Genomic DNA, 127,522 nt, shown 5'->3' with positions numbered 1-127,522 from the left:
AGGCCCTGGGTTCGATCCCTAGCAAAACACACACACACACACACACACACACACACACACACACACACACACACTTCAAACTTAGTCATAGGATAGACTAAAACACATGCCTTTAATCCTAGCACTCAGAAGGCAGAGGTAGGTGGATCTCTCTGAATTAGAGGCTAGCCTGGTCTACAAAGCAAGTTCCAGGCTAGCCAGGGTTATATAGTGAGACCCTGTCTCAAAACAAAATAAAAGGAATGGAGACCCAGGGGAAGGGGTTTATAGCCCTACCATATTACAGAGTATTGTGGAATAACAAGTAAAATACAAAAGAAAAAATTTTAAATTTTATTTATGTATTTTTTATGTATAAGTACTCTATCTGTGTGTACTCCCAGCATAATAGATGGTTGTGAGCCACCATGTGGTTGCTGGGAATTGAACTCAGGACCTCTGGAAGAGCAACCAGTGCTTTTAACCACTGAACCATCTCTCCAGCCCTACAAAAGAAAGTTTAAGAAAACAGAGGGGGATGGGGAGATGGCTTAGTGGTGAGGGCACTGGCTGCTCTTCCAGAGGACCCGGGTTCAGTCCTCAACACCCACATGACGCCTTACAGCCATCTGTAACTCCAGTTCCTAGGGATCTGATGCTCCTTCTTCCCTCTGTGGGCATCAGGCATGAGTGGCTCACACACAGTGCATCACACACACATGCATCCAGGTAAAACACAAACACACATTAGGAGAGAAATGTAAAGAATAGAGAGGAAGCAGGAGGAGCGAGGGATGTGCCATCCTGCGAGGTTTTGCTTCTGAGTGCCCATTAACACACGAGACTGGAAACAGCCTACATGGAGTTCCCCAGGTCTCGGACCGACACATTTACCTCCTCCATGGTATGGTTCCTTGGCTCCTGCAATGGAGCTCGTTTGTGGGTGCTGGTTTTGAACTCAAGGCCTGTAGGAATGAACCCCACCTTTGACCTACACCCCAACCAGAACCCACATTCTCTTAGGGTTATTTTGCTGTTATGCAAAAAAGTTAAAGGACTGTTTCAGGAGAACGCACATGGAGATTGGACTTGAGTGACATTTATTTCAGGTTGGTGAAGAATGTCACATGGTGTTGCAAATAAGATTGAGAATTCGGGTTTTATGTAGATATGTACAGAATACAGGCTTTCTTTAAAAAGGGGAGAGACACATACCTCAAACAAAAAGGATATAGGGGTGGCCAGTGTTTAAGAGCACAGGCTGCTCTTACAGAGGACCCAGATTTTATTGCCTGCACCCACCTGGTGACTCGTAACTGGTGCCCAACATCTGTGACTCCAGTTCCAGGGGATCTAATCCCCTCTTCTGGCCTCCAAGGGCGTGACACACATGTGATATATATATATATACATAAATGGAGGAAAAATACTCATATGCAAAAAAATAAACATAAAAATGTTTTCAATGGAATTGGGATGGGGGAGGGGACAATGTGAACGTCCAATATGAAACTGCTGTGACAATAGTCATCGCTTTGTATGCCAACCTAAAAATCAAAAAATAAAAAGCCAGGAAGGGAACAGACACCTATATTCAGATGCATGAAGTGTTTTGCTTTTTAAATTTAGGCATACTAAAAAGCAGATGTGAAGCAAATATTTTATTTTTTGAGACAGGGTTTCTTCTTATGTAGTCCTGACTGCCCTGGAATTTACTATGTGGACTAGGCTGGCCTTCAACTCAAGAGATCCCTCCGCCTCTGCCTCCCAAGTGCTGGGGTTAAAGCTGTGCACCACCACACCTGGCTAGAGCAAATATTTTAAAACGTGATTATTTACCATCCTCATTCAGAGATAATTTTCTCACCACCCGATCCCAAGGAGTGAAAAATGTAGTGTCCTTCCCATAGCTGCGAAGAAAGCCAAAGACTGAGGTGTGCAAAGAGTTCGCATTGCAGCTACCACCTAAATCCTTGCTGGAGAAGCATCCCCCTCGGCCAGACTGAGACTCCAAAGATGGAGGATGCTGGTCGCTCCACGGTCTCTGCTGTGAGCAGTTCTCAGAACCCTCCAAATCAACCAAGTCCAGGCTGTCCTGAGGAGAGCTGGGCGAGGTTCTTGAGGACAAGGTTTCAGGGTGGGAAGCGAGGCTGTGCCTCCTCTCGGAACTTGAGAAGTGGGAATCCAGCACAGGAGCATGAGGGGCAGTCGCTCCCCTCAGCTCCTCCCCAAAGGCTCTCTTGGTTTTAGACTGTGGATTGTCAGGGCTGCTGGACTTGCATTTAGCAATCTGTAGAATCGGATTTAAAATGGCCTCTCTCTTCCGAATGGCTCTGATTTTTCGACAAACACTCTCTATTGGGTTGTGACTCCTCTTGGATTCTTTCCTCACTGGGGCCATCGGTGACTTCTCACGAGTTAGTTAGAAGTGCCTAGATAGTGGGCAAGAGCAGACATGATTTCTGAAGTTAGCATTGTCCTAACAATGATTTTGTAGTTCACCTGTTTATTCCCAAACTGACTTTGCAGGGACTGGATACCAGGTGTTCAACTGCTCTCAACAACTTCCCATGCATTTATTTAACACAGGCACTCAAATGATCAGGAACTGCCAACAGCCAACATATATGAAGTTCTCACCTTGAGCAAGTATATGCTATGTAGCAGCTCATCCTTCAAACAGTGCTCTGAGGGGCTGGAGACTTGGCCCAGTGGCTAAGAGTACTTGTTGCTCTTGCAGAGAACCTGGGTTCAGTTCCCAGCACCCAAAGGTGGCTCACAACTATCTATAATACCAGTTCTGAAGGATCTGATGCCCTCTTCTGGCCTCTCAGGCTCCAGGCATGCATACGGTGCACAGACACACGCACAGGCAAAATACACACACACACACACACACACACACACACACACACACACACACAGAGCAAAATAAAGAAAATCTTAAAAATAAGTAAATAAAAAATAAATCTTTAGAAATAACAACCACCACTACTGCTCTGGGGTAACATGACTACTGCCTCCATTTTCTGGCAAAGTGAGAACGAGGCGCACACCCAAATCTCTTACAATGCCAGAAGCACTAGGGCTGTGACTGTTGGTACAGTCCTTGCCTACCGTGCACAAAGCCCTGGGTTTGATTCCCCAGATAGGACAAACTGGGTGTGATCTACACACCTGGAAGGCCAGCTCTCAGTGAGTGAAAGCAGGAGGCCAGCTCTCAGTGAGTGAAGGCAGGAGGCCAGGAGTTCTGGGTCATCCACAGCTAAGAGGCAAGTTCCAGGCCAGTCTGGGCTTCAGAAAAGCAGAAAAGAATAAGTCTAGAACCCATATTTAAATCCAGGCCATCAAGATTCTGGAGCTGGACTTTTAACCATATCACTTTTTAATTTATTATCTATCTATCTATCTATCTATCTATCTATCTATCTATCTTTGAGACAGGGTTTCTCTGTGTAGCCCTGGCTGTCCTGGAATTTACTCTGTAGACCAGGCTGGCCTCGACCTCAAAGAGATCCACCTGCCTCTGCCCCTGAATGCTGGGATTAAAGTCGTGCACCACCACCACTCAGCCGGTTATATGACATCATATGATGCTATAGTCGGTAATGGGGCCAACAGCTCTCACATAGACACCAACACCATCTCCATCGACACAGCTCTGCTTCTCATCAATTGAGAACAAAATCTACTTGGTATATAGGTATATGTGTTTTGTGCCTGAACTTCATATAAGCCCTGTCAGATATATGGAAAATTCCCTTTACAGAGAAGCTGAGACTCAAAGAGATTCAGTTAATGGTCCCAGCACTACGATTTGAGCCAGAGAATGCCTGATTCTAGTACACCTTTTGCTTTGTTTTGCTGGGAGTAGGACTGGAACCAGGCTTTATGTAGGCTTAGTGTCTGTTTTATTAGTGTGCCGTGCCCCCAGCCCTCCAGCTTATTTTTATTGCATGACGAGATAGTCTTTTTTAAAAAAAAAAACATGAATTTTTCTTATAAGAAAAAATTAGAGCTTTAGAAATAAATCCAAATTTTTGCTTAAATAGTAGAAATAGTGGCATAGTTAGGAAGAGTTTCTAAGACCTAATAAAAAATTAAAAACACAGGACTTATTCCCAGTCCCATAACAATGAATTCTAAGCTAATAAACTTTATTTGGGTATGGGATGTATGCCTTCTTTTTGCACTGTTAGGAATCAAACCCAGGACCTTCCACTTCCAGGCAAGCTCTGCCACTAACTCAGCCCCAGCCTGGTGAGGCAATCTTTAAAGTGGAATGCAGATATAGCTCAGTAACCAAGAACCCTTTGTTGCTTGGCTTGTGTGAAGCCTGGGTTCGATCCCCAACACTCCAAAGCCAGATACACAGCTTGAAAGGTCTAGAATGACCAAGAGTACTGGAAAGACTCGGGAGAAGATGCCAGAGTGCAGGCTCTGACTTCATCTCCAATCTGATGGCCATTAACGTCAGCCAATGAAGTGTCCAATGACGGCTGCCATTAAAGGAGTGGCCGCCTCTGAACTTGCTTGTTGTCGAGTACAATACATTTTTGTGCGTCTACGGCTGATCTTGTGATCTCAAACTTAAAACACACTATTATAGTCAGCAAAATTATTGCATTAACAATACAAAGTCCAGAGTCAGTGCAAAGGTACTGGACTCAAATGTTTCTGATTTCTTTGGGGATTTAGAATTTTACCGAACATTTTATCATATTAATTTAAGATTTTTTATTTTATTTTTATTTATATGTGCCTGTGTGTATTCACATGTGATCTGTACATGTGCCCAATGAGGCCAGATGAGGGCAGCAAATCTCTTGGAGCTGGAGTTACAGGTAGTTGTGAGCTGCCCAGTGTGGGTGCTTGGAACTGAACCCAGTCTTCTAAGAGAGCAGCAGGCAGTCTTAACCACTGAGCCATCTCCCTCCAGCCCTAATTTTGTTTTCTGATACTCATTTGTTGTTTCCTTGGATATACTTTAATTCTTGATATCAAAAGCCATGAAACAGCTGGGTGGTGGTGGTACACACCTTTAATCCCAGCACTTGGGAGGCAGAGACAGGCAGGTCTCTGTGAGTTCAAGGCCAGCCTGGTCTACAGTGAGTTCCAGGACAGCCAAGGCTACCTAGAGAAACTCTGTCTCGAAAACTAAAACAACCAGAAAACCAAAACCAAAACAAGACCAACAAAAATCCATGAAGCAAATCTTCTATAAAAAGCCCATATATTGCCAGGTGGTGGTGGCGCACACCTTTAATCCCAGCACTCGGGAGGCAGAGGCAGGCGGATCTTTGTGAGTTCGAGGCTAGCCTGGGCTACAGAGTGAGTTCCAGGAAAGGCTCAAAGCTACACAGAGAAATCCTGTCTCGAAAAACAAAAAAAAACAAAAAAAAAAACAAAACAAGCAAACCAAAAAGCCCATCTATCATTGGCAGCATCGACACCTTGCAGTCACACACAACACCTGTAATTATCAGGTTCCCAAGATTTCCTCCCAGCTGCTGGGACTGTCTGTCCCCAGCTACTTTCAGATGACACCCTTGCTTAAAATTTTGAGAGGAAAGGAAGAGCTAAAGTGTTGATGAGAAGTCATCTGTGAACAGACCTCATCTGAACCACGGCTGACAGAGTGGTGACTTAGAAGGAATGTGCTGGAGAGCCCAAGTCCTTCCCAGTGCCTTGTCAGAGACTGGCTGCCTCCTCAGTGGTGGTCTCAAGCTGGCCATTTCCCTCTTCTAGAGCCAACTAACTGAGGCAGGTTTGGCAGGAGGCGAACAGGGACCCTTGAGCAGACCCTGGACTCCCCAGATGTCTGCCACACCACCTGCTCTTCGGAAGCTACAATGAGAGGCCTGACTTCACAGGATGGCATCTGACTCCCACTCTGTCCATAGAGCGTTAGGCAAGACTTCCGTGGGCTTTTGCAGTCCATTTCTCCTGTGTTCTGCAGTTCTATCACTCGGGCAATCACTGCTTGGCACTGAGGTTCCAGTTCTTACAGAGAGACCCCTTAAGACACTGTCCCTGACACAGACAAAGCTTCCTAGGATTACCTTGATTTATTCTGATGCAGCAGATCTGAGGTGGGAATCGCAGGAGACAGAAAGGTAAAGATTTCACAGTGTGAGCTGCCTTCTCTGTGGCCAGGCTTTTGTTTTGCCTCTAATTTTCTTCTAAGCTTTAGATCCTGTGTGACGTTCCAAAGCACTAAGAACCACAAATCTAGGCTGCTGTGGTGACAGACCCCTCTGATCCCACCACTCCACGTGCTGGGCTTTATATGAAGCTCGAGGCAAGCTGGGGGCACGACAGACCTTCTCAAACAAAACAAGAAACACACAGCTCACACTTGTTCTGCGCCGTGACTGCCTGTGAAAAGGCTCTGACAGAAAGGGAGAGGCTAAGGGTGAACTTTGCTAGAACAACTCGCTTGGAGGGTGTGTGTGTGTGTGTGTGTGTGTGTGTGTGTGTGTGTGTTTAAAGACAGGTCTCACTATTTAGCCCTGGCTAGTCTGGTACTTTCTATGGAAACCAGACCCACCTTCAAACCCACAGAGATCTGCCTGCCTCTGGTTCTTGAGTGCTGAAATTAAAGGCATGCACCACCACACCCTGTTGGAGTCATTCTTTAGAAAGAAACCATGGACTGGAGATGGTGCAGAGGTTAACAGTGCTGGCTGGTCTTGCCGAGGACCCAGGTTCAGTTCCCAACACCTATGTGGTGGCTCACAACCATCTGTCATTCCCAGGGAACTGACACCTTCTTCTGATCTCCCTAGGTGCCAGGCACACACGTGGCACACAGACATATGCAGGTAATATATAAATATTGCTTCATACAAATAAATTTGTATATACATCTCTCATACATATAAAACAAAAATAAACCTTTAAAAGAAAATTCTCACTTTTTGCTTTATATTAGCATACAAAGATGGCCCATTTGTTTACTGAACTCTCAATGTCAAGAACCATTTGTGTGTGTGTGTGTGTGTGTGTGTGTGTGTGTGTGTGTGTGTGTGTGTGTGTGTACCTGAGTGTGTTTGTGTGCCATGTGTTTCAAAGTGCCTGTGTCAACCCGAAGAGGATATTAGACTCCGGGTACTGGAGTTCCGGGTGGTTGTGAGCTGCCAAGCGGGTACTGGGAATCAAACCCAAGTCCTCTGGGAGAGCAGCCAGTGCACTGAGCGCTCTCCCAGGCCGTGAGCACCACTCCTCCTCTCCAAACACCAGCTGCACTCCTAGTGCCCTCAGTTATAACCTTTAATAACTATCCCCATAGGCAGTCGGCCACTGTTTATTAAATACCTAAGTCGCACTGATGTCTGCAGACACTGGGGATACTATGGTGAGTAAAACACCTGCTCTCCTAAAACCTGCCATCTCTCCACATACCTTCCAGATTGAGTCCAAAGTGCACAAATGAAATTTCAGAATGTTTTAATAGAGTATATCCCAGCTATTTCATGACTCAGTCACAGATTAAAGAAAACTTATTTGAAAACCAAGTACCACTGGGGTCTTGATCTGTCACTAGATGTCACTAAATGTAGTGACCAGAAGCCCACAGAGCACCACTCAGAAAGGGTCTGAGAGCACCCTGACTTAGGAGGGCATGAAAAACCCAGCTGTATCTATGTCACTGTGCACACAAGTCCAAAGTTAAAAAGCTAAGGAGAGGGCTTAGCAGTTAAGTTCTGACTCACAGGACCTATGAGGATGTGGAGTGAGCTTGACAAACTGTAATTCTAGCCTGGGAAAGTGAAGGTAGAGGACCTCAGAGGAAGACTGAGACTAGCCCTATTGGTGAACTCTGGGTTTTACTGAAAAACTCTGCCTCCGTGAACTTAGTGGAAGAGCAGTCTGCGGGGTGGGGAGTGGGAATTCACGTTCACTCACAGCCTCCTGCACACTCAGCACGTGTGCCCAGTACATGCAAATGTACATACACCCAATGCACACCACACACATGGAAAATACTTTAAAGAAAATTAAAAGGTTGAATTACGTGTCTGTTGTAGGAATCTCCACTGGGACTCACATGAGGTAATGCTATGTAGAATAATGACCACAATTACCCAAGCCCCATCATCTTATTTTGTACTCTCCTGGAAGCAGACGCCATTGCTCCCTTTGTAGAACCCAAGTCCTGTTGTTATTGCTGGTACTGTCCTCTAGATAGCAAAAGAGCTGAGTCAATGTCTGCCTGATACAGAACTGGAAAGCAAGGATGCAGCTGTCTGGTGCAAGACAACATCTGTAAATGGGCACGATTCATGTCTTAGGTGTCCTCAGGTTGTGCTATAGTTTATCTAACTTTCATCACTAATCCCCATATTGTTCAACACGAGTCTCTAAGACGTTTGCACTCTGAGGCTCATGGATACATATGCTTGCTTTGCTTCCTGAAAGTTTTTGGTGAGTTATGATAAATCTAACCTCTGTGCACAACACAGACATCATTACATATCCTTTAAGTATTGGCTGATAATGATAATTGAAGATCCTGTGACTGATCAAATACATTACTAAGACGTGATTTTTTTGTTTGTTTGTTTGTTTTTTTTTGGTTTTTTCGAGGCAGGGTTTCTCTGTGTAGCTTTGCGCCTTTCCTGGAACTCACTTGGTAGCCCAGGCTGGCCTCGAACTCACAGAGATCCGCCTGGCTCTGCCTCCCGAGTGCTGGGATTAAAGGCGTGCACCACCACCGCCCAGCAAGACGTGATTTTATTGCAGACAGAAATACACAAGATGGGACTGATAGCTCAGCAGATTAAGAGCTTGCCTTGCAAGCATGAAGACCCGAGTTTGATCTCCAGAACCCCGCTAAAGAATAGGGCTGGGGCAGTCTGCACCCCCAGTTAGGAACACCTGACGGGAGACTCTCTGGGGTCATCGCCGGCCAGTGAGAGCCCATTTCACAAAATGAGATAGTGTGATGATATATTGTGTACCCTAATACACCTGCCCGAGGATCAGAGGACAGAGCCAGCCACTAGATATAGAGGCCAGACAGTGGTGGTACACACACCCTTAATCCTATCACTCAGGAGGCAGAGATCCATCTGCATCTCTGTGAGTTCAAGGCCACACTGAAAACAGAGCCAGGCAGTGGTGGCACACTCCTTTAATCCCAGGAAGTGACGTCTGGACAGAGAAAGAACATAAGACGTGAAGAGGAGACAAGAACTCACTCTCTTTAGACGGAGGATTTCCTAGAAGTAAGAACTAGTGGCTGGTTGTTTTGCTTCTTTGTCTCTCAGCTTTCACCCCAATATCTGGCTCTGGGTTTTTTATTAATAAGACCATTTAACAATTCGTGTTACAAGATTGAGTGCGCTGTGGAGACAGCTCGGCTGTGTAAGAGCTCCAGCCGCTCAGGAAGAGGACCTGGCTTTAGTTCCCAGTGCCCATGGTGCTCACCTGGGGCACCAGACATGTACTGTGCCCATACATAGATACAGGCAGAACACCCCCACACATAAATAAATCTTTAAAAAAAATGGAGGGCAGGTGAAGAGGCCAGTGCTGACTGACCACTACACTCATGTGCACATGTACACGTGAACACGTGCATACATGTACACACCCAAGTTTCAGATGTATCCACCAGGCTGGTGGGAGGCAGAGCGTGTTTTCTCCTTAACTTCACCCATGGTTGCGTGGCTGTTGTTTTGAGATGGTCTCCCTCTGGCCTGGAATTCATGATAATCCTGCTGCCTCAGCTTCCACGCACAGATTACAGTGTGGGTGCCGTGCCCTCTTTAAACTGTGAGCTCCAGATCTGTTAGGCTAAACATTTTTTTTTTTTTGTATCTTTCTTAGGATGGGGGATACCAGCTGTCATGAAAGTGACTTGCAAACCCTATGTCCTGGGCTCAGCAAGAGCTCATTAAGTCGGTCATCTGTGCATCTTTCTGTCACACACACACACACACTGGGGAGATTGTCACCTCTCCTCCTTTCCCATTTACATAACTATCATATGAAATCCTGACTGGGTCACACCAACCCCATCAGCATCTTTGGGGGACGATTCCTCAAACGTCCGTCATGCTTTGGAGACTCACCTGTTTCCTTCCGTTTCACTTATATTTATCACGTCTACTTTTTCTCTCAGACAGAAGAAAATTTACAATAAGCCCCAGACTCCAAGAATTCAGGGGCTTCCTTGTTTTCTTAGACTACAAAACCATACCCCTGCTTCCTGCCAAGGGACGAACCTTCCAAAGGACCAGGCCTGGAAACTCCTGTGAAGACTTCGGAAATCTCCCCAAAAGTCAGTTTGAAGACAATTCTCATGCCTGTAATTTCAGCACTTGGGATGTTGAGTGAGGCAGGAGGATCACTGTGAGTAGAGGCTAGTCTAAGCTACAGAGAGCGAGCCTGTGTCAAAATAAGAGAGCCTGAGGGATGGAGGGAGGAGGGAACTTCCAGAACTGTCTGCTAATTATCTCTCCCTTCACTTTTCCTGTCTAGTTTTACTTCACGTTACCCATTTCTCTACCGAGATTCTGATTTACACTGACAATGTTGGTCAGTGTCTTCTGCAACAGGTATTTTGAGGTTGAGGCAGGAGCGAGGCAGCATGTGGGGCTGGCCTGTGCGATGGTTTTCCCCACAGAGGCAGCACTTTGTCTGCCAAGGTAACTACGGTCAGGGCTGACGTTGCACTTCTTATTTGGGGAAATCTCACCACCGTATTTTCACCAGCCTGTTCCAGAATGCCACGAACTGTATCCACACCAGGGAGACCGGAGGCCTGTAGATGGATGGGGTAGGTGGAGCTCATTTATGCTAATTTATACCTGCTGGCAAGGGGTGGTGTGAAGGAGGAGGTGTGATCAGCCACACCTGTCTTGGTTCTTATCTAGCTCATGGCAGGAGTCGCTGAGGAGGAAGCCTGTGTGTGGGGAACCACGTGGATGTTGTCCACCAGCACAAACCTCACCTGAACGTCCTTTCCTCAATCAGAAGGGCAAGAAAGCCTCCTGCCTGCTGCTTCTCTTCCAACAAAACCTCATGTGGTAGCCCAGGCTGGTCTCAAACTCTTGTTGTAGACAAGTGCTGGGATTGCATGCTTGCACCTGGTTTAGGAAGTACTGGGAATTGAACCCACGGCTGTGTGCCCGGCACGCACTCTACCATACCATGCCAAGGTATGTCCACAGGAACAGAAGTCATTTTGGAATTTCCTAAGATAATAAGGATCAGAGTTGCTGTGTAGTTTTTACAAACATACAGGATGCTGTCCCTTCCTTTTCTGGCTTGGAAGACAGTATATAAATTGTGCAAAATGTAATAACTAAGACACTAAGGGTTTTGTAGTTGGGATTACAGATCTGCACCTCCACACTGGGTTTTGTAGTGTTGGGCATCCAATCCAGGGCTTTATGCACGCTAAGCAAGCACTCTAGCCACTAAGATATATATCCCTGGCCCAACTCAGGTATTTGGACAATCTTTCTGGAACTCCTTTAACACTTGCAGAGATTAGCTCCTCTCATCTAGCAGTTAGTGCCTAAGAAATGAGCCATCAGCCCATCCCTTTCTCTGGACTTGCTCTGATTAGCTTCCCAAGAGATGAGCGATTCTAACATCCAGGACTGTCACCTGGGTTCAGTCCACGGAGACCAAAGCCAGCAATGTATATGCCACATGTGGTGTGCATTGCCAGAGAAGGCCATCAGATCCCTTGAAGCTGGAGCTACAGGTGGCCCTGAGCCTGGAGACATGGGCATTAGGCGCTGAATTCAAATCCTCTGCAAGACAGCAAGCACTCTTAACCACTGAGCCATCTCTCCCTTTCCTTCCCTCCCTCCCTCTCTCTCCCTCCCTCCCCCCTCCTCCTCTCCTCCTCTCTCCCTCCCTCCCTCCTTCCCTCCCTCTCTCTCTCTCCCTCCCTCCCTCCCTCCATATATTTTTAGCAAGATCTCATGAACCCAGGCTGTGAAGCTGAGAATGACCTTGAACTCCTGACCCTCCTGCCTCTGCCTCCGAAGTACAGGGATTACACACGTGGGCTACCATGCTCAGCTTCTTTTCTTGGACTCTGTATAGCCTCTCCTCTCCTTAACCCATGCAAACAATTTAAACAAGGTGTGTCTAAGGGACTGAATATTTTGAGTTTTTTTTTGTTTGTTTGTTTGTTTTCTATTGCAGTTGGGTCAGGTTATGTAGCCCTGGGTGGCTGTCATCTCTACAGAGTCTAGGTTAGCCTTGAACTCCTGGTTCCCCTCCCTCGGCCCTCTGTACTTAGGCTACAGGTGTCCACCAGGATTGCTAGCTTCGTTTTGAATTTCTTCTCTCCTGTGGTGGGTATTGAACCTAGGACCTCATGAATTTGAAGTGGGCACTCCTGAGCTGTCGTTTGCTGGTTTGAGACAGGGTCTCACTGTGTAGCCCAAGTCGGCCTCAAATTCACAGCAGTCCTCTTACCTCAGCACAAGTTTTGGGCTACAGGTGTGAGTGCCACGCCTAACTTCATTTTGAAATTTCGTTCGAAGTTGCCAGATTCATTGTGTAGAGATTATACCAGTGTCTGTGACCCCACGCCCTCATGGACACAAATGTGTTCATTGTTGCCCATCTGACCGGTGAAGTACATAAAAGTATGCACAAATATAAATCCAGGAGATATTGGAGATATAAATCCATAATAAATTGTATGATAACCGCGTACAATGTAGATAGTCAAGTGTCATAGACACTGTTGAAATTCAGTAAAACACTACGTTGTGAAAATATGGGGGTCTGTAGCGCCCTCTAGTGGTATCTAGTTGAAACTCAATGTTTCCGAAAATTATCATATCTGTAATTCATCTTCTGCTCAATCTTGTGATTTACTATTGTGTACTCAATTGTGAATACTACTAGTAATAATTAATAGTAGTAGTAGTATGTCATACTTTGAAAATATCACTATGGAAATGTTCAGGTTTCAAAACACACGATTTTATTCTAATGTAACTGGGTTGTTTTGTTTGTTTTAGATTTTTTTTAATTTTTTAAAAAATATTTTTATTTTATAATTAATTTAATTTTACATATCAGCCAAAGATTCTCCTGTCCTCCCTCCTCCCACCCCCCTAAACCCAGAATCTTGGTAGATCACCCAGGCTGGGCCTCAAACTTGGGGTTCCGCTGCCCTGGCCTCCAACCCACTGGCATAATAGGTGTACACTGCCATACCCAGCTGGGACCCTGCTTCTGATGCGGGGAAGATTGAAGATAAAACAGTTCCTAGGGGCTGGAGAGCTGACTCGGTGGTTAGGTCCCCGGCTGCTCTCCAGAGGACCCGGCTTCTGCTCCCAGCACCCGCGGTAAGTGGTAGGCACCTTCCACCCTCTGTGCTCTCGGGACACGGGACAGGACATGGGAAGTGAAGGCTGGGGAGTCGGAAGCACGAGATCATTCTCAGCTGCACAGAGACGCCAGCCAGCTGGGCCTTCGTGAGACTTTGACCTTTAAAAAGAGAACATGAACAGCCTCCTGTTTTGCCAGTAAAAGCCAATTTTGGTGCCTAATGTGCTATTGTTGTCTGGGCCTAGGAGGGCAGAAACCTTGCAGTAGGTGCTGATGGGGGTGGAGTGATGTCAGAGGCTCACCTGGGAGTCCGTGATCATGGTAGGTCAGCTGGTCTCCCTTACACTTATAAAGTGATTGACATGTAATTGTACAATGTTAATAACAGTGAAGTCTGTGTGTGCATGCGTGTGTGTTGCCTCTGTGTGTGTGTGTGTGTGTGTGTGTGTGTGTGTGCGTGTGTGTGTGTGTGTGTGTGTGTGTTGTGTGTGTGTGTGTGTGTGTGTGTAGGCCAGAGGAAGACACTGGACACTCAGCTCCATCACTCTCCATCTTATTCCCTCCAAACAAGGTCTCTCACTGAACTTGGAACTAGGACTGTCGACAGGTTAACCCCAGCAATGCAGCCCGTCTCCATCCCTCTACTGGGGCTGTGGGTGCACGAACATCTGTACTCAGCTCTTCACATGGATACTGGAGATCGGAACTCATGTCCTCATGAGTGTACACCAAGCAGTCTTGCCTAGTGAGGCATCTCCCCAGCCCAGAATTTGTTTGAAAGTAAATTCCATGTGGAGGTCAGTAGACAGCCTTGTTTGTCCGTCCTCAGCAGCTACCTTGTTTTGAGGCAGGGTCTCTTTGCTGTCCTCTGCTGCAGAGGCCACCTGGTCTGAGAGCATCCTGGCTTCTCTCATCCCCACCCCCCAAATCCCCATAGAAGCACTGGGATTATAGACACTTGCAGCACTACTGCCCCCGGGACCCCTGCTCAGCTCCTCACAATTGTTCAGCAAGCTCTTTAACCCGCCAAGCAGTCTCCTGTCCTCAAGTGGTTCTTAAGGGCAGTATTTCTGAACCCTTAGAAGCATTTTGGAAAAGTGTGCAGACATTTGGGGCTCCTGTGATGACAAAAAGGGGTATCTGGGGGCATTTAGTAAGGAGCGAAGTGTTTTGGATGCCTTCTAGGAAGTCTGTCCCACACAAGGCTGATGTCCCCACTAGAGGTAAAAAGGCTTCTAATTAAATCAAAACCTACATGTAGGGGCTGGAGAGATGGCTCAGCAGTTTAGAGCACTGGCCGCTCTTCCAGAGGACCCCGATTCAACTCCTAGCACCTACATGGTGGTTCACAAGTGTCTGTATCTCCAGTTCCAGGGTTCAGATGCCTTTTCTGGCATGTCTGTGGTACACAGACATACACATACACATGTCTGTGGTACACAGACATACACATACACATGTCTGTGGTACACAGACTATGCAGACAAAGCATACATATACATAAAATATATAAATACATAAATTTTCAGCAGGGTGGTGGTGGCACATTCCTTTAATCCCAGCACTCAGGAGATAGAGGCAGGTGGATTTCTGAGTTCGAGGCCAGCCTGACCTACATAGTAAGTTTCAGGACAACCAAGGCTACGCAGAGAAACTCTGTCTTGAAAAATAGATAGATAGATAGATAGATAGATAGATAGATAGATAGATAAAAAATAAATAAAATTTAAAAGACCTATATACCCAGATCTTGCCCAAATTCTAGTTTTCCTTGTGGGAAGGTGAAATTCCTCAGGGGACTTCCTCTTAAGTTCCTTTGACCAAACTTGGACCCTTTGTCCTTCCTTGTCCAAAAGAGTGTGAGGAGTTAAGTACACCATAGATCTAGGGAGAGCTTCTGTCTCCCAAAGAACTATGCATGTCCTCTGTAAAAAGTCAGGGCTCAGTGCCTAAGAACACACACTGCCCTTGCAGAGGATTCCAGTTCTGTTCTAGCACCCACATCAGGCAGCTCATCTCAGCCTGTGACCTCAGCTGCAGAGAATCACACGCCCCCTTCTGGCCTCCATAGGATATGCACTCATGTGCACATGCCCACACATATAACTAAAGATAAAATAAACCTTTTTAAAAAAAATAAGCTCTCAGTAGCCGGGTGAGTGAACCCTTAGTCCCAGTGCTCAGGAGGCAGAGGCACCTGGATCTCTGTGAGTTCTAGACCAGCCTGGTCTACAGAGAGAGTTCCAGGACAGCCAGGGGTACACTGGGAAATCCTGGGGGGGTGGTTCAGAGTTTTATTAGAAGGGAAAAGGCCTCTCACTAGATAAACAATGGAATTAGCCAATGTTGAGTTCTTCCCCTTGGAGAGCGTTTGAAATGGAAGACCAAGTGTTAAGGACACAAGATAAACCTGAGGGAGAAGGCGGACGTAGACACATACAGACATGGAGGGTGGGGTGGGGTGGGGTGGGGTGGGGTGGGGTGGGGGTGGGGAGGGGGTAGGTGAAAGGAAAAAGTGAAGAGAATTCCCAGGGGCGTTAGGACTCTTCCATCTGACCATCTGACCTCTTTAAATATGAGTTGGTTCCCCCAGTCTTGAAAGGCTGCTGTGGTCTTACCTGTGGGTTTTCTGCATCCTCTCAGGGCACTTCCCCCCTGGGCCATACAGCAGACCTTCTCTGTGGAACTTCCCCTTCCATGGTATTTTCTGAATGTTTCCAGCTCCCCTGACAGGACCTTTTCTGCTATGTGTGCATGTGCATATATGTGCATTCATGTGTACATTCATGTGTATGTGTGCACCTATTTATGTGTGTGTGGAGGTCAGAGGTCAACCTCTGGCATTATCCCCCAGTTGGCATCTATGGTGGTTGGTTGTTTTTTTTGTGTGTTTTTTGTTTTGTTTTGTTTTGTTTAATTTGGTTTGGTTTTTTCAAGCCACGGTTTCTCTGTGTAGTTTTGGTGCCTGTCCTGGAGCTTGCTCTGTAGACCAGGCTGGCCTCGAACTCACAGAGATCCACTTGGCTCTGCCTCCAGAGTGCTAGGATTAAAGGTGTGCACCACCACTGCTTGGCTATCTATGGTGTTTTGAATAAGAATGGACCCATAAAGTTATTTATTTGAATGCTTAGTCCCCAGGGAGTGGCACTATTTGGAGGGATTAGGAAGATTAGGCCTTGTTGGAGGAAGTGTGTCACTGGGGATGGGTTTTGAGGTTTAAAAGCCCATGTCAAGCCCAGTGTCTCTCCCTGCAGATGAGGATGTAGCTCTCAGCCACTGCTCTAGTGACATGCATGCTGCCATGACGACAATGGACTAACCCTCTGAACCTGTTTTATTTCATAAGAGTTGCCTGCTGCTTATTGTTTTTGCTCTTTTTTTGGGGGGGCCGCCACCCAGTGCCCAAATAAATCACACAGAGGCTTATTCTTACTTATAAATGCCTGGCCTTAGCTTGGCTTGTTTCTAGCCAGCTTTCCTTATCTTAAATTATCCCATCTACCTTTTGCCTCTGGGCTTTTCCCGTTCTCTTACTTCTGTAAATTTTATTCTTACTCCGTGACTTGCTGGGTAGCTGGGTGGCTGACTCCTGAGTCCTCCCCTTCTCTGGCTACTTCTTTTTTTCTCCCAGATATCTCCTTCTATGTATTCTCTCTGCCTGTCAGCCCTGCTTATCCTTTTTCCTACCTTGCCATTGGCCGTTCAGCTCTTTATCAGGTGTTTTACACAGGCACAGTAACACAGCTTCATAGAATTAAACAAATGCTACATAAACAAAAGTAACACACCTTAAAACAATATTCTACTGGAGTTGCCTTGTTCACGGTGTCTCTTTACAGCAACAGAACAGTGACTAAGATGCTGTCCTTGTGTTTTGAGATGAGGTCTTGCACTGGTCCAGAGCTCCCCCATTAGGATGTACTGGATGGCTAGTGAGCCCCAAAGATCTGCCTGACTCCACATCCCATCACCAGGATTATGAGTATGTGTACCGTACTGCATGCAGCGTTTTCTGCATTCTGGGGACTAACCACACACTGCCAAGCACTTTACCAGCTGCGCTGTCTCCCCAGGTCCCCTCCCTACTGTGAATTGACCTCACGCCCTCCGAATGCAGGCAACACTCTCACCCCACCCGTATCTAGTCTTGAACTCACTGTCTTTGCACTCTATCCACACAACCTCTATGTTGATAAGTTCCCAAAGCGGCACTAGATCCCAGGTTCATCGCAATCACCTACGGCAATGAATCCAAACCCAAGCACAGCCCTGTAAGGCCTCTGTGTGAGATTAACACAATAGTGATTAACTTGGAGTCATCATTAAGACAGGCTAAACAAACAGGCTGAGTTCACGGTGGGATAAAGTCTTAAGTGGCTTCAAGATGCATCATTAACTCCGAGGTCCAGCCCAGGCTCCAATCTCTTAGAATGGAAGAGATATTTTCATAAAGTTGTGCCAGCACAGACATCCTTCCAGCTGCACTCACTGACATCCACCCAGAGTCGGGCTCTAAACTTAATTGGTTCGTATCTTCATAGGTGCCCCGGCCAGTGGGGTGTCAACAGGGGCGACCCACCTGCGGGAGAGAATGAAAGGGACGGGAGACACGAGAGAAGACAGCAAGACAGTGTGTTCTGATCAAGCTGCAAATTTTATTCTCCTCAGCAAGGCTTATATAGCATGGGAGAGGGAGGGGGCAGGAAGGAGGGAAGGGGTTCACGACGTGCCGTACATGCAGGTGAAGGGAGACATGCAAGTCGTGGTGAGGCTACTAGGTGGTCAGGTCACTGGTCAGGGCCCATTGTTCTGTTGCTATGCTACCTGACCTGCCTGACCTGTTCTTTATCTTTGGAGGCATCTGGTTTAGGGCAGGGGCTTGTACTCTGGCCTAGCTAGTACTTTTCCATGGTCCATGTTTGGTCCCTGACACATAGGCAGCATTTGAAGGAGCGGGGGAGATCTGAGTCCCCTCCACCTACTTACAACCATGTCTTCTTCCCCGCCCAGAGCAGCTCAGGAGGCCATCCATCTGTTCGCACTGCCCCAGTTCGCTCACTTGGTTTAATCTCTGCTTTTAACCTTTCTTGCCCTGTCCACCCCGCCCATCTGGGAGTCATCTTCCTGGACTTCTCTCTAATCAGATTTGTCTCTCCTTTTCAAAAACATATACTTTGCTAGCCACAGTGGTGCAGGGCTGTGATCCCAGAACTTGAGAGGCAGAGGCGAGAGAGGTTCCCTCTCCTCAGTGACTCTGGAGTGTGTCAAGTTGACAATAAGAACTACCCAGGACACCTTCCTTCTTGAATGTACCCGAGGGAGAAGAAATTGTGAAGAATGGATACCTGAAGATGGGAGCCATAGTAAAGGGTTGGGGTGGGTGGATTTAGAGGTGAGTCCCTGGGGTCCACACATGCATAGCATCTTTCTGTGTTTGCAGAATGTATAGCAATCTATCCTATAAGCCCACTTCCTTGGTAGCATGGCTGGGCGAAAGCAGGTTCCTGTGTTCTGATCTCAATCACTAATACTAGCTCTCATATCACGCAGCACACAGTAACTATATCTATATGTGCATATGTGTGTATTCGGGTTATAGAATAAAGACAAGGAGCTGTAGCAGAGTCCAAGAGGCTTCAGGCTGCTGAATGTGCATTGATACGATAACAAATCAGACCAGTGCCTGGTAGGGCTAATAAGCTTTGGGCCTGATTCCTTGATATGATTTTAGTATGTCTGTGTGCTCTCCCTGTCTCAATCTGCCCTGATAAACTCGTAGTGTAGTCCACCTTCTACTTCTAGAAATAAATATTATATTGGTCTGTGCTGGAGTGTGTCATACCCAACAGATGGTGCCGTTTCTGGGGCTACCCAGCACCATCCTCCTTCTTCCCCCTCAGAGTGGACTCAAAAGCTGCTTTTAAATGTTGTCTCCTGGGCGGTGTACTGCCTGGAAAACCCACTGTCTTACACAATATGGAGCATCTGAGCAGGGCATGGCCTGGTCTCAAACACACATATAACTCAGTTAAAGAATGAGATTCGATGGCAGGGCGTGGTGGCGCACACCTTCAGCTTCTGTGCTTGGGAGGCAGGGCAGGCAGATCTCTGAGTCCTAAGCCAGTTAGGGCCACATAGTGAGATCCTGTCTCCAAAAAACATGTGGTGCAGGGTTTTGAGTGTATAACTATCACCTGAATTTAGAGCAGTTTTATCAGTTTTTCTTCTTTCCAACCTTACCCCTCTCACCCCTTCTCCTTGGTTCCCCACCACCACCACTTAGGGACTGAACGAAGGAGTTGCTGGGTGGCAGGCAAGTACTCTACCATTTGAGCTATATCCCAGGCCTGGAAAATCTTAGCCATCACCAAAGAAATCCTGCACCAATTCACCAGATTGGTGACAACCTACCATGTGGCTTTTTTGTCCATCTTCTTTTCAAATTGCTTAATGTTTTCAAGATTTATCCATGGTATAGGCATAACTACTTTTGGTGTGTGTGTGTGTGTGTGTGTGTGTGTGTGTGTGTGTGTGTGTGTGTGTTTTGCTTCAGCCTCTGGAGTAGCTAGGACTACAGACAGGCACCACAGCACCTTGACTTAATTTCTTCTTCTTCTTCTTCTTCTTCTTCTTCTTCTTCTTCTTCTTCTTCTTCTTCTTCCTCTTTCTCTTCCTCCTCCTGCTGGTTTTTTAAGACAGGGTTTCTCTGTGTAACAACCCTGGCTGTCCTGAAACTTGCTTTGTAGACCAGGCTGGCCTTGAACTCACAGAGATCCACCTGCCTCTGCCTCCCGAGTGCTGGGATTAAAGGCATGTGCCACCACCGACCAGTGGCTTCATTTCTTCTTATTGTGGATTAATGCTCCATCATATGAACCATAACCCACTTATTTCTGCTTGATGAATAGTGCTACTTGAGTTAAAGGCTGCCTAGACTTACAGTCTCCTGAAGGAAAGGCCTTTTTATTGTTGTGCTGGGTACAAAGACCCACATCAGTACGTCTGTCTTTCTGTCTGTCAGATAAATGATCCAGTCTTTCCACCATCCCAGGCACCAGAAAAGGAAAAGAAAGAAAAATCATTTTTATTTACTTATTTACTTGTTTCTTTTATAAAGGATACAGGCAAAACAGTCATGGACAAGGTGATTCTCTTCTAGGGAGTTAGGATGAAAATTCCACAGCAGAGACTTCTGCTTAGATTTACTGAACAGAAAGTTTGTCAGATCCTCAGAGGGAGGTGACTCCCTTGAGCACAGTCAGCTGGAGTAGAGCCTGAGGCTCCACATGGAAATCCAGTCACAACGAGGTGTGTGTGTGTGTGTGTGTGTGTGTGTGTGTGTGTGTGTGTGTGTGTGTGTGTGTGGAGGGGGAGGAAGTGACCAGGTGATGGGGGCAATTTCACATCGGAAAAACTTCTCTGTGTGCACATTAGAGGATGCAAACTAAGGAAGCTGGCTTCCCAGCCTGAGAGCCCATCCTAGGGCTCAGCTGGTGGAAGGAGAGAACCGAGAACCGGCCCCCACCAGCTGTGCTTCACCTTTCACAGTTCCACACAGTGCGCGCCCAAAATTACATTTATTTAAATGTGATTTAAAAAAGTAAAGGAATTGGTATTTGAGAGTAGACTGAGGGTGGAAGTGAGAACAAGATGGGTAAGACCCACAACCCTGGAAAAATCCAGCCTGTTCCTTACTATCCCCAAATACATCTTAAAACTTCCACTCTCTGAGACCTGACCCTGGTGCAGTGTGACTCGGCAGGGGAGGGAGGTAGCCAGGGCTTCTCTCGGCAAGTAGAGAGGAAATGAATCAAAGGTGCTGTCAGATCGGTCCTCCTCCACTGCCTCCCCTCCTGCAGTACAAATACACGCTCATCACACAGTCCCCCACCCTGGAGTGAGCCTGAGGCCCAGCTGCAGCTCCCTCCCTGCAGGGCCAAACGCTGATGCAATCCGCAGCAGAGCGCTCCTAGCTCTCCATCTTCCGCGCTCCGCTATCCTGAGCGCCACGTGTCGCCACGCCACAGCTGGACTCAGACCTGCCCCAGGGGCTGGAGCTACGACAGGGCCACGAGCAATGAAGGTAAGCGTCTGACTGCTGGAACGCAGCCACCCACCGGGGACATCTCCGACAAGCCTGCTTTGTTCCCTGTCCGCCTCGGCCACCAGGAGGTGGGACCTGGCTTCATCTCCGACAGCAGATGCTCCCACTCGGACTCGTGTCCGGGGTCTGTGGATGCGGTACCCAGCTTCAGAGGATGCCACCGCGCCTGTCCCACGTGCTCCCAAGGCGGGCGGAAGGACTGTGTTCTTGTGTCTGATCTGCCTAGAGATGGGGTTTGAGGGGGATGCTCGGGGCGCTCTCCTGGGTGGGTGTAACAGGAGGAGGAGGACCCTCTTAGCTGCCGAAAGCGGGCAGCTCAGCTTTTCGGTTCCAGGTTCCACGTGGAAGCTTCAGGGCAGCCTGAAGGACTGGAGCGGCCAGGCGTTGTATTCTAATGCTAGTCTGAGGTAGCTAGTCCAGCCATCAGACAGAGACATTTTAGGTTTTTTTCCAGGACTGGCTCTGGAAAAGCTGCCAGATTTGAAAGGCGCCCCTTTCTAAGGGAAATGATACTCCATTGGTTATGCCGTTTTCTAGCTTCCGGGAAGGAAGATTCTGGTAATAAAATGTGGGCTTTTGGGAGCAGCGGAGCGCAGCCACGTTTCAGTTTCTGGGGAGGTGGAGGAGGGTGTTAAGAGATACAGACTGCTCAAGCCTCACTGGACGGAACCTCCACGTCACTTCTCCATTCATACCGTGGCTTCCTTTGCCTCTAGCTCTGATAGACATGGGTATTTTTTTTAAAACATCTCTACCTTATTTCACTAAATCATATGCCTTTACTATTTTTATAGACATGCATTTAGTGTATTCACTATTTTTCTCATTCAGTTGCTATATATATCTGCCTAAAATATGAGTTCCCAAACTCCATGGGTGGGTAGTCTATGTATAGAGAAAAGCTACATGCTGAAGGTCAGGGCTTTGCATTCCCCTGCTGTGGCCCCTTTGGGAGGTCTCAAAGCTCTATAACTAGCGAAGGGGGGTAACCTAGGATGGTACTTTCTTGTCTGGAAGATTTTTTTTGGAGGGTTCTCAGCTTAATTTGCTTTCTGAGCCATAGAGACAAAGGATGGAGAGTTAAAAAAAATGTCTCTGTGAGCCAGGCTTGGAGGCATGCACCGGTAGTCCCAGAGCTTGTGGCGTGGAGAGAAAAGAATCGGGAATTTAAGGCTATCCTTGGTTATATAGCAGGCCACCTTGAGCTACAGGAGAACAGCCCTGGACTAAGGACGCCAACAAATATGGGGGGAAAAAGTCTGTAAGAACTATTCTCAGCTCATTGGATTCTAAAGTTTATTAAGTATTTGGAATGGGTTGGAACCTTTGGGAAGGAAGTTACAAACAGGAAGGAAGTTACAAAAATCTGACCCTAACTGATATGGTTTTGGGAGTACCTGTGACTTTGCTGGTTGTTTCCATAACTGTTGGTTTTATTCCTTATTTGTCACATGTGTCCATGAGGGAACTGCTTGGAAACCTGGAGGAAGTTAGTGCTAGCCGGACCTTATTTCAGTGCATAAACAAAGAAACGGCCTGGGCATTTGGGTTATGTACTTTGGGGTTTCGGGATGCATGCTTCATAGGAAGCCTTTTGTGGAGGTGGCATGGGATGCCTGGCTGAAGAGTTTCCTCTATTCCTCCAAAGCCTGTTAACCACATTTATTAATGAAAAAGGTTTATTTTTATGTGTGTGGTGTTTTGACTGCATGTATATCTGTCTGTGCACCATGTGCATCCAGAAGAGGGGATCAGATCCCCTGGAACTGGAGTTCCAGAGGGTTGTGAATTAACATGGATTCTGGGAATTGAACCAAGGTCTTCTGGAAGAGCAGCCAGTGTTCTTAATCACTGAGCCATCTCTCCAGGCCCTAGAGGACAATGTTTGAGTCCATTCTCTCCACCCACCATGGGGTTGCCAGGTTAGAACTGAAGAGATGGGGCTTGGTAGCTAACACCTTTGCCCATGGAGCCTTTCACCAGTCCCATTGTCTTTTGTGCGTATGGATATGATGTGTGCTTGTGCCTGCATGTTTGTGTGTGTGAGTGTGGGCGTGCACACGCTACCATGCATGCACATGCCACCATGCATGCACATGCTACCATGCATGGGTGAGGTCACAGGGCAACCTCCGGGCTCCTTGCCTTCCTCATTGGAAACAGAGTCCTTGTTGTGAGCCACTGAGTGTGTCAGGGCAGCTGGCCTGTGAGCTTCCAGGAAGTACGATGCGCCACCTCACTTGACATTGCTGAGTTCTGGGAACTGGAACTCAGGTCCTCATGGCTATGCCTTACCCACTGAGCCACCCCGCCTCCCACAATTCCTTTAAATAGGTAACGACTCCAGGGGAATGTTCAGTGCATTGCTGCGGGCATGAGTGTGGGGCCTGTGTGTTAGATGTCTCTGTCCCAGCTCTCTCTACTCTCTGTGGGACACCGCTTTCCCAGCAAGCATGGGAGAATCTAGCTGACCCACTCGCTTCTCAGCTGCACCTGTGGGCAGCCTTGGCAATGCCATTTTATCTCTTGAACAGCTGCCCAGTGCTCAGAGTGCTTAACACAGCCTCTGGTAGCCATCCCTCCTGCTGGGCTCTGAAGCACAGCTGGTAAGGAAGGGCTCATTCAGCCAAGTCAGCTGAAACTAGGTTCTGTTTAAACCAACAGAAACACACATGAGAACTGCAACCCAATTTAAAAAAAAAAAAAAAAAAAACATTTTAGGGTTGGAGAGACAGCTGGGTGGTTAAGAGTGCTTGCTGCTCTCACAGAGCACTGGAGTTTGGCTCCCAGCTCCCACATCTTGTAGCTCACAGCACCTGTAACTCCAGTTCCAGGGAGTCAGATGCCTTCTGGCCTCCATGAGCAGGAGCTGAAGTGCACATACTCATGCACAGACACACATCAAATGAGCCCCAAGTTAGGATTTAGGGTGTGCTGGTCCATAGGGGTGACCCTGTCTGCATTTGTGGTTGGTGGCATGTTGAGACTTCGTTAGATGCCCGGTGTCGTGTGAATGGGAAATCAAGGTGGGGCTTTGGAGGCCAGTCAGGCACCAGCCAATGCCTGTTTCATCACTGCTCTAAGTCATTCTCTGGAGTTACTCACTGAATTACATCACCTCCAGAACTGAATATGTATGTCCTTAAAATAGCTTAGAAAGGAGACCATCCTACCCGCAACAGCACAGTGTACTTCACAGACACTTTCTATCATGCAGGCCAGGACTTCTTGGGTGGAAAAGAGTTCCCCCAGAACACTTGTCTTGTGTTCAGTGGCTAGTGGTAACTGGCTCTGTAGATCAGGCTGGTCTTGAACTCATAGAGATCCACCTGCCTCTGCCTCCCAAGTGCTGGGATTAAAGGTGTGAGCCACCCCCCACCCCCCCCACCCCCGCTTCCCCAATGATACATATTTTTAAAAAAAGACTTTAACTCTTATTTTTGAAAGATTTACTTTTTTATTTGTGTGTGTGTATGTGTGTGTGTGTGTGTGTGTGTGTGCCACATGTGTGAGGGTGCTATCAAAGGCCAGAAGAGGGCCTTAGGACCCCTTGAATGGGAGTTACAAATGGTTGTGAGCAGCCTAATATGTGTGCTGGGACTGAACTGAGGTCCCCTGGAAGGGTAGGAAGTGCTCTTTACCACTGAGCCATCTCTCCAGGCCCTATTTTTATAAAAAGATTTTACCAGATAGTCCTGACATGTCTTGAACTTGAGATCTCATTACCCCTGAGTGTGGGGTTACCACATGGTGTGTGTGGGGTTGCCCCTGAGTGTAGGGTGACTGGCTTGAGCTGCCATACTCCAGGAAAGAGAAAATGTCAAATAATAAGGTTGAAACCTATTCTGGAAATATAGAAAAAGGATCAAAGTAAATAGAAAAACAAGTATAAGAGGAAAAGAGCCAACCATGGTGGTACAAGCCTGTAATTCCTGCACCCAGGAACCAAGGCAGGGTTGCTAAAAATCTGAGGTTAACCTGGGCTGCATATTGAGTACAAGGCCAGTCAGAGCCATATAACAAGATCTTCTTTCTAATAAAAACAAAAGAAAGAAACTAGAAATGAAAGGAAAAAAACAGAGGAAATTATATAAAGACATAATTACATAATAAGCAATAGTTTCAATTATACTAAAAACCATGGCTCTTTGGGATTGAAAAACTGTGAACTTGCTATACATTGAAAATAATCTTAGATTAACTAAAAAGAAGATGAAGAAGGAGGAGGAGGAGGAGGAGAAGAAGAAGAAAAAGAAGAAGAAGAAGAGGAGGAGGAGGAGGAGGAGGAAGGAGAAGGAGCAGCAGCCAGCTCATTTATTCTTTATTTTCATGTATAAACCTGAATGTTTGATCACTTGGCATTAACTGTCTCATATATAGATAGGGTATACTTCTGTTATTTTGGCCTTACCTGGATGTCTGCCTTTGGAAGCCTTGTTTGGTTTTGGTTCTTTGAGACAGAGTCTCTTGTAGTCCAGGTGAGGGTGTAACTCACCAGGTAGCTCTCTATGTGGGCTGGAGACATGCAAGGGAAGCCTCTGGAAGAGCTTCTGAGGCCCAAAGCTCCAGTTCCTTGAGTGTAGACGTAAGAACACCTGCTGCTGTGCTCGTCCAGAGAAGCCACGGCTGTCTGACAAAGAAACACAGCTGAGCCTCAGTCTGCATCCGTCCTGCCTACGGCCGTGGCCGATTTGCACAGGGCAGTCATTGAACAGTTGTTTGCATTCCATTACCACACAGAAGGGGGGAATTCTGCCAAGTGTGGTCACTTCTGATTAGCTGGTTCAGCTACCGTTTCTTGTGATCAGCGTCCTCAGCAAATTGTGAAATCATAAGTAGTAGTTCTTTGAACTTTGAAGATAAAAGAGTTAAAATAGGGAGTTGTGTGTGGTGCCGGACACTTGCCATCTAGGCACTCTGAGATGGAGACAGGATCATAAAGTTTGAGGCCAGCCTGGGTTGTGTGAAACTTGGCTTTAAAGATTAAAGATAGCTGTAGCCATAAAATATGTGGGGAAGTGTACTTCATCACAGGCTCCGTGGTGTCGGGTTGGTGGATGCTCTGTGCACGGGAGGACATTGCTGGTGACCCAAGGAGAAGCAGCAGGCTTAATTAAGAAAATGGTGCTTGGGTGGAGAGCTGGCTTGGTGATTAAGTCTTCCTGCTCTTCAGCTGACTCAGGCTGGGATTAGAGTATAGAAAGTCACATGCCCCCGAGTGCTGCTCATTCCTGTCCTTGTCAACTTGTTTTCCTTTGTTGCAGACAATGCTGTTTTTAAGCAAACTAATGAAGGCATACCAGGACAGATACAAAGAGGCACTGAGACAGGGTTCACCAAACCCTCGGATTCTGAAAGAAAGAAAAAAATCTATTAGGCCGCTTTGTACTTCCCTTCTGCCGTAGAAGGGCTGTTCTTTTGGGTTTATTTTTCTAGCCTTTAGTTCTCTCCCAGGGAGAAGAGCAGGGCTTCTCCAGTTTCCTGCAGACTTCTGCCACCCGATGTGTTCATCTCAGCTTCCTGTGGTTGTTTCTCTTCCATTACAACTATTTATGCTCCCTTTCCCTGGCAGGTTTACCAATGGGTTTATGCATATTTTTATTTATTTGTACATTTATTCATTTAATTCTGTGCACACCTGAAGGTGAATATGTGTGTGTGGTCAAAGGAGTACCACATAAAGTTTGAGGTCAGCCTGGACAACATGAGCTCCTGTCTCAAAACAAACAAACAAAGCAAGCAAAAACAAGCCTCATCCCTAATTAAAAATAGAAAAGAGTATATAAATGTGTCTTTAATGTACTAGTTATACAGTGCAGTAACGACCTACAAACAGTAGCTGATTTAATTTCATATAATTAAACCTTGGGATAGCTAGCTCTTTCTGATGCTACTAGACTTTATAGTGTGTAATTTAAGCATTATCTTATTCTTTTATTTCAAAAATATTGTGTGGTTGTGTACATGCCACAGCACGGGGGTGAGAGGATGACTTTGGGGAGTCTGTTCTCTCCTTTCCTCATGTGGTTCCCCAGGATGGAACTCAGGTCATCCGGCCTGGAAGCAAGTACCTTTGCCCACTGAGCCGTCTCTTTGGCCCCACATCATTCTTAGTCTTGAGACATAGCTGTGTTTGTGGAGACAGATGGGGGGAGAGGGTGGGAGAGAGGGAGGGAGAGAGAGAAAGGGGGAAGCAAACACAAGTATAATAGAGTTGAATTCTACAGTTAAACATCTGTGCACAGTTCAGTGGTAGTAAAAAAAAGATTAGGTACAGAAGTCAGAAAAGCTGTCAGGAAGGTGGGACCCTGGAGTTGAACTGGGAAAGAAGATCACATGACCAGAAAGTAAAAGCATCACCCACTTTGCATCCAACCCCAGGCTCATTGTTCATTCCCTTACTTTCTAGAATCTCCCTAAATTTGTTTCTGCAACCCAATAGTAGCGCCCTCTCCCCAGCTCCCCTACGTGTTCTGAGCCTCCTGACCGTAGTGAGGTCACTTCTGTGCCAGCCTCTGAGGCAGAGGTGCCTGGTCCCTTCCCTTAGGCTGGAGACAGGTGATTACAGCCACCTCATGCAGTGGGTTCTGTGTAACTATCCCTGTGTGCTGTTCATCAGGCTGGGCTGTCTTTTCCTCCCAACCATAATTGGCATCCTGAGCTCTTGGCCTCCATCCACAGAGATTCTATTGCTTGTCTCCAAGACTCTGCATTGGAACGGAGTGGCAGAGAGTGGGACTAATCACAAAGGAGCAATCTCTGTCCCCTGCTTTTCTTGTGTCCCAGAATGATGACCTCAGCTTACTGTAATGTGTGCACAAAGCACATAAGAAGAGTTCTCACTGTAAGCCTCGGGCCCTCCTGAAGGTCTTGGGGCCACAGGGAGAAGCTTAGTTGTTTTTCTGTTGGCTTAGTGACTGCATAGGGATCTACTGATATTTTAATTATCGTCTGTGGTCCCATGGTCCATCAGAAGTCAATCCCCTGCCCCGAAGGCCACTCATGTGGAGGACCTTCTGTAGGTTTAAACTAAGTCTCTATTGTATTTACCAACAAAGGAGTGCAAGCTCCAGTCCCCACCCTTTCCTTCCAGTGTGTCTTCTCTGCCCCAATTGCTGGCTTCTTCTCTATGGCCAATTCCAGTCAGCTAGTCGCTTGCTCCACCCCCTGATTCAAGGTAAACTTTACTTAACAGTCTTGAAGTGTCACAGTGCTATCAAAATTCCCACAACAAGCACGGATGAGGGCCAGAGGGTGGTGAGCTCGGCTGCACTCTGAGGAGGCTGCCTGGCTGTCTTTCTGTTTTAAACTTTAAAAAAATATTTTATTTTTTAAATAGTGGGAGCGTATGTGCTTGTGTGTGTGTGTGTGTGTGTGTGTGTGTGTGTGTGTGTGTTTGTATATGTGTGTGTGTATGTGTACATGTGAGTGTCCTTACCCACAGAGGCTAGAAGAGGCATCAGTTCTCTTGGAGCTGCAGTTTCAGATGGTTGTGAGCAACCTGATGTGTGTGCTGGGAACCAAACTTGGGTCCCCTGGCAGAGCAACAAGTACTCTTAACTACTGAGCCATCTCTTCAAGCCCCAAAGAGCCTGTTTTTTCAATTGACTCAACATTCTGATGTACGGAATGGTGGCGATGATAATTCGTACCTCTTATGGAAGGTGTGATATGGAATGATGGAGATGATCATGTGTACCTCTTATGGAAGGTGTGAAGATTATACACAGTCACACAGGCAAAGCATATTTAGGACTGCGTGTTCTGCATAAATATCAGCTAAACTTTTTACAAGATATTCATAGAATAAAGTGAACATTATTTTTTTCAAGCCATGTATGATGGCTCATGTAATCCTGGTACTTGGGAAGGTGAGTGAGCCGGAGCAATTTGGGTTCAAGGCCAGCCTGGTCTACAGAGTGAGACCTTATCTCAGAAGCCAAAGCAGGAGCCGGAGATGCCGTTCAGTCAGCCCAGTGCTCGCTGAACAATCACAAGGTCCTGGGTTCCATCCCTGCACCACCTAACACTGGGTATGATGGGGCACACTTCTAATCTCAGCACCCAGGAGGTGGAGGCAGGAGGATCAGAAGTTCAAGGCCAGCCATGGCTACAGAACAAATTTGGGGCTGGCCTGGGCTGCATGAGACTCTGTCTTGAAAGCGAAAGAAATGTCAGTCAGTTATGCATTGGGAAGAAACGACTTGATTTCAGCAGCCCCAGGAGGAAAGGCAGTTAATCTCCATGGTGCTCAGTCCTCCAGGTGGAGTGGAGCAGTGACCTCCTAAAGGGCCTGCAGAGTGTCAGCTGTTAAGAGCAAGGACTTTTCTTCCAGAGGACCCAAGTTTGGTTCCCAGGACCCACAACTGCCTGTGACTTCAGCTCCAGGGGGAAACAGCCCCCTTTAGCCTCCTCTGGCGCCTGCATACACATACACTTATCCATCCCCTCCACACAAAAATCTTAAAATAACTAAAACCTCAAGGAAGTGGATTCAAGGGCAGGCGCCTTGGGCCTCTCCTTTTTCCTTGGCCCTGATTTGAACCAGAAACACAGTTCTTGCTCCAGGCTTAGACCCTTGAAAACACTATCTGTGGAAGACCCTTTCTCATTAATGACTTTCTAATAGACAGCAATATTGAGGACTAGGCAGAGCATGTGGCTGCCTCTGGCTCTTCCAAAATGATATGGGACAGTGTCCAGCTACTTGGAAGACTCTCTTTCAGTCTGTGGGACTGAGTGATAGTATGGTCATTTTCTGACTGTTCAAGACCAGCCTAGGCTCTATGAGACCCTGTCTCAAAAAAGCAAAATGAGAAATTAAAAAAAAAATCTATAACACTAAAAAATATTAAAGACCTCTGATTCACCTACTTCCTAAACTGGAACTGTTTACTCACAGAGATAAAAATGTGTGCCAAGTGATTGGCAATAAATAGACCCCACACACTTCAGAAATGCAGCCAGCTTTTCATTGGCCACCAGCTCACAAATAGCTACACAGAAACTTATTATGAAAGCTCGGCCTATAGCTTAGGCTTGTTCCTAACTAGCTTTTAGAACTTAAGTTAACCAATTTATAAATACGTTCTATCACATGGCATTACCTCTCTTCTATCTTGCACCTTCTGCTTCCTTGCTGTGTCTCCTGGCATCTCCTGTGAAACTAGATTCTCCTCTTCTTCCTTACTCTCCCTGGAAATCCCACCTATACCTCCTTGGAGATGTAACCAACCATCTTATTAAATAAGAAACACAGAACCAATGCAAAGAAGAAAGCCAAGAGGTCAGAGCTAAGAGCCTTACCCGCCTGCTGCAGCTAGCCTCTTCAGCCAAGAGACCTCTCCAAAAGAGACCTACTTCCTGTGTGTTTGTCTTTATATAGACGTTCTGTTCTGCCTTCTCATTGGTTGTAAACCCAACCACATGACTGCCTCGTCACTGCCCGTCTGTACAGACCTCCAGGTCTTCTATGGTTGGTATTGAGATTAAAGGTGTGTGTCTCCACTGCTGGCTGTATCCTTGAACACACAGAGATCTACCTAGCTCTGCCTACCAAGTTCTGGGATTAAAGGCGTGCACCACCAACGCCCAGCTTTTGCTATGGCTCTAATAGCTCTGCCCCCAGGCAACCTTATTTATTAACATACAAATAAAATCACAATTCTGTACAAATAAAATATCACCATACCTCCTGCCTAGCTATTGGCTGTTTAGCTTTTTATTACACCAATTACAGCAAATACATCCTCATACAGTGTACAAATTTCCTACTTCCTCCTTTTTGTCTAAATAAAAAGGGAAGGTTTTAACTCTAACATAGTAAAACGATATACAATAAGAACAATTAAATCAGGTAAGAACTACATTCACAATGTCTAGCCCATTTGTATTTGGTAAATTCAGAGAATGTACTCTATTATCTATCCTATCTTAGTGAGTCCAAAGTTTTGTACCTAATTTACTTTCTATCCTAACTTGTATTACCAACCTAAAAATATCTTTTTTGACCTTAAAACATCTTCTTAGATAAATAACTTAAGCTTTTATGTTTCTTAACCTTATAAACTTTACAGCTCTTATGTAACTTTCTTTTCTGAATTTAGTAACAAGGAAAACTGTAATTATAACGTCTCTTCTTCAACTCTATCAGAGACCTGAGAAGGATATAGCATTACTTGATTAAACAGGAAATGCAGAGCAAATAATTTCTAAAATTATAGAAGTGACAGAGATATCTGGCTGCCTGGAATGTCACTTAACATTTCTCTGCAATGTTGGGGCATCTGTCTTTGGTCTACAGTCCTAGAATATATGACAGATTTTTTTTGTGAAGCAGGAAATTTTTGAGGGACTGTCCTACCTTGTCTTGGCAGTGTGTCAGTTGCCTTCTTTTGTGTCCTGCTTGTCCAGTTTGGACAGCATACTGTCAGCAGTCGAGGAAAGGGAAGTTTCTTGCCCAGTGGCTAACTTTTGCCACAGTAAAAGCAAACTCCATATGGAAGTTCTTCGATGCCCATCATCCTGTTTTGAAGTAAATTGGTGCTGCCAGGAGCAAACATGTCTCACTATCATGAAAAGCCTTATGCTATTAAAACAATTTAAATGCCACATTCTGTAAGTCTTTGAAGTGTTTGAAGGCCATCTATCTATTTAAAATATATGTTTGTCCTTGAAAACATACCTAGCATGAATGTAAGTTTGGTTTTTATAGATGACTAACTACTAACCTGTCTTTCTTTATTATACCTAAATAGCTTTCAAGGATTAAAACTTTACATTTTTAAATGAGCTGCATAGGTACAATACCTTAAACATAGAAGCATAAATACAGCAAAACAAAAATAACCTTAAATTTATATTAATGTATACAAATCTATACCCATGTAAAATATTTGAGACTAGTAATTATTCAAAAGTTCATTCAATAATCCACCCTTTTATTCTTATTTCTATGCTATATCCCTTCTTTTCCCTTCAGAAAGAGATCCCTGAATCTAATCTCCTTTGTTTAGGTTTTTTTCTGACCATGACCAGAAACAACTTGTAACCAAACCCCCAATGATGACAAACATTGATAACCCACTGAATGACCAAAAACCACCCACTGCACCTCTTAGGAAAGTGGGCATCATATTCTCTAAACGGCTTCCTGTTGTCTTGGGGAGTGATGGCATCTTTAGGGAACCCTGAGAAAACTGGGATAATGGTCAGGTCCTGGGAGAGCTGGCTGTATCAGTTGTTGTCTGGTCTCTGTGTGATGGGAATGTTTAGAACTTATCTGAAGTCCCAGCTAGAGTAGTCTGTGAGGCTGGACCATCTCAACTAGGAGCTTTGAAGTTGTTCTGGATGCAGAATTTTTAGGAAACTGTAACAGAGGCATTTTGAGGCTGGATCACTGGGCTACTAGTCTTTCTTGGTGTCTGGTCCTTTTTTCTCCCCTGAAAATATACAAACTTTTAAAGGGAACATATATATCTGCATTAACATAAGTGTGGAATGTGTGATGTGCACAAGTCAGTTAAACATGATTTTTTGCTTAATGTTTGAGCAGGTAAAGGCATATGTCAACTTTATAAGTGCATTTGGACTGTGTAACCAAACTGTAATAAATCTTTATCCATCCATATGAAAGGATGGCATGTAATAATAAGTCATGAGGACTCTTTAGCCAGCAAGATATATCATGTCTCATCCAGTCTCAGTGTTATACCCATGTAGAGGGATCAGCATATATATCTTCTGTCTTGTAGTCTTTTTTTTTCTTCCTTTTTAATGTCAGGAGATCTTTTCCAATCAAGTCTGATCTTTATTAATATTGAAGGAATCCATAGCTTTTCATTTTCTGTGGAAACAAAGGCACAACCTCTCCCCCAATACAACATATTTCCCGACTTCTATTTTGAAGTTAAGATATTCTTAAAATATATAGGTTGGTTTAATTTAGCAGTTGCCATAATCCAATGTCTCTCAGCAGATATTGTTTTTGTACATTATCATTTAAAAAATTCCAAGTCAACAAAGCAACATAAGGATCCAGAAGCCTTGTGCATTTCCCATCCTTATGTGGCTTTTTACTTTTCTATCACTTTACTCCTTTACTCCCTCTTTAAAGACTTCACTATTATTTTAAAAACTGTTTATTTTTTCATGACTGTCTATATCCATTTTTTTTATTTCTATAACATGTAAGCACATTTTTTGTTTTGTTTTGTTTTGTTGTTTTTCAAGACAGGGTTTCTCTGTGTAGTTTTAGTGACTGACCTGGATCTCACTCTGTAGACCAGGCTGGCCTCGAACTCACAGAGATGCGCCTGCCTCTGCCTCCTGAGTGCTGGGATTAAAGGTGTGCGTCACCACTGCCCAGCTATGTAAGCACATTTTTAAGCATACTATACCTGTTTAGAAGTTTTTTGGTCTGGACCTGACTTTTTTGACTGTGTGAGGCAAACCTTAAACTGCTAAGCAGCGGCTAGGTCCTCTGTTGCATGGCCTGGGAGTGCTTGGTAGCAGGGCCTCTTAAAAAAGCTGCGGTGGTGGCGCACGCCTTTAATCCCAGCACTCGGGAGGCAGAGCCAGGCGGATCTCTGTGAGTTCGAGGCCAGCCTGGTCTCCAAAGCGAGTTCCAGGAAAGGCGCAAAGCTACACAGAGAAACCCTGTCTCGAAAAACCAAAAAAAAAAAAAAAAAAAAAAAAAAAAAAAGCTGCAAGCACAGATTCTACTCAGAACCTTCCCCTGCACCCCCAGCTTTCTCAGGCCCTGTGTGGATTTCCATGCCCCATGTTAGGTGCCAAATGTAGCAAGCTTTTTTGTCAGCTGTTAGCTCAAAACTAATGACACAGAAACTTATTATTAATATGAAAGCTCAGACTGTAGCTTTAATAAGCTCTAACTATCTATAACAAGCTAGTTAGGCTTGTTCCTAACTAGAACTTAAATTGACCCATTTATAAATACATTCTATCACATGGCACTAACCTCTCTTCCATCTTGCACCTCCTGTTTCCTCCCTGCGTCTCCTGTGAACCTAGATTCTCCTCCTCTTCCTCTCTCTCCCCGGAAATCTCTCCTATACCTTCAGTCTAGCTATTGGCCGTTCAGCTTTTTAGTACACCAATCATAGCAAATACATATTCACACAGTGTTCAAATATCCCACAACACAAAAGCACAGAAAGAAACAACCAGACTGAAGAAGTAAGTTTTAACTCTTTGGAGGACCAGACGACATCTGAACATTTAAGGAACCTTTCTGTGTGTGACTCCAGCCATCCAGGAAAGGCTAACTGGCCAGAGTTCTCAGGAAACGGGAGAGCCACATGGCACAGCGAGTTTGCCAAAAGCCCTTGTGGGTCATGAAAGGTCAAGGGCTACTTCTTAGTTCTGCCCAGGCCTCACATTAAGCCAGGCTGCAACTGTGCCCTATGGAGCTCGGGTTCTGTGGTTCTTTTCTGCTCCCTAAATTATATACAGCTCAGGTTTCACAAATGACACCCGATGTCAAAGGAGCTCTTGACTCAGGGGTGTGGTGGAGCATACTTATAGCGTAACTACTTCTAAAGGATGAAGACTATCAGATCAGGTGGTTCAGGCCAGCCTGAGCTACACAGTGAGGTCCAGGCCAGCCTGAGCTACACAGTGAGGTCCAGGCCAGCCTGAGCTACACAGTGAGTTCCAGGCCAACCTGAGCTGCACAGTGAGGTCCAGGCCAGCCTGAGCTACACAGTGAGGTCCAGGCCAGCCTGAGCTACACAGTGAGGTCCAGGCCAGCCTGAGCTGCACAGTGAGGTCCAGGCCAGCCTGAGCTACACAGTGAGGTCCAGGCCAGCCTGAGCTACACAGTGAGGTCCAGGCCAGCCTGAGCTGCACAGTGAGGTCCAGGCCAGCCTGAGCTACATGAGACTGTCTCTCAAAAACAAAAACAAACAAACAACAAACCAAAATACCCCCCTCCCCCCAATAAAAATAAAAGAGTTTCAAACGCAGTATGAGTCTTCACCATAAAAATTATAAGTGAGGGTCTGGAGAGGTGGCTCAGGAGTGAAGAGCATGTACTTGCATGACCTCTGTGACTTGTGTCCTAGAACCCTAATTAGCAGTTGCAAGGGCATAGGGACAGGACAGACCCATGCATGGCAATCAGGTGGTATTCTCTAATGGCTGCAACCTGGAACTTCAGCCTGTTTATAGGTACAGCTCAGGAAGAATGGGGTCTTCACTAACACAGGCCAAAAAAAAAAAAAAAAGCAAAAGTACCAGTGACATTTAATTGTGTGTACAGTGGTCTATGGAAGCTGGACCAAGGCAAAATATCCTGTAAAGAGGCAGAGATGGAGACAATTTAATACACTGGCTGATCTAAAGTTACCACCTTAACAGCCACATTTAAAACCCCCTTTTTTTTTTTTTTTTTTTTTTTTTTTTTGCTTGATCTTTTGAGACAGGGTCTCACTGTATAGCCCTGGCTGGTCTGGGACTATGTAGACTAGGCTGGTCTTGAACTCACAGACATCTGCCTGCCTCTGTCTCTTGAGTGCTGGGATTAAAGGTGTGCACCAGCATGCAGGGTCTCATTTTTAAACAAAAGCTTGGTAGGTTTGAATAATTTATCAAATTTCATCCATTTGTCAAATAGTGTCGCAGACACTAGACATTTAAAAGAGAATGACGTCACTGCCTTGGAACAGAAGCAGGCAGGGCAGCCATCCAGCTCCATAACTGCCCTACAAAATGTGGGATTGAAACAGTTTCTTCAACCTGCAGAACTTTCCAAAGAGGATCACACACAGAAAGACTTGGGAGCCACTCAGTTTCTCGATCTTCAACCTTTTGAGTAACATCAGCAGAAGTGACTGTTTTGAACTCAGCCTTTATACTGGTCAGGCTAAAAGTCAAAAGGGAGTCAGTCAGCGCCTGAGTTCCACAGCACCCACTATTCTAGTTTCAACAGACACAAAACCATTTCTGTCTAAGCCTTATCAGATGTTCCCTGATGTTAGCCAATCCATTGGTTCATCTGACAAGAATTCTAGTTTATGAAGTGTTTTCTGATTCTGAAATGAAAAATGATGTCAACCAAGCCAGGCGTGGTGGAGCATGCCCATCACAGCAGTATGGAGGCAGAGGCAGGTAGATTGCCTCTAGTTTGAAGCTGGTGTGGTCTACAATGAGTTCCAGACCAGCCAGTACTATTTAGTGAGACCTCGTCTTAAAGCAAAATGAAAATGAAGCCAGATCTTTAAATTAAATTAAAAAGACCTTTTAAAGGTCTTTACAATGTGATTTTTAAGAAAGAACATTTGTGTGTGTGTGTGTGTGTGTGTGTGTGTGTGTGTGTGTGTGTGTGTGTGTGAAAACTATGATACACATGTAGTCTGACTTGTGGGTTCCCTTCTAACACCATGTGGGTTTGGGGGATCAAACTCACGTTGTCAAGCATGGTGGGAAATCCTGTCCCACTGTGTCATCTTTTCGGCCATGGTTTTGTCCTTGGTGAACCTTTATTAAAATCTTCCCCAAGGTTTGCCTGGAAGCACCTGACCAGAGTGTCTTGGCAAGCATGGGTCCCGTCTCTCCTTTCACACATGCTTCTCTCCCCACAGAGGTTGCTAGGGCGGAAGGAAATGAGTAACTTAGGTATTGTGTCTCAAGCCTTCTTCTAACCAGGCTACCGTAAATCCATCTGTCCTTCCAGCTCTGCCTCAGGATGAACAGGATCACAACAGCCGCAGCTATTGCACCCCTCCGCTTACCAAGAAAGAAGAAAAGGGTCTTCATGTGCTGCACTTACAGAAGACCCGAGTTCCTTTCCCAGAAGCCCTGTCTGGTGGCTCACAGAGCCAGAAACTCCAGAGGGATCCGACACCCTCTTCTGGGGTCTGACGGCACTGTACTCACATACACATAGACACGTACATATATACACAATTAAAAATAAAAATAAATTATTTGCCTGGGAATGGTAGCACATACCTTTAAATGTCCATTCTCAGAAGCCAGAGGCACGTGCATCTCTGTGAATTTGGAGCTAGTCTGGTCAAAGGCAGTGAGTTCCAGGCCAGTCAGGGCTACATAATAAGACCTTGTCTAGAAGAAAATTAAAAAAATAATTTTAAAAATGTATATTTGTTTTAGAGCAAAAGAGGAGGAAGGGAAATCTGTTTCATAGCAAGCCTTTGAGGCGTGACTCGAGAGCCGTCAGAATGATGTCTGTGTCTTCTCCTGAGACACTGAACCGTGATTCTGAGAAGCACACACCATGCTCTTGGGCTTGCTTATTGAGTCTCTGTGTCTGTCTGTCTGCCTTTCTCTAAATGTGTATGGGTATTTGGTCTGCATGTTTGTATATACACCTTATGCATGCCTGATGCCCGAAGAAGTCAGAAAAGGATGTTGAATCCCCTGGAACTAGAGTTACAAATGATTGTGAGCTGTCATGTAGCTACTGGGAACTGAACCTGGGCCCTCAGCAAGAGCAGCTGGTGCTCTTAACCACTGAGCTACCTTTCCAGCCTCTTAAAATTTATTATTACCATTTAGATTGTCAGTGCTGGAGCTTGAACCCAGGGCCTTGTGCATGCCAGAGAAGCATGCTATCACTGCTCTACCCTCCCAACCTCCCCTCTATCCGCCTAAACTTCAATCCTGATTTCTGCTGGCTTACCCTACAAAGCCAAGGATCCAGTTTCTCCCAGAGTCAAGGTCCCTAGAAGCTGAACAGAACTCCTTAGGATGCTGTGATTGACAGTTCCCTGCCCAAACTGGCCAGGGCATTAAGTTTATAAAGATTGCACACCAGGACCAGGCATGCCCTTGGCACTGTCACCCCAGGAAGCTTGATGGGCTCGCTTAGCCAGCTGGTGTTTGTTGTGAGCTTACTGATCTCCCAAGGAGTGCCGGATGCCCAGTTACTTCATTTCTGATAGGACACAGCGGTTTGTAGAAGGAAAGGATTGCCAGAGGGTTGGCAGATGGAAGAAATGAATCCACTCAGTGGGCAAGGGTCAAGCCTTCATGTCTCAGGGCTCTGCATCTGCATCCAGTCCAGTTTTGTAAACCGATGAGCTAATGAAGGGGTTCTACCAGGATTAGAAGAGCATGAGATTTCGTATGGCTTTTTCCTTAGGGCCATGCACAGTTTGGAGTAGAGACTACCTTGGCCAGGGGGCGAAGGACAGAGTGATAGCCAGGCCTGTGGCAGTGGAATTGTTGGCACTTCCTAAAAGAACTTGGACCAGAAGGGTCATAGGCTCCTCTTGTTTTTCATTCAACACAGTGGCTGCTCCGGAAGCAGCTGCCGGCCCATCCAGAACCTGACTCTGAAGCCACAAGCAGCGTTCCCCACACTGGCCCTCAGGCACGGGCTCCATCACGGCCACTACGGGGAACTTTATCCTTCTATAGAACTCAGGATTCAAAGGTTGAGGTGAAATCCTGCTAGCTCAGAGAGGCTGAATAGCAAATGGTTAAGATCAACCATGTGAGTCTATTGAATGGGTAATAGGGATTTATTAAAATATAAATTGAGGAAATACACTTCCAAATACAGAACCGAGTGAACAGCTGAAGTCGTTCTCTGTTCTGATCGGGAGCGAATCCACCTGGCAGTTGGATCGGCCAGGAAGCAGGAAGAAGAGAACTTGTGACCCCCTCCTTTTCCTTTTCAGGGGTCATGGTAAGATGCCAGGAAGCACGGCCTCCTTCGGGCTGTATAGCCCAAGGTCATGATCGTGTAGTCCAAGGTCATGATCGTGTAGCCCAAGGTCATGAACACAGCAAATATCACTACAGCAAATAGCTAACCTTCTCTCTTTGCCTGTGTCTCCTGAAAAAGAGGTCTGTCCTTCTGCTCAGCCCCCACTGAAGAACCCTCACTACACTTAGTTCCTCCCACCCCTTCCTGTCAGCTAGTTGCTGACTCAGCCTCCTGACCCCAGGTTAATGTTATTTAATCAAACAAATGTAACATGTCTTTGAATTGTTAACAAAAGCAGCAGAAACAAATGTAACGCACCTTTACACAGTTAAAATAATGTTCCACAACAGGACTCCAGGGGTTGGTTAAGTGGTGGCCCTCGGCGCTCGTGGCTGACCGCCACTCACAGTGACCATGTCGACAGAAGAGAACACTGGATGTTGTGGTGGCGGAAGAATCATGAGCCATGGTTACCTTTCTAGAGCTTTATTGGTAGAGAAAGGGAGGGAGAGAGAGGGAGAGCAGGAGAGGGGGAGGGGGAGGGAGGGGGAGGGAGGGAGAGGGAGGGAGAGAGAGCTGCAGAGGAGAGAGAATACAGAAGGAGGGAGTGTGGAAAAAGGGCACAGAGAGGGCACGCCCACTTTTTAGGCTGGGATGCCGTCGCTGGTGATGTAATTAAGGGCATAATCCTTACAACCCCTCACTCAGGAGTCTCTCACTAACCCCCTCCTGCCCGCCTTCAGGTGCACGTGATCTTGGGAGATGCTGGAGCCTATGAAGTAGTGGGACGTTAACTGACTGTAGGTCTCTGTGATGCAGCTCTATGAATCAGTCATCCACGATGTGTGACCTTGCTGATACAGCTGTTGGGGGGTCACCCTCGGTCCTCTGTCATCTGTCATTGGTTGGTACCCTGTTGGGGGTGAACAGCTGTTCACATTTCCCCAGAAAAAGTTGATGCAACAAGGGGTTACTTTCACGACCATGGGTGACTCAGCAGCTGTGTCATCCCAGAGCCCAGCCTGTGTGACAATTCACAAAAGTTGTGTGGTTGAAACCTCATCCCCAGTCAGCCTCCACCTCCTGTAGACTCCAGGACCTTTCAGGACAACAGTCTCGTGGAGCCGGAGGAATGGGGTGGCAGGACTCCCAGGTGTGTTGTGCTCAGAGGACAGAGTTCCACAACCAAGGACTCCTCATAGATAAGTTATTGCATGCATATATTAATTTAATTAAAAAATCTGAGACTGCTTTATGCAGTCCAGGCCAACCCTGAACTCTCTTTCTTTCTCTCTCTCTTTTGAAACTTATTCTCACTAAGTAGCCCTGACTCTTCCTAGAACTGTGGAGACTTACTGACTCACAGAGATCCCCTTGTTTCTGCCTCCCAAGTGCTGGGATTGAAAAGCTTGTGTTACACACCCAGTGGACCCTGAACTCAACCCTACTGCTTGTGTGTCTCAGGTGTTGTGATGACAGGTGTGTGCTTCCATGCACTGCCATGTTCTCTTGACTGTGTGGCATCCTTGTGAGAAAGACCCTTTAGTTAGCTGCTCCTGAAGACTGTGGTGGTTCAAATTCCCATTTCTCTGTTTGCTGAGAATCTTTGCTCACTGTCCACCACCAGCCACGCCCCCCACCTTTCCCTGTGTTGATCACTTTCTGTAAATATGTCCTGCGTTGTGCTTCCTGGGCAGACAAATGCCGACTGAGTCCAAGCAGTGGTCTCCCATGTCTGTGGGATCTTCATCTGTGGACTGGGGCATGTCAGAGGAGCCTAGCTGGCTTGGGGTGGTCACATGTGCCCCCACCTCTGCCCCATTCCTTCCTTCCCTCCCTCCTTCCTTCCTCCCTCCTTCCTTCCTTCTTGTCAATTTGACACAAACTGGGTCATCTGGGAGGAAGGAACCTCACTTGAGAAATACCTCCACATTCAGACTGTCCTGTGGGCATGTCTGATGGCATTTTCTTGATGATTGATGTGGGAGGGCTCCTCCCACAGTAGGCGCTGCCATCCTGGGGAAGGTAGTCCTGCCCTACATTCCTCAATGATGGACTGTGATCCCAACATGTGAGCCAAATATAAACCCTGACTCCCAGGTTGCTTTTGGGCATGGTGTTTATTGCAGCAACAGAAAGCACACAGATGCATTTCCATGGATGGCTGCAAAGCTCTTGGTGATCATTAATAGTGACACAGTGGAGCTGCAGACCGAGGATTGCTGGCCCATAGACCTTCAGGAAAGCCAGCGTTTGCTGGCAGACGCAGTTCCTGGCATTTAATCAGAACCAGTTTTGAGCAGCACCCTGCCCTCCATCTCCATGTGGTTGTTATCAGAGGCCCCTGGAATTACCCATTTTGTGTCTGTGTATGGTCTTGTGCATGTGAGTGCAGAACCTGTGGAGACCAGAAGAGGATGCCGGGTCTCGTGGGGCTGGAGTTACAGGTGGTTATGAAGTCCCCCATACAGCTGCTGGGAACCAGACTCTAGCCCTCTGCATGTAACACGCTTGCTTTTGTGCCACCAACCAGCTCCGAAATCATGACATAGAGACTTACTATTAGTTATGAATGCTCAGCCTTAGCATATGCTTGTCCCACCAGCTTTTATAATTTATTTTAGCCTGTTTCTCTTCATCTACGTTTGCCTCGGGTTTTCACCTTTCTTTCTTTCTGTGTGTCATGCTTTCACCGCTCCCCTGTGTCTGTCTGTCTGTCTAGCTGGCCTGGGTGTCTCCCTCTTCCTCCCTCATACTCTCCTCTCTTCTACCCTGAGCCTAGATTTCCTCTTCTTCCTCATTCTCTCTGCCTACCAGCCCTGCCTATCCCAGCTCTACTGCCTAGCTAATGGCTTTTTATTAGGTTATTAGGTGCCTCAGGCAGGGGAGATGAAACAGTAACACATCCTTACATCATTAAACAAATGCAGCAGAAACAAATGTAACACACCTTCACACAGTTAAAGTAATATTCTGCAACATAAACCAATGTAGCATATCTTTGCCGGTTAAAGTACATTCCACAACATCTTCATGAGCAGCCAGAGCTCTTAAGTACTGAGCCATCTCTCCAGCTCTATGACATGAATTTTTTTTCCCGAGACAGGGTTTCTCTGTGTAGTTTTGGTGCCTGCCCTGCATCTTGCTCTGTAGAGAGTACCACCTAGTGTCGTGGTACATGTATTCAGGAAGCAGAGGCAGACAGATCTCTCTGAGTTCAAGGCCAGCATGGTCTACATAGTGAGTTTGAGGCCAGCTAGGACTATACAGTGAGGAGAAAAAAATAAAGCATGAGTACCTATTCGAGTGACAGTACATACACAGTGTTCTCTACATGAGGAAATATCTGTTGTTGTTTCTTGAAGCCTCATTTAATTAGGCTTAATGTCTCCTGCTCGGAACTTGAGATGTAAGACTATTTTGGTAAAATGCAAAATTCTGAGCTTGTTTCCGAATGAATATACACTGAAATCTCTAATCTCTACTCAGATTCTTTCTCTCCATCGATCTTGGGAAAAGAGCTTGAAGATGGCCGGAGGCCTTTCAGGCGAAGGCTGTCCTTTGTACAGAGAATTACAGAAAGTACAAAGGACGGGGAGGGGGAGTGAGGAGCAGGCTTGGTGTCTGTCCTGTCTGAGAGGAGCCTTGGGTATCAGAAGCGTTCACCACATTCATTTTCCCTGTGGCACTGGACTGCATGTGTTCTGCCTGTTACGTGGCTACAGGGACAATTTTGTGTGGTGTTCTGAGCGAAGAGGAGACCCTGTCATGACCAGGGATTGGGCCACCTGTGAACCTGCCTCTCAAGCAGTTTTGCCATGCAGAGGTCTACAGGAGCTGAGCTAAGGAGATTTGAAGATGAGATAAGGAAGTGTTAATTGATTGGGATAATTGGGTTTCAGAAATCTGTGAAGAAAAAGCAAACACAAATTTAAAAAGTGGAAAGAATAAATCCAGAATAAAGAAAATACCAGCAGTGTAAAACCAAGAGGGAGTCACATCTACTGTGGCGGGGTGAAATGATCTGCAGTTCTTATCACCAGGGCTCCTGACCCAGACTGTGAGATGACAGTGACTCAGGCACTGGGGGCGTGACTCAGTGGGCAGAGCGCTTGCTTAGCGTGTCTGCCTGCAGACCTGGGTTTGACCCCAGCACACGGTATAAACTGGGTGTGGTGGAGCGCTCCTGCCATTCCAGCCTTGGGAGGTGGTAGGGGGAGAATTAGAAGTTCAAGGCCATATGGATACTTTGTGAGTTTGAAGCCAGCCTCGGGTTGGTGAGATACCGTCTCAAAAATCAACAGAGAATTGATCAGAGGTAACATGTGGTGGAATACAGATTTTTCTTGTTGTTAGTCATTGCTCAGTATCCTCCTGTATCTGATGCCATGTCAAAAGCTGACCAGCAGCAAGGCCAGTCATCAGACCCTGGGGGATCTCCGGTAGCCAGTCTCAGAGACTCCTCAGAACTCAATGTGCCTCACAAGACTCTGTTCACCTCCTCAGACCACAGCATCTGGAGGATTCCATGGTTCTTGGTGACTGTCTCCACTGAGCTCTCCTGGGAGCTCTTCCTCTGCCCTTCTCCCATCCTCTCCCCTTCCCCGTCCTTCCTGCTGTCTACTCTGTGAGACTTGCTGAAATCTGGCTGTTTCCTTCTGTTGTCTGACTTCTGTTCATCCCATATAGAACAGAAGACACATGCTCTACCTCTGTCCAGCTTGGTGAATCATTGAGTTTATTAGGGTTGCGGACAAGAGCATGGGTGACTCACGGGCAGTTGTATCACCAAAAAGTCCATCCAACCCAGCTCCTTGCAGAACTTATTGGCAAGTCTCCACCATTTTTTACTGCTCATCTGGCCTTATGAACCTTTAAAAAATGCATTTTTATTTTATTTATTTTTTGTGTGTGTTGGGGGAGGGGGTGGTGGTTGAGTACACACACCTGTGGAGGCCGGAAGGGGAGGATGCCCTGAAATTGGAGCTACAGACCGTTGCAAGCTGCCAGTAGGCTAGGGTCCTCTGCAAGAGCAATGCACTCTTAATATCTGAGCCATCTCTCCAGTCTCAGGCCTTTGGGGTCTTGTGAGTTTTAGGGACTTCCTGTGTAGCTGAAGTTTTTCTGTGTCCTACCTGGCCCAAGGTCAGGACAAATCTCTCTCACCCACTGGTCCTGCATGCCAAAATGTGGGTCAAGAGTTTCTACCTAAAACCTGAGAAAGCCTTAAAAAAAATTCTAGCTGGGCATTGCTGGGACATGCCTTTAATCCCAACACTCGGGAGGCAGAGGCAGGCGGATCTCTGTGAGTTCGAGGCCAGCCTGGGCTACCAAGTGAGTTCCAGGAAAGGCACAAAACTGCACAGAGAAACCCTGTCTCGAAAAACCAAAAAAAAAGAAAAAAAATCTGAAATGGAGCTAAAAACAGCTTCCTAGTTGTCTCTCTTAGGCCAGCCATGGCCTGTGGGCTTGAGCTACTCTATGGCCAGTTTGTGGCGTGTGGGCTTGACCTATGCCATGTTACACAGAAGCATCTCCAAGCTGCATAGTACACTGCATGGTGGATACAGGTTTTGCTAGTGCAGACAAAATAAATAAATAAATAAAGAAAGAAAGAAAGAAAGAAAGAAAGAAAGAAAGAAAGAAAGAAAGAAAGAAAGAAAGAAAGGTTTCTGAGCTACACGCTGCTGGGTGGAAGCATGGATCCACTGCGTCGCATAGTTGGCAGTGAGTCTGGTTCCCAGAGCTGGTGGTTAACATAGTTCTGCCATGTTAGGAAGCTGAGGTGGGCAGAACCAGCAGCCAAAGCAGCCATTTCAGTCCTAGTAATGCTGCAGTTTAAAGCAATAGATTCACAATAAGGCAGATTCAGATGGAATAAGACTTTAAATGGCTTATAATGTATATAAAAATGTACATCGGCTTGGAAGAGAGAGGAAAAGGAATATAGACAGTTATATAAAGAAATAGTTTTAAAAAATAAAGTCTTTAGGGCAGGCATCTCCATGATGGGTAAGGTGACCTGCTGACATCCCACGCAACCTAAGTCAGAAGCTCATTTATTAGCAAAAGGGGGACCTGTAGGGTCCTGGCCCCTGTTTTGGGTAACTGTTGCCTTGCTTGCTGACCTTGACCTTGATATCCTCCCTATGCTAATTCCCTCCCGGGTTTCACCCTCCTGAATGCTTAAGGGAAGTTCCTTGTCTGTGTAACCTGCATAATGGGCGTTAACAGCTTAGATGTAAGATTGTAAAACATCGGTAGCAAACTTCTGCCCTCCAGGGTTCTCCCATTGTGCTGTAAGCCTGTATTTAAGACCTCCTCCCTCCTTCAATAAACAGCATTCTGTATTAAAAAAAAAAAAAAACTCTAAAAATGCCAAGTAACTTATAACAACAACAAAAAAAAGTCTTTAAAGAGACAGTAAAGACAATATAAAAAATAAGCCACATAAAGACGGATATCACACAGAGAATCTGGATTATGTTGTCTTTGGGATTTTTAACTGCAGAAAAACATTTGATTGTAAAGGCTGCTCAGTTAAACCAATATGTGTATTTTAAAGGTATCTTCACTTCAGAATTTGGATCTAAGGATATGTTGCTTTGGAAAGGAGGCTCTGTTTTTGTTTCCACAGGAAGCAAGAGGCTATGGATTTGTTCCAGGTTAAGATACATCAGGTTTGATCAGCCAAGACCCCCTGAAAGGTCTCCAATGACCCATGGCCCAGATCATCCAAAATCAACTTCAAGGCAATGGCTCAGAGAATACAGCATTACAGACTACTCCAATCAGGACTTAACCATAATCCTAAAATTTTCTTTGTGTCCCCATAAGATTACGAGCACTCTCTATCAGCAGGAAGTAGACTAGAAAACTATATCCACATTCCCAAAAATAGATTATGGATGTTTGTCTTTGTTTAGGTTGTTGGTTACAAATTGTTATTGATCATAGTCTATATCTTTCTAAAGGAAGAAAGGGAGATATGATATAGAAATATAGGATAAATAGTTTACATTGCTATAGATTTTAGTTTATTGATACAAATTTAAACAAGTTTGTTATACATTATATATATATATATTTCTACTCTCATTTAAGGTATTATGTTTACATAATTCATTTAAATTGTAATGGATAATTAAGAAATACAGATTAATAATAAATCTTCTATGATAGTCAAACTTATAGTCATGTTAAGTTTTCTAGGTATACATAGATTATTTCAATTAGGTAGGTAATCTTCAAACACTTGAAAGACCTACAGAATAGGGCATTTAAAATGTTTTAAAAACTTGGACTTTCTGGACAGTGAGACATGTCTGCTCCTGGCAGGACCGATTTACTTCAGAGAGGAGGATGGGCATTGAGGATACTCCATGTGGAGTTTATCTTCTTGGCAAAGACAGCCATTTGGGTAAGAAACAGTTTTTGCCTAGACTGACAAAATTGTGTTGACTGGACATGCAGGACCCATAAGAAGGTGACTACTGAACTTTGCAAGGCAAAATGGTCCTTCAGGTTCCTGCTTTGCAGAAGAAAGAGTCAGACATTCTACAGGACACAGGAAAAAGTGACTGAGAGACTCTAGGCCTGTGGGCTGAAGATGGATGTCCCAACATTGCAGAGGAACTTTGGATGACTGTCCAGGCAGGCAGCTGTCTCTGTCATTCTAGATTTTTGGAAGTTGCTTACAATGCTCTGCCTCTTTACTTAGGTAATATTGTATCCTTCTGAGGTCTTTGATGTAGTTGAAGACTAGATAGTTATTATTTTCCTTGGTTATGATAAGAGGTAAGATAGATATGAAACCTTAGACTCACAAATATAGGATAGATAGGATATCTTCTTTAATTTTGCCAAATACAAATAGACTAGATATTATAACTATAATTCTTGCTTGATAACTGTTCTATTATATGTAATTTTACTATGTTAAAGTTAAAACCTTCCTTTTTGGTTAGACAGAGAAGGGGAGGTCCTGTGGGATGTTCTGTATGCTGTGAATATGTGTTGCTCTGATTAGTTGACAAATAAAATGCTGATTGGCAAGTAGCCAGGCAGGAAGTATAGGCAGGATAAGCAGAGAAGAGAATTCTGGGAAGAGGAAGGCTGAGTCAGGAGATGCCAGCCCATCGTCCAGGGAGCAGCATGTAATGGCACACAGGTAAAGCCATGGAACACATGGCTACATAAATATTAACAGAAATGGGCTGAGTTTAAGTGTAAGAGCTAGTCAGTAGTAGGCCTGAGCTAATGGCTGATCAGTTTTAATTAATATAAACCTCTGTGTGTTTACTTGGGTCTGAGCGGCTGTGGACCAGGCCGGACACAGGAAAACTTTCAGCTACACTTCCTGAGTCTCTTGAGTTGTATTTATTTTCCTGACTTAAGAGTCTCCCTCTAGTCCAGATTGTTTCTGTCTGAGAACATAGCTACACAGTGTCCTGTATCCCTATCTCCTACTGTAGCCTGGTCCAGTTTGTTAACAGGATTGCAGCAAGCTGCAAGTATATATTATAGAGATTCAGCTATATATAAGCTATACCTTGACTGACCAAGGTGTCCTTCAAGAGGAAGCCATTTATCAAGGAATATTTGGTGTTATTTAGCATATATACATTATATATAAGCTGTCTTCTGCTACGAAATTCTTGTGTGCCCATATACTACTCAGCCATATTGGCAAATAGCTAAGCTTCTCAGACCTACTGCTGAGCTAATCCACTAGGTAACTAACACCTCTACAGGGCCTAGGAGACAGGTAGGAGATAGATGCATAGCTTTGTTTCTTGTGCAAACTAAGCTCAGATCATCACTTGCCTTCAGGCTTAGTAGCATGGCAGAGTTATTGACTCAGGACAACAGGGCTTTTTGCATAACCAGGTGCAGTAAGGACTGGAGCAGAATTCCAGAGGCAGGCAGAGCTGCGTGGCCAGAGAGAAGAGAAGAAGGCAGAGTTTCTCAGGGCGGGGTGGGGTGGGGGTAAGGAGCAAGGAAGGAAAGATGGAGGGTGAAGGAACAGAGGACGAAGAAGAGGTTAAAAGCATAGGAGCTTAGTTAGGACTATGAGAAGACAGAAAAAGAAGGGACAGGGAGAAACTGAGAATTTTGTCTTAGAGAAATAAAGTAAACCTGGACATAGTGTCGTCCCCAGGACTCTGAGAGGAATCTTCTCAGGGCAGGCCCCTGTGAAAATTCCATTATAGGGTCATCTGCTCTGTATATTTGCCAAGAACTGTCTCAGTACCCCATTTTGCTTGGCCTTCCTCCAGTCGCCAAACTGGAGCTCAGACAACAATCCTGACCCGGTCCTCTGTTCTCAATTCTAAACCTTGCAGTGGGTTTACTTGCCTGTAGGTTAAAATCAATGAAACCTCTTTTTTTTTTTTTTTTTTTTTTTTTTTTTTTTTTTTGGTTTTTTGAGACAGGGTTTCTCTGTGTAGCTTTGCGCCTCTCCTGGAACTCACTTGGTAGCCCAGGCTGGCCTCGAACTCACAGAGATCTGCCTGGCTCTGCCTCCCGAGTGCTGGGATTAAAGGCGGTTCCACCACCGCCCGGCAAAACCTCTTTTTATGTTGGCTGCAGATACAGCTCAGTTGGTAGAGTACTTGTCTCACATACCAAGGCCCTGGGAAAGATTCTAGCCCTGAATAGGCTGGGTGTTATGGTATATGCTTCTAACCCCAGGACTTGGAAGGTGGAGGTGGGAGGGTCAGGAGTTCAAGGTCAGCCTTGGCTTCATAGGATTGAGGCCAGCCTGAGATACATGAGACCCTGAAATACACACACACACACACACACACACACACACACACACACACACACACACACTCGAGCATACACATACAAAGTTAAATTATCTCTTCTTAATACGGCATTAAGCAGAGTGACCTAACATCTAACAGCTTAACCTAACATTCGAGCTTCATTCTAGTTATGGCATATTAATAATTGATAAGCACAAGGATATTACCCTGCTGTGGGGAAGAACTAGTTCCTCATGAAATACAATGAACAGTGACTTATTTACTGTTCTAGTCATGGTCACTACTGCTGTGATGAAACACCATGACCAAAAGCAAGTTAGGGAGGAAAGGCTTAGACTCTTACATTGTAGTCCACCATTGGAGGAAACCAGGAAAGGAACTCAAACATGGCAGGAACCTGGATCAGGAGCTGCTGCAGAGGCCATAGAGGAGTGCTGCTCACTGGCTTCCTTTCCGTGGCTTGCTCAGTCTGCTTTCTTATAGAACCCAGGACCACCAGCCCAGGGATGACACCACCCACAGTTGCCTGGGCCCTCCCACATCAACCACTAATTAAGAACATGCCCTACAGGCTTGCCTACAGCCCCATCTTATGGAGCTTTCTTTCAACCTAGGCTCCCTCCTCTTTGATGACCCCAGCTTGTGTCAAGTTGACACAAAACTAGCCAGCACATTTATAAAAATGTCTATAGTGTTATCTGATTTTTAAATCCACAATCCCTTTCATTGCATTTTGAGCCACATTTTATAGTCAAATGACAGAAATACAAAAATGTTGAAGCTGGAGTTTTCTCTCCGGGGGTCCTGCCAAGCCCCGGCAATCCAACAGCCCACTTATAAAATAAACACACAGATGCTTATATTACTTAAACTGTTTGGCCTAATGGCTCAGGCTTCTTGCCCTCTGTTCTTATATCTTAAATTAACCCATTTCTATATTAGTCTATAAGTTGCCACGTGGCTCGTGGCTTACCGGTACCTTACATCTTGCTTTTCATGGCGGCGACTGGCAGTGTCTCTCTGCCTCAGCCTTCCACTTCCCAGAATTCTCTTCTCTCCTTGTCCCACCTATACTTCCTGTCTGGCTACTGGCCAATCAGTGTTTTATTTATTAAAATTAATTTTATTTATTAACTAATCAGAGCAACACATTTAACATACAGAACATCCCACAGCAAAATGTTTCTTTTTAAAACTTCATTTTAAATTGAAGCCTACAAGATGCACATATTAATGGGGTTCCATATTAATGGTTCCACCCATAATGCATTGCATGATAATCACATCAAGCTGAACTCATTTCCTCGAACATTCACTGCTCGCTGTGGAGATGGTCGGTACCCTTTCTTCCAGCCTTCTGAGCTGTGTGGTACATGATGTTACTACCTACTGCCACCCCATTGTGCAACTATGTTCCAGAAGTCCCTACTCTTGTTTTACTTATGGGTAACTTAGCACTTAGTGTTCCTTGATGGATATTCCTTCACTGGACAGCAGCTCAGTGATGCAATGCTGGCTTAGCATGTGCCATGTCCAGAGTTTGACTTTCTAAAAAACAAAACAAAACAACAAAAACTTCCACATTTTTTCCTCCACCCAATATTCTTGGTCTCTGTCAACACTGTTCTTGGCCTCTGTAAGTTCAGCTCTTTTCTGGTGAATGTGAGTGCAACCATGTGTGTCCTGTTGCTATGATAAACTACATTGAGAAAAGCAACTTGGGGTGCTGGAGAGATGGTTCTGTGAGTGGCTAAGAGCATGTACTGCTCTTGTAAAGGACCTGAGTTTGTTTCCCATCGCCCATGTTGGGTAGTTCATAATTGCCTGTAACTCTAGCTTTAGGAGATCTGATGCCCTCTTCTGGCCTCCAAGGATACCTGCTCTCATATGCATAGACATACATACGTTCTCATAACATCATTATCATCATCATCATCATTATTATTTTTGAAAGCAACTTAAGAGGACTTAAGCAGCTCAGCACACAGTTGGAGGTCACAGCACGTCATGGTGGGGAAGTCTAGGCAGTAAGAGCCTGAGCAGCTGGTCACATTGTACCCACTCCAGGAGGCAGAGAGTGATGAATGATGGTGGTATCCTTGATCTCTTCATCCTGCAGCAGATATTCTATTTTATTTTTTATAAATTTTATTGATTTTTTTGTTTTTTGTTTTTCAAGACAGGGTTTCTCTGAGTAGCTTTGGAGCCTGTCCTGGATCTCACTCTGTAGCCCAGGCTGGCCTCAAACTCACAGAGATCCACCTGTCTCTGCCTCCCGAGTACTGGGATTAAAGGTGTGCACCTGGCCTGAATTTTTATAGAGCATATCTTGTTCATATTCTTTCCCCTCTCCCAGCTCCTCCCAGCTCCTTCCTACCTCCATATCCAACCAACTTCATATTCTTTCTCTCTCAAAAAACAAAACAGCAAGGAAAAAAACCAAAACATAAAAACATAAAATCAAAACCAAACCAAAACAACAATAAAAAAGGAAAACGGATAAACTAAAAAACTTAACAAAATAAAAACATAGAATTCATCTTGTGTTGGCCAACTATGCAGGGGCGTGGGACCTGCCCTGGAGTGTGGTTGATTCACCCTTGAACATTCCATTGGAGGTAACAGATTTTTCCCTCTCCCAGCATGAATTAATTGCAAATAGCTTCTTGGTTAGAGGTGGGTCTTTGTGTCCCTTTCCCTGTCTCAGTGCCAGCATTTTGTCTGGTTTGAACCTGTGCAGGTTTTATGAATGCTGTCACAGTCTCCATGCATTCATGTTTTGTCTGGAAGATCTTGTTTGCTATGAGTCATGCCCCACCTCTGGCTCGTAGAGGTTTTCCATTTCCTCCTCTGCATAGAGCCCTTACCTTAGCCTTGAGATGAGGGGTTTAATAAAGGTATCTTATTTAGGGCCGAGTGTTCCAGAGTCTATGACTCTGCAGAGTGTCCAGTTGTGGGTCTCTCTGTTAATTCCCATCTATTGCAGGAATAAACTCTCTGATGAGGGTGGAGTGATGCTCCATGGGCATGGCAATATGTCATTTGGAGTCATTTTATCGCTGTTTCTTTGGCAGAATAATAGTAATAAGTTTTCCTCTAGGCCCATGACCTATCTAGTCTTGGGTTTGGGGCCTCTTGAGTAGTGTTATGTATGCCTTCCATCTCATAGAGTGGGCTTTTAAATGTAATAAAAAAAAAAGTGGTTGTAGAAAGAAAAGTTTATCTGAGGAATCAAACTGCTAGACTGTCTGGGCAGGAGGGCTGTGTGTGGACAGAACAGGAAAAGCCTTGTCAGTTTTAAGGAGACAGGGAAGGAGAGGTGTGGGCCAGAAAAGCCTGGGAATCGGTGCAAGGTTAGTCTGGAGCTAGATGCTCTTGCCAGAGGCTGGGTTAGGGAACAGTGGCTTTCCCATGAAACAGACCTGCCGAATGCTGAGTTTATTTCCCCATTCTTTTTTACTCCATAACAATCTGTTTACCGGGTCCAGTCAGAGCCCTTCTGCTTAGGACATTATCACCAGCACTGCCATTTTGGGGGCCCCACTTTGGATCCGACAATAACGTTTGTACCACTGCTTCACCGGTGTATCTTGCAGACAGGTTGCTGTTGTAGTCACAGTTTCATAGCTGGGAGCTACTGCTGATCACCTTTCTCCTCTGGTAGCACAGAGTACCTTCCAACACCATGCATGCTAGTCTGTAGGGATGACGCTTCAGCTGGGCACTAGCTCGATTTCTCCATGTTTGATGACATAAGCTGTGTCTTCAGCAATATGACCCTACCATCAGGTTATGGAGAGACATGAATAGCCTTGGCAACAGCCTGTGATGTTTGGAAATCCATGGGACCCCTTTGGTCAACAGCTCAACAAGCTATATAACCTATTCCTGGCCCTGGAGGCTTTGCTTGGTGGCATAAGATGTCTAGTTGGGCATTGTCTCCCCCATTATATGGTGATTCCATGTGTGCTCTACTCATACGTGTATATATTTTAGGAAGTTTCTATAGTAGTAGGTTTCCACGTGGCCTTTCACGTGGCCTTTAGTGTTATTTGTCCCTCCCCATACCCCCCCCACACACTTCACTTCCCATCCCGTCCCCAGTTAATCCTATTGTGCTTGCCCTTTGTCTCTTTATAATACTATACTCTATTTCTTCTTCCCTGGAAGATCTGCTTCTTCTCCCTGGTCCTTTACAAGCTACCTACCCTCTGTGATTATTCACCGGAACAAATATTTACAGCTTAAAAACTAGCATCCACATCCAGGAGAAAACATTTGACATTTGTCGTTGTGGATCTGAGTTACCTCACTCATGATGATTGTTTCTAGCTCCGTCCATTTACCTGCACATTTCATTTCCTTAACAGTTGAGTACTTTTCTTTGTATAAATGTACCATTCATCAGTTAATTGATGGACATCTAGGCTGTTTCCAATTCCTGGCTATCATGAATAGAGCAGCAATGAACATGGATGTAGGTCCTTTGGGCATATGCCCAAGAGGGCTAGAGCTGGATCTTTAAGTAAACCAATTTTCAGCTTTTGGAAGACCCCCACCCCCATCCCCCCACCCCCACCCCACACCCCCCTCTAGCCATGTGATTGACATACCCAACTAGTTAACTCTTTAGGGAGGGGTCAGTAGTATTTAAAGTTCTAATCTTTGGGGCAGATCAGAATTTTCTTCTCCACTCTGGTTGAAAGTTGAGCTTAGATTCAATCTTTGCTGGAGGAAGTAGTTTTCCTATAAAAAGGGCCCTCAACAGAGTTCTGATGTCTCCACCTTTGCATACGGAAAGGAAATTTCAAATCCTAAATAGTGGTAGCTGTGAAACTTCCTTTCTAGTTTTACCTGGGAAACAGCAGGTGCGGTGCCAAGCTGAGCAGGGGGTAGGAATCCACCCTCTATGGCCCCCAAGACAAGCTGCTCTCTGTCCAGCTCCTTAATAGCAGACTTTGAAACCAGGTGGGTTTTAACTGCCTTCTCCCCACAATGCAAGGCCAGATTCCCATTTCAAGATCAGCTAGGTCAACCCAGTGCCTGTAGGCTGACATTGACCAAGAATCCCTAGGATCGCAGTGTACCTTAGTAACAATGAACAAATATGCCTCAATATTAAAAAAAAAAAAGTTAAGGAAAAATACACATAAGAGAAACTCTTCAGGCTGTTGGAACAGGTGGGGCTTTCCAACTTGGTGCCAGAGATTGGGTGGAGGGGACTAAAGCTGTCCTACTCTCCCATTTCCTGTATTAAACCCAGAACTATTTCTAACCCCCCTTAGCGCCTCTTTCTAAGGTTGCTACCGAGGTCCTGTTACGCCCAGATCATGGGGACCCCCAAAAGACCACCATGGAGACTGAATCCTGCATGTAAAAGCAAAGAGCTTTTATTTCAAGCTTGGAACTTGGTCCCTCTGTCTGTCCCACACAGCGGTGAGAACAGAGAGCCCTGAACTCAGGTGGGGCAGGGTTTTTATCATAGCAGAGGTTGGGGTGAGGGGATTTCCAGGGTCCAGGAGGCTGACAATTGTCTAGGGGTATATGTAAAACAAAAATAGGTGTGTGTTAAACTTAAGGACATCTGGCCACCTTATCTAATGGTTGGAATGTTTGGGATGTCAGGTACTTCCTCACCCCTGGGTAGATCCCTGGGTGGTATCAGCTTAAGGCTTTTCCTGGATCTGGGTGTTGCCTGCCCGGAAGCCTGTCACAGAAGCTGTGTCTAGGCCCCAAAGCTTGTCATGGCTGCTGTGTGGTCAAGCTATTTTGGGGCCCCTTCACAGTCCACTGCCAGAAAAATGCCCAAGTAGTATGCCCGGGAGCTCATCATTTTTAATGATGTGTCCTGGGTGCAGGCACTCAGAGGCCAACGGTATGGGATCCCTGGAGCTGGGGGTGGTTGTAAGGACATGGGTGCTAGGAATCAAACTCTTAACCCCTGAGCCATCATTCCAGCCCCTAGTTTTTGTTTATCTCGGAGACAGGGTCTCACTGTAGCTCGGGTTTGTCCAGAACTCGCAGCAACCTTATCTTTCATCAGCCTCTCAAGTGCTAGGGTTAAAAGGGACAGCCACCACGCTAGCAGGGACGCTGTCTTGCCTGAACCAGATAAACCGCATAAAGATTGCTTCCGAGGCTGCCAGCAGGGTAGCTAGATCAGAGGCTCTGCGTGGAAAAGCGGATTCACGTTCTGAGGTCAGCAACTGTAGATCGGTGGCAGGTCAAAGCCCAGACACAAATGCAGGTCCCCACCTGCAAACCCTGGTCCTTTACCCGCCCAGTCCCAGAGAAAGCCATTGTGATGTAAATGTGTCGCAGAGGAGTCCCGGGTCTTGCCCTGAAGAGTTCTTGAGTCAAACGCCAGTGCTTCTGGGCCCTCGATGCGCTTGCCCAGCCCCGCGTGACTGCACGCACCCACGACACGGAGATGCTGCAGCGTCTGCGCTCCTCCCTGTGCCGGGTGCTCGTCAGTGGCTCTCCGTTCGGACCTCCAGCGCCCGCCACGCCGAACAGCGGCCCCGGGCTCGCGGGATTCGCTGTGCACCACGTGTCGCCGCCGCGCCACGCATTCCCACGCGTCCGCAGCTTCGTCATGGCCTGCTTGCCCCGGGGAACTGCAACCCTGGCCCGCCAGGTACCCGCATGGCGAAGGGCGAGGGGCGCCAGGACCAGCATCCCGCGGGCGACTCGTTCGGCGGTCACGGCGGAAGGGGTCACGAGGCTCGGGGGTTCACCACGGAGGATGCAGGACTGGGAGACTCGGGGTTGCGGCGGGGATGGAGATGATTCATGGATGCTCGGGGGTCGCCACCGGGGACTCAGGGACTGCTAGTGTCTCCAGAGAATTCTGGGGCCATCCCGGGGGTCTCCACTGGGGACACTACTGGGGACTGAGGGGGGTCACTGTGGGGCTTCAGGGATAGCCACTAGGGAAGCTAGTGGGACTTGGGGAAACTCATGGTTCTCCACTGGAGACGCAGGAGTCGTCATTAGAGATGTTGGGGTCACAATCGGGGACGGGGAGAACTTGAGGGTCGCTACAGGGACTTGGGCATCACCAGGGATAGCGGGGATGTCACCAGGGATGCGGGTGTCACAGCCTGGGAAACTGGAAGATGAGGGAAAGCCGTCCCCACCCGAAAATCCCACCTCAGCCTCTGCAGGCTTGGACCCCTTCCCTCCTTCCTAGCTGTTTAGCAAATTAGCGACCAGCTTTTGAATGCTTGCCGCTTTCCCTAGTTAATTCCGAACTGCGGTATCTTTCATTTATTTAATTGCCACCAGTATCAAGAGGTTTTGTCCTTCAAGTGTGAGGTTTTGGCCGCGCCGAAGCACCGGGGACCCTGCGGGTGGAGAAAATGGTTCCAGCCAGTCCGCGCTCTCTCACACTCGAGGCAGCCTGCCTATTGTGCGCCTGTGATTGACAAGACCACGAGGCTGAGCGCTCTCGGGAATTTTTTTTTTTCCTCTATAAATGGCTTAAACCCTCGGTCTAGACGACTCATTCGGACATTCGGGAGACAATTGCTTTCTTGTTCATTGCGGGTGAACCCTGGCTCCGGGGCTGACCTGGAATTTAAGGAGCCCCTCCCTAAACTACTAGAAGATAAGCCAGACCTGGGGCGGGTTGGGAGACTGGGACATCACTCCAGCTGGAGCTGACACCGGGTGCTGGACGGTCCAGGCTCGGCTTTTCTGTTTTCTGTGATGGTGAGTCCCTCAATCAGGTCCCTGTGATGACCCACCTAACTTTGCTTAATGGAGGTTTAATTATTTTTATTTTTAAGGACTGCAGTAATGGATGCGCGGTGCCCTTTGCTGGAGAACGAGGATCAGAAGTGGCTGAGACTTTTAGGGTAAGGCGTCTGCGGGATTGGTTAAGTTAGAGGTAATGCATTTCAGGTTGAGATTGGGGGTTGGGGAATTTTAACTGTGTAAGTTTACACAGATTTCTTGAATTTTAAATTACAGCTGGGGAGGGAAAAAGTCATTCGAGATTATTACCAGTCAGCAAAACAAAATTTACCTAGCAGTAAGTTGCTTCTTTTATTTTATGACTCAGACATTTTATTGGGAAAGAGTCAATTGATGAATAGGAACCTGAGTTGTTGTTTTTTTTTTTCTTAATTGTATCAGCTAAACCCTTCACCCTGCTTGTCCAAGAAAATGCACTGCGTCTTCTCTCCTTAAAAATCCTACAGTCCAGGATTGCATTTTCTTTCCACCTGAATTGTGTGGTTTATGTATGACATGGCCTCATGCTTCGCAGGGGAGTTGTTGAAGGGACAGAGATAAAGATCTTGTCAGAGTACCTGACAACCCTTTATCCTCATCCGCCAGCCCCCAGCATGGAGCGGTTTGCAGATCTCCACGGTGCTTGACTCTGCCACTTTGCTGGCTCTGATGCGCGTTGCCAATTGTCATCCATAGTACAGACTGTCCTGTGACCTCATATCCTGGCAGAGTTCAGAGAGGGGCTTAGTCCCACAGGGGACACTCGGGTGTGGGGACAGTGCTGGGGAATGCTGAATTCAAGATAAGCCCTCTGCTCACAACTGTTTTGTTTTAAACCAAAATATAGTATAATATGCTACAGTGAGCTGCTGTGGATTTTGTCTGTGTGATTTCTGGTGCACTGAAGTGATTCCCCAGTAGCCCTAAGCAATAGGCTTAGCTGCTAATCCTTCTAGACTGCTCGGTAGTTTCCAAGAGGCTGTAGTCGGTGTGTGTGGGGCTCAGTTCTTTCACAAGTGCTTGTCTAGAATTCCATCCCCAGCACCTCCCAGGACTCAGCTATCATACATGAAAGGCTAGGGATCATTCTGGCTGTCCTGGAACTCCGTGTAAACCAGACTGGCCATGGGTTCTTGCTAAGCTTTATAAGACAAAGGTTCAGTGAGTCAATTTCTCAAAAGAAATTATTATATGTTTTTCAATTGAAAGGACTTTATGCTTTTTTATACAAAGTATTCAGTGCACAATAGAGTTCATAGTGAAAATAATGTATTTGTTAACTGAAGTTTGTGTGCAGCTTGGTTGTGTGTGCTGATGCCCACCTACTCTGCTTGTGCTCTTGGCGTGGCTTGAGACAGTATTGATCATCTGATGGGTTTTATTGAAAGCTCAGTGCTGGCTGTTGAACCCAGGGTCCTTGCACATACTAAGCCAAGAGCCTCTGTTCCTGAGTCATACCCTTAGCTTGGATCTCCGCTTCTGACGATTTTCTGTCTGTGGTCCAGGTCTTTCACAGATCCTTTCTTATTTTTATTGTCTCTTTCCCACTGTGATGGGGTCCCGTCAAAGTGAGGGTGATGTTTTCTAGCTGGGCCCAGAAAGCAGTCATCTTATTTATTTACTTATTTATTAATTATTGTAGGAGGGCACCATGGTGCGCGTGTGGGTGTCAGCGGGCAACTTGGAAGGGTTGTTTCTCCCCTTCCCCGCCATGACTTGAGTGTTCTAGAAAGAGCACAGGTATGTGCAGTGTGCGCCTTTGCCCTCAGCCACCTTACAGGCCTTTTTTCTCAGTTTTTTTCCCTAAAGATTTGTTTTTAATTATGTGTGTGCGTGCGTGCGTGCGTGCAGTAAGTTTGTGCACATCTTTGTGAGTGCCCCTGGAGACTAGCTGCATTGAATCCTCTGGAACTGTAGTGACAGATGACTTGTGAGCCTCTTGACATGGTGATGGGAATCGAACCTGGGTCCTGGAAGAGCAGCCTGCACTCCAGCTGGTGAGCCACATCTCCAGCTCCCTTTAGCTCATTCTTTTAAAGAACTGTATTTATTGCCTCTGAGTTTTGCTGTGGACACCAGGGTCCTCTGAAAGAAATGAGCTCTCGGCATCTTACAGTCCCCCGATTGGCCCCGAAGCTGTAGCATCCCTTCTTCAGACCTCAGTAGGTTCTCAGAGAGGACCCATAGAGAAGCACTGAGCAGACCAGGCAGTCTTTCTCAGTGGAGCAGAAAGCTGCAGGCGCTCATGCAGAGCCTCGTTCCTTCCAGTGCTGATTGACGTAGTCTGAGCATTGGATATGTTTGTTTTTGTATCCAGTGCAGAGAAGAACGGCTGGGCTGGGCAAGGAAAGTGTCCAGGTGCTTCCTCATCGTAGATATCAAATCGGAAGATTGTTTTCCTTTTTTTTAATTGAAAATATTTTTATATGTTTTGTTTACTTACTTTGTATATGTGTGTGGGTCCGTGCATGTGCAAATCAGAGAACAACTTGAAGGCATTGGCTCTCCCCTTCAACCACGTTCCAGGTACTGAAGTTAGGTCACCAGGCTTGGAGGCGAAGTACCTTTACCCACTGAACCAGACAGATGTCCCGGAAACTTGTTTTTTCTTACTGTCTCCCAGTTAGCATGCTTTCCTTTAGCCTTCCAGTGCCCTTGATATAAAACGTCACTGAACAAAAACTGGTTGGTTGGTCCTCTCCCCCTTCTTCGTTCTGAGACAGGGTCTCACCTTGTAGCCCAGGCTGGCCTTGAACTCATAGGGATCCACCTGCTTTAGCCTTTCAAACACTGGGATTAAAGGCGTGTACCAGCCCATCTGACATTTAAAGAAAAAAAATCAATTTATTTTTGCTTTGTGTGTATGAGAGTTTCCCTCTGTGTGTATGTGTGTGTGTGTGTGTGTGTGTGTACCACATGCATGTCTGGTGTCCACATAGACCTGACTAGCATTACAGCATTACAGAGCACTGTAAGCTGTCATGTGGGTGCTGTGGTCTTAACTGCTAAGCCATGTCTGCAGGCCTCACCCCCACCTCCCTGTGCCCCCAGCCTTTGCCTTTAATTCCAGCACTCAGAACATAGAGGCCAGTGCATCTCTGAGCTCAAGGCCAGCTAGGGCTGTATAGCGAGACCCTGTCTCAAAAAACCCTTGTCCAAACAAACAAACAAACAAACAAACAAATAAATAAAGTAAAACAACAACAACAACAAACCCCTTGATTTCCAGAATTGCAGAAAGGAATTTAAAGTTCTTGGTGAAATTTTGTGTTACTTAGAAAACAACCGGATCCAGGGCGTTCTTTATGTTCAAATCCGGATGAGAGGGCTGGGAGTCAGAGAAGATGCTGTGGTCCATACAAATGGAAATAAGGCTGGACATTTTATCATTTAGAATTTCTGCCAGTATTCGGAAGTTGGAATTCGAACACTGGTTTTAACCTCTTTCTGGTTTATTTATGTGTCTGTGTGGATGCTGCCGTGTGTGCAGTGTCTTCAGAGACCAGAAGAAGATGGCAGACGGTCCTGGGGCTGAAGTTAATGCTTGTCTGCAAGCTTCCCGACCATGCTAGGAGCTGAACTCTGAAATAGCAGCAAGCACTCTTCACCTCTGAGCTGTCTCTTTGGTCCTAGAAGAAACACGAATTTGAACATAAATGTACTCTCTGTGTCAGCTTAGCAGTTTCGCACTCTAGCGCTTTGGTCTAGCCTGGGCTGACTGGGTGGTCCCATTTCTGTTTTTCTTCTTTTTGCAATGCTGAGTGTTGAGCCCAGGATTTTAAACACAGTAGGCAAAGTGCTGTACCCTGAGCTACAAGCCCAGCTCTGGAAGCATTTTAGGCAAAGGATTCAGAACTGGTACAACTATATAAACTAAACCAGGGTCATCTTAACCTGGGGGTTTGAACTTTGATCCTCTTACTTCACAGCAAGTGTTTTTTTTTCTTCCACTGAGCTTCTCCATTTTCCAACTGTGAAAAAATTTAAAAGCTATAAGCTAGATCACATTTCAAAATGGACCTAGAACCTCCAAGTGGCCTTGGGGCTCAGTTTGTTCAAAGTTTCAAACATGATTTTTAGCTGGGCAAAGTGCAGACCACAAACTATCTCCGGCTGATCTCCCAGACTTGAGGGCCTGGGCCTAGAAAATCACTGGAATGGAGGTAGGGAAGGCCAGCAGGACAGAACTTAGCATTGCCCAGATTCTTTTACCTACATTTCCTTAAGTGCTTCTCACCCTAGCTGAGCTTGCTTGTTCAACTGACAAAACCACCAGGAAATACATACAGGACAGTCTTGCCTCTGTAGGCATCCCTGGTGATGGTCCCTCCCACAGGCTGATGCTTGCAGTAGTGTGGTGAGTGGGGCTTACCTTGCCTGATGAGCTGACAGCAAACTACATTCCCGGGAAGGAGGTAGCCAAGGCTGCAGTCGCAGCAAACAGCCAGAGGTCTCTGAGAGCTGGAATGTGGTTGGTGTATAGGGGCCTAGTTGTCTGTCTTGGTCCATCCCTTGCCTGGTTTTCCTAACTGCGACAGCTGTAGGACCTCTGTGACTCTTTCCCCTTTCCCTTCTCTCATTCCTCCCTGTATTCCTTCCTGCCTCAGGGTCTTTGCTATGTCCTGCTTGGACCATCTGCCTGAAATACTTTAATCCTAGGTCTATAGACATCCTGCCTTCTCTCTGCACTCAGGGCAGCTCAGCCACACTGACAGGCCTCTGCAAAGCAAAGACCAACGTTCCCTTCTCTGCCTCTTCTCCTGAGTTACTTTAATTCTTCATAGCGTTAATCACCTTTTGATCTAGTCTTTTGGTTATTTATTATCTTAACTTTGCTAGCAGAACAAGGACTTGATGTATCTAATGACCCATGGCATTATAGGCACAGAGTAGCTCAAAAATACTAGGTTGGAGGTTTGGATAATCCTGTGCTAACCTGTGTGTCTGTCGATGACTGGTGACGTTCTTCAGGAAGCAAGGGCTGGACCTCAAGCAGGCTTGATACATTTGTGCACTCCCTGAGCCACAGTGCCTCTGCAGCTAATGCTTAAAATAAAATTCAGAACACTAAGAATAATGATAGTGAGGAACAGAGCTAGAGGAAAAAGGAAAAATGAGCACATTCAGTTTTGATGAGGCAAATTATCCTAACTCAGATGGTCATTGAAAGTGAAAGTAAAGTTTATTTTTTATGCTTGAGGACAATTTTACTAAAGTTCAAGAGAAAAACAGCAGGGTAGACAAGCTATACATTTTGGTAGCTGCCTGGAGGAGGTGGGTGGGTAAGAGGAGGAGAGGAAGTCTTGCTGAAGAACCATGCACATTCTTGATTCTCACTTAAAAAGAAAGTCAGGGCCATGGATGCCTCAGTGGGTGAAAATGATTGCTCTGTCAGCCTGACACCGTTTGATCCCTGGAGCCCATGTTGGAAAGAGAGAACCAACTCCCAACCAAAAGTTGTCCTCTGACCTCCACACAGATGTTGTGGTGTGCCTACACACACACTTAGCATGTGTATCTATACAGGATAATAAATAATATTGTAAAACGCCAATGCCATTTGACTTTGCAGTGTTTGAGGTCTGTCTGGAACTTCAGCCTGTCCTGTTCTGTGTCTTCCTGTGAGAAATGTTGATGATACTCTCTTTGTCACAGACTGTGGATGGGGTTGGGTGTGTAGCCCAGTTGGTAGAGTTCTTGCCTAGTGAGCACTAATTAGACCTGGGGTGATGTGCACACCAGTAGCTTCTCAGGAGGCAGAGGCAGGATGATCCTTAGCTAAGGAGAGTTTATAAGCCACCTGAGCGTCAAGAGAGTCGGACAGCCTCACCCCTCCAGAACTTTCTCTCTGGAGTTTTGTTGTTGTTTTGTTTTATTTTTGTTTTTGTTTTCTACTGTTCTATAGTTGTTCTCAAGGATCAGAACTGTGGCGACTTTGGCCATTTGTGATGCTCAAACTGGCTTTGTGGAGAGTGGCTGAGAGCAGTTGTTTCTGTGTCCCTGAATAGGAGGGCTTTTGTTCACGATCTTGTCCTCCCGGAACAGAGAGGGCTTGTATCTGAGGCTCCATTCTCTGCTGGTCCATCTTCAAAGAGGAGAGCGCTCTGCCGCACTCATCTCTGCCCTGTGCATCTGGAGGAGTCGGAGGCTTGTGCCTGGAATGCTCTGGGGAGATGGTGTGCAGCCATGGGGAGCAGTGGCTCAATCCTTAAGGGTCCTCCTGCCACTGTGAGCAGGCCTGTGTTTCCTGGAGGAGGCCCCTCCTTTCTGAAACGTTTTGCTGGAGTCTGGTGGGAGTGGGAGCAGACCCTCCCCTCAGTCCTGCGTCTTTTCCCCACACCTATCATGCTGGCACATCCCTGAGGTCTGCTTCTCATGACTTTATAGCCAAAGTCATTGCAGAGATTTGTTTGTGAGTTAGTCTTGTTATGTATGTAACCTTGGCTGGCCTGGTACTTGCCATGCAGTCCAGACTGGCCTCACATATGTGTCTCTCCCCCTTCAGCCTCCAAAGTGCTGGGATGACAGGTGTACACTGCCACACTATTGCGGGGATTTTTGATTTTTATAAAAAATACATTTTTAGATTTGTTCATTTTGTTTTATGCATGTTTTACATTCATGTATGTGCGTGCATGCATTGTGTACATGCTTGGTACATACGGAGGTCAGCAGACAGCATCTGATCCTCAGGAACTTTGGATTTATGAATGGTTGGGAACCACTATGTGGGTGCTGGGAATTGAACTTGGATCCTCTGCAAAGAAACAAGATAGCTCCCTACCCCCACAGCCATCTCTCCAGCTCCAAGACTATTGTTTTGTTTTAAATTTTTTTTATTGCAGTAATTTATTGTGTGGGGGGAGGGGGTGAGGGTGAGAATGCGTGTGCCACGGTGCTTATGTCAGGGTCAGAGGACAACTTGTGGGAGTTGGTTCTTCTTCTCCCATGTGGGTCCCGGGGATCAAGTTCAGGTGGTCAGGCTTGGCGGCAAGCCCCTTTACTTGCTAAGCCCTCTTGACAGCCCTGATGCAGAGATTTTAGATAATTGGCTGAACTCTGAGCACAGGTTTGGTGTATTTGGTTCTCACAAGTGTTATGGTGTTACGTTTGGGTTGTTGTTTGAGACTTGCTTTGTTTTTTAGACAAGGTTGGTGAACTTCTGAACCTTCTGCCTCCACGTCTTTAGTGGTGCTGGGGGTTAAACCCAGGGCTTCATGAATGCTGGGCAAGCGCTCCACCAACTGAAGCATGTCCTCAGACCCCCCAGTGTTAAATTCTATGCTAGTTGCAAACATCAAGGGATGCCTTTCACATTTGGACCTTTGGACCATTTGGCCAGTGTGGTGTGGTTCTGATCATTTCTCCTTCCCATCCTCCTTTTTCTCCCACAGGCCAAAGACCTTGTCATTACATCAGCCACTGTCTTGAAGGAAAAGCCAGACCCCGACTCTCTGGTGTTTGGAGCCACGTTCACCGACCACATGCTGACGGTGGAGTGGTCCTTGGCATCTGGATGGGAGAAACCTCACATTAAGCCTTTTGAAAACTTGTCTATACATCCTGCTGCCTCAGTTTTACACTATGGTGTGGAAGTAAGTGCTCGAGAGCTGCTGGGGCTGGGATTCTCCTCCTGGCAACCTTCTCTGGGCTGGGAAAGGCTCTGCTGTCTTTACTGAAGGTTGCCATAGATGTCTTCAGATTTCTCCTGCAGCCACACAGATTGAAGACTAAGAACGAACTTCACAGACTGTCTTGGTTTATCTGTGGTGCTAGTTTAAAGAATGTATCTGTATATATGTATATATATATATGTATATTTATATATACACACATACATACATATATATACGTATATGTGTGTATACACATACACACACACACACACACACACACACACACACACATATATATATATATATATATATATATATATATATATATATAAACTTAGATCGCATAGGAAGGATAGTTACGAAAATTAGAAGTCCAAGAGCCCACAACAAGCCAGGTGTGGTGGCCACGCCTGCAATTTCAGCATTTGGCAAGCTAAGCAGGGTGTCTGACAGAAGGTTCAAGGCTAGCCTAGACTACTCAGTTCATTCCAGGCTGGCCCAGGTGGGTCATAGAATGACACCTCAAGGAACCCCAAAGCCATGAGTATTTTGTTAAGTTCCCTCTTTTTCTTAGATGGTTGAGGGATTGAGAAAGGTCATAGGATGAGATGCCCATGCTCACTGCTGTCATATCACCAGCCTGTGGTTTGCCTAGGACGGGGTGGGGTTGAATGTGCTCCTTCATGCTGGAGTGTTTGGAGAATCCACTTCCTGGCAGATACATAGTTAATCACATCTGCAGAACACTGCCCCATTCCCCCGGCCCTACATTTCATTTTATGGGATAGCTCTTCCCAGCATATTGAAGGTGCTAGAGATCTACCAAGGGATTGAAAAAGGACCATAGGAAAAAATATCAATAGCTATGATAAAATAACCATTTCTGAATATTGAATTCCAATGCTGTGCTTTTTAGAGATCTTGTACTTTATAGATCATTCTTATTGAATTATTTGTGTGTAGAGCTCAGATTTCCCACCTTACCTTGGAATCCACTCATTTAATGATCTGAAGTAAGAAGCATGTGCATCAGTGTTCAGGGCTGGAGAGAGGACTCCGTGGTTAGGAGCACTTTCTGCTCTTGCAGAGGACCAGAGTTCAGTCCTCAGCACCCATTTTAGGCAGCTCACAACTCAATCTCCAAGGAGATCAAATGCCCTCTTCATGCCTCTGGGCACACACACACACACACACACACACACACACACACACACACACACACAAACAGACATGGACATACGTACAAAAAAGGAATCTTAAAAAAAACAAATGTTTCAAATTAAATTGAGGGTCTAGAGGCGGACAGGGATGGGGCTCAAGTTCTGTCTCAGGTGCTCCTGGAGGGTTATGGAACTTGGGAAGTACAATCATTTATGATTTAATACTTTTGTTTAAGTTGGGTACTGATATTACCTTCAAATTTTTTTCATTACATTTATTTTTTGTGTGTGGGGGCATTCCATGTCTACATGTGGACATCAGAGGACAACTCGTGGGAACTGGCTGTCTTTTCTAAGTGGGTGTCCTCGAACTTAGGTTGTGAGACTTAGCAGCAAGGCCCTTCACTTGATGAGCCTTCTCGCCCACTCTGTAGAGGAGGATCTGTGTTCTTAAAAGTGTAAAATCAGGTAGTGCACTCAAGGCTGTAGAGCAGTGGTGCTCACCTTCTAAGGCTGCAGCCCTTTAATACAGTCCTCATGTCACCCCACCCCAAAACAGAATGATCTTGTTGCTATTTCATAACTAATTCTGCTACAGTTATGAATCATAATGTAAGTATCTGACGTACAGGATATCTGATATTTGACCCCTGTGAAAGGGTCACTCAACCCCCGAAGGGTTTCCACCCCCAGGTTGAGAACCACGGCGGTAGAGCCCTTCCTGGTGCCAAGGGAAAATGCATGTGATGACCTATTCTATGCAGTTCCATACTTTAGAGTGAGTGACTTAAGCATACAGCAAGCACAAAGTCAGCATGAATAGCAGCTCCAAAGACTCGGCAGACAGATAGCAAAGCATGCTCAGGTTGGGGCGCTCATAGCATCTGGAAGAGACAGCCTGGGTAGCCCCAATGAGAAAGCAAAAGTCTTGTCATTAAACTGGTGCTCACAGCACCCTGTAAAAGGGACTGGGGGTGTCTATGTTCAGACACCCTGAGTGCTACAGAGCTGGTCTGATCATGGGGAACTCAACAGGGTTGGGAGACACGGCCTGGGGGCCTGCTGGAGTTCCCAGCTGAAAGCAGGCTGATCTGTCCTTGAACCAGCTTCTGGCTTCAGATTCCCACCACAGACATTTTTGAACGTGGGATAAATAGTGGTACTGTTTTACTTTCCAGCTCTTCTCAAGGACACAGTGTTCTTTGCTGTTTTCTTTGCTCTCCATCACAGGGTGAGGGTGTGTCCGCTCCAGGTTTGGAGGACACTTGGGGTAAACACCCTTGGGTCTGAAGTGAGAGGGGCCAGCCTTGCTTGGAGAGTGAGCTACTTAGTGAGCTCAGAAGCAGGCTGCTGCCCTTTACCGCTAGTGTCCACTGCATGACCCCTGACCCAGTAGGGTCCTCTGTTCCAGAGGCCATCAAAGCAAATCCCTGGCACCTGTTGTTTTGTTTAAAGATGGGTCTCCTGTAGCCTAGGCTGGCTTCCAGCTTATAGTATAGCTGAAGTTGGCCTTGAACTCCCAATTCTGCCTCTACCTCCCAGGTGCTAGGATTACAGGTGTGTACCACCCACTAGGTGGAGCGGGTCTTAGTTTCTCTCCAGCTGACTCCTAGTTGATGCGCTGGGCTGAGTTCATAGGCTGTTTATGCCAAGCCCTTTGCCTTACATGGTGGGCGAACTGACCATTTTCCTTCAAAAAAGGTTGCCGGTAACCTGGTGGCTTCTAGGACCCTGATTCTCAGACTTAACACTCAGAATTACAGTGGGTTTCTGATTTCCATTCATTTTTGAAGCTATGTAACCTAAATGCACAGGCACCACAGCCTGAGGACTGCTGGCCTGCAGGAAGCGAATTAGGAAAAATTAAGGTCGTTTTTGAAGTTTAAAGATTTGGGGTTTTGAAGTAGATCAACTGAAATTCCAGCTTGACTTTTTTATATTATTATTATTATCATCGGTGGCAGGCTGGCTTCCAACTCATAGCAATCCTCCTGCTTCAGCCTCCCAAATGCCAGGATTGCAGTTAAAAAATAACAGGTCTGGGGATGTAGCTCAGTGTTCAAGCACTTACCTCACGTGAACAAAGCGCTGTGTTCCTCCTCTAGCCTGAAAACATGAGCGAAATTAGAGTTATTCTGTCAGAGTAAAGGCCACAACCTTTTCCGTTTTATTGTGACCTAATAAAAACAGAGCACTTCTTTATGAGGCTTCGTAGCTAGACTAAGTTACCAGAAGTGTCTTCATTAAGACCTAGTGTGGACCTGACATTACTTGGGTGACTGAGAATCCGAGACTAGATAACCCAGGGACCTAGGGTAAAACCAAATGCTACTGTTCTAAAAAAAAAATGTAGCAATAAAATGACTCATCCTTAGAGAAGCTTCCTCTTGCAGCAGATGGGAATAAATACAGAGACTCAAGGCAGACATTATGTAGAGAGTGAGAGACCTTGGAACACTCAGCCCTAAATGGAATGTCTCCATCAAATCCCCTCAGAGCTCAGGGGACAACCAGCCCCGCCCTCCCCCTCCCTCTCCTCACTCCACCACCTTCCACCGCGCCCCCTCTGGAAAGGAGGCAGAAGGGTATAAGAGGGGATGGAGGAGCCCAGGAGAACAAGGCCCTCTAAATCAGTTGAACAAAGCTCATATGAACTCACAGAGTCTGAACAGCACGCACAGGTCTGCACAGGTCTGCACAGGTCTGCACAGGTCTGCACCAGCTCCTCTGTGTCTATATTTTGGCTTCCAGTTTAGTGTTTTTATGAGATTCCTGAGGGTGTGAACACGTGGGTCCCTGAATCTTGCGCCTTTATTTGGGCTGTTTTCCTTCTGTTGATTTTGTCCAGTTTTGATGTGTTGCTTTTTGTTTTATCTTGTTGTGTTTTATTGTTATCACTTGGAAGCCTGTTTTCTAATGAGAGACAGAAAGGGAGCTGAGGTGAGGGGGAATTGGGAAGCGTAGGAGGACGAGAAACAATCAGGATATATTATGTGATAAAAAAAAAATCTATTTTCAAAAAAAGAAAAAAAAACTAGGTTGAGGGTGGGGATGCAGCTCAGTGTAAATGCTCCTCTGTCGTCACACAAGAAGCTCTGGGTTTGAGCACCACACACTCTTGTGTGTGAATACCCACACTGCCTGTGCAGGTGGTCCCGACCAGCCTTGGTGGAGACACGGTGAGGGGCCACTGAAGCAGACAGAGGCTCAGGGCCACTGGGCAGGGGGTGCTGGGAAAGTGTATATTTGGATTCGATCTAGAAAGGAAGTTTGTGGTCCGGGTGTGCATGGCCCTTGGCCTTTTGCCTACTTGCCCAGCTGTGGAGTGTAGTTACTGGGGTCTGAGGGCAGCAGGGGTTCATTTACAAGTCCCTGAAGCAGTAGTTTTCCATGGAGTGCCCTTGTCCAGGCTTTCGAGTGAGTCTTTGTTCTCCTGGGAATGTTCTTGTGCATGGAGGCAGGTGTGTGATGTGTGAAACAGCACTGGCCCAAAGGCAGTAAGAGGTAAGGTTATTCTGAGTCAACAGTGGCCATGGCCTGGGCACATGGAATCAAGTTGCCCTGAATGACATGGCCCACCATGGAAGAGGCTACATGAACCTTTTATAGTCACAGAACAAGTCATCAGTCAGGGCACAAACAGAATGTACTGCTGGGGACATTAGTCAGCACACTTATAAAATGTACTGATTGGGACATCGGGGAGCAGGTTCGAGAAGTCCTGCCATCCGATGATGTTCTCAGCCTCTGGTTTATGATCTCTTGATAGTCAAAAGAATGTGAAGTTAGAACACAAGTGGGTAATTGATGGCTATGGAGATTGAAGATAACGCAGCGTGGTTTGGGCTCTGGATCTACAACATTCCAACTCTCCACAGTTATGGAATGTTCTGAGGAATCTTCAGCTTTATGTCTGTTTTTCAGAGAACTTCAGTTCACAAATCTTTCCTTCTCCTCCTTCTTCTTCTCCTCCTCCTCCTCCTCCTCCTCCTCCTCCTCCTCCTTCTTCTTCTTCTTCTTCTTCTTCTTCTTCCTCCTCCTCTCTTTCTCCCCCCACCCCCGTGTGTGTGTGTGTGTGTGTGTGTGTGTGAGAGAGAGAGAGAGAGAGAGAGAGAGAGAGAGAGAGAGAGAGAGAGAGAGAGAGACCTTTCCTGTCACTCTTTAGACACTTTCTCCCTTGCTCTCTAATACAAGGACTCATTGACTTGGGACTAAGTAGATTCGGCTGACTGTCCAGCAAGCCCTGGAGATCTGTCTGTCCCTCGAGCTGGGATTACAAGTCTGAACCACCATGCCTGGTTTTGATTACGTGGATTCTGGGACTTGAACTCAGGTCCTCATGCTTACTTGTGTGTATCTATGTGTGTGTGTGTGTGTGCGTGTGCGTGTGCGTGCGCATGCGTGTTTGTGTGTGTGTGTGTGTGTGTGTGTATGTGTGTGTGTGTGTGTGTGTGTGGTGCCATGACGCACCTGTGGAGGTCAGAGGACAATCCACAGGAGTCAGTTTTCTCCTCACATAGATTCCCGGGTTTGAACTCAGGTCATGGAGGCAATCATCTTTATCTGTTGAGCCATTTTGCCTGCTCATCATTATTTTATTGATCATCAGTTCTCCAGCAAGCGTCATTTTAGTATTTAGTATGACGAAGCAGCTACTCCACAGCACTCCACGGCTTACTTTGGTGTGCTCTAGTACTGCAGCCTTAGGGGAAGCAATCTCACCTTGGCCAGGAATTTGTGAGTCAAACTAGTCACATTTTTTCCAGGGACACCGTTTTTACTTGAAAGGACATGCTATAATGACTCTGATTTGGGCATTTGGCAGATGGTCCCTTGAAGAAGAAACTAAACGGCTCTGCCATTTCAGTTGCAGTGATGAACATTTGTTACCAGTGATTACCTTCTTGCTGGAGGGATTAGTGGAATCTGGAGGGCTAGTGATGTAGGCAGTTGGTAGAGTAGATACTTGCATGTACACAGTCCTGGGATCAATACTTGGTACCGAGAGAAAGAGGAAGAGGGCCCAGAGAGATGGCCCAGTGGTTAAAAGTACTTCTGCCTGTGGAGAAGACCCGGGTTCATGACTGCTCACAATCACCTCTACCCTTGTTCCAAGGAACCAGACACCCTTTTCTGGCCTCTGAACACACTAGGCAGACACACTCATATACATTAAAATAAATTGAAAAGAGGAAGGAAAAGAAAGAGAAATAGAATTTTCTGTCAGGTTGACCACTCTGAGCTCTTAGCAGGCTGTTGAAGGCTGACCCACCTAACTCTCTCAGTCACTGGTTTTTCCAAACCACTGAACATTACAGATTTATAATAAAGATACTGTAAGGGCGAGGACTCCTCTGAGGGCGTCTTGATGTGCCAGATTAACCTAAACAAGTCCCTGGATTTATCTTCATTTCCTTCTGGTGAGATGGGACTTTCAGGGTGTTCCATCATGAGCCTGGAGGGTAGCGGGAGGCGGTGGTTACCCTGTTATGGGTGCACACCTTCAGTTGTTCAGTCCCCTGTAAAGTTGGGACTGTCAGGAAGAAATCTTGGCATGTGTGAGTTAAGTTCCCATCAGGCGGTAAAATGGTCAGAGCAGTCTCCCATGAGCAGGACCTTAAGAAAGGACTGTCTCCAAAAACTAGACTAACAGCTGGTCCCTCCCCTCCTTCCCTTCCCCCTCTCTTCTCCTCTCCTCCCCTCTCCTCCCTTCCTCTCCTCCCGTCCTTAGCCTGCCAAAGGTGCATTCTCAGCTCCTGGCCAGGAGTGGGTGGAGGTGGTATCAGTACGCTTTGGATCTTCCCTTCCTGATTGTCTATCAGGTCGAGGACTGAAAAGAGGACCCCTTTCCTCCCCTTCTCTCCCCATCGCTCCCCCTTCCCCGCCCCCTCTCCATTCCAGTTATTCTAACATGTTCTGTCAACTGTTCATCTGAAGTTGAGGCCAAGGGCAGCAGCTTCACCACTAAGATTGTCTTCAGTCACCTCCTGACACCTTTTCTTTCTTCCTCAGCTGTTTGAAGGCTTGAAGGCCTTTCGAGGAGTCGATAACAAGATCCGATTGTTTCGGCCTGAACTCAACATGAAGAGAATGTGCCGGTCTGCTCTGCGGGCCACTTTGCCGGTATGCACATTGGTGTTCCCTTCTGTTTCATGAGTTGTTTTAGTCTTACATCAAAAACAAAACAAAAACCTTTCCTGAATAATTGCATCAGGTTTTCCACAAACTGTATGAATGCCGACTTTATCTATGCAATGCCCTTCAGTTAAAGGTCAGAGGAACCCTTGCAAGAGCCAATTCTCTCGACCACATGGGTTGATGGCAAGTGCCTTAACCTGCTGAGCCATCTTAAGGCATTTATTATACATTTTAATGTCTTTGTGTAGAGAGGAGAATTAAAACTTAGCCTAGGGGCAGTAAACCACTTGTCTGTGGTCACTCAGGAGGGTGAGAAAGCAGGCTGAGGTTTCTTTGATTTCCCAGTCAAGTATTCATGGCATCGATTAAACTTCATCTCTGGCCAGCTGCACCCAAGACTTGACTTGTTGACATGGGTTGCCAGTGTCGATGGTCACCCTAGTGTCTGGCACCCCTGCACTGTGATCATGGGTGAAGGTCAGCCCCTCAGCTAGTGTGTGGTGCTGCTCCACCTTGTGTAGCTCTTCATATCTCTGCAAGGGTCCCTCTCTGGCCTGTGGCCATGAGGAAACTGTTCGACCATTTTACAAAGCCTGTTTTGTAACCCATGGGTTAAGGGGACGTCCCCTGAGGGATCAGCTGCCCCTTGTCTTTCTGACCAGTGTTCAGGATGTCATAACATGCACTGGTGACATTCCACACTGGTGTTTCACAAGCAGCTTCTGGTCTTGAAAAACCAGGAGTCCTTAAATTTCAAACATGCAAATTTTATCTCTATTTTTTCTTTGTGGTTTGTGTTACGTTTTTCCTGGGTAAGAAGTTGTTTTGAGCCTTAAAGTTGCAGATATCATCTATTTTAAGAACAGAAGTCATGATGTTTTGTTATACTTGTTCATAATATCCAGTTATAATTGAGAATATAAGAGGCCACAGATGTCAATTTTTAAATAGAAGTCCTAATATTTTGTTAGATTTGAGCATAAAATCCAAGTATAATTGATTTAGGAGTATGAGGCCACAGACATCCATTTTAAAATTAAAATGTAATTTGTTATATTTGAATGTAAAACCTAATTATAACTGATGTGGAAGTGTGGTAGAGGGGTCTAATTTCTTTATCAAAAATCTCATTTGTTTGTTTGTTTAATGGGGGAAGGAGGCAGTGTGGAGCTCAGAAGACAGTTTTGCCTTCTCTCTACTCCGTGGGTTCTGGGGATCAACTCGGGTCATAGGCAGCGACAACACGTGCCTTTACATGCTGAGCCATCCGAGGCCTCAGGAGATCTGATTTTTTTTTATCTTTTCCTTATGAATAATTCACACTTACATAAATTTTCTATTTTGCCAAAGTGTCCACAGAATTTTTTTAAAGTGTTTGTTACAGATACCTTTTGTGGTGTTTCATATTGGGGAGAATGAATAGAAGCTGCTTGTTCAGGAGCCGACTGGGACTGTAAGATGGGAGCAGTCTTGGAAACGGAGTTTCTGTCGGCTCTCTGTTGAAGGTCTGCATTGGTGTCCTTGGTTAGCGTTCATTAGGGATTCTGTCTTTTCAGGTGTTTGACCAGGAGGAGCTTCTGGAATGCATTCGGCAGCTCATACAGATAGACCAAGAGTGGGTCCCCTATTCCACCTCTGCCAGTCTCTACATCCGCCCCACATTTATCGGGACTGAGGTAAACCTGACTCTATTTGGGGGGAAGGATTTTATGATTAAAAAGCCTTTCAAAAATTATGGTCTGCAGAGCGAGATCCAGGACAGGCACCAAAACTACACAGAGAAACCCTGTCTCGCAAACCCCCCCCCCCAAAAAAATTACCTATTTTGCGTATGTACACAAGTGAGCATGTGTGTGCCACTGTGTGTGTGTAGGTCAGAGACCGTCTTGGGAGCTGGTTCTGAAGGAATTCTTATGAGCAGAGGACACCACAAAGCCAAGTTGTCGGCACCAAGGAGATTTGTTTGCCCCAGAGAGACAGAGACAGGGAATAAAAGGCAAAGACTGGAGACAGAGGATGAGGGAGAAGGGGGAGGGATGTCCCAGGGGGTGGAATGGAGACCCAAAGGTCTGCCTCTGGATAGAGAGGAGACAGACATGGCCCATAGGCAAATGACAGTTTATAAAGGTACAGGGGAAACCTTGGGTTAGAATGAGGTGTTTGATAGGGCATGTTAATTGGGTGAGCCAAAGAGGGGCTTTTGCTCTAATACTTTTGATAGCTGGACCTTGGTAGTCAACCTCAGGAGGAGGAAGTGGCCAAATAAGGGAGTACACCTTGGTGGCTGGCTTTAGGAATGTGATCTAAGGGCTTTTTGGTAAGGCAGAGGGAAGAGGGAGAAGGACGCAGCCCGGGCCATGCTTGCTGCGTTCTGGCTGGCTAAAGTTCCCTCAGGTTCTCCCTTCTACTGTGTGGGTTCTGGGGATGGAATTGGGTACTTATGCTCGGCAGCAAGTGGCTTCCTCTTCACTGAGCTGTCTTGTGTGCCCCCAAGTGTCGTTTCCACGGCTGGAGACTGAAGCCGGGGATGAGCACTGTTGCTCAGCTTAGCCTCCGGCATGCTTCTTTCTTGAGCCTTCAGTATGTGGTTTGAGTGATGCCCCTCCCCCTGCACAAACACACTCTATCCCTCCCATCCCAGTCACCCTCCAGCTCCGTTCATCCTCCCAACTGTGAAGGCCGTCTTTCCTGTGAAAGATGAGATAGCAGATACTCTAGGTTTGCGGGGTGACGGGTTGCCACCATCAAGTTGGTAACTATAGGCAGTTCACTTAGGACTAACTGAAGGGAAGGCATGGTGATGTTTGCTCTCCCTTGATCAAGACTAGTCTGAGCTTGCAGGGGTGTGCCTCCCCCACGACAGACCTCTGGGTGTGGATGTGACCGTACTGTAGAAGTTATGGGAGAGGGCTTGGTTTTATTTTCATTTTCCTGAATCCTCAGCATCTCTTGGTAAAGAGTAGGAAGAGAGGATCCCAGTCCAAAGAACAGTTACTGAAAATGTAATTCATGAGGAGCCTTCGGGAGCTGGAAGGGAGGGACGGTTTGAACAACAAACAGGGTTGAGGGATGGGCCTAGCTTGTTGGCCAGTGTCCCTACCCCCTGAGCTGTCCTGCCAGTGCCACTCTTTATAAGATAAATGTATTGCAGATGGTTTCCCTGTCTGTTACTGGCATCTTTTGAGAAGCAAGCATTTAATTATTTTCAGATTCATTCATTTTAATTTATGCATGCTTCACCCACATGTATGTGTACATACCACATGTGTGCTTGGTGCCTCAGGAGGTCAGAAGAGAGCACTGGATCCTCTGGAACTGGATGGCTGTGAACCGCTATACGGGTGTTGGGATCCAAACCCAGGTCCTTTGTTTCTCTGTGTCGCCCTGGCTGTCCTGCACTTGCTCTGGAGACCAGGCTGGCCTTGAACTCCGAGTCGTTCTGCCTCTGCCTCCCAAGTGCTGGGAGTAAAAGCATGCGACATTACACCTGGCTCCCGAGGCTTGAGTTCCTGATCCTCCTGCAAGTGCTGGGGTAGCAGGCGTGGGATGACCCACCAGACTCAAACATTGACTTTTAGTATAAAGTTATCGTTTGCATTTTGTGGTTTCTGTGCTTTGTGTTTTGAAGGCTTCCTCTCTTGGTCATTCTTTTGTTCTAAAGTTTTTATTTCATTTAAACATCGTCCGTATGGATGCGGACTTTGTGCTGAAGAACTCGCTTTCTCCATGTAGACACCAAGTTGTCCAATCCATCCCCTGGCTGGCCTGCTTTTCCACATTGATTGCAGCGCCTGCTCACAGCACGGCAGGTTTCATTGAGGAAGTCGAGGGCTTTCTACCCACGTCTGCCCTTTAAGAATGAGAGTGCTGTTTCTGACGCTTGTGCCTTGCTCTGGACCTTCTTTCAGTGTTGGGCCCTTGTTCACCTGACCTGCTGGTCTCTGCTCCCTCACACACTCAGCTGTGGTTATTGGCCTCTCTGAAGATTCTTAACTGTAGAAGTTAGTGTGGGCTTGGCCTTTTGTTGACAAGACTTTCTCTGGGGAGATGCAGCACACGTCTACTTACCCCAGATAGGGAGCCCATGACAGACTGAAGTAAGGAGACCGTCAAAGTCCAACTTGGTGCACCAGTGAGTTTTATTGTTCTTTACAGGAATATGGGGGAGGGGTTGCTTACAGGGGCAGAAATGACCCAGAGACAGCTGCATCATCACCAAATCCCACCCCAGCACAGGTGACAGCTCACAAAAGCCGGGAGCCTGGAGCACAGCCTGCGGGCAGATTAAGAGGTTGGAGAATGTCCTTTCCAAGTCTGGTCTAAATCTCTTCTAAGCAGATGGGCTGTTTTTTGCTTCTTCCGGGCAGCTGGTCTGATCTGTTTACTTCGCAGCTTGTCTTGTCTGAGAGTCGTCTTTGTGGCTTAGCTTTCCTGAGAGGAACCCTCAGCTTTTATTGCTTATCCTGGCAGGGACCCGGCCTAGTGAATCTGGTCAGTCTCAGGGACCTCCTGAAGCTGTTTTGAGTTGTTTACCTAAAAGCTAAAGAAGCGTCCCTGACAGATGGGATGTTGGAGGAGACCGTTACACAGCACCTTACTTGTTCTTCACTGTATTTATCTTTGAGACAAGGTCTCATGTATTCCTGCTAGCTGAGAACGTACCTGCAATAGACCAGGTTGGCCTCAACACTGCCTTGATTGTATCGGGTGAGCCTTCCCAGTGCTGGCATTGCAGGTTTGAGCACAGTGCTTGCCAGCCCCCCGCCCTGCCTTTTTGAGGGTCAGGGTCTCACCCTCTCTCCCCGACCAACCTCAAACTTACGGTAAACCTCCTGCCTCTGCCTCCAGAGTGGGATTGCAAGCGTGCACCCCCACATCTGGCTCACCCCCACATCTGGCTCTGTGTTTGCTCTCTTCCTCCTGGCACAGTGCTTGAGCTGGTAGGTGGAGCGGCATCATCAGAGCTGTGAGGGGATCCTGCCTGAGGAGACTCCTAGTCCTGTGGACCACCTCTTGCTGCGCTCCGCCGCCCTGTAGCTCGGAGCAGGCCCCAGCAGCCCCATCTGTAACAGGCCAGACAGAAAATAAGTGGCTTTGGTTTTGTAGGCCACTCAGCTCTGCCCTGTCAGTAGAAAATGAGCAAGCACATCCCATCACACTGGAAAGGAAGGAGCAGGCTGACAGGCGGGAGCGAATGACATGTCCTTGGGTGATGTGCTGTGTTCCTCTCCTGACTATTTCCCAGAGTCCCTGTGCACTTGACCATGTGGGCATTTCTGCTTAGGACTGATTTTAAATTTACCAGCAGTGTATCTCAGGTCCTGCAATGACAGTCTGTCTTTTAAGTGCTCATTTTCACAGTTTCAACACTGAGTGTCGAGCTCTGGGACCATATTCCCCTGTCATTTATGCCACCTTGGCTTCATTTCCATGTGACCTGAGTGGCTGGGGGTGAGACCTTTATTCGGGAATGCAGGAGGCAGCTCTGCTCTGCAGGAGCCGAGGCTAGTGCCATGGGAGATGGAGGAGGAGGGCAAGGCGGAGGTCTTCCTGAATTCCAGGCTGCATCCTTGCACTCCGGGCTGTGTTGGGCTGGCATCTGTGAGGTGTCTTTAGCCCAGCAGTTGAGCCACAGAGGAAAAGGATGCTTATATAGAGATGTCAGGTTTCTTTGTCCTCCTCTGCTCACTCTGTGGGTCATTGTGGAGTCACTGTTCTCAGAAGTGACCTTCAGAGTCCCTGAAATGTAAGCCAGGATATTGTCACCTGAACCCACAGAGCTGAGCTATTATCTATGGCAAACCTGTGGGAGGTCACCAATGTATTGCTCAGCTGGGTGACCTTCAAATGTAGTGACTTTTGTATGAGACAAGGTCTCATGTATCTCAGATGGGCCTGAACTCACTATGTAGCTCAGGTTGGCCTTGACCGTACAGCGATCCTCCTGCCTCGGGCTCTCAAGGGTTTGGGATTACAGTTGCATGCCATGGTGCCTGCCTCTATACATTTTCTGTAAAGAATGTCTTACTAAGGTTCAGTTGTCTTTCTACAAATATTTGATAAAAACCTGGAGTAACAGGGCTGGAGAGATGGCTCAGTGGCTAAGAACTCTTGGCTCTTGCAGAGGACTTGAGTTTAGTTTCCAGCATCTATATGGTGGCTCACAACCATCTGTATTTCCATTTCCAGGGCATTGGAAGCCCTCTTCTGGCCTCTGCAGGGACCAGGCACACGCACAGTGCACTTACATACATGTAGGCAAACACGTGGAGTAAAATGCAATATGAAATGATCCTGCACTTTATGGAGTTCACTGGTTATCGAAACGAAAGAAATAGTAGATGTAAGATGACCGCAGGTTAGTCTACATTTGACAAGCAGGGTGCTGGAGTGGCAAGTACCAGGCTAGGGGCACTTGTTCCCTGAAATGACACCTACATGATGTATAAGATGGGGTTGAAGTGCTTAGACAGGGGCGAGATGTGTCTTAGCATGGTTGGTTACTTTGTCACAGAGAGTTAACTAACTATCTGGTTGCTGTGGATAAATACTGTGACCAAAAGCAGCTTGGGAAAGGAGTTTCTTTCAGGTTACCTAAGGCTCCTGGAAGAGAGTTCGTCAAGGCAAAGAAGGTATGGCAATGGGCAGAGAGAAACGGTGGGGGACAGGAAGTTGGCTGACCACATTTTCATCCACAAGGGGGGTGGTTGGAAACATAGGAGAAGGGACCAGAACATAAACCCACAAAGCCCTGCTGCCCGGCGACACATTTCCTCCAGCAGGGTTGTGGAACCTTTAGTGCCCTCACAGACATGCCCAGATGTGCATCTCCTAAGTATTTCCAAATCCAGTCAAGCTGACAGTAAGGATAGAATGTCATGGCTACGATGTGGCTGAACCTCCTAAAGGTTCCACAGCCTTTCCTGGACATCGCCACCAACTGGAGACCCAGTGTTCAAATTCAGGCCTCCCCCCCACAGCCTGAGTGTAGCTTAAACCACACACTTATTTTCCCAGTGCTTTGGAGGCTAGGCATCCGAGCCTGGCCGTGGCCAGCTTCTGGTGAGGCCTCCCTGCCAGCCACTCCTTAGTGACCATCGTGTGCCAGTAAGGTAGAGAGTTTCAGTGCCTTTTTTTCTTTATGAGGACCCAAGTCCAGCTGGAGGGATTTACTCTTGTGACCTCACATGATGTTATGCCCCGCCTTAAAGGCTCTGTGTCCTCGGCCAGCCACATCGTAGCCGTGACATTCTATCCTTACTGTCAGCTTGACTGGATTTGGAAATACTTAGGAGATGCACATCTGGGCATGTCTGTGAGGGCACTAACAGAGAGGTTAACTGAGGAGGGAGACCTATCCTTCGATGTCACCCATCATGTGTCCTACCTAAATCAGAGGGCAACTGAACTGATCACCATCTGTCACTCTTCCTGACTGAGGACAATGTGACCAGACACTTGACACTCTGTACTGTTCCTTCATTAAGTGGCTTCTGCCGAGTATGGGAAAAATCATTACTGTAGGGAGTCAGGGCTTCGACATGGATTTGGGGGACATAATTCAGTTGCTGGTAGGGATGGAGAAGGCAGGAGAGAATGCGGAGGGGGAGGGATGAGAAATCAAATGAGCACATGATGTCTGAGCTGGGGATACAGAGAGCATGAGGGCTGCGGGGAGGAGCCAAGCAACAGAGTGTACGTTCAGGGGAGGTCATGGGTACTGTATTGATTATTGTTACTATATGTATGTAAGTTTTTATCCCCATGTATGTACATGCACCACATGTGTGCCTGGTGCCCAAGGAGGCCAGAAGAGGGGACCTCTGGGCCCTCAGCCTAATAGTACCCTTCATTTACAGATTCTCTGTCATTTTTCTTACTTATTTTAATTTTTTAAAAAGGTTTATTTTTAATTCAGTGTGTGTGTGTGTGTGTGTGTGTGTGTGTGTGTGTGTGTGTGTGCGCGCGGCGCGCACGCGCAATTGCTGGTGGGGGCCAGAAGAGGGCTTTGAACTCTTGAGAGCTGGAGTTGCAAGTTCTGTGAGTCGTCTGACTTGGGAGTTGGGAACTGAACTCCGCTCCTGGAAGAGCAACAAGCTCTCTTAACCCCCCTGAGCCATCTCTCCAGCTAAGTTGTTCTTCATTTTCTTCTTCTTTTAAAGGTCTATGTAGCCCCAAACTTATGTAGCTGAAGTGGCTCTGACCTCCTGATCCTCCTGCCTCAGCCTCCTAAGTGCTGACATGACAGGCGTATGCCACAGTACCTAGCTCCATTTTCTCCTTTAACTCTGAAACCTTTCAAAAAAGAAGTCTCTGAAAGAGAAAGCTAGCTGGTCTCGTTGATAGCTGTGAGCCCTTCTGGTCCCAGCCACCTTAGTCTGTGCTTTTATTTGTTTTGCTGGGTAGCACTGTCCCACGCAGCACCCCCTCCCCCCTCCTGCTGCTGCGCTCTCTGCCTCTGAGGCCACACTGTTTCTAATGGAATTTCTCGGCTCACTGACTCCTTTCTGCCATCCTTCAAATAACCAGTGACATCACGCCCTTCTGTGAGAGATTCTGCGTGACCCAGAAAGAAGTGGTGATTCTCACAGTGAAGTAGGCTTTGTTTCACATCACACCTAAGAATCATTCCTCTATGCAGAGTACAAAGGGGTTGACTATTGTGAAGCTTAGCGTAGGCAGAAAAAATCTCTCCCCGTCTCTGTCTCTGCTTCTGTGTACAGAAACGCATATACATATGTAAAGGCATTGGTGCTTCTGCCTCAGTATGGTCTCTTGAAGCAGTGAAATACTACATCCTTTTCCATTCTTTATCTATTCAGATTCGATGAGGATACTAAGTCTAGCATTGCTCCTGATCAGGCTGGGGTGTAGCTTAGTGGTCTGCACTGACCTAATGTGTACCTTAAACTCCCAACATCTCCCCAGAAACACCCCTACCCCAAGAAGGAGCTAGTGGTGGCATGTACCTCTAATCATAGTCCTTGGGAGGCTGAAGCAGGAGGATTGCTCTGAGTTTGAGGCCAGCCTGGGCTGCATAGTGAGACCCTGTCTCCCAAAGCCAAAACAAAAGCACCCTGAAATGTCCGAGAGGATCAGACTTGTTGCTTGCAGCCCCCATCAGCTGTTGACACCCGTATTTCCCCTGGGTTATGTGGCTTTGTTTTAGTTGATCAGAAACAACTACCATGTAAGGACTCTGTTGACTGTCATCTGACTGACAGCACACAATACAACTCTAACACGAGCACAGGATCTTAATCGCTTTCCAGGGTAGAAGTGAGAGGCTTTAGTCAGGGATCCTGAGGGGAGAAGCGCCTGTCACCAAGCTCCTTCTCGGAGCCTAGAATGACATTTGACTCACGCTCAGTATTGAAACGGCATTGAGACTTTCTCCCATCTGCTCCTCCAGGAGAGCCAGTGAATTCTTTGATTTATTTATTTTTATTTTAATCTTTATTTTATGTCTATGAGCATTTTGTCTGCATGTGTATCTGTGCACATGGGTACTGTGCTCACTTGAGGCCAGAAGAGGGCATCGGATCTCCTAGAATTGGAATTACAGATGGTTGGGAACCTCCATGTGGGTTCTGGGAACTGAATCTGGCTCCTCTGCAAGAGCAACAAGTGCTCTTAACCGCTGAGCCATCCGCCCCACTCCCTCAATGAGTTCTTTTCATGGAAAGACAATGAATGAAGGTGTGGTCCACAGAGGAGCTTGCAGATGTGAGTGGACCTGTCTTAAATTTAGAAGGTACGAAGTTACATTCTCAGATGCAGCTTTGGCCAGCATTGAAAAATGCTAATGTATAACTTAGCTGTTGCTAAGGATACAGATATGAATGAAATGATTCATCAAGAACAGATATGAATGAAATGACTCATCAAGATGCTTTTTCTAGAGGCAGATTTGATGGAGGTGCTGAATCCTGCCTTTCCCCTTCTGCCTGCTCTCTGCCGCCCCCTGGTGGAATAAATGCAAATGAAGCACAGTTACAAAGTGAAATTTGCTTTTGCTTTGGTACTGCTGTTGAAATCTAGAGGGCTTTGTATTCTCCACCACAGATCTTCCTCCTCAGCCCGAATGAGGTAAAATTCAGTACAGAAAAAAAATTTATTCTGTTTTAGGTGATTGTTATTTTTTTTAGTAGAATGCAAATTGCATTGGCGTGTATAAATCCAGTGAGGTGTCCCAGAATTCATGTGGTAGGTGACAAAGTGTTATTGGGTTGTACATCAGAAAGACAGTCCATTTAGAATTTAGAAGATAAGTGTGGCCTTCGGGTGGCAGTTAGCACATTGGACCTGCAATTTACTCCGAGTGGCCTCTCTGGATTCCTTATTGTTTGTATCAGTTACTTTCCAGTTGTGATAAAATATGGTGAGCAAGGCAACTTATAGAAGAGTTTATTTGGGCCTGTGATTCAAGAGGGAGTCCCTCGTGGTGGGGGAGGCTAGCAGGAAGTCAGAGATCACTTCTTCAACCACTAACGTAAGAAAGTCAGTGAGGCTGCAAACTGTCAGCCCTCAGGAAGTGAGGCCCCGCTAGGGGCGAAAGTTCTTATCTTCCTCAAGGGAATCCAGAGACAAAGCTCATCTTGCAAAGCAGAGCTTGAATTCCAAAGAGAACCTGAAGTGGACTGATGATGGGTAAATCTAATTAATCTTATCAATAAAAATCAGGAGTCAATGTCAGAGTAAAAACCTGAAAGATCAAAGAAGCAGGGGAGCAGCTACAGACGCTTCCTACCTCTTCTGTTCCTCCATCCAAAAGGGCCGAGATTCTGTCTCCGCCCCACCTTACCAATTCCTCTCTCCTCTCTGTACAGTCCTCCAGACCTCTATGGTTAGCTAGGGCTAGCTCCGTCCTCTGACTCCAAGCAAGCTTTATTTGTCCAAACAAATATCCCACAACAGGCTGACCTGTTAACGGGAGGAGCGGCCCAGTGAATTCTGGGTTGTGGATTTTGACATTTTACTTTGCATTAGTGTTTGTTAACTGTACCCAATGGGTCTCATGACGTGTTCACTTCCTCCCGTAATGTATTTGGTGCCATGTGCTCTCCTCCCATCACTGCCCTTCCCTCTCGTGAAGCCCTCCTCTTCCAGGCTAGTTGTACTGGGTTTACCTGGTATTTTTATGGGTGTTTATAAGGTGAGTGGTGTGTATCGGGTAAGGTGACCCCTTTTCCCTCTGGTTATGGTGGGCAGGCTTTCCCTGTTAGGGAATTTTAGGGTATTTCTTCCTACCAGTTTCTAGAAAAGCCCACAGGGCAGAGTGGGTGACAACTGCCAGGAGAGTGTTCCAATGAAGCCAGGGCCCGCTGGTGTTGGTGTGTAGCCCCTGGGAATGTGCCCTCCCTGGTGCCCTCACTTCTGGCACAGTAGAAGTATCCCGACGGCCAATTAGCCGCAGGAGCGCTCTGAGCAGAGGCACAGCTAAGCTGCAGCAGCAGGATACCTCCATCCACTCCTGCCTACTCAGGGTCAGTGCCATTCCTTCAGAGCTGGGAAGGAACAGTGTGTGTTCACGCACAGCCTCCCTCCCAGATGAAAGGATAGTGGAGTTTCCAGGATCTTCATCCTGGGTGGGGGTGAGGGGAGGAGATTCCCATGTTCCGACAAAGTTCCTATTAAAGAACAGACACTTGCCTGGTGTGGTGGCTCACACCTTTAATCCCAGCACTCAGGAGGCAGAGGAGGCGGATCTCTATAAATTCCAGAATAGCCAGGACTATGTAGAGAGACTGCTCCCCCTCAAAAAACCAAACCAAACCAATAACAGCAAAAACCAACCCCAAACCAGCCCCAAAGCAAAGGCTCTGTGGGCTCCCTGACTGGTCTCTGGCTCAGTCACAGTTCATCGGTTTGTTGTAGGGTCTCGGACCCCTGCTTGGTCTTCCTGATAGAGAGAGGTGGAGGCTTTTAGGTGACATTGTTACCTACACAGGCAGTGTGTGTGTGTGTGTGTGTGTGTGTGTGTGTGTGTGTGTGTGCGTGCGTGCGTGCGTGTGTGCGCGCGTGCGCGTGCTCGCATCATGGCACAAAAGTACAGGTGTACAGGCTAGAAGTCAGCTTCTGAGGTTCTCTCGTTTCACCTTGTTGAGGTGAGATCTGGCTGCCATGTTGTGTACCCCAGGCTAGCCGGCCAACAAGCTTCTGGCAGATTGTCTTGTCTCCTCTTCCCACTTCACTGGAGGAGTGCAGGGATTACAGACACATCCCACCACATCTGGCTTTTTAACATTGGTCCTGGGGATTGAACTCAGGTACTCAGGCTTACATGGCAAATATGCCATCTCATCAGCCAACAGAGTTTTTCAAGGCTTACAGATATTTACCATCCAGTTCTTCTCCTTCTTCTCCTTCTCCTTCTCCTTCTCCTTCTCCTTCTCCTTCTCCTTCCACCTCCTCCTCCTCCTCCTCCTATTTTTTTTTTTTCAAGCCAGGCTTTCTCTGTTCTGGAACTCACTCTGTAGACGAAGCTGGCCTTGAACTCAGAGATCTGCCTGACTCTGTCTCCCAAGTAGTGGGATTAAAGGCGTGCAACGTCTCCACCCAGCTACCACCTGGTTCTTAATGGGTGGGCCCTGATAGACAGTGTGCAGTAGAGGCAGGTGTATTGGAAATGCAAGTAAAAGGCCACTTGAGAGCCCAGCATCAGCTTGTCACGCAGACAGCATAAGGTGTGCAGCATCCAGAGTCACTGTTGCTCTTTATGGCTGCCATCCACTGGGATGCAGGCAGGGCAGGCCGCAGCGGCGTGGCCAGGGCAGGCCGCAGCGGCGTGGCCAGGGCAGGCCTCAGTGGTTAGCCCATCATGGGCCATCCTGGTTGGTTTGTCTGTTCCTGAGGTCTTGCACTACATAGCTGACTGGAGACATTCTCCCTTTATGACACTCGGCCTCCGGGACTTTCAGTCTTTAATAATCCACTGACCGGACTTAAGAGCCTCCCTCATGTTGGAGGAATTTGTAGGTTTTTGGTACTTGTAGAAAAGGCTATCTTTTATTTATTTGTTGTTTAAAGATTTATTTATTTTTATTTTATGTGCACGGTTGTTTGCCTGCATTTTTGTATGTACGCTATGTGTGTACAGTACCTGTGGAGGCCAGAAGAGGGCACTGGATCCCCTGACAGTCGAGTTATGAACAGCTGTGAGCTTCCATGTGGGTGCTGGGAACTGAGCCTGGGTCCCCTACAAGAGCAGCCAGTGCTGTTAGCTGCTGGACCACCTCTCCAGCTCCCTGTTCATGATGTGAGGTCTGGCTCATTCTCTCCTGCCCTTTTGATGTTATTTCTCCTGTCTGTCTTTGCCTCTAGAAAAGCTACCCCCTCTGCTGCCTTTTCGGTACCTTCCAGGCAGGTGTGATCACAGCTTCACTCCCCATCTACTCTCCGCTCACTGTCCTCACATGTTCTGGAGTGCCCAGCAGCAGGCTGGGAGAAGAGTTGAAGGGATTAGAGACAGACTCCTCACCTGCTGTGGGCAATAGCAGCAACTGCAACCGAAAGATGTGTTTTTTCCCTCTAAAATCATAACTCAGAAAGCAAATCAAAATGAAACTTAAAGCTTTTAAAATTACAGTTATTTGTGTGCAGGGTGGGGGCAGTTCTCTTCTTCCCACCGTGTGATGTGCAGGGATCGTCACAAGTGAGTTGAGTCTGCAGGCTTGGCAGCAAGTGCCTTTCCTACTGAGCTTGTGTTCCCTCTGGTCCTGCCCCTCCCACCCCAGAACTTAAATACCCATTGTCAGTGTTTTCTTTAAAAGGCTTTGTGTCAAAACCAAAAAAAAAAAAAAAAAAGGCTTTGTGTCACTGGACTTTGGTTGGGTACCCCTTCTGGGAGGTGGGCACAGGTCTATTCTAGACTTTAAGAAGGATGTTCCATTGTCAATTACAGAGGTGTGCATTTTCTCTTTATTACAGCAATCTCTTGGAGTCAAGAAGCCATCCAGAGCCTTGCTCTTTGTGATCCTGAGCCCTGTGGGACCTTATTTTTCTAGCGGAACCTTTAATCCAGTGTCACTGTGGGCCAATCCAAAGTATGTCAGAGCCTGGCAAGGTGGAACTGGGGACTGTAAGCTCGGCGGGTAAGTCAGTCTGGGTGTCCTTCCTGACTGGTGGTGGTCTAGGGGGAATAGCTCTCTGTGGTTTAGCTCTGTAAATGTACTAGCTGTTGGTGTTACTTGTGGCCCCTCTAAGACAGTGGTGTCAGTGATGACAGGGAGTGGGACTGTGCTGTGAACCAGTACCCCCAAGCTCTGCTCCTCTCCAGCCGCAGGGTGGTCCTGGCATTGATCCTCTCAGTTGCCATGGACGGCAGGTGTACCTGCTGTGAAGGGGTGGAGGAAAGCCCTGCATTGGTAATGCCTGGCCAGTCTCCCAGACTGTGTGCAGTTGGCAAGAAATAAAAGAGCATTGGAGATGTGCTGGCCAGTTTCAGGGTGGACTTGGCCCTAATTCAGAATGCCCCTCGATGTATAGAAGAGGATTAACTATGCTGCGGCTCTTCCCGGGTTTGAATCAATTGTGACACACATGTCACAGCCAGGACAGAGACACTCCTGGGAAGTGAAGTGACTTTCAACGATGTCCTGGAAGGGTTAGGAAGGTTGAACCCAGCAACAGGCCTCTGAGATATGGGGGATGTGAAGGGTCTCCCACGAGCCCCAGGTGCTCTCCACTCACAGTGACAACCTTTGCTCGAGCATTTCTGGAAGACGGCCTTCTCCAGAAAACTATATGTTTCAGCTTTCTCTGACTGCCAGCCCCCAAATCACGACACGGAACCTTTTTATTGTTATGAGTACTTGCCCTTGGCTTACGCTTATTTTTAGATAGCTCTTATAGCTTATTTTAACCTGTTTCTCTTCATCTACATTTTGCCTCAGGGCTTTTTATCTTTTTATTTCTTCTGTATGTCTTTTCTGCTGTTTCTGTATTTGGCTGGCTTGGCAGCTACCTGACTGACTGGCCCTGGCATCTCCCTCTCCTTCTCCCTCCTTCTCTCTCACTCCTGGATTCCTCCTCCTGCTTATTCCTTCTGCCCACCAGCCCCTCCTGTCCCTCTGCTCCCTAGCTATCGGCTGCTCAGCTTTTTATTAGACCAATCAGGTGCCTTAGGCAGGCAAGGTGAAACAGATGAACAAATGCAGCATAAACAAATGGAACACATCTTTACATAGTTAAACAAATATTCTACTCCACAATAACTACAGATTCAGTGCTTCAGGTCTATTCCTTCAGTCTTTGTGTGTGTAATATTGTTACATCTAACTTCTGCAGTATTTGCTACAGAGGAACAAAAGACTTAGAATTAGAGTCTCCCTTTAAAAGAGCAAATGGGGGCTGGAGAGACAGCTCAGCAGTTCAGAGCACTTGCTGCTCCTCTAGAGAACCTGAGTTTGCTGTATGTCAGGAGGCTTGCAACAGCCTGGAACTCCAGCTCCCAGGGATCTGATGCTTTCTTTTGGCCTTTGTAGGCACCTGCACATAACATACAGCAGACACACACACAAGCAAGCGAACACAGACGCGTGTGGAGAGGGTATATTTGTGTTGCTGGAATATCAGTGTTCATGTTGTCTTTCACCATAAATGCCAGTGAGCAGAGGCAGGGACGGAAGCTTTAATTAAGATGTGCTTTATTCAGTCTGTGATCTGAGATGACAGTAGAATTACATCTTAACATCTCGTCTCACATCTCATTTGCAGCCAGCAAGCATTATGGGGGTTAGGGGTGGAGTTAGGCACAAAGCAGCCCATTTGGAGCTCAGGCAGGTGTCAGGGCAGTTTTCTGAGACCCATGGTGTCCTTGTCTGTCCTGTTTTTTAATTTATGTGTGTGAGCATTTTGCCTGCATGCAAGTCTGTAAATTGTGTTCTTGTCTAGTGTCCTTGGAGGCCAGAAGAGGTCCTTGGATCCCCTGAAACTGTACTTCTAGGTGACTGTGAGTGGCCATGTGAGTGCTGAACCCAGGTCCTTTGCAAGAGAAGCAAGTGCTCTTAACCACTGGGCCATCTTCCCAGCCTCCCTGTCTCTTGTTACAGGTTCTTACGCTTTCATTTGGATACTTGCGCTCAGTCTCTGCTTGGAATGTGAATAGTGTAGACCAGGGCGATGGTAGAGAGGTTAACCTAGAACAAACTAGTAACAGCATGCATGTGTGAAGCTGTTCATATATGTGTCTAGATTCTCAGCATGGAATCCGAATGTGTCCTTATAGGACAGAATGTTAAAGTCCCCTCCTCATCCTTCATGCCACTATTATTCATACAATTGGTCACTTCTCGCCCCTTCCAGGGTCTCGTCTGTCCACGTTGCTGACCTCGGTTTCCATGTCACCTATTCCATGTCATCAGTTTCAAAGTCAGTCAGCCTTTTTCCCACTGCGAGCTGTTCCCAACCTTCCTGTGGGGAATGTGTGTCATGGTGGGCCCTGGGCCACCATCATGGTGCCACATGAAGACATTAACCCTATCCCCAGAGTACTTTGCCATAGTGAGTTGACAGAGTCATAGGTTCTGAGGATTAGGGTGCAGGCATCACTTTGGGGAGAGAATATTCTGCTTCTGGTTTTAAGGTGCCACCTGCATTAAATTGTGGGGATTGTCCAACCATTTCATGTGTTAACATTGTGTGCTAGTGTGTTCTTTACACATCGGGGAATAATAAAACCAGCACACTTTGGGCTTCCATTTGAAGTCACTAAACAGAGAGAGAGAGGAAAAAAAATGTAGGCCATTTAAACATTAAAGAAGCTTTGGAACTTCAATTTCCAAACCTCTAGAGCCTGAGGCATTTGGGGATAAATGGAGATGTTTTGTCTTAAGTAGCTGTTTCCCACGTGGCTCACAGCCAGGCCTGAGTTTCAGGCTCATTCTCACGTCCTGTTTCTCCTCCTTCCCCTCGCAGGGCAGCATTTGTTTCATTAAAACATCTATCTATCCTGTGGTCACTTTCTTCATTTGTGTGTTTACGTGTCGATGCATATGCCATGGCATGCAAGGCCGGTCAGAAGACAGTTCATGGGAGTTGTGTCTCTCCTTTTCCTGGGTGGGTCCTGGGGGTCAAACTCAGGTCATCAGGCTTGGCAGCAAGCACCTTTACCTGCTGAGCCATTTTGCTGGTCCAGGGCAGTATTTTAATGGAAGTGTTTGGAAAAAAAACCACTTTATTAGAGTTTATTGGAGCCTCAATCCAGAGTATGGCTTATGGTTTTCTCAGCTGAGACAATGTCAAGTATACCTTAACCAGGCTTGGATTTGGAGACCACCAATTCTTCAAAATTATAAGTGGATTAGAATAATTAGAGATGTTGGGGGAGAAAGACTTGGGTCTGACATGTGCTCTCTGTCCCTGAGAGAGAGAAAGAGAGAGAGAGAGACAGAGAGAGAGAGATGACAGAGAGAGACAGAGACAGAGAGAGGGAGGGAGGGAGAGGGAGAGAGAGAGTATATGTGAGTTAGTTGCTGGAAATCAAATTCGATGCTTTGTGCATGCTGGGAAATGTTTTCCCACTAAACTACATCCTCAGTCATTGTTTTGTATTTTCTTACTTATGAAAAGTAATAAATGGGGTTGGAGAGGTTGCTCAGTTGTTAAGGGCACTGGTTACTCTTGAAGAAGATCTGAGTTCAGTTTCCAGCAGTCACATGGTGGCTCACAGCTATCTATAACTCCAACTCCAGAGGATCTAATCCCTTCTTCTGGTCCCCACAGCACTGAAGTGTTTATCTAAATTATTTTATCATTAATAATAACTCAGGAGTCAGATATTGGGGCAAAAACCTGACAGATCAAGAAAGCAGCAGAGGAATGACCAGCTGACCCTGATCTCTAGGCTTCCCAGATTGAAAGGCCCCTGAACCTTTCTAAGCCCCTCCTTATTCCTTCCTATGCTTCTCTGTTGTTTCATATCCTGTGTTTTCCAAAATCTCTATGGCTAATTCCGGTTAGCTTGTTCTTGACCCCCTGATTCAAGGCTAACCTTATTGACAGTCTTGGACTGTCACAGTATGATCAAATTTCCCCCTTTTTGTCTAAATAAAAAGGAAAGGATTTAACTATCACAGTAAAACTTTATACAGTAAGAACAATTATTAGGTAAGAACTACATTCACAATGTCCAGTCCATTTGTATTTGGCAAATTCAGAGAAATTATTATCTATCCTATCTTCATGAGTCCACAGTTTTATACTTAAACCACTTTTTATCATAACTTGTATTACCATCCTAAAAGTACCTTTTTAGACCTTGAAACATTTTCTTAGATAAACCACTTAAGCTTTTATATCTCTCATCCTTATACACTTTACATCTCTTTTGTAAGTTTCTTTTCTGAATTTGGTAACAAAGAAAATGGTATAACTACCTAGTCTTCAATACCATCAGAGACCAGAGAAGGATGAAATATTATCTGTAAGCAGAAAGTACAGAACAAACAGCTTCTAAAACTATAGAAATAATAGAGATATCTGGCTGCCTAGACAGTCACCTAAGGTAATGGGGCATCCATCTTTTCAGCTTATAGGCCTAGAATGTCTGACAGACAGAAGTAGGAATTTTGAAGGACTGTCCTACTTCGTCTTGGCAAAGTTGAGCAATCCTTTCTTTTGTGTCCTGTTTGTCCAGTTTGGACAGCATACTGTCAACAGTCAGCAAGGGCAGCTTCTTGCCCAATGGCTAACTTTTGCCACAAATGAAAGCAAACTCCATATGGAGGTTCTTCGATGCCCATCATCTTCTCTGAAGTAAATTGGTGCTGCCAGGAACAGATGTAGCTCACTGTCATTAAAAGCCTTATGTTATTAAAATATATCAAATGCCATATTCTGTAGACCATTGAAGTATTTGAAGATCATCTAGCTATCTAAAATATATCTGTTTGACCTTGAAAACATAACAAATCTGGCTATAAGTTTGATTGTTATACGTGACTAACTACTAACCTGCATTTCTTAATTATCCTCAATCGTTTGTAATAATAACTTTCAAGCATTAGAACTTCACATTAAATTTTTAAATGAGCTATATAGGTACAATACCTTAAGGAAGTGTAGAAACATATATCCATTATGTTCTAACAAAAATAACCTTAAATTTGAATCAATATACCAAAGTCTATACCAATATAAAATATTTGAGATTAATAGTTGCTTTTTAGTTTAAAAGTAGGTTCAATAATCTTCCCTTTTTATCCTATCATTCCTATATCTCCCCTTTTTTTCTTTTCAGAAAGAGATCTCTGAATCTAACCTTCTTTGCTTAGTTTCCTCCCTGACCATGACCAATAACAACTTGAAACCAACCCTGTTAAACGATGATAAACATCTATAATCTATTGAATGACCAAAAACCACCCACCCTACTCTTGAGAATGTGGGTATCATGTTCTTAAAATTACTTGCTGTTGTTTGGGGACAATAGCATCTTTAGAGGATCCTGAGAAAATTAAGATAATGGTCAAGTCCTGGGAGAGCTAGCTGTTGTCCGGTCTTGGGTGATGGGAAAGTGTGGGGCTTCTCTGAAGTCCTGACTGGAGTACTCTGTGAGGCTGGACTGTGTTAGCTAACCACTTTGAAGTTTGTAGTCCAAAGCTGATCTTTGGGTGGTGTTTGTCAGCTTAGTGGTGTTACCGCAATCTAGGTGGATTCATCATTGCAGGGCCCCATCATCTTCTTGGAGACCTCAAAGGTCACTACCAGGAATGGTCATGGTTCACTGAAGAAAACTTAAACGTTTTAAATGTCATGTGCAGCAGATCGCAGAAAGGTTAAAGGACCACAATCTGTTAACTATATCTGGGGAACACAAACTTAGTTCCTAGTTACATGCTTCAGATTCATGCCTAAAATCATGTACAGGAAGCTAGATGAAGCATATTTCTAGAATTAGTTAGTACTCTATATGGCTATTATCACAACAGAAAGTTTAAATACATATACAAAACAATCTTTTTAAATTTTTTTTTTTGAGACAGGTTTCTCTGTTTAGCTTTGGATCCTTTCCTGGAACTCACTCTGTGGCCCAGGCTGGCCTTGAGCTCACAGAGATCCATCTATCTGCCTCTGCCTCCCTCCTGAGTGCTGGGATTAAAGGCATGCACCACCACCACCTAGCTATAAAACAATCTTTTATATTTTGAGATAATATTTATACCTTAAGAAACATTTTAAAGGGTCAAAATAAAACCAAAGGATTATGAGATTAATGACAATAGAATAGTCCCTTAATTTTGTTTTTTTTCTGTCCCATACCAGGTGGCTCTTCTGACATGAAACAGAGATTTTTAATTTTCATTTAACATTTAACATATGCTTAGGTTTAAAGAAGGAGAGAGCCACGTTCCAACTCCAAAGCTACCTTTAATTTTTTACTGACCTGGGACTACAAAAAGACTATTTGCTTTATATATAGAGAGAGAACAGCAGAAACAAACACTTGGGAAGATTTATGAAAGTCTATCCTGTTGGATGTGTTTTATATCATTGGCCAATTTACTCTTTTTCTTGGGACATTTTCTTCTGATGTCTCATTTGTCTACTAGTCTTCAGATTCCTTAGTTGTGTGCCTTCATTCTCCTGAAAAGACAAAACCAAAACCCTGCTTTAGCCCTAACTTTGGAGAGTTTCCCTTTTGGTAGGTTATATCTGATCAAATGAAAGGCATTTGTTAGTCTTATAAGTTAGTTTAGATTGAATGGTCACACTGGTTGATGAAGTATCACCTCCCCTAATCAAGAGGTCTCTCCTGTTCGAATCTAATTTTTATCAATTTTGATGGTATCTATAGTTTTTCTTCTTCTGTGGAAATAAAAGCAAAACCTCTTCCCCAATGCAACACAAATCCTGGTTTCCATTCTGAGGTGAGCGCATCTTTAAAGTATACAGGCTGACTTAATTCTGTAATTTTTTTCTGTTATTCAATGTCTCTGCAGCCGTTATTCCTTTCTTATTAGCATTTAAAAAATTTAAAGTTAATAAAGCATTGTTTAATCTATCTCTGGGGGTCTTTACCCCTTTCTGTTTATTAAGCATTATTTTATTAATATTTGTTAATATTTATGATTTTATTATTATTAATCTTTTAAAATGCAATTAGATCTTTCTACACTTGCTTGTCCTGTAGGATTATGTGGTATGCCTGTAATATGCTTTTCATTGTGATAAGCAAACACCTGTTTCATTTTCCTAGACACATATGCTGGAACATTGTTAGTTTGTACAGGTATTTTCATGTTGTCCATAACTTCTAATAAATGCGTGATTACAGAATCAGCCTTTTCAGAACTCAAAGCAGTTGCCCATTGAAATTCTGAATATATATCTATGGTATGGTGCACATACTTTTCCAGACTCCACAAAATGAAACATATCCATTTGCTAAATTTCATTTCTTTGAAAACCCTTTTGATTACTTCCTGCAGGTAGTGGAGTTTGGTTATACAAAGAACAAGTAGGACAGTTCCTTATAATTTGGTTTGTTTCCAAATGATAGAAAAATCTTTCATTAAACCTTTGCTATTAATATGGTGTTTCTAATGAAATTCTGAGGCTTCTAGCACATTTCCTACCAATAGCTGATCAATTTCATCATTATCTTGTGTTAAAGGGCTCGGTAGGCCCATATGGGATCTGATAATATGTTATATACAATGGATGATTTCTACTTCTGATTACTTGTTATAATTGAATAAATAACAAAGTTAATTCTGAATTATCTAGAATAAGTTAAGCAGTTTCAATATGTAAAACAACTCTTTCTGCATATTGAAGTCAGTAACTATATTGAGGACCTGAAAAGTCTAATAATACCATGAGAATAGCATATAACTCAGATTTCTGAACTGAATCATAAGGGCTTTGAGCCACATTACTTATTTTTCCTGACTTATAATCTGCCTTTCCTGATTATTTGATTCAGTGTAGATTGTGGGGCTCCAGAAATTGGTGTTCCTCATAAAATGTGAAATAGGATCCAATTAGTTCTTTTTATAAACTGAAGTCTCTTGCTTTGGGGGTATTTGTTGTTAATCCCCCCCCAAAAATTGCTGCAAGCTCTGCCAGTGTTCATTTTCTGTCCATAATGAGGAAATTTCAGCATTAGTGAAAGGCACTCCAATTTCTGGTGTATCTATTCATGTCAATTGACTAAGTCTCAATTTTCCTTTCAGAATCAATTCAGAAAACTTTTCTATACAGGTCTTTAATTTTTTACTGTCTTTATGTGACAAAAATATCTTTCTGTATAAGAGTTCCTGTAGGAGAATGTGTAGAAAGCAAAAAAACAAAAACCCAACCAACCAACCAACCAACCAACCAACCAACCAATCAAAAAACCAAAAAACAGAATACAATCAAGCTCTGGATCCTAATAATCCACATGTCCTTCCTGTAATTTCTTTTCTATCAAAGCCAATTCTTTCTCAGCCTCAGCTGATAATTTTCTTGGACTATTTCAGTCTTTATCTCCTTGAAGGCTTGAAACAAATTACTTAGTTCTTGAGTTGTTAATCCAATTGTGGACCATAGCCAGTTAATATTTCCCAGCAATTTTTGAAAATCATTAAGAGTTCATAATTAACCTCTCCTGATTTATTCTTTCTGTGGTTGAATTTTTTATAAAACTATCTTTTATCCTAGGTAATTAATAGAATCTTCTCTCTGTATTTTTTCAATAGCAATTTGTAATCATCAACAAATTCTCTTTACTTTCATCAAACATTTTTTCCTAAGGTATCTACATCTGACTCAGCTAGTAAGATATTATCCTTTCAGTGGTAAATTATAAATTGAGGAAACTTTATGATTTCTATTAGCAGTTGTACAAGACCCTCCATTGGTATCTTCTGTCTTCTAAGAGGTAGAGAATTATTATAAGAAGACACCATAAAGGCAACTTTTCTCTATCCTGTTCTTATCAAGGTATAGTGAAAAAGCAGTCTTTTAAATATACCCAGGCAGGCTTGTCAGTTAATCACTTTAACGGTAGGGCTGTTGGTGCCTTTGAAAGATCAGCAGCTGTTGAGCCCTGTTTATGTAAAACCTGAAGGGTTAGTGACTGTTTTTGATAATACTTTTAATATCTCTCTCAGAAGCATTCTTTATTTTATGGTTTGTTTCTGAGATTGAAGGAATGCTAATCTGTGTTTTCCATTGCTGTAACAAATCATATGCCCATAAATTCATTGCTGTATTAGCTACCTGTGGCTTTAATTTTCCTCTCTGTCCTTCTGGCCCTGTACACTCAACCCACCTTCTACTTTGTTTTATCTAAGATAAAGTTCCAATCCCTAGAATCTGACTATTTACCTCCTGAAGAGGCCAATCTGGATGCCAAGATTTTAGTGCAATTATTGTTACATCTGTGCCTATGTCAACTAAACCTTTGATTACAGTGCATTTATTTGTATTTTTAGTATATGTGCTTTGGTCTTTGATTATTTATAGAAGTTTGCCAAAATTCTTGTTTTTATGGTCTCTCATGAATTTTTTTTAATACAGTGAAGCTGTTCTGTCATCCAGAGTAGTGTGTTTTTTAACAACAGGCATTAAGTCTTTTAATTGCTCTGTGGAGGAGTTTCTCCAATGCTGACAGGGAATGATTGAAACAAATTTGATAGTGAGAGACCCCTTGAGGTATTTTCAGGTGGCAAAGGGTTACCTTGCCTGTCCCATGTTGATCTGCATTCATTAGTCCAATGCCGGACTTTGCCATACCTTCTGCGTATTCTAGAAGGCTATGGCCTCTGTTTAGATTATCTTTAGAAAAAACATTGTTTCTAGGAAAACTTTGCCTACAATCCCTTAGATGGCCTTGTTTACTACAATAAAAACACCTGACCTTTTGATTTTTCTTAAAATTTCTAGAAATTACTTCTATCAAAGCAACATCATAAGCATGAGATCCAGTATCAGCTGTATTTTTAACCTACTCATCTATTAGTGCTGATCTTGTCTTTAAAGGCCTAATCACCCTTTTGCATTCAGAATTAGAATTTTCAATAGCCCTAAATTCAATTAATATTTGTGTAACTTCTGGATCTGATAACATTTTATTTACAGCTGGACTCAATCTTTGCAAAATTTCAGTGAAGCCTTCTTTTGGGCCTTGTATAATTTTAGTAAATGACTCAGTCCTTTTTCCTGATTCTTCAACCTTATTCCCAAGCATTCAAAGCTGCTAGAAGACATAGGGCCAAGGTGTGATCATCAAAGCCAAACTTTGCAAATCAGCATACTGGCCTTCTTGAGAAACTGATTTTGGGAAATATCAACACCTCTAGCCCTACTTCGTTCTTCTATGGCTCTAGCTTCCTCTTCCCAGAAAGCATCAGGAGGCCCGTGTTTTCTCCTTGGCACCTGGGGCATGCATGTGATTCTGCTCAGTTGTGATGGTGCTGGGCAGGTCTGTGAACATAGATTTCTTTGCTGTTAGAGTCTCTGGTGGGCTTTCTTTAATGTTCTGGAGATAGAGTTGTGTATTAAAGTGATAATGTCATACATGCATGAGTGTTTGCATGTCTGTCTGTGTGTGTGTCTGTGTGAGGGTGTATGTGTAGCATGAATCTTAGAGAGTCTTATTAATAAAATCAAACCCAGGTCCAGTTATTGGGATGAACACTGGAAGGTCAGAGAGACAGAACAAACCACAGCTAACCTCACCTGGCCAACTTCTCAGCTGGTCTTGTTTCCTCAGATGGAAGCTTCTGTGTCCTCATATCTGAATGGCTCTCAGCTGAACTGTGCGGCTAGAAGCCTGAAAGCTTAACCAGCCCAATGCCTAACCAGCTAAATGCCTCTAGTTTCTGGTCCTCACGCCTTATAAACCTTTCTGCTTTCTACCACCACTCCCTGGGATTAAAGACTGCTTTCTAGGATTAAAGGCGTGAGTCACCATGCCTGGCTGTTTCCAATGTGGCCTTGAACTCACAGAGATCCAGAGGGATTTCTATCTCTGGAATGCTAGGATTAAAGGTGTGTACTAACATTTTCTAGCCTCTGTATCTAGTGGCTGTCTGTTCTCTGACCCCAGATAAGTTTATTAAGGTGCACAATATTTTGGGGAACACAATACCACCACATTTCCTCTCTTTTTGTCTAAAATTAAAAAAAGCTTATAACTAATACAAGAAAAACTAATAAGTAGATACAATATATACTGTCAAAAATCACATTAATGATGTCTAGTCCATTAACATTTGACAGATTCAGATAAAAACTCCATTATATATATTGACAATGTCCAGTCCACTAACATCTGATAAACTCAGACCAAAATTTTTTCATTACTTACCTTATTTAAAACAAGTAGTTCCTTTTTAAAAGTAGATTCCATAATCTCCCTTTTTATCTTATCATATCCATATTCTCTTTTTTCTTTTCATAATACATTCAGTAGTCTACCTTTTGTCATTTTTATATCTTCCCCTTTTTCTTCAGTGTAGATTCAGTGATCTATTTATCCTATTATTTCTTTATCTTTTTTTCTCAGAGTAGATTCAGTGATCTATCTCATATCTTATTCTCTTTTTCTTTTTGCTTTCTAGAGGTGAAGATATCTTTAGGGAATCTTGAAAAGAAAAATTTTGGGTTAATTGTCAAGTCCTGTATCATTTGTCCAGTCTCTGCATAAAAGGAAAGTTCAGGGCTTGTCATAAGTCCTTGCTCGAGTAGTCTGTCAGGCTGGATCATCTCAGCTAGTCATCTCGAAATTGTCCTAACCAGTTTGTAGTCCAAAGTCGATTTTTCCATGGTGTTAATCGGTTTAATGGCTTTATCATATATAGTCCATGTGGAATCATCTTTGTGGGGTCTCTTCATCCTTTTGAAGATTTTAAAGTCGCTGTTACGCGTGGTCATGGTTCCCTGAAGACTTTTTTTTTGTGCCTCCTCTATGGTTTGGAGCAATCACAGTCTGATAAATGTCTGTCTCTCGAAACCATGAACACTCTTCCCTAGAAGAGAAAATCTTCACAGCAATTTCTCCCCACCATTTGTCTTTCCAAACTTTTCCAAACTGACCTTTGCCGATGCTTTCTTGTAACATGATGGTCCTGGCGATTCTTCTCTGAACAAGCAGCAGTAAACCCTTCGTCCCAGGTAGCAGCATCACTGCAGTCACCAACACGATGAGAAGGAGCTGGCAACGTGGAGCAGTAGCCACTGCTTCCATGGTCCCACCACTGTTTGTGACTCGGCCCCGGCTGAAGCTTCTCCTTAGCAAGCCTCCTAGGCCGGCCTCAAACTCGGGATCCTCCTGCCTCTGCCTCCTTCAGCAAATCCAACTGGCGTGCACCACCACAACCGGCCGAGTGTAGCTCGGGCCTGAGCTGGGGCCCACAAGACCCACAGGCAAGTAGTTTTTTCGAGAATTCGTACCACGAACGTTGGGCACCAGATGTTGGTGAAATTATTAAGGCCACTCCATGTAGTTAAAAGGAGATTTATTTAATGGTGTAATTTACAAGTTAAGGGATAGGTAGGTCGCGGGGTCTGGGTATCGCAGTCCAGCGGTGCTCTCTGGAGCTCTGCTTGGCCCACCTTCACCGTCCAAGGTCCCGGAACCGAGTCAGAGCACAGCCCATCCAGATCTCAGGTCTCCAGGCGCCTCCTTTGGCCCCGCCTTGTAGGCGTGACAGTTGCCAAAGTCTCAATGGGGATTGGAACTTCCAGATCAAAGCTGGAATGGCTACCCACTACATGTATGGGTGTATGTATGTGTTTATGTGTGAGTGTATGTGTGTGTGTCTGTGTGTGGATGTATTGGTATATGTATGAGTATATGTGTGTGTGTCTATGTGTGGGTTTACGGATGTGTGTGTATCTATATGTGGGTGTATGGATGTGTGAGTGTGTCTATGTATGGGTGTATGGATGTGTGTGTCTGCGTCTATATGTGGGTGTGTGTGTCTGATTAAGCCTTGAAGGTGGGCACAGCAGCTCACTTAGTTAAAGGACTGACTGATGATTTGTTCTCTAGCTCCATACATGCACATGGGTGCATCCACACACACACACACACACACACACACCATCAGATGAATGAATAATAATGCGCTCGTTAGAGTGGATTGTGGGCACAGGGCGACACGTGTGTAAGTCAGCAGGCTTTCTTTTCCTCACTAGCAATTACGGTGCGTCCCTTTTGGCGCAGTGCGAGGCATCAGAGAACGGCTGTCAGCAGGTCCTCTGGCTCTATGGCGAGGATGGACAGATCACCGAAGTGGGCACGATGAATCTGTTCCTCTACTGGATAAATGAAGATGGAGGTAATTGCTCTTCTGGGGACCTGACCGTTGGTGGCAGGGGTGCAGGGGCTGGGGTCCAGAGGCTGCTGTGGAGCCTGCATCACACAAGGTTCTGTAGTCTTGTTTCTGCTGGAGAGACGGCTCAGCAGACTAGAGCAGTGGCTGCTCTTGCAGAGGACCTGGGTTCTGAGCAAGCACGTGGTAGATCACAGCTGTCTGTTACTCTAGTTTCCGGAGATCCAATGCAGTCTTCTGCCCTCTGTGGGCACTGCACGTGTGTAATGTAAAGACATACAGACCAAATACCCATGTACATAAAATACATTTTTTTTCTTAAAAACAGGTCGTTTTTCCTCCCCTTTGCTGTCTCCTAGTGTCACAACAGTCTTCAGTGATGAGTCTTGGTTAGTTCAGTAGTAGTTCAATCTGTACCACGTAGTATGTACTAGTAAACCGTCTGTTGACTATGGGGGCAATTAGTGCTCGTCTCCTTATTTTTCAGAACTTGGAATTGAACTCCTACATGCTAGGCAAGCTTTCTCTAGAACTACACTTGTGGCCCCCATTTTACTGTTTATTTTGAGGCTCTCTATAGTTGCCTGGGCTAGCTTTAACTTACTGTGCAGCCCACACTGACCTTGAGGTTGCCATTTTGTCGGAGCTCTACTAGACTTGACTTCGATGGCCCTTTGACTTCTGTTTGACCTTGTGGTGCTGAAGACATAAGCCAGGACCCTTCTTCCTGTTGCCAGGACTCCACCACTGCTCCACACCTCTCTCTCACTAGAATTCTCTTCAGAATTGGTGTCCTTTCTACACATTTTGATAACATTTCAGAAGCCCTGCAGGTTTTCTTTGCATTCTGTTTGATTGACCTAGACTCTTAGGGTGCAAGGAGGCCCAGAGGTTGGGAGTGCTTGCTGCCAAGCCTGATGACCTGAGTTCAACACTTGCCACCCACAAGGTGGAAAGAGAGAACCCATCCCCAAAAGTTGTCCTTGCACCTCCACCTGAATGCCCTGGCATGCATGTATCCGAATATTCCTACACAAAATAAGCTGCACTTTTAAATATAACCCAGGGTATATCCTGAGGTTGCCAGTAGATCCGTGTTTGTTGACTCTTGGCCACTATATGTAAATCACAGACATTCTGTTCTTTTATTTTCTTAAGACAAGGTCCTGTGTATACAGCCCAGGATAACCTTGAACTCACTATGCAGCCAAGGCTGGCTTTGAACTTCTGATCCTCCATTCTCTTCTTGAGTGTGGGGGATTATAGCACACCTGATTGTAGATGAATTTCTAAATGGTTTTGTTAAATAAAAAACACGGAGCCAAATATAGGGGTGAAAGCCTTAGAGATCAGGGAAATAGGAATAGCCACCAGCCAACCTTACCTCACCAACTCTGCAGCTTCCAAACGCGAGCTACTTCCTGTCTACCCATGCCTTTATATGCCTTGCTTTTCTGCCCTCTCATTGGCTCTTAGCCTAGCTACCTCACTTCTTGTCATTGTCTGTCTGTACAGACCTCCAGGTCTCTATGGTTGGTACTGGGATTAAAGGCATGTGTTACCATGCTTGACTCTATTCCCTAGTATGGCCTTGAACACAGAGAGAGAGAGAGACCCTGCCTGCCAAGTGATCAGATTAAGGGCATGTGCTGCCTGACTTTGTTTACTTAAAATGACTAGCCTTTTCCCCCTGATCTCCAGGCAAGCTTTATTTATCAAACACAAATAAAATATCACCACACCTGGCTTTTGTTGTTGTTTTGAGGTAGGACCCCATCCTATAGTCTCTGCCAACTTCAAACTTAGAGGAATCCTCCTGCCTCAAGCTGTGGAATGCTGTTGTTATAAGTATGTGCCAATATATGTGGCTTGAAATTCAGGGCTGTGTCTAGCATCCTGAATGCTTCAGTGTCAGGCTTTGATGCGAGCTCAGTGAAGTGTTGACAGTTTATACGGTATTGAGCTAAATGATCCAAAGCGAGGGACAAAGTCAGCCTGCACTGACCATTAGGATATTGATTGTGAGATGTAGGAGCACATTTTTAGACCTGTTTATGTTTTTCCGATTTTTTATAGACACTGAAAATGTGAAATGAAGTCAGGGTGTGGCTGGCCGTTCATGTTTCCAACACCAGCATTAGGAGGTGGAGACAGTCAGATTGACCCTGACTCAAAAATAAGGCAGAGAGCAATAGAGGAAGAGACTCACTGTTGTCCTCTGGTTTCTGCATGTATGCACACACCCACATGCACACACATGCTCACACACACACACACACACACACACACACACAGAGAATTAAATGATACTTCTAGGTACAAACTCCAAGTCTCGGCTTCAGTGACCGTATTTAAAAGGAGCTTGTTGCTTAGTGGTGGCCTCTTCACATGTGCTGTGTTTTGCTAAAAGGGGAAGAGATGATTCAGATGAGGCTGAATGTAGCACTGTGTTCCGGTTTGGTACAAGGCGAGCCTTACACTCCATCAAGGGTGAGTTGGCCCTGGGCGCCTCTGCCAGGCTGTCTCCTCTGGCCTGGGCATATGATTCAGCCAGACACACCAGACATATTTCTACTCCTGCTGTTTGCACTTGGAAATGTAAGGAAACAAAATTTATGCTGGAATTTGAGGGATTTCAAACTGGGACTTCTCATAAACATATACGTGAAGTGATGCTAGAGAGGTGGCTGACGTTGCTGTCCTGTGCTCAGGAGATGTCTTCCTCCCTGCCCACTCCTCTCCCTGTTCCCACCCACCCAGCACCACAAACCACCACAAGCACAAACAGGGACATCATTCAGAAAAGGCAGTGTCATTATTTATGGGAGATGTCAAGGACTTAACCGCCACCTGCATCATAGCTCCAGAAGTTGTCCTGGTGACTAATTGTTCCTGAGAAGTCACAGCATTTCTGCATGGCTGTGAGTAAAGATCAGAGTGGGAATGAGTGATTTGTCTACTGCCTCTTGCAAAATACACGAGTCCTTAATAAGAGTTAGATTTTATGACTTGCCCAAGCTGGTTTTAGTCTCAGTGTGCTCCTTCCATTGGGGTATCCATCACTAGGCAAAAGGGGGTGGGAGTGAGTGGGCCAGGGACAAGTGCTCTGCTTCCAGAGGACCCGAATTGGATTCCCAGCACCTATGTCTGGCAGCTGCCTGTAATTCTAGCTCCAGGAGACCCACAGGCACTCCCACACACGTATACAATAAGAAGAAATAAAAAGTCCTCTCCCTTGGGCCTCTTCAGTCCTCTTCTCTGTCCTAGCCACAATCTAACACTGTCTAACACAATCCTCGTGTAGCTCTCCTTGGAGGGTGAGGAGGGGGAGAAAACAACGGGTCATAGAACTTAGGGCAGTAACCAACCCCCAGCCTCTGCTGAGCAGCAGGCCGTGTTTCCCTCTCAGCTGGCTCCTGGGAGTGTGTCTGTGTTTGCAGAGGAAAATGACTACTTCTCACCCAAATGTCCTCATGTCCTCACCCTGTCTGGGAAACGGGGGAACAGATGTTCTGCCTCTTGACCTCAGGCTGGTGGTTACAGTTGGATGCTAAATTCATTTCACACAACAGCCTTTGTACACGTGAAGGCTGCTGTTTGTGTTTAACTCAGTATTGTCTTAGAGTTGAGCTAACTGTAGGAAAGGTCTATGCACGTGTGAAAACTGCACACATACACACACACACACACACACACACACACACACACACACACACACACACACATGCATTTCTGTGTCTAGCTAAGGAGCTATCACAAAACATATTTATTTTGAGATTAACACTTCTAAAATGACAAGTAGCCTCGGGAACATTTCCAGAACCAATTTCTTCTTTCTAAAAAGCAATTTTCAGAAAATAAATAATCTCTCTAAATCAAACTGCTGTAGCCTAGCAAAGATAGTTCATTCATTCATTTAGTAAAATATAAAAAAAAATACTTATTATAGGGGATTGGGGCATGCCCCAGTAGTTCAGAGTAATGCTCTTCCAAAGGGTTCAGGTTCAGTTCCCAGCACTTAAGTGGTAGCTCATAACCTGTAACTCCAGTTCTGGGGGATCTGGTCCCCTCTTCTGACCTCTGTGGGTATTGCATGCATGTGGTGCACATACATACAGGTAGGTGAAACACCCATACACATAAAAACAAAACAAAAAACCTCATCATCAATGCTAGGCCAGACATGATGCAGGGACTGGGGCATACAGAGATGGGCAGATCTCTATTCTGGTAAACCATTATGGAGCTGAAGAGCCTAGATCCACCCCACCTCGAGACAGAGAGTAGTGGTCCCAGAGCTAGGACATTGGTGTGTGATCATAGCTTTTTCTCACTGTCACTAGCCTGGGAAAATGCACATTTGTTACTCCTGTAGAGTAAGGATTGAAATGGGTTAGTTCTAAAGTTCTTAACTGTATTCAGGAGCCTGGGAGAGCCCTAAGACAACAGAGGACCACTTGTGGGAATCAGTTCTCTCCTTCTACCATGGGGTTTCCAGAGGGTTGAACTCAGGGGCACAGACTTGGGACCCAATGCCTTTATCCACTGAGCCATCTTGCTGGTCCTTTTTTGTTTTTGCTTATTTAAGAAAATTTGTTTTATTCTTAATTATGTGTGTGTGTGTGTGTGTGTGTGTGTGTGTGTGTGTGTGTGTGCATCTGTGTGGAGAAATGTGCACACCAGTGCAGTGCCCAAGGATTCTGAAAGAGGACTAGATCCCTTGGAGCTGAGTTGCAGGCAGTTGTAAGCCTCTTAGGTGGGTACTAGGAACAGAACTCAGGTCCTTACCTGTTCTCACCCACTGGGCTGTCTCTCTTGTGTCTTCTTGTGAGAAGCGAGTAGAGATTTGAGAAACCTAATGATGCAGGGCAGTGGAATTAATTATCTGCATGCTTATTATTTGTCAAATTATCAGAAATGGCTTTAAAAATGGCTACTGCTGTGATATGTCTAATGAGCGAAATTTTGTAAACATTCCTGTTTCTAATTAACAGAGGAAGAGCTGGCGACACCTCCGCTAGATGGCATCATTCTCCCAGGTGTGACGAGGCAGAGCATCATGGAGTTGGCACAACAGTGGGTGAGTGCCCTTGATCCGAACAACTCCCATGAGCCCAACACAAAGAATCATGAAAAATGCCCCCCCCTTGCAATGATATCATATCCTGTGGTTCCCACCAATGTTATCTAATCTTCAAATCTTACCTTGTGCAAAAGATCTCTCTAGAAGGTCTGTGTTGGCAAAACCAGCCAGTAAATATTCTTTTTAGCAGAGTACACAGAGAACTAGCTGAACAGGCTGTCTTAGTGAGGAGGGCTTCTAACTAACCTCAGTCTGTTTACGGGGTGTCTTCTACTACTGCTTACCTGGTCTGCACTGGGTGTTGCCACCCAGCCCTTAACTTCAACTGTAAACTATTCCTCATTGCATTGGTGACATGTTCTGTATTTATTCCAGTGTGCCCACGACCATTAGAGGAGCTACAGATTTTCATTGACATATTAATATCAGCATAATGTTGATTTTTCTGTCTTTCTCTCTCTACTGCCCCCCCCCCGTTGTCTTAGATTTCTACACATGCTTATTTTAAAATTGAAAACACTCAAAGCAAAAAAAAAATTGTTTTCAGTAAACTTTCAAATCCATGCCAGAGAGGCATGAGTAGTAAGACATTTGTTATTTGAAGTGACAGTGTTTGTAAGGTAGATGTGGGAGGGAGTTGGCTAGCTGACTAGCATGGCTCCTTGGCTGGTCCTTGTGACCCATGTGTTCTAAAGATCCCCAGAGACCATGAAAAGGCTTCGAGCACACTGTGGCCAGACAGTCCTAGTGGACAGATGTTTAGACACACACGCATTATCTCAGAGTGGACCAGCAGTTTCCCTGGAAAAGACTGAAAGTAGCTAAATAATCCTACCATGTCCAGAGTAGACAAGACTCAACTGCTGCCAGTTGGCTGGCACATTGGGCATGACATTTGCAAACTGTTGGTTTAATTTCAGACAGCTTGCCCTGTCCCAACTATGTCTGCCCTTGGAAAGATGGCTTTCTGAAGCTCAGTAATTTCTGTTTTACTAAGAGAACAAATGGACCGAGTATAGAAGGCCCGGTGACAAGGTGTGAGCCTGAGTGTCCCGCACCTCCGGTTCCTGAGCTTGGAAAACAGGTTATTATGGAGGGGTTTTTCTTGACTCCTTAACTGCAATTCATTTTAAAGCTATGTTGAAACAGACAAAATGCCAAGAGGCACTCGGAGGCACCACAACTTCCAGACAGGGGAACTAGTCCAGAGATAAGGATGAGCTGAGCAAACACGATTCTGTTCATTTGCAAGATGGGTTTATACTGGTTTTTGTTTGTTTGCTTGTTTGTTTTTGTTTTTTTTCTCTCTAGAACACAGACCTTAACTGTTTTCAGTAATGTTTGCTGATTTTCTGGAACACAAATTGTTTAGTAATTTATTTAATTTTGAACCAAATCACAACACCCCTTGGTTTAATTTCTCATAAAGTCAAAATATTGGCTCCTAACAATAGTGACTGCTTCAGCCGTATGAACTAAGTTTATGATTTTTACCAGTTTTGAAGGCAACCAGATAAGGCTTAGTTCAAATCTAGGGTTCACTGTTTACTAGCTGACTGGTCTGGTCTGAAGGAAGTTCTGGAAACCAAGTGCCCTCAACTGTAAAGTAGAGAGGATGATGCATTAAAGACCTTGGCATGTGGTGGATACCTGGTAAATGGCAGCTGTCCTTGTACTGATATATGATGCAGTCAGTTGTTCTCCTTAATCATAAAAGATGTGGAAAATGTAGTAAATAGCACTTAGAATGAGTTAGTGTATGAGACCTTATCCATGACAACTGTAAGTCTTGACACAGGCATGTGTGAAAATGTGCCATGAACCCAGGTGAACATCTTGATGACTTCATTTGTGAAAGCTGTCAGTCATTTGGAAGTAGGTTGCTCAATACATTGGGTAATCACACATTGTGTCCTTTCCTACTCAACATGCTAGGGCAATCACACAGTGTGCCCTTTTCTGCTTCTCCCAGAGGACCATTATGACATCATCAAGTTCAGCCAGATCCAAAGACAAGCACTGACTTTCTTTTTCTCTTCTTTTTTCATTTTTAATACTCCAAACAGGGTGAGTTTAAGGTGTGTGAGAGATACCTCACCATGGATGACCTGACCGCTGCCCTGGAGGGGAACAGAGTGAAGGAGATGTTTGGCTCAGGGACGGCCTGCGTCGTCTGCCCGGTTTCAGACATTCTCTACAAGGGCCAGGTAAGACAAATAGTTCTGTGTCAGTCATTTCTAAAGTTAGTTTGTGCCCTGGGGTCGGTGAGATGGCACAGTGGTGAAGACGCTTGTCATCCAGGCTGAAAACTTGAGTTTTGGTCCCTGGGACCCACATAACGGAAGGAGAGAAACTGACTCTCGCAGCTTAGCTTCCCTCTGACCTCCTCATGCGCTTGACGGCATCCTCACTACCTGATGCTCACAATAAGTAAACGAATGAATGGAATTTTACAAAATGTAGACGTTTACCTGTAACTTAATGGAGTCATAGAGTGTGCAAGGGGAATGTGAGCTGGCTGGGCCTGAGCTGGCGCAGCACTTGGGTCTTTCTGGAGATTCAGTGAGAGCTCAGACATGAGATCGAGGCAGCCTTGTCCTTGGCAACTGTGGAGCTCTTCACCTCCTTCTGCTCGCCTGCCGAGGTAGGCTGCAGAGCACGTAGCTGGGTCTCAGTGTTCTGGTTTCTGCCGGTTCTTCCAAGCTGCTGCAGTTGGAGCAGAGGGGCAGTAGGTACAAAGTGCGCATGAGAACTGACTGTCCGTTCTTTCATCTGCCTCGATTCCCGTTGTCAGCGTTGCGCAGACCACTGTGCAGACATTTTGAGTGGTGTGCACTGTGCTCACTCAGATCTTCCAAAGCAGCTCGAGGATTTAGTTGTAAGGAAATAATCCTTACCTCTTTACTGCATTTGTCTAATTTTAAAAAACAGATTTGTTTCTTTTATTTGTGTATGGGTCTTTTGTCTGCATGTGTACCATGTGCATACAGTGCCTGTGGAGGCCAGAAAAGGGTGTTGGATTCCCTGAAACTGCTGTTATAGGTGGTTATAAACCACTGTGTGGGTGCTGGGAATCAAACCTGGGTCCTCTGGAAGAGCAGCCAGTGCTCTTAACCACTGAGCCATCTCTCCAGCCCCCATTTATCCAATTTTACTTGTACCATAAATGCATTATCTTGCTAGTTGGAGGGCTTTCCCTATTATAGCAAAATCCAATCCTCATGCACATCTGGTCAGCCTCTATCTTTAGAGTGAAAAGATAAGAATTATTTTACAGGCATTCTGTAAATGTGTAAATGTTATTCTGTAGGCGTATAGGCAGTCTATAACAGTGTAGGCATTATTCTGTAGGTGTATGCTTTTTAGTCCTACAAGACTAACTGCTTCAGATGACTCGTTAAATGTAAGTTCCTCTGATTTATGAATTCAACATTACAATGTCAGCTTATTGGGATTATTATTATTATTATTACTATTATGTTTTGCTTAACATTTTAGAATTTGCTTTTCAGATATGGCTACTGACACAATTTCACATACAGATTATTTCACTGTGGAAGAACTACCTGGTTTTATGTCCATGTGGCAGAGAGACATGAGGGAAGGCATGAGTGCCAGAGAGGGATAGAGAAAAGCAGAGAGAGGAAGGAAAGATTGTAAGGGGCTAATTTGAGTATTTTATGGCAGTATCTATGTATGTTATTGGTCCATTTTAGTAACTAAAATCCAATTGTTAACTCCATTCTACAAATAAAAAGTTTACAAAGGTTAACTTATTTTTAATGCTTCTCCTAAATGGTTCTGGGAGGCATTTAGAGCCCAAAGGGTCCGCAATTATCCTATTATACTAAAAGGTATAATAAGAAGAGTGTTTGAGAATATGCGCTATCTATTAAAATCAAAGCATCAAAAGCCAACCAGCCAGCAAGGCATGAACGGGCATGGCTCAGATACAAACTAAGGGCACGAAATCTTTTTCAGCTATGGGTTTAACCTTGACTTCTCATGAGAGTTGTAGCCCTTGGAGGTATGTATGACTTGCCCCAGACCAGGTTCAGAAATCCCTTTTGTGAATGGAGATGAGACTTGCTTTAACTTATTCCTTTGAAATGACTTGCTTTCGTTTGTTGCAAAATATCTTTGAGTTCTGATTTCTTGCCAGAGGGTTCAACAGAGGGCGATTACTCACCCTATGAATTCTTAGAATCCTGTGTTGAGTTCTTCTACTGTTTCAGGGACCCCTTCTGGTCTCCTGAATTCCTCACACTGTCCCGAAGAACGGCATTCCAACCTTTTGTGCCCTTGATTGAGTTGGTAGGAAATGAACACGCTATCATTGGCTGACTGGTTTTTATTCAGATTCTGAGCAGAAAAGACTCTGTTGTCGGAGGTAGTGTGTGTGATAGGTATGTTGGGGTGCCTCTCTGGTCCTCGCGGCGTTGCCTTCATGTCATGGGTGTGCTGCGCATCTTCCTGTCATGCCCGCGTGTGCTTCACACCCTCAGACCACTCTCTCCCTTCTTTTGCAGATGCTGCACATTCCAACAATGGAGAATGGTCCCAAGCTTGCAAGCCGCATCTTGGGAAAGTTGACTGATATCCAGGTAGACATTTTTACCAGCTGGGGTTGGGGGGCAGCTGGGAGATGGCTCAGAGGTTAAGAACATTTACTGCTCTTGAAGGGGACCTGGGTTCATTTCCCAGAACCTACAAGTCAGCTCACAGCCCTGGTTCCAGGAGATCTGGTACCCTCTTTTGCGTGCCTGTGCCTCCACTCCACACATGTGCACACATACATGCAGCAAAACACTCAGATACAACAAAAAATTAAAAAAAATATTACAAAGAAATTCACCTTGGGGCTCATATTCATAAGCAGTTTGGTGAGGTGGAACACGCCTTTAATCCCAGCACTTGGGAGGTATGGGCAGGGGGAATCTCTGAGTTCAAGGCCCACCTGGTCTATGTAGGGAGTTCAGGTCCACCAGGGATACACAATGAGGCCTGTCTCAAAAAAAAAAAAAAAAAAAAAGAAAGTTGAAATACAAAAGATGCACCTAGAGGATCAGTGATTGAAATGCTTGCTGTTCATTGTGTGCAGGTCCCTATTTGCACAGAGTCCTATGCAAATGCTGGATGGACATGGCAACCCAGCTGGTAATTCCAGCTTCTGAAAGAGAGCCATCCATGAGCTCTGGGCTTGATTGGGAGACCCTCCCTCTAGAGATATGGTAGAAGAGTGTCAACCTTGGGACTTTCCACACATCTGCACATGTGTGCCCACATATACATGTGTCTACACATATAGAAATGCATACACATGAATAACACACACACAATGGGAAAAGAAAAAGATAGTAAGAGATACACATGGTAGAACATTTGAGAAAAACAGAACTTTTCCCTCTCCACTTTATGCTCTTTAGAGATGGAAGCACCGAATCCAGCATGGGCTAGGGATGTACCTTGACTGGTAGCGGGCTTTCTAACATGCATGAAGCCCTGGGTCAAACTGCATACAACCAACAGTGTTTTGGGTGTGTGCCTACAATTGAACACTTTGGGGTTTGAGGTGGGAGGACCAGAACTTCATGGCTATCCGATATATTGCAAGTTTGAGGCCAGCGTAGGCTACAAGAGAGCCTATCTTTAAAAACAGACAAAAAAGCCCAATGGTCCACTCAGAACCCATACTGAACAGAGGCAAAGAGGTCATCAGCACAGGCACAAGAGTTCGGAAGTGACTCAGAGTCAGTCACAAAGCACAAGTACCCTACATATCCCAGCTTGTTAAGCACCAACCATTCCTAATCAAAACCACATCTTTTTTCCCTCAATTATTTTGTGCTGTGTCCTCAAGTCTCCAAATTATTCTCTTACAAGATGGCAAATTGGTTCTGTTAGCCAAGCGACTAGCTTGTCTGTTTCCAAGAAAAATAATTTTAGTAATTACTGAGAGAAAAAAAGAGTAGGATGTTACATCATGTTTGACATTTGATCTCTTTGGGTGTTACATGGAAACATGATGTTTCCCTACAAAGTGTTCCACAAAATTGAATACAAGTAACAGCCACAAAAAACAAGAGAAAGAAAAACCAAGTCTCTTGCCAGGATGACCCAGGGGGAAGTCTTTGAAACCTCAGATCTGACTTAAAGTCTACACTTCTAAGTGCTAGGCTAATTTCTTGTCCCATGGGGCCAGTTATCCACATTGGTCCTGGGTGTTAGGTTACAAGAAATACCTGCTGCAGGGGGAGAGTTCAAACAAGGTTGTTTTATTTCTTCTCTTTCCCCCGTTTCTTTCTTTTTCTAATCGACAAGGAAAAGCACTCCTGGTTTTTTTTACAGAAGCAGAGGTAAACTTGGACAACGCTGGCCATACTGTCTGCTCTTGTGTTTCTGCCCACCCTAATCATCTCGGCTTCCATTCTTTGGGTAGTTTCTCTTCTCCAAATGTTCTTTGGTCCATGACACTACCTGTCTCTGCTGAACCCCGACAGTGTGGTTGCCTCATAGCGTCATGGCGACCTTCGGTGCTCATCCCATGCAGGAACTTTTTATCACTCAGTTTGTTTTTGAGACAGGGTCTTACTGTGTAGACCAGGCTAGACCTGAACCCCTGTGGGAACTTTTTAAATACCTCTTGAGCTACCTAAGACCACGAAGTCCCATTACAATTGTCCTGTGTTTGTCCCCTCCTAGGGCTGTTTTAATGCCGGAGTTTTTTACTTTCTTATGTCTCCTGGGGTTTAGCACAGGGTCTAGGGTAGAGAATACGGACAGTAATATTTCTTCATTGAAAGAAGGAATGAGATGCCAAGATAAATTGTTTTTAAACTAAATCATATGTTGCTCTTAAGTACTTACATATTCTAAGAAGAGATAGGAGAAATGTCTTGAATAACGTGGCATTGATGGGCTTCATAGTACTAAAACAAAATTCTTGAGGCTAGTAATTTTATAACAAGAAAAGGCCTGTCTGGCTCACAGTTTTAGAGATTCAACATTGGTGTGGTCTCTGAGATTGGCATGTAGCAGGTTCCCATGCATTTTAGCTGGATCCACTGCCCGTTTCAAGGGAATAGCCCCAGTGACCAAGCCCTACACCCTACTGCTATCATTCAGTAGCACCACCCTGGGGAAAAGCCTTCAAACCAGAGCCAATGAAGGAGACCCAGCTGATGTCACATTGATTGCAGTGTCACAGTCTTCTTCCAAAGCCGCCTTTCATGTTTTCTTAACACAGTGGATATTGACACCACGACACCTGCCTTGGGGTAGCTGGAGTCCCGGCCTCATGTATCAGGGAAAGCAGTGTGAGGAATGAGCTCTTGTTTCCTAGGATGGGAAAAGGCAGCTACAGGTTCATACTAAGGTTATTTTCATTTTATGGATTGATTGAGACAGGGTCTCATATAGCCCAGGCTAGCCTTGATTCCTGTGGATCCTTCTGCATTCATCACCCAAGTGCTGGGATTACAAGTATGTGTTGACACACTTGATTTACCAGATTTTTTATTTGTAGAAGATTTATTTTTACTTATGTGTAGAAGGGGATGGTAGAAGTGGAGGTACATGCACTTGTAAGTGCTGGTGCCCACGAGGGCCAGAGAGGGCACTAGATCCCATGGAGCTGGAGTTAGAGACATTTGTAAGCGGACACCCAGGTCCCCTGGAAGGTCAGTATATGCTCTTAACAGCCAAGCCCTCTCTCTGCTGTAGTAAATGAGCCCATTGTACAGCTGTGGCTGCTCGGGTTCCTGAGGGTTTGCTCAAGTGTCTGTTTTAGACTGAAACACATGCTTTTGCCTTTGTCATAGTACGGAAGGGTGGAGAGCGACTGGACAACAGTGTTACCCTGATGGAAACCCCATTGGGTTGGTGATGTGCCACAGAAGACGGACCTCTGCCCTCAACCGTGACCACCTGTTAGTAGTTTTGCATATTGTAGTTGCAGAGTTCATGTTTTACCAAGTGGAGGTTTTTCCTTGAGCCACAGAAAATTGCCAATGCCAAATGTCACCTGTAAATGTGGTAGTAATTGCTTCCTGTAGCAATCTCTGGAAAGATGATGATAAATGCCTACCCTTGTCCTGCACAAGATCCAAATTTCTGTTCCTTAGTAGAAGGTAGGGTTCCTCAACCAATGAGACCTCTGTATGAAGGATGACCCGAGGACATTTCCTAGGTGGCATCCCTGTGGTTCATTGGTGTCAGAAACACACAGGACAGGGCTTTTTGCTGTGAGTTTTTGTTGTTGTTGTTGTTATTGTTGTTGGGAGTTGGACTCCCTAGGTAGCCCTGGCTGGTCTGGCTGATCTGGTATTCCCTAATGTCTGGCCAGGCTGGTCTCAGACTCATGGCAGTCCTCCTGTCTCAGCCTTCTGAATGCTGGGATGACAGGTGTGTACTATCATGCCTTGATTTTTTTTCTTTAACAAATTTGGTCCCCTGGATTTCCTTCCTCCATGCTTTTGTAGGTCCTTAAGTTCAAGCTAAAGGCAGTCTGTCCCTTCTTGGTGTTATGGTCTGCCCCAGTCTCTGGGTGTCTGTGAGGCTCACACTCACTGTTCCCTGTCCTCTTTATACAGTATTATAACTGGCTGCTCACTGTGCTGCTATGAGACTAGGGGTCCTATGCCTTCTAGATCTTTGTGTCCTCAAAGCCCAGCACAATATAGGTATTCAGCACATGTTTACTATAAAAATGAACATAGAAGTATACTTTCTATCTCTCCATGCTGAAGCCCTCTTGGGAGCCATGCCTAATTCTGGTAACAAGTAGCAGTAGTACCTCAAGCTGTCTTTCTTGTCCATGGAAGACATCACGGTCAGTTGGAAGAATTATCTTATATTTTAAGATTATTATTATTGGAACTGAAATGATTGCCCTGGACAGAATTCATGATAAAATAACAACCACATGGAAATTACAGATGCTGTACATTAAATGTTAAATGCCAAATAGAGGGGTAGGTAGGGAGATACACTCTGGATTTTGATCTTAATCTGCATTTTGTGCCATTCTCTTAGGTGAGCATTAATGAGCATCTGGTGGGATAACAGAATAATTCCAGAGAGTGTTTTCCTTGTTTAGGAACTGTGAGTGAAGAATTCTTTCATCTTTCAGTTTATCCAGGAGAAAGTCATGCCCTGATAGAAAGCACTCACCCTTGGAAGGTCAGCTCTCAGCCATGGTACTGTGGCTTCTTGGTCGCAGTGGCTTTCATCTTACTGATGAAACTTGGGTCTCTTTAGCATTCCAGGGGAGGACATTGTAAAAACTTCATCCATTAGAGACATTCCTTAGAGACATTTAACAATACATAGCACTTTGGTTCTGTTCCAAAATGTTTAGCTATTGAGTCTTTTAGACAGAAACAGTAAGAAGCTGGGAGAAGGAGAATGTGAAAGGAGATAGTAAAAATACGTCTTCGTGGGCCTTTCCCTTGGTGACTGAAGTCTTGGGTGAGGGGGTCCAGCTGCTCTCCAACCTTTCCTGCACATGTTCATGAGGCAGCATCCTCAGAGATGCTTCTGGCTTCCCACGCCCTTTGACCTAAGCTTCAGTATCTGTCTGGGAGAGCCGCAGGTGTATTAGCGGTCAAGAAGTGCAGAATGACCAGGCTGAGTTGTCTGCCCTGAGTCCACTTTAGACTTTACATTTCTAAATTAACAGTGGCCTGTGTGATGGTAGAGAGCATATGTTACGACCTCTTACATAAAAACCTGTTGAGCTTCCCATCAGTTAAAACCGAAGGCAGGACATGTGTTTTTAAAAAAAACTTGGAGGTCTGATACAGAGCTCAGTCTGCCATTGAAGTAACAGGACAGGAGATTAACTTTTGAAATGACTTCTTAAGTAGGCATAAAAGGAATGTCTGGAATACTTTTTTCCTTGTGCACTGTCTATTCAATTGCAGGGGCATAATGCAGCAGGAGGGTTACATTGTCAACAGGCAATTACCCCTTCAACAAGACTCACTAATCCCAACACTAATTGATCAGTTAAGGCACAAGACAGAATAGCATTAGGAACATGTAAGGCTAATCTGTTGGGTGCAATCAACAAATTAATATTATTGCTGATATTTGCATAACTGACTGCAATTATTTCCTGTTTAATTGGGTTGATCCAATGAGATTCAGCAAGTCCCATGTGAGCAGGTATAAACATAACTAAACACAACTGGTAGTTTAAGAGGATGGTTAGCTTATCTTGCATGTCTTGGTTTGTCAGCTTTCCCCAGAGCACATGTGAAAATCAGGAGTTTGAAAGGCAGAGAGAATCGGAGCCTTGGCTAATGTGGTTTGCTGATGGAAATGTGGTTATTAGAATCAGTTTATCAAGGATTCTACTAAGGGTGCTTAAGAAGAGGCCTCAGGTCCTGAGAAGTGCTTCGAGCTGTCATAGAGAAGCAGGGGGGACTGCATAAATGGGCGATTTCTGGCCTCCTGTGCTTGCAGAGGCACAAATAGAAGAGGAAGTGACTGAGAAACTTGGTTAGGGAGCCATGTTTTTTCCTGCTGAAAGAAACAAGCTGTAGTGGGGTCTAGGGAGATGGCTCAGTGGTTAAGAGAACTTGCTGCTCTTGGAGGTACCCAGGGTTCAGTTCACAGTACCCACCTGGCTTAATTCCAGTTCCAGGGGATTTGATGCCCTCTTCTGGCCTGTAGGGGTACCTACATGCACAAGGTGCACAGATAATACACTGCGGCCCACATACATATAAAGTAATCTTAAACAAGCTGTGTGTTAATGTAGTGTCAGCTCCGTGGAGAGGGGAGAGGCTACCTCAGTCACTCTGGGATACAATCCTTATTGTAGCAGTTGTTGCTTGATAATAACACATCTCAACAAGCTGCCTTCCCTCTGTGGAGCGTTCCTGGGCACGTAGAGACAGGTGTGAGCACAAGGGTAGAAAGACTTCTTGTCACTTCTGCACTTTGGGTTTGCTTTAAGGGAATTAGCTGAAGCACGAAGCTGCCCCTGGAAGTTCTTTTCTTTGCCTCCCTAGCTCTGTGTTCTACATAGTTCAGCGTCCTTTCTTCAAAATCATATTTAATTAACATCTGTGACCGAGGCCGATAGCCTCTCGGGAGACAACAGCTGCTCATTCCCACTAGATGGTAACTTCTAAGCTATGTAGAGCAATAGATACTCTTGGATCACATCAAGGCCAAGGACTTCGCTGTTTCGTGTCCTGACCCAAATAAGGTAAAGGAACCCTTCCTTGCTGAGTGGGTTTCTTATGAACAGGCAAATGCTGCAGTTACAGGCCATGGGTCCAGGGAGTGACTTCAGGGACATGTGATAGCAACTGTCACTTTGTTTTGACGCAGGTAGAATTTGTTCAGCTTTCTATGGTCCACATATCTATGCCCCCTAAGAAGCAAAGGGTTTCAGATTCCTTTGTATTATGTGTTACTGGACAGAGGCCATGAGGATGCACACTGATTGCATGCCCACAATGTACACCTCACACAGCCAGCAGTAGGATAGGAAGTTCACACAGAAAGTAAGTAGCATGTAAACATTACCTCATGGCGTGTGGGCTGATAACCTGAACTAACTTTAGACATAAAGTGATGGTAAGCAGACAACAGAAGGACCTCAGAGCACAGCTCTCTAAGAAAACATGTTTGGTTTCATTCTTTGTGAGGAAGTCTTGCTGCGTGTGATCTTTGCTGCTGCTGCTTCAGGAAGTTAGAGCTGACTGAGTTCCTGTCCTTGTGTCTGGATTTCCCCAGGCTCGCCATTTCCCACCCGGAGCACCTGCCATCTGCATTCTTTTATTTTTATTTATTTATTTATTTATTTATTTTTGGTTTTTCGAGACAGGGTTTCTCTGTGTAGCTTTGCGTCTTTCCTGGATCTCGCTTTGTAGCCCAGGCTGGCCTTGAACTCACAAAGATCCGCCTGCCTCTGCCTCCCGAGTGCTGGGATTAAAGGCGTGCGCCGCCACCGCCTGGCCTGTCATCTGCACTCTTATCTGTCACCTCATTCTTCTGAAGCAGTGTTGTTGTCAGGCGCATCTAACAGACCGTCCGTGTCTGCATCTTTGCTCATCTCAATAAACTCAAAGCAGGATTATGTGTGAAAGAAGCAAAGGAAATGACCCCAGAGAAACATTCCGACTGTGTTATCTTCAGTGGGGAAAGCTGTGGAAACGACAGCTCAGAGGGAACAGGTCAGCCACTTGAGGGGTTCTCACAGAAATGTGATTTTCAGTTGAAGGTCCCTGTTTTCTTTAGTGCTGGGGGCTGAACACTAGACAAGAACTTTACTACTGAGCTGCGTCTCCCTCTTTACTTTTTATTGTTTGGTTACATCATCTCACTTTTGATGCCCAAATTTGCAGACTCTGTAACCTAGGCCGGCCTTAGATTTTCAGTTTTCCTGCCTCAGTTGAGAGGCACCAGGCTCACTTTCAGTTTGAGGATTTGAATACAGAAACAAAAGCCACCGGTTCTGGTGGCACATGCCAATAGGATTTGCTGAAGGAAGTGGAGGCAGGAGAAGAGTCTGAGGCCAGCCTGGGATACACATTAAAAACAAACAAACAAACAAAGGCCATTTAAAATATTACAAAGTTAATTTTATTCCTTTTTAAATTATTGTTGAAAAGCCTGGGTAGAATCAAGAACCTTGGACCCTTAGGGTGTGTTCCATTGTGGGATGACTCATCCATAACAGGCTAGAGGGCCAGCTGGCCCAAACCAGTAACAATGATACTTTCTGAGAGCCAACCTGGGTCTGCTTAAGGGCCTTAGCAACAGCAGCTGAGACATGATCTGGAGATGACCTGGACCAATGAGAGGCAGCCATGTCACACCAGCAGATGCATATTCATCAGACTTCCTCCCCCAGGGTTGGGTGGAGGGTATATAATGCTTGCCTCTTCCTGAATAAACTGAGCTTGTTGTTTCAACATTCTCTGGGAATCTGTGTCGTTGACTCTGGGCCTACTTGGCCCACTCCCCCAAAGGGAAGAACAGCACAGGACCCTGCCACATTCCATAGTAAAAGACTTCTGAGCTGTTTAATTTGGAGAGGTTGGTCATGAAATTTAGGAAGACCATAGTAGTGTTTGTGGGTTATAACTCCATGGGGCCGTACTTACTTTAATAAGTGACAAAAACATGAAATTTAGGACAGGTGTAGTGGCATATGCCTTTAATTTCAGCACTCAGGAGGTAGACACAGGTGGATCTCTGAATTTGAAGCCAGTCTGGTCTACAGAATGAGATTTGGGATAGTCAGGGCTGCATAGGGAGACCCAGCTTTTTTGGGGGGCGGGGAATAATAAGGAAAGCATGAAATTCAGCCATGGAAACCAAAGTGTGCTTTAGAACCTACTGGGTGTGTGTTTTGAGATTTCAGACCATCCACCTGAAGGTGTCCTTTTCACGATGGACCCGATGTGGGAGCTTTGAGACCTCAGTGGTACAATGTTCAGTTAAGTCTTGCACCAAGATCCTGAGAGTTAATGGAAGCCAGTGAGTGGGAGAGAGTAAAGTATCGCACTGACAGACATGTCTGCAGACCACTGTCACGTGGTGATGACACAAGGTAGCAGTCACTGAATGAAAACAAGGGAAGGACAAATGGCGGTTAGGAGAAAAGGGATGGGCTATCTGGGGTGCAAACTATTTTCATGCTGTTCACAGAAGCCTCCTTATTCTGCCAGGCCCATGCCAAGTACAGTCAGTGTCATCGGGCCACTGCAGCAGCTCGTCCCTTCAGGTGCTCAGGCTAAGCTTTGTGGTTGTAACCTGGGGGTCCCGTTGTGTGGAAACCCTTTACTAACGTCCAGTTGGGTAAGCACGACAGTGTGTGAGCTTTGTGGTGTCTGGTCTTGAGTGATTGCGTTCTCAGGTTCAGAAGCCCTAACCCAAATAACCAGTGACGACCAGACTGTGGCTCTTCCTCCGTTCGAAGCCCTGGACCCTCTACTCTCACTCCTTGGTGAAAATAATAAGATAGGGCACCATGCTGCTGTTCCCTCTGGCTGCTTTCATGAGGGCCTGGAAGTCATCCTCAGGGTTGGGGAAAGGATGGACATAGCTCTTCAGTCCCCATGGCTCTGGTTCCTTTCCCAGGAATGCAGAGTTCTTTCAGTTCTCTGTAGATTAAAATCAGGTCTCAAAAAGACCTGGGCAGACGAGGCAGGAGGATTTCTGTGAGTTCTAGGTCAGCCTGAGCTACAGACTTGAGTTCCAGTTTAGCCTGGACTACAGGGTGATATCCTCTTTGTGATGTAATTAATAAGCTCCAGACACTAAGAAGGCTGAGGCAGGAAGCTGGGAATTTAATCTTCAGTCATAGAAGCATAGCAAGACTGTCTCAAGATCCAACTAGCCAGTGTGTACAAATCTGCATAGCTGTAGATCTTTCTCTGCTGACGTCCAGAGGGGAATGCTCCCACAGCATGTTTGGGCAGCTGCAGCTCTACAGGGGAGGCCTGAGCTACACAGGCCTAGGGTCTGTGCCCCTTTGCCACCATGCCCGGTAATTTAGTGGCTGAGAGCAAATATGTACAGTGAGTTTTGACACCAGAGATTATGAGTGGGAACAGAGTCAGCTGAACAATAGTGTCTCAGCCAGCCCTCCTGTATCAATATTGGTTAACCACATCACTGCAAGGCCCAGCTTCTTTTTTTAAGCAGACAGAAACACTGTGAACAAGGCTCAGCTGTCAGGGAAGGTGGTTAGAAGGTCTTGACAGAATTTAAAGGGATGCAGTGTAAAGATGGTGATGTGGAGGATGCTGGGTAAGGAAATTACCTCATTCTTTGAAGGGTTTGTAGAAACTCATTCTTTGAAGGGTTTGTAGAAACTCAATTAAGCGCTCGAAGGTGGCTTTGTTGTATCACAGCCATCTCATGTGAAGCACTCTATGTTTGTGTTAAGGACCCAAGGTGGTTGTATTTTGCTGGCAATAGATAAATTCTTCATTGTTGGCAGGTTCTTCAGATCTGTGACTATGAACACTCCTCTGCCGCCAATAAAACAACTGAAAAACACTTTGTCTAGTGTCGTGAGACTGGCAAGGCTGCATGTGTGAAGTATGTTATGTCCCAAGGTTTCTGGTCAGTGGTGGTAGCGAATGGAATGTGCATCTCTGAACCACAGCAGCACCAAGAAGCTGAGGATTGAGGGCACCAGAGACCTGAAACCACACAACCAGAGAGAGTCTAGGTGTCTCCATCTCAAATGTCTGAGCAAGAAATAAAATGAGCATTTAAAGACCACCCCAGGCTGGAGAGATGGCTCGGAGCAGAGATGCTGGGCACCTAGCCTGATGACCTAAATTCTGTCCCCAGGACTGACCTGGTTGACCTCAGCACGTGCATCAGAATGCTCTCACCACCCCTAACACACACATACATAAGTAAACCAACCAATCACCTCCCCTGGCTGCAGCATTTTCTTCCTTTCAGTGCTTCATTCACACTGGGCAACTTCAAACATCAGCTTGGGTGTGTCTGAGGGCTTTTCAGAGGGTCATCTAAAGGGAGAAGGACCTGCCCTGGGTTTGGGTGGCAACCTCTCATGGGCTGCGGTCTCAGACACAAAGCGGAAAGGAGCCTGTTGAGTGAAGGCATTCCCGTTTCTCTGCCTACTGCCTTATCAGGATGTGAACAAGCAGCCTTCCATCTGGTCATGAAGCGTTCCTGCTGTGAAGAGCACATCTCCCCAGGCTGAGTCAAAATCAATCCTTTTCTCTCTGACTTGCTTTTGTTAAGTATTTAGCAATGAGCAAAGTCACTAAAACTGGTCTTCTCCCATCTACTGCCATGAGTTCACCTCCCTGACGAATGGTGTATGGCATGTGGCTAGTCACCTTCAGAATACAAAAAAACTTTACAAAGGAAAAGACACTTGGTCAAGACCCTGAGAGCATAAACAAGACTTTATATTAGGCCATGAGTAAATTTCCCTCAGATGCACTTGCCTTTGAGAGAATAAAGCTGAATTCAGACTTGTCCAAATGCACTTGTTACATATGCATGTTTTTCCTGCATGCATGTCTGTGCACATATGTGTGCCTGATGAAAGCTGGAAAAGGGTTTTGGGACTCCTGGGACTGAATTTTCACAGTTGTGAGTTTTCATGTGTTTGCTGGGAATTGAACCCAGGTCCTCTAGAAGACCAGCCAGTGCTTTTCACCACTGAGTCACCTCTCCAGCCTCCACATATGCATTTTTGTGGTTTACTCAAAGTAATGTAAGTGTAACAAAAACCAAAGGTGGTTTTTTGTTTTGTTTTGTTTAAGAATTGCCATAAGTTGAACTTCAAAGTGTTGTGTGTTAAATGACCTGCACACATTCTTAACCTGTGAACATCTTGGCCATTAGCTAAGATCTCTAACAGGGAGTTACATGTAAGTGTTGGGGACACAGCCTAGTGGCAGAACACTTGACTAGAGTGCCCAAGGCCCTGGGTTCAGTTCCCCAGCACTGAAGGACAAAGGAAAAAAGGAGGGAGGAAACCAACACATGGGATTGGGAAAGTGGTCGTCCCTCTGACCATGTCAATGCTGCACTCCCACAAGAATGACAAGGGAGCTGTGACATTGCTGAGGGTGGTGACACACTTGCAGGCACTGATGGGACAGATGAGAAGAGACAGGCGTCTCCTTCAGGGTTGGAAGTGTCTCTTTGTGTTGACATGGGAAGTCCAGAGAACAAGACGGGGTTTCCAATTTTTGTGATGATTTTTCTACAAGGCTGATTTGACATGATCTGGAGCATATTCTCCTGATCAAGGGTCTGATTCCATATAAGACACGTGACCTATGCCTCCTGTCATGATAATGTATTGTACAGCCTGACTTCATTTAGAATGTTGACAAGAGGCAAATTCACATCCTGAAGCCAGGAACCTCAAGATCAGGTAGGTGTAGATGCTGATCCGTAAAGTAGCCACTGTTTGGCTCTCTAGCTCTGTCTAGGAAACCCATGGCTATTTTCCTCCAAGGTCATGGTTACCAGAGGTTTTCAAAACGCAATGAAAAAAAAACTTTGCAGTTTTCCATTCTTTTTATTTAAAGCATTTATTTTTATTTTATGTGTCTGGGTGTTTTGCCTGCATGTATGTCTTTGTACTGCATCGGTATTGGATCCCCTGGCCCTGGAGTTATAGATGTTTGTGAGCAGCCATCTGGGTATGGAGTTGCACCTGGGTCCTCTGCAGGAGCAGCTGGTGCTCTTAACCATTGAGTCTCTCCAGCCCCTTGCTGTTCTGTTCTTAACAGATCTGTGCTGACTCTATTCCTAATTTCCAAAGCTGAACTGTTGAAAGAAAGAAAGAAAAAAAAAAGAAAGAAAGGAAGGAAGGAAGGAAAGAAGGAAAGAAGACCGACTTGCACTTGTTTAAAGGTAGTTATATAATCTAGTAAACATTTCTCATTAAAGCTTCCTTCATCCTGGGAACCAGGTGACCCTGCTTTAATCTCTAGCATCTTCTGAGCTAGAAGGAAATATCCTAACACACAGATGGCTAATCATGAGAGAATGGCTAAGAGCTGTTGGCTGATCTTGTGGTCATGAGTTCATTCCTTAATTGGTGAGTAGAGGAGATAGAAATCAGAGTGGAAACCAATTGAGTCAAGTTCTACATTCCTTGTGAACAGCCCCTCCCTGGGTAGTTTGTGTGTCTATGGGGTCATAATGTCAAGTAAGTTTCAGATGTGACTGCTATTAGGATCTGTGAGCTCTGAGGACAGCAGAAGGCCCTCTGGTAGGTGGCCCTCACCCCATCAGTTGATGCCCCAAGGACACAGCTAAGTTTCCTGGGAACTTGGCCTTTAGATTGTAACAGAAATCCTGCCTGAAATCTGCAACCTGCTTGGCTTCCTCTGCAGGTCACAGATGAAGACAACAGCATCAAGTATCGGCATTTCAACCAGTTAGCATCCCAGGTGGTGATTAATTTTGATGGTGGGCTTGTGTCATAGCTTCAGCTGTGAACCTGACACCTGGGAAGAGGGTGTCTCAGCTGAAGAATTAATTGCATCAGATTGGCCTTTGGGCATGTCTATGGTCATTTTTTCTTTACATGATTGCTAATAGATGTAGGTGGGCCCAGCCCACTGTGTGTGTCCCTAGGTCTGTGGACCTGAACTGTGTAAGAAAGGCAGCTGAACACGAGCGTGGGAGCAAGCCTGTCACAACATTCCTTTATGGTTTCAAGCTCCTTCGAGTTCCTGCCTTGGCTGCTCTTGATGATGGACTGTATGAAACCTGTAGATGAAATAAGCCCTTTCCTCAACAGATTGCTTTTGCTCGTGGTGTTTATCACAAAAACAGAAAGACAACTAAAACAGACTTACCTTTGGGAATGGCTTTGGTTCTGACACTGAGGAGGTGGAGGCAGGAGGATCAGAAGTTCAAAGTCATCCTTGGCTACATAGCAAGTTTGAGTTTGTCCTGGGTTCCATGAGGTCCTGGGGGTGGGAATTAAGACACTTGGTGGGTATTGAATTGGCTAGCCTCTCTAATTCCAAAATCATGAGCTAACTGAATTCCTCTTAACAAACTTTGCCGTTGTTTTGAGATAGTGTCTCATGTAAGCCACGCTGGTCTCACACATGTAGCTGACAGTGACCTTAAAGTTCCGATCCCCCTGCCTCCACCTCCCAGTGCTAGGATTACAAGTCTGAACCATCACACCTTGTTTACGTTTCCCTGAGGAGCTAGGGAAGGACTCTACTAAATGAGCCCCATCACCCTTCCGTCATCCTGTTCCTTCTTATTAATCACCTACTTAAATCTCTAGTCAGGTGTACAAAGTCAACAGGTAGTTTTGCTTCTGTATTTCCCTTCTACTCCTGTGCCTTCTATTTCTGGTGCTTTTCTGGCTCACTGCAGTGCACACTGGTGATTATCATGTCACTCTTTGCCTCTCTCACTAGACTAGAGCTTTCTCAAAAGAATTTGTCTAATTCAATTTCCCATCTTCCAAGAATGAAATTCTTCTGCCTTGGTTAGGGTTTCTATTGCTGTGAAGAGACACCATGACCACAGCAACTCTTATAAAGGGAAGCATTAACTGGGGCTGGCTTATGGTTCAGAGGTTTGGTCCGTTTCTGTCATGGCAGGAAGCATGGTGGCACATAGGCAGACACAGTGCTGGGGAAGGAGCTGAGAGTTCTACATCTGGATCCTCAGGCAGCAGGAAGAGACACGGGGCCTGGCTTGAGCATTTGAAACTTCAAAGCCCACCCCAGTGACAACTTCCTCCAACAAGAACACTTCCTATGAGCCAATGGGGGCCATTTGCATTCAAACCACAACATCTTCAATCACAGACAAGTGTTCCTTTTAAGCACTCAGCATAGCATCTGGCATCTAATAGAGCATTTGTTCAACCTGGCTTGCAGGTTCCATTGAGTCCTCTTAGAGAGGTCACTGGAAAGAGGCCTGATAGGAAAGCTACAGTTGAGGGTCAGGAGCATGAAAGCAGCTGTGTGGTGCTAATCCTAGCACTTGGCATCTCCTGACAAATCCCTGGATTTCACTGAATGAGCTTTCTCCTGCCCTCCATGCGTGGGCTCATCCATGCTCATGGACAGGATTTCCACCCTGGTTCAGTTCTTTGTAATGGATACCATGCCCAGAAACGCAGCAGCTTGTTTGGCCAGGACCCACCACCTTTTCAAGTCTGGACTTTTCTATTCCCACACAGGTAAAATGGGTCTTGTTTCTCTCTAGACCAACACTTTTGGAACAAGATCACTGCCTCTTGCCTGATTATGATTGCCTCGGACCCCACCAGCCAGTCTTTAACTCAGATTTGATTTGACGTGAACTTACCACAGCACTTTGCCTGCGGTGATTTGGGTTGCCTCCTGCCTCCTCCGGGCTGCTCTGGCTCTAGTCTTCACTGCTTTGTCCTGCCAACTTCCTCCTGAAGCCTCAGCTTGCAAGAGCTCCTACTTGGCCCCCAAAGACATAACCATTTAGCTTTGAAAATCATAGTTGCTTCCTGGTGTGTGGGTTTAATTTAATTTAATTTTTTTAGAGAGTATCTTTTACAATCTAAAATTGCACCTGCTGGATTAGTTTTGAAGTGATTTAAAACCTAGCTATGCACAGCTTTGCTAGCAGACCAGTAGCAATAGAAAGCCCTGTGTGCTTTTTGGAAATACAGTCTCTAAGACCCTTGTCAGACCTAACCAAATCAGAATTCTCATTTTAGCAAGATGACTTCTCTGCACACTCAGTCCAAAAGCACTGATCTTCAACCTGCTCAGCATCACAGAGCCACAGCGTGCCTAGCAACCAAATCATTGGCAAAGCAGAAATGGCCTTATAAATAAAGGAACTGGGGGTATTGGAGCGATTGTCTCTGTGGGTAAAGTGTCATTACACAAGCATGAGGACCCAAGTTCATATCCCTGGCACCCAAGTAAAAATCGAGGTACAGTGCATAGTCTGTAGGGCTAGTGCTGGGGAGACAGACAGGAAGATCCAGGGGTTCTCAGGCCAGTCAGTCTAGCCAATCCATGAAAAACAGGTTCAGTGAGATATCCTGCCTCAAAAATATGGTGGCGTGTGATCATGGAGACACCAAATGTTGCCATCTGGCTTTCAAATGCACACAGATATGCACGCATGTATATAGCATATATCATACTAATAAAATAATCAGTACTGATATTGAAGGGCTCACATTACAGTGCTCAGAGGAGCCTTGGGTTTGGGTTGGGAAATGTTCCCCCTAAATAGCTAATCTTTCCTCCCAAGAACTTTCCGGGCACTTCCCTTCTATCTGGATCTCCTGTGAGGAAGGTATCATGGTGGTCCATAAAAATTACCACACAGGAAATTACAGGAGCTCTTAATTAGTGAATTCCTACACTTTATTTAGTCTTTTTTTTTCTTTTTGCACTGTAGGCCTCAGGGCCTATCTACACAATTAGAAAGATCAACAAGACTCTCAGCCAAGCTGTGGCGGGCTGTCTTTTGGAATGCATCCCTCATGAGTGCTTCCTCTCATAGCCTTGTAGTCTCGAAAGTGCTCTGCCAATGGCAGTGGGCTGGCTGAGAACATGGCAAGGGACTGGAGCCCTCCAAGGGTCAGCACAGCCCCAAGAGCTATCTTTCTCCAGTTACAGGGTCATGCCTTTCTTAGAACCTAAACTGAGGCTGAAAGTAAGGGCAGGTGTGTGTGTGTGTGTGTGTGTGTGTGTGTGTGTGTGTGTGTGTGTGTGTGTGTGAGTCTGTGGGGGGGGTCATGTGGGGGTGAGGGTGCACATGTGTACTTGTGCATATGGAAACCAGAGGACAAATCTGGCTATCTGTCTTCCTGGTTTTTGAGGCAGAGTCTCTCACTGAGACCTAGAACTTGATGCTTAGGCTAGGTTAGCTTGCCAATGATTCCCAAGCTAGGCTAACTTGCCACTAAATCCCAGGAACTGTCTGTCTCTGTCTGCCCAGTGCTGGGGTTTTAAGAATGTGCCACCATGCCTGATTTTAAAATTATGTAGTATGTGTGGGTATCACATATGAGTACAGATGTCCACACGGGCCAGAGATGTCAGAGGCCAGACACTTCAAATCATCCTGGATTTAGAGTTACAGGCAATTGTGAGTTGCCCAAGACAGATGTTGGGAACTAAACTTGGGTTTCCTACAAGAGCAGTTCCTGCTTGTAAACTCTGAGCTACCTCTCCAGCCCCCATACCTGGCTTTTTATGTGGGTTCTGGGCACAAGTTCCTTGTGCTTGTGAGGCAAGCACCATTTTTTTAAAGCTACCCACTGAGCCATCTGCCCATCTGCAGTTGATTTTGTCCCTCTGCAGACCTTAGCTCCGTGGACTACCGCAGCTCAGTGGTGTTTCTCACACTAGACCAGGCTGTATGTGAGCCAGCAGACAGGAGGACCTCTACCCTCCTTTTAAACTCTCACCAGACAAGAGGTGCAACAAGCCCCTCAGGAGTGCAGGACATCACGCTCATGTTTAAAGTGTTGCAAGCTTTATAAATCCTTCCCACTGTCCAGTGAAAAAGCCCTAAATCCAGCTATGGCCAACATCTCCAAATGGAGAAACGCCAAACCTCACTTAGGTGACTTCCTTCCACACAGCGTGATGTTATTAATCAGTTGCCAATTTTTGCCCTGGGGTGAAATCCCAGGTCTCCTCTGTCTCATTTGAGGTTTTGTCTCATGTCTTGAGCCTCTCAGAGTGCTCTGCTCCTGACCTGGTTAGTTTTATGTCAACTTGACACAAACTAGAGTCACCTGGGAAGAGGAACCCCAGTTGAGACATTGCCTCCCTTGGATTGGCTGGTAGGCACGTCTGTTTGGCATTTTCTTGACTGAGGGTTGGTGCGGGTGGTGCCAACTCTGGGCGGATGGTTCTGGGCTGTAGATGGAAGCAAGCTGAGCTTCCTTCCTCCTCCAGGTCCTCCGTGGTCCCCTCCTCTGCTCCTGCTCGAGTTCCTTCCCTGACTTTACCCAATGATGGGTTGTGATCAGAACGTGTAAGACAGACAAACTTCCCTCCCCGAGTTGCGTTTGGTCAGTGTTTTGTCACAGAAACAGAAAAGCAAACCAGAACAGCTTCTCTTCCACTTCAGATGGGGATCTCCACAGTGGACTTTGGGGCCGAGCTGTGGTCAGTGGAGGAGACACAGGCCCTTCAAGACGTGCTTCTCTTACACTTCTAGCTTGGATGCATGGTTTTGGCATTGCTCATGCTGGGCTGACTACTTTCAACCGTAACTACCGTGTGTCTTTTTCTTTTTAGCCAAGGTGACTGCTGCTGTGCTCCTTTGTGTGTGTGTGTGTGTGTGTGTGTGTGTGTGTGTGTGTGTGTGTGTGTGTGTTTTGCCAGCATGTATGTCTGAATACCGCTTGTGTGCCTGTGCCTGAGGAGACCAGAAGAGGGATTTGGATTCTCTGGGTGAGCTGCCATGTGGGTGCTGGAAACTGAAGCTAGCCCTGAGCCATCTCTCCAGCAGCCACCTCCCTGTTACTATTATTATTTTTGTCTAAGGTACTTTCTCTTATTTGTCTAAATTTCAGATTCAGAGAGAGAGGTGGGAGAGGGGAGAGGGAGGGAGGGAGAGAGAGAGAGCGCAGAGAGAGAGCAGATAGAGACTGTCTCAAGGAAGCATTCAATTCAAAGAATTGAGAAGCTGAGCCTCTGTCCTCATCGTCCCTCCGCCCCTTGTTAAGCAGCCACACCTGAGTAGAGCAGCCTCTCTGAGAGACAAGGTCCTCACTAAGCTGACCCTGAAGTTCCTTTCTGTCCTAAGCGCCACAACTCTATGACATCTGCCCTTAGTGGGTGACTCACAGTGCCTTTCTGTGACTTCTGTTTTCCTCTCTTACAATTAATAACTCTCTTAAGGACTCAGTTGCTTAGCAGTTGCGCACGGTGCAGGGGTGTGGGTCCTACATTACCCACCTGTGGAGGTTTGAATGAAGCCTACCTCAGCGGCTCGGCCAGTCAGTCCTTTGGGAACCAGTTGGTGGGTTAGTCCAGTAGGCTTAGGGGGTGTGGCCTTGCTGGAGGAAGTACGTCAGTCACTGGGGGTGGGCTCTGAGGGGCAAGATTGAAACGTACTTCCCGTCAGCCATTTCTGCTTTGTGCTTTGAGGTTTAAGGTCAGAGTCTGAGCTTCCAGCTCGGCTGCTTG

The 127,522-nt window shown here is 45.6% G+C and overlaps 1 protein-coding gene across 3 annotated transcripts; it reads left to right on the top strand.

Annotated features, from left to right (window-relative positions):
* Nucleotides 1-21,182: 21,182 nt before the first annotated feature.
* Bcat1 (branched chain amino acid transaminase 1) lies at nt 21,183-116,805 on the top strand. 3 transcript variants are annotated; one of them, XM_052722298.1, is made up of 11 exons: nt 21,183-21,376; nt 56,656-56,724; nt 63,997-64,197; nt 71,391-71,501; nt 73,073-73,192; nt 85,446-85,609; nt 98,649-98,791; nt 103,780-103,865; nt 105,935-106,075; nt 108,398-108,472; nt 111,689-116,805. In XM_052722298.1, the coding sequence occupies exons 1-11, from the start codon at nt 21,371-21,373 to the stop codon at nt 111,728-111,730; spliced, it is 1,158 nt and encodes a 385-aa protein (XP_052578258.1). In that variant the 5' UTR covers nt 21,183-21,370; the 3' UTR covers nt 111,731-116,805. The 3 variants fall into 3 exon arrangements, with proteins under 3 accessions (XP_052578258.1, XP_052578257.1, XP_052578260.1); XM_052722297.1 differs by lacking the exon at nt 21,183-21,376 and adding an exon at nt 54,975-55,502; XM_052722300.1 differs by lacking the exon at nt 21,183-21,376 and adding an exon at nt 55,816-56,578.
* Nucleotides 116,806-127,522: the final 10,717 nt, after the last annotated feature.

Source organism: Peromyscus californicus, unplaced genomic scaffold (genome assembly GCF_007827085.1).
Source record: "Peromyscus californicus insignis strain IS unplaced genomic scaffold, ASM782708v3 Scaffold_6__1_contigs__length_162567912, whole genome shotgun sequence".
Classification (NCBI taxonomy): domain Eukaryota; kingdom Metazoa; phylum Chordata; class Mammalia; order Rodentia; family Cricetidae; genus Peromyscus; species Peromyscus californicus.
Note: the sequence above shows the minus strand (reverse complement) of the source record. Positions and strands in the feature narration are given on the sequence as shown.

Bases quoted from the DNA above. Each gene is read 5' to 3' on its own strand.
- Bcat1 (XM_052722297.1), top strand. From the start codon at position 55,296: ATGCTGCAGCGTCTGCGCTCCTCCCTGTGCCGGGTGCTCGTCAGTGGC. The intron at 56,725-63,996 runs GTAAGGCGTCTG...TTTCTCCCACAG, and splicing joins AAGTGGCTGAGACTTTTAGG to GCCAAAGACCTTGTCATTAC. The intron at 108,473-111,688 runs GTAGACATTTTT...CCTTTGTCATAG, and splicing joins GAAAGTTGACTGATATCCAG to TACGGAAGGGTGGAGAGCGA.